The following is a 144,179-nucleotide window of genomic DNA, read 5'->3' on the forward strand; positions in this document are numbered from 1 at the left end:
GCTCTTGCCATACTGTGATTCACAAGCTCTTACAAGCACTTAGTGAGTCACACTTCTGTTATCGTTTTGCTTTAGTCTAAATCAGTATAGTTACTATAGTTACGTTATTACGGTGAAATACTGATTTAGGCTTTCTCAGTCATATATCGTTATGGGACAGTGTATGTGCCCATTATTTGAATTTAAAAACTTCCAAAAACCTTGCCATTCAGTTCGTTACTTGCAGTCTACACTGTATAAAATTATTATTGACAACATTCGGTACTGTACGAAGTGAAATGTACCCAAATCGGTGACAAAAATGCATATCAGGAGAAAAAAAAAGCTACTTGAATTTCGAGGAAATTAGCATGGTAACGAAAACGCATAATCGGTCAGTCTTAGATGTGTCCATTTCTGGATGGTGATGTTTCAACTTCTTTGTTTTCCTACGTCTGTAAACTAATTTACTGTCTTTAAGAAAGTGAATTTGATGTAAAAACTAATGTGATTGAATAATCTGTTACCAGGCAGGAAGTTTGCACACATAAGATGATGCTAGCTTTGTGAGCTGCTCAACTGCGCGTTCATCAGCGCCCGAACAAAGTCCAAATTTTTACGCAGTCGAATTCTTTTCACAGTGCAATCTAGCCACTGTCACGAATTATGATGATGATGAAATCATGAAGACAACACAAACACTCAATCTCCTGGCAGAGAAAATCCCTAACCCGCCCGGGAACAAACCCAGGACCTCATGATCCAGGGGCAGCAACGCTAGCCACTAGACCACGAGCTGCGGACTTACACACATAGGAGGAAACGATTCAGCATGCAGCAACTGACTACATAGTTCAACGATATACGTCGTATTAGAGAAAGAATAACGGGAATATTTGACAGGCTGATGTGTTATTTTCTATGGTGATTCACGAGTTATAAATTTGATAATTCCAAGAGCTATATGAAGGATGACTCGTAGAACCAGTTACTGTGTGCTGTGATCGTTGATAGCCTTGCATTTCTTGCGTCGTTGTACAACTTTCTTGGTTGCGATGAGTTGCACATGAAATAAACAGCTAACGTGAAACTCTGCAAAATTATCACTAGAAAATTCCTTTAATTTGAGGAGAAAAAAATGTCGCAGGTAGACCAACAGCATGCAATAAAAGTATGCATACTTTATTTTAAGAATCGATCTCCTTTTCGTGTGAATGTATTTCATGATAGCGCTCCATTATGGCATACTTATCGTATCCCTCGTTATTTATGTTTTTTTAATGATTTACAGAGTCTTCCTCGACCACTTTTTTCGTCGTAGAGCTGCATATAGAGTACTTACAAAGGCCTGGCTGTGTTGTATTATCTCACATATTCACTCATGTCGAATTTGTTTGATTTTCTTCTTTAATATTCTTTCTGCATCAGTTCTTTGAAATCCTTTCTACTTGTTGGTTCTCTTCAACCATTTTATCATTAACAGCCGTTCCTATCGTCATACCTCAAACGCTTCAATTGAAATTACTTCCATTTACATATAGTTCACGTTCCGTCATAAACTGTTATGGCTCAGAGGCATCTCAAAACTGGTGTTTTACCTACTTTAGCAAAGCTTTTGCCTTTTTTTAGAGTACTATTTTGTCCTCTCTAATTCGATGCTTCATATATCCACTATTCTTTCTATCTTTATTCATATCAATATCTAAATAATTTTATTTGTCTGTTTGTTTTGTCTTCGTTGCAGTAATTTTAATGTTCACCTTCACTGATACCTTGTAACATACAAGTATTTCTGTCTTGTGGTGCTAATTTACGTATTGTATAAAACTCTTAGTCTTGAGCCCATGTCTTGTTCTATGTTGGTTTCTGGGGCTATGACAACTACGAAATCATCAGACTTGAGTTTCCGTATTTTCTGTACTTTTATGTTCATATTAGTACAGTATTCTCTGCGTTAAATTATGACGTATTCTGCGTAGATTTTGAGCAGGGATGGAGATAAATTACATCCTTGCCTTCAAAACCCTTTCTCCTGTACCATTCACCTGCACAATTTCTTTTTTCTTATAGTTCTTTATTCTTTTAGCTCTACAGTCTACCTGAATTACTGTTGAAGTTGTTGTTAGTTTTTTTTAGTTCATAACATAGACTGTTTTCCTGATGTCTACGAATGCTATACGTGGTGAGTCAAATAGGGCTTCAGAACTTTGAAATGATACAGAAATTTATTGAGATAACTTACAGAATCAGTAGATGTGTTATTTTGTAGCAAGCAATCTTAAGTTTCACATAAAAAGTGACAAATGTCATTACGGTTCGATATGAGCATTGTGATGCAGCGAAGATCCCACTGGTACATAATTTCTTCCTGCAATCGTTACAGTAAATCGGGTGTAAGTTGTGCAGCGGTAGCGTAGATTCGATTTTTTACGTTGGCTAAATTGTTTGGTACGAAAGGAACATATACACGATCTTTAAACATCACACTGATTTTTGTGGACTGCGGGCAAATCTCTCGCTAGCCTACATGGAATGATTCTCGCTAGCCTGTTGGCCGCAGGCGGCATGGTGATTTATCATGTCGCAGTGAACAACCAGTCTCAACAAAGTTCTTGTGCCAAGAGTAAATTCTAGGCCTACTTGGAGGTTCTTTAGCGGTGCGAAATTTACGGCGAACAACTGTAGCAGAGTTCGCTTCACGAAATCAAAACGTGCTGCGATCACGCTGTGCACAATTGAAAGTACCCATTTTAACTGTGCACTAAGCTGGCGCTCCTGGTGGTGGAATAGGGTACCCTTGCACTACGTGAATCACACTTGAGGTGGTTTGCTACCAAATAACGCATCTACAGATTCTATAACTTGTCTCAATAAAGTTTTTTATCATTCCAAAGTCGCAAAGTTCTTTTTGACTCACCTTGTATTAATGTTTCTCTTGACGCTAATGAAACCTTCTTCAATTTTGCTGTCAAGTTTTAGCATAGATTCTCTCACGCCTGTCGCTTCACAGAAGACGCAATAATTTTTAGCTAAATAAATACTTTTTCTTGTTTCGTCTTTATATAATTGCGTTGCGTTGTATTTTATTTTATAAACAATTACTGGCACCATTCAACTTATTAGGACCTTAAAACGTAGTAATTCTGTCCTACTCTGGGAACTTCCCTACATATCTTATACGGTGAGGCATATCCTTCGTATAATGATTACAATTCATATTTCTGGCAGGCATAAAATTTGGATGTCGGAAAAATTTATAATTTGAAAGTACGTGGTTTACGGTAATGTGGACAGTCGATCTTAATATTGCTGCGGCTGTGGCAGAAAATATCGCAGCGATTAACTCAGGCAGAAAGAATCGACACTGTCTCCATCGATATTCCTGCGGCGCAGTTCGGTAGAGCGGAAACAGGCATTTCCACTCTCCCGCTTCCCGTCTCTTATTTTCATTTCGCATCTCTCTCTCTCTCTCTCTCTCTCTCGTTCCTGGTGACGACGGATCCCGCAGCCTCTATAACCAAACATTCCAATACTGAATTCCACTAACCGTAATAATCACTTCGTCACTGAGGCGAAAAACTCATCTCGTCAGTTCGGTTTAAAATTGCCCCGCCTCTGCAAAAGTACTTCTGTCGTCGTTCGCTGTGGATTTGGCTCAACTTTTGTCTTTTTTGTCTCCTTCCCTCTCGCGCTCACGTAATTCTGCTCGGTGTTGAAATAGGAATGCATTTGTGTTGAAGAATATTAGGATATGCACTTATTTACTTCCTTGCAATTCTAGCTCCCCCAGTAACTATATTAGAGTTCTACTTTACGTAAAGATGTTGAGGATTTATGGCAATTATTTGGCCAGTTTTTAACCATAATGAGAATAATAATGATAATTTGCTTTTCATTCGGACCGTAAAGCGCCGCATTGTAATCCCTGCAGGCCTTAAGTGAGTGGCATGACCAATGGAGACGGTGTTACTACCCGCAATATATATATATATATATATATATATATATATATATATATATATATATATATATATATATATATAGGCCTTAAGTGAGTGGCATGACCAATGGAGACGGTGTTACTACCCGCAATATATATATATATATATATATTATCATTATTATTCTCATGATGGTTAAAAACTGGCCAAATGCGTACAGGAGTCGCGCACTGTGGGTACTGCACAAACTTAATTATGTATACAGACAGTTCATCCATTCCCGGAATCGGGAATGTCGGCCATCTTTGTCTTCTATCGACATTGATATCGGCAATATGTCCGTACCAGGGATTTCGAGATTTTTGAGAATATTTTAATTTCAATAATATAAATGTTATTGTCTGATAAAGAACGACAAAAACTTTTTCGTGTAGTAAAATTACAAATTTACAGCCGATTTTTTTCCCTTTGGTTGTACCGTGAAACCTGGCTTCTTGCGAACTTTCATACTTTGATGAGTCAGTTTGCGATATCAAAAAATGTGACTTAAGTGGCCGCAGCATTTGGTTGCGTTAACTTTGAAGCATAGGATTCCAAGGGCAAATTGACCTTAGTATAAGATTAAATATCAACTTAATACGTTTACGAGTTCCTGATAAATACGGGGCTTAAAAGTCGGAGGAAAAGGCAGAGAGTCAAATAATAAATGAGTAAAAATATTTCGTTTGATATAATAACCAATTTACAGTTTTCGAAATTTTTACTTGGATCGTACGGTGAAACATTTTTTGGCATATTTCATGACTGTGGGCAACGGGTAGTACCCTGAATGAATTTGCTACTGTTAAAAGGTGCGACATAGACGGCTGAATCTTTTCGTTGCATTTGCTTTTAAGTTTCAGTTTTTGATACCGCCTAAGAACCAGAGCCATCAGTATGTGACAAATTTCACCCTGACACGACTACCTGTTCCTGACAAAAAGGATTTTTAACATTCGGAAAGACAGACAGTCCACAAAGTGATCCTATAAGAACTCACTTTGTACCAACTGAGACACGGAAGCCTAAAAATAACTATAAAAATTTAAAATGTGCACAAAGGCAAATACAGAAATACGCATAAGACAAATAGTCAAGGGAAAAGCCAGTCTGCACAGAAATGGTGAGATTATAATGGTTTTGTGGAATCGGTCAACGCTGAGTTCAGCACAGTTGTGAAGAGTGCGTCCTTGTCATAACACTTGGTTCGCAGCATATTCCTCGAGAGTCACGGAAGAGTGGCGTATTTTTGTTGTTACAGAACAATGACAACAGTAGTAAAAAGTATATCAAAATATCGTATTTAGGTTGAAAATTACTGTTGCTTGATTTTAATGTACCTGAGATTCTACACATTTAACTTTTGTCACACCTTAATTCGACATTTTTTATTTAGACTATGGCTAATACAGACATATCATGAAATTAAATTACATATACATATGTACATATTGGCACACAAGAAACTTAAGTTTGTCTTTACAACTGAATATCTTGTCCTTGAATTCAGCGCACTGCATCTGGATTTGCTAGCAGGAAGTCATCTTCAGCACCGTGATAGGCTCGAATCCTCCATTCACTGGCAATGTGGTGAACAGTCTGGTACGGAGCCCCGCATCACAGGATGGATTGGGCAGCTTCTTCGATTTAAAGACAGCATCCCTGCACCTAACACGTGCCTCCTGGTTGGTGCTAATTGAGCAACAGCGATTAGAGGCAGCCACACTATCCATAGGATCTCCTGGCAAAGGCATGTCTACTAAATAGCAAAAACAGTTCTTTATTCGACAACAACGTCAATTATCAGGTAGGATGTCGTGGTTTAGTAACAACCAGTCAACAGCCAATTAGTTTTAGACGTAATCTCTTCGTGGGAAGCACCACAGGTACATGAGTGTATCGTAGAGTGGTGCGATCTTTTTGAAACTTAAAGTGAACAGTTTAAGTTTTACTTTTCTTCGTATTCATCCGTGCTTTTCACAGAAAAATGGAAGAAGCTTTTAAAGTAAGTGGTGCACGAAAAAGAAAGAAATGGTTAGAATTAAAACAGAAAGCAAACAAATTAGTGAAAATAAGTAATTATTTTTCTCTTCCTAGTGATAGTGCTAGTTCCACGGTTAGAGAACTTTGTAGCGCCACAAGTGAGTGCTTTTCTGAAGTGAAAAGTGACAACAGCAACTGTGAAAACGGAAAAGAAAAGAGCGTAACAATGTCGCCATAAATATAATTAGGCCTATTAATATTGCAGACTATCCAAATGCTAGTGCGGATTATCAGTTAGATGTAGACGATAGGATTAAAATTATTTTTGTGAAATAAAATTGTTAGCCGCCAAAGGATCCATTCCCCGAAGATGTTAAAGAGGAAAATAAGTCCTTCGCCACTAAATATTACGAAAACTAACAGTGCAAAGTATTTTGAGAGACAGTGTGTCATTCGTCTAAAAATCGTTCTGTTTGCTATAAACTGTGTTGTCTCTTTGGAGGACACATATCGCCATCAGCTTGGAGGGAATGGATTCGAGACTGTAGGTGGCTAACCAAAACTATAGTGCGACACGAAACTAGCTATTCACATTTGACCGCATGTGTTGCTTTCAATTCGTGACGTTAGAAAGACGCAGCTGACACGGATGTGGATTCTTTAGAAAACAGAGAACATACGAAAACAGCTCCTTGAGCGTGTTGTGAATGTGACGCTAACACTAGCATCCAATAATACAGTATAGCTTTTCGGAGACATATGAAGGAAACTGGACCATCAAACAATGGAAATTTTTTATCAAATATCGAACTTCTCGCGAAGCTCTATCCTGTATAACGTCATCTAATAAATAAACCAAAATACACACAAAACAAATTTAAAATGAGTAAATAAATATCCCACTCCTTGCAGATGAGCAAGAAATTGATAAATTACAGATAAAACATTGGTTATTATAAAGAAGATCAGTTAACTCAGGTATTTATATACGACAGATTTACATGATGTCAGTGGAAAGCCTTGTGATGTAACGATAAATGAAGTTTCTTAGGCTTTCGTTAAGTAAAAGATCAAATGGCACCAAGAGTAGAAAAGGAAATACTAAGTGTAATAAAGAAAAAGGGTCTCTACTTAATTACATGCCATGGTCTTGGTTATTACGGTTGTGTGAATATGTCAGGCATAAACAAAGGTATTAGAACGAAAACTAAACAAAAACAAAATACTGCAAAATACGTGCACTTTACAGCGCATAATTTAACCTTAGTACTTAACAATAGTGCAGGAGACATTCAAGAAATCAGGTTATTTGTTGACACAGTAGAAATCTTTGTCTTTTCTTCATTGATAGCATTAAAATATGATAAATTTTGGTACCTTTGTGTACCTTAAAAAACTTTGCCCATCACGTTGGTCTTCGAGATAGCAGTTTGTTAAAGCCCTTCTTTATGCTTATGTGATGAATTTGTCAAAAGTAATATTGATATCTAAGAAAAGGGAAGAAAGGAACAAGCTGTTGTTTTAAAAAACCAATCAGGGAAATTTCTAAAATGTACTATTTGACCTCCAAGATTATGCAGTCGGAAAATGTAGAGCTTGATAAAGTGTGTTGTCTTCTTCGGAAAGCCGCTGATAATTTATCTTGGTAACGACACATCTTTGGCAAAGAAATTGGGCATTTCGTCACAATTTGAAAATAAAATAATTCGAAAAGTGGAAATCATTTTGACGAATTGTATCAGGAGGAGCAGCTAGCGGCTCAAAATATGTATTTCAGAACAACAGTTTTTAATGACTGTTTGGAGTTTGCTGTCGCCCATTTAACAAGCAGATTTGATGATCTGAATAATGATTATCATTTCTTCAAAATTATTTTCCTAAAATGCTCCCGGAGAAGGGATTCACGATGCAGCAATAATGTTTCAAAATGAATATGAGGAAGATTTATCAGTAAACTCCCAGACCGGGAATTAATGGCCTTAATAATCTCTACAACTGACTTAATAAAACTGTTAGTAATACATCATTCAATCATAGCTGCCAGACTTACAGATTTGTGCAGTGCGTTTTACCTGCTTTAAACTAATCCTGTTACTAGAATGAGATTTCCACTCTGCAGCGGAGTGTGCGCTGATATGAAACTTCCTGGCAGATTAAAACTGTGTGCCCGACCGAGACTCGAACTCGGGACCTTTGCCTTTCGCGGGCAAGTGCTCTACCATCTGAGCTACCTCGCAGGAGAGCTTCTGTAAAGTTTGGAAGGTAGGAGATGAGTCATGCTTCGGTAGCTCAGATGGTAGAGTACTTGCCCGCGAAAGGCAAAGGTCCCGAGTTCGAGTCTCGGTCGGGAACACAGTTTTAATCTGCCAGGAAGTTTCAATCCTTACAGTTTCTTGGGCTGAACGCTCATTTTCGAAGCTCAGACTTATGAAGAATCACTTCCGGAACTCTGTGACCCAAGACAGACCTGCTGAACTCAGCCTCCTCAGAAGAGAAAGTGAAAAATCTAGACCCGTTGATGTCAGTGAAGTCATCAAGACCTTTGCATCACAGAAAGCAAGCTGCATAGTACCGTCTGGCTAGAAATTAACGTGAGTGAAATGAGATGTTATAACAACAAAGACGTCAAACAACATGTAGAAGTATAGACTGATGCTAATGTGAATCACTACAATTTAATTTTGAACGACATTTACCGCTGTTAATAAGTTTGTTCAATATTTTGAAAACAGTGAATGAGTAATTCTTTTGTTTATATAGCCGCAGGATCAGTTTAGTAGCACTGTGGTGTAATGGTTATGATACTAAACTGTTGCACGAAGGGTCGTGAGTTCATAACTCACCTGCGCTGTAACATTTTAATTTCTATATTCGGTTCGAGTACATTGTAGAAGTATCCACAATTGTCAGAATCATTGTGCTGGAATGTTCTGTAGCTATATATACATACCGTATGTGTTCAGGCCGGAAGCAGTTCGCCCCGCGCTCTTCTATATGCAAGTGCTGAGTATACCTTCGTTAAGTGAAATTAGTGTTCGTCATTTGTCTAATTACAACTTATTCTCTGTGACATTATTGCATGGATTTATACAACACATTGTATTAAATTTTTGCTTCTAACAGCTGTTATTAAACTTACATTAATTAGTGGCAGGTTATATATTTTATTATAGGGGGTCTGGATTTTTATTTTTGCAAGCTGGTCCCTATCGCGTGCTTCACGCATCTGATTCTACTACTGCGTTTACTTGCGCCCACCTCCACCGGTATTTTTAGTGAATCATTTCTGATGGATAATCATATAAAACTGTCTCCCTACGATGATAAACTGATCGGTGTCAGCTATTTGATAGATGTTTCATCATATACTCTGCAGTCATTCGGTGGCAACCCAATACGTAGGTACAGTCATGCTCAAAAGTATCCGAACGACCTGAATTGCATTTTGCCTGATACGTATGCAACCCGCATAACGCAGCTGTCTAGCAGGTCCTCTAATCGCTCCTTGGTACAGTCGTTCGACTAACGAAAATGGTTCCAACAAGTCACCGCTAGAAACCTCTGCTCCGTATCCCAGTAACTCAAGATGTAAAGTAATACCACGATACTACAAATATCAGGGAAAACCTTATCACAGATAAGACTGTCTTTAAGGCTTGTGACCTACATTTATTGCAATAAATAACATACCGGAAATGTTACCACTCTCATTATTGCGTCAGATAGGTAATGCACGTAGTAAGTTCATCGTATTCATGATTTCCTCTTCAAAGTAACATACCGTTATTGAACACAAAATGACATCAAAAATTTAAGTTATTCACGAGCAGCTAGTTCACAATATGTATAAACTTCAAATGTCACGACGAACCGTCTCGTTCTGCATATAGATTCAAACCCAGGTCATGCAGACTAAGATTTCGTGACTGGCGGAAACTAACAGTCATTCCTGACTACGCATACAGAGAGTGATATACCTTGCTTTTAGACAGTATCAGTTAGCGATTGTCAACTTTAAATTATATAACGTAAACATTTTTAACAGCCACGAGTTCCTACACAGCAACTATTGTCCCTGTTAACGAACTATGAGAGATGTTAAATATTGCTTCTTCACAAGTAACTTACTTGAAATGCTGTGAGGTACAGCTTTGTGTTGGTGAAGGATTCGAACCCAGAACCTAATCGGATTGTTATTGAAGCACAATCAACTGTGAATTATCGGATTTCTCGACAGTAACTGGATGTTTTAACTGAAATGACGAGAGGAAACATTAATTTTTTCCTTCTCAGGACTCCAACCCAGCACCTATCACTGTTATATTCTAGAGAAAACGAACGTTAAATATGGGTTTGTTACACCAGCAGCGACATGTGAGCATGTTTGAACTAGAAATAAAATGACGAAGATTTCACTGCTGATTGAGAATCGAACCACACACATATCGTTGTTTACTACACACAAAGAGACGTCAGCTACCGAATTTTTCTCCACTAGCAGCTCGGAATAACATCCTTGAACTTACAGTGATCTCTTAAATAGTTCTGTGCCTCACTGGGAGTAAAAAATGTCAGATATCGTTAGTGTTGACAACGAATGAAAATGCATTCAAGATCAAAATACTTATCCACCAGCAGATAGGTGCTCTCATGCTAGAGCCTGATAATGCATAATGAAAACTTTAGTGCCGGGTCAGGATTCGAACCCATTCACGCTCAATATGTGATATGTTGAGGAATCTGTAGTTTTGAACAAACAACAAATTGAGGTCGAGCTGTATTGTCGCGAAGGGATCAAAATTCCTTTTTAAGGGCGGTCTGAGTTGCATTCCAAGCTCAGAACCAATTTTATCGACATACAGAAGCTCAAGTTAAAGATGGAATAAGTGTCCTGTGAACCTACATAGCGTTTGTTTCGCCACTAGAAATAAATAACTAGTATAAGAAAGGTTTCTGGTGATAGAGTTCCCACATTTCGCCACTCCTGACTTTATTGTGGTTCAGCATAACGTCTACTTGGTAGAGAAGGAATATTATGTTTAATGTGAAATTCAGACCACAATGCCATTATACTTTCTTCACTTGGCGTAGCCAACCGAGAATATAATGTGTCTCTCCCTATTAAAAAAATCTTCTACAGAAGCTGGAATCGAACCCAGACCACCACCATAAGAACCTATCATCAATCCAACATCCCACCACATACTCTACTTTCACAATCATTTTTCTAACATAACACGGTTGTGGCACACTCGATGAGAATTCTGACTCACAGGCTCCCTGTGGTGGTTTGCAGCATGTTCAGTACATTCATTTACTTGGTTAACCGGATCGCCATGAACTAGCTGCCTCGGCGACCCAGTGCATACATTTGACTCTATTTTGTAATCACCGAAATAAAATCACGTAACTGCCACCTACACAGAACTGCCAACAGTGTAGGATGCAGAAATGTAAGTAGGAAGCACAACTTTCCATGTGAGCTACTCTATTGCGTTATCTGTTTCTTGAAAACGTCGTGCAGTGGAAACGAAATCTGTGTCTCTCAGAAGTCTAGATCCGGCCATATGCATTATCTCACAGCACTGTGGAATGCAGAAGTTCTGGAGGAACTGTTCTTGACTTCTGGAGACGCTTTGGCCACATGACAGCTGCTAGCGTAACGGTAAGCGTTGCGCACCTTAGATAAGACGTCGCGAGATCTATTACATTCGGTGCTACATTTTTAAAACGTAATTCTGTTGTCTTCCGAAGTTATCAATTTAATGGAACTTTGAACATAATTCCCATCACTTCTCAAGCCAAAATAGCCACATGTGGAAAAAGGGCTAACTTCTGCGACATATTGTTCTTTTCAGGTTCAATAGACAGCCAGGCAGCAGATGCATCTCGAAGCTTATGTATTATGTATGGGCGAGCGCATAGTGCCGAAATACTCAAAAAAGTAGTTTCTACATTATCTGTCGTCTGGTAGTGACATTTTATTCTTCTTCAAACCTTGTTTGACTGCTTTAACTCAGAACAAGATTTCTACATGCATGTAATCAATAAACTGCATGTGCATTGTCAGACTGTTATAGATTATATCACAGAATTCGCGTATATCGTTGACAATTAATTTCTCTTTCGCGTTTAGTATTGTTTTAACAACACTACAAGAGGTCATACTAAAATTGTGCAGTTTATTATAACAAATGAAATAAAACTAACCACGATACCCCGCCGACGAAATCCTTTTTTTAAATAAGTGAGTATCTGTACACAAGTCTGCTTCTATCGGCACGAATTAGTAAGATACTACCCTCTTAGATTTGGGTTAGGTCTGTGTTTAATTGGTATGCTGTGTCATACTCAACAGGTATGCAAATGTGGCATTTCATAAATAAAGTTATGTATTCCTAGAAATCCAAAATTTGCTTGTCAGCAGCGGAAAGAAGCGCTACCTGTTGTGCAGCTATGTAAGTTTATCACAATTGCACTATGAGCTGAAAGTATTTTCTTGCGATTTCTCTATCGATGTTTGACCTGACTTCATGTAGCTCTTTCACAGAAGGGATAAAAAACTTACGGTCAGCGAGACTGGAACCGCGAACCTTAACAGACGCTACTTCACAGGTCAGCACGTCCCGACAGACCTAGCGAAGAGGTAAGCTTCGGGCATTCCTCTTACAATGCCAATAGTGCCTAGAACTCGTAAACCGCTATTTAAAGGACTAGATTATTTGCGATTTCCACGTGCAAAGGATTTCCTGGGCTGAAAACCGTAAATTTACAACCTTTTGTTACACCCCAAACGATAATAACTCAGATTATTCAAATTTAAAAAACAGGAAAAATCAATTGATCTTTGAGGCTTAATACCGTGCACACCAGGTAGTGTTGTCATTGATCACAGGGTTGCCAAAAATACCTTTCCTTGTTGCCAAATCTCAGTTACAGTACCAGCAGGAAGAAGACGAACTAATGTGATCCTATAGCGGGCTGGGAAGTGACCATAACTGGCGTCTCAAAGACGCGGCTGCTACGGCCTGGACTACGTAATGCGTCTGATTCGCATTTCTGTAAATAGGTTTAGGAACTGGAGCATAGTTACTAATAATACTCAGAACTGTACTCAAAACTGAGAAACTCATTCACGTACAATTTCGTGCCTCGTTGATATTCGAGCACACCAGACAAATAAAAATAATAAAAGAATGTGTGTGTGTGTGTGTGTGTGTGTGTGTGTGTGTGTGTGTGTGTGTATGGTAGTGAGAGAGAGAGAGAGAGAGAGAAAGAGAGAAGAGAGAGATAGATAGAAAGAAACATAAAAAAGAGTGGGGGAGAGGGTAAAAATTGTTTTAAAAAAATTGAATACCGGTATGTAAGGAAATCGTTCATTAAAATGACACATTCCACATCATCACGAAATGTCGTATTCATGATCTATGTAACAAGTATTAATCTAATCTAATCTAATCATATTGCTGACTAGCTGTGAAGAGTCATGAATTACCGAAATTTACGCCAATGTCAGTAACCAAATCTAAACTTGACAATAAAAGACGACAGTTTTTGTAATAAACCGGGACTCCTATCAAGACCCTTTCATCAGTGTTAACTAACCACTAAAGATGTCTGATATACCTCCATTCAGCAGTAACAAAGTGTGTATGCATTTAAAGATGAAGTGCATGGTGTCAAGATCTGTGGCGGAGATACGAACCCAACACGTAATCGAATTGTTAACTAAGTAAAATCAAATGTTACGTATCGGTTTGAGCACCACTAAATTCTGCAATCCGTATGCTTTGCATACACACAGAAATTACTGTTACAATGTACTTATGGAGAGCAATGAGTGAACTGCATATTTTCCGGTGAGAAAGAGCACTGGCAAATAGTCTTCGCTACATTAGGTTACTTAAACTGGTGTCACTCTGAGCTAGAATTCATGGTCAGCGACTAAGTGTAGGGACGAGTCGGATGCGGGTTTTGCAACTGTGCAATACTTTCCTACATTATAGAAGCGAATATTTAATTTGAACTAATATTGCGAAAATTTTGAACTTGGGTAGCTTAAAATGAAAATCGTTCTGTCCATTGCAAAGGAAAACAATTGATTTTCTAAAACATTCTCTGTCATACACAACTTGAAACAGGTCACGTCGACCAAATCATATGGAAGAACTGACAGCGACGTATATCGGGCGGCAGTAAGGTCCCTTGGCTTTTTTTGGCAGTATTCGACAGACATTTCTAGGCGCAAGTAAATTAAGAAAGGCAGCGCGTTTTTGTTATCAAGTAACGTCTTCATCAATTACTTTAGTTTCATTGTAATCTACGGGTAAGTGCTGATGTTTGATATTAACATGAAAAGGATTCCGTAGACAGGGAAAGAACCTCTTCTTGGGCAACTTCTTCTATAATGACCAAAAGGCCTTAAATGATCTTCAAGCACATGTGTTCCAGCAGCGGTATGAAGAAAATGATAGTAATAATGACGGTAATAATCGAATTATCCGGTAACTTCACACTTCACAGAGGATTTTCTCGAACTAAGAAATTTCCTGAATTAATGAGAATTTCAAAATGTCTTCACACTGAGGCTATGTTGCCAAGAAGAGTCTTTACATCCTGCTGACATGAGAATAGCATAAACTCCGCTTTAGAAGCTTGCTTCTTCTTAACCATATAATAGAGTCACATTTTTCCACCGTGCTTAATTTTGTAAGCTAAGCACATTATCTGTTACAGCACACTCCTGGGACTGGTAAATGTGCCCACAACGGTCTGGTGGAACGAACTATCATAGGTGAAATGCGTGGATTCAGGCATTTACTTTTAAGAGGCACAACCAGATTTACTTCACCTCTCGTAACCTCAAGAGAAAGATGTTATTATCCAGAATCCGCATTACACATCACGTTCCTTCATTCCCAACTGGGCAGAACCTGTTTATATTGCGAAATGACGTAGGTGGAGGTCATGGTAAACAGAAATACTGTCGCCAGTAAACTTACTTACATTAGAAAATTTTATTTTATTTGATGAACCGATAGCCATTTAAAGGAACATGGCTCTAATTTTACTTGTACTTGATTGAACTAGAGACGTTGAAAATTTGGTGCTGGACTGTGTTTCTAATTCGTATTTCCTCTTTCGAGGATCTGAATCTCTCGGAACAGTATAGTTCGATCACTTCGTACCTTTTCCCAAGACTGAAATCTTCTCTAAGTCTCCTCCAAAGGTAAGTATGTGGATCCGATTACTGTTACAGTACAAAAATATTCATAATTTCATTTCAAGCCCTATCACGTGCACACCAACCTGCTAGTGAAAATTAACGTGCATTTTTAATGTCTGTTGATGTGTTGCCAACAATTTCTGGTCAAACACGCATACATCTTACTGTTGGTGAGTAAGCAACTGATACTTAAGCTATATTCGTGGACGATAAAGAAGAACGATAGGAGTGCGGTTCGATTGTCGTTCAGGCACAAACATTTGTATCCTTATTTTAGATTCAAACACCTAGCAGCTGGTAAGAAAAACCGATACGTAACATTTGATTTTACTTAATTAACAATCTGATTACTTGTTGGGTTCGTATCTCCGCCACAGAACTTGACACCATGCACCTTATCTTTAAATGCATACACACTTTGTTACTGCTGAATGGAGGTATATCAGACATCTTTAGTGGTTAGTTAACATTGATGAAAGGGTCTTGATAGGAGTCCCGGTTTATTACAAAAACTGTCGTCTTTTATTGTCAAGTTTAGATTTGGTTACTGACGTTGGTGAAAATTTCGGTAATTCATGACTCTTCACAGCTGGTCAGCAATATGATTAGATTAGATTAGATTAATACTTGTTACATAGATCATGAATACGACATTTCGTGATGATGTGGAATGTGTCATTTTAATGAACGATTTCCTTACATACCGGTTTTCAATTTCTTAAAAACAATTTTTACCCTCTCCCTCACTCTTATTTATGTTTTTTTTTCTCTCTCTCTCTCTCTTCTCTCTTTCTCTCTCTCTCTCTCTCTCTCTCTCACACACACACACACTCACACACACACACACACACACACACACACACACACACACACATACATTCTTTTATTATTTTTATTTGTTTGGTGTGCTCGAATATCAACGAGGCACGAAAACGTCCATGAATGAGTTTCTTAGTTTTGAGTACAGTTCTGAGTATTATTAGTAACTACGCTCCAGTCCCTAAACCTAGTTACAGAAATGCGAATCAGACGCATTACGTTTTCCAGGCAGTAGCAGCCGCGTCTTTGAGACGCCAGTTATGGTCGCTTCCCAGCCCGCTATAGGATCACATCAGTTCGTCTTCTTCCTGCTGGTAGTGTAGCTGAGATTTGGCAACAAGGAGAGATAAATTTGGCAACACTGTGATCAATGAGTCACTTCCTGGTGTGCACGGAATTAAGCCTCGAAGTTCACATGATTATTCCTGTCATTTCCATTTGAATAATCTGAGTTATTACCGTTTTAGGTGTAACAAAAGATTGTAAATTTACGGTTTTCTGCCCAGGAAATCCGTTGCACGTGGAAATCGCAAATATTCTCGTCCTTCAAATAGTGGTTTACGAGTTCTAGTCACTATTGGCATTGTAAGAGGAATGCACGAGGCATACCTATTCGCTAGGTCTGGGGGTACGTGCTGACCCGTGAAGTAGCGTCTGTTATGGTTCGCGGTTCCAGTCTCGCTGACTAATTTTTTTATCCCTTCTGTGAAAGAGCTGCATGAAGTCAGGTTAAACATCGATAGAGAAATCGCAAGAAAGTACTTTCAGCTCATAGTGCAATTGTGATAAACTTACAAAGCTGCACAACAGGTAACGCTTCTTTCCGCTGCTGACAAGCAAATTTTGGATTTCTAGGAATACATAACTTTATTTATGAAATGCCACATTTGCATACCTATTGAGTATGACACAGCATACCAATTAAACACAGACCTAATCAAAATCTAAGTGGTTAGTATTTTACTAAATCGTGACAATAGAAGCGGGCTTATGTACCGATACTCACTTTTTTTAAAAAAAAGGCTTTCGTCCCAGGGTTATCGTGGGTAGTTTTATTTCAATTGTTATAATAAAGTGCACAATTTTCGTATGACCTCTTTTAGTGTTGTTAAAGCAATACTAAACATGAGAGAGAAATTAATTGTCAACGATATATGCGAATTCTGTGATATTATCTATAACAGTCTGACAATGCACATGCAGTTTATTGATTACATGCATGTAGAAAACTTGTTCTGAGTTAAAGCAGTCAAACAAGGTTTGAAGAAGAATAAAATGTCACTACCAGACGAAGCTAATGTAGAAAATACTTTTCTGACTATTATCGCACTCTGCGCTTGCCCATACATAATACAAAAGCTTCGAGATGCATTAGCTGCCTGGCTGTCTATTGAACCTGAAAAGAACAATATGTCGCCGAAGTTAGCCCTTTTTCCACATGCGGCTTTTTTAGGTTGAGAAGTGAAGGGAATTATGTTCAAAGTTCCATTAAAATGATAACTTCAGAAGACAACAGAATTGTGTTTTAAAAATGTAGCAGCCAATGTAATAGATCTCGCGACGTCTTATCTAAGGTGCGCAACGCTTACCGTTACGCGCTAGCAGCTGTCATGTGGCCAAAGCGTTTCCAGAAGTCAAGAACAGTTCCTCCAGAACTTCTGCATTCCACAGTGCTGTGAGATAATGCATATGGCCGGAACTAGACTTCTGAGAGACACAGCTTTTCTTTTGCACTGCACGACGTTTTCAAGAAACAGATAACGCAACAGAGTAGCTCAAATGGAAAGTAATACTTCCTACTTAAATTTTGCATCCTACACTGTTGGCAGTTCTGTGTAGGTGGCAGTTACGTGATTTTATTTCTGTGATTACAAAATAGAGTCGAATGTATGCACTGGGTCGCCGAGGCTGCTAGTTCATGGTGATTCGGTCCACCAAGTAAATGAATGTACTGAACATGCTGCAAACCACCACAGGGAGCCTGTGAGTCAGAATTCTCATCGAGTGTGCCGCAACCGTGCTATGTTACAAAAATGTGTCTGAAAGTAGAGTATTTGGCGAGATGTTGGAGTGATGATAGGTTCTTATGGTCTGCGTTCGATTCCAGCTTCTGCAGCAAATTTTTTAACAGCGAGAGACAGATTCTATTCTCGTCTGGCTACGCCAAGTGAAGAAAGTATAATGGCATTGTGGTCTGAAATTCACATTGAACATAATATCCTTCTCTACCAAGTAGACGTTACGCTGAACTACAATAAAGTCAGGAGTGGCGAAATGTGGGAACTCTATCACCAGTAACCTTTCTTAAACTATTTATTTATTTCTAGTGACGAAACAAACACTATGTAGGGTCACAGGACACTTATTCCATCTTATACTTGAGCTTCTGTATGTCGATAAAATTGGTTCTGAGTTTGGAATGCAACTCAGACCGCCCTTAACACGAAATTTGATCCCTTCGTGACAATACAGCTCGACCTCAATTTGTTGTTTGTTCAAAACTGCAGATTCCTCAACATGTCACATACTGAGCGTGAATGGGTTCGAATCCTGGCCCGGCACTTAAGTTTTCATTATGTATTACCAGGCTCTATCATGAGAGCACCTATCTGCTGATGGATAATAATTTTGATCTTGAATTCATTTTCATTCGTTGTCAACACTAACGATATCTGACGTTTTTGACTCCCAGTGAGACACAGAACTATTTGAGAGATCACTGTAAGTTCAAGAATGTTAATCTGAGCTGCTAGTGGAGAAAAATTCGGTAGCTGACGTCTCTTTGCGCTTAGTAAACAACGATATGTGTGGGGTTCAATTCCCAGTCAGCACTGAACTCTTCGTAATTTTATTTCTAGTTCAAACATGCTCACATGTCGCTGCTGGTGTAACAAACCCATATTTAACGTTCGTTTTCTCTAGAATATAACAGTGATAGGTGCTGGGTTGGAGTCCTGAGAAAGAAAAAATTAATGTTTCCTCTCGTCATTTCAGTTAAAACATCTAGCTACTGCCGAGAAAATCCGATATGTCACAGTTGATTGTGCTTCGATAACAATCCGATTAGGTTCTGGGTTCAAATCCCTGTCCAGAACAAAGCTATACCTCACAGCATTTCAAGTAAGTTACTTGTGAAGAAGCAATGTTTAACATCTTTCGTAGTTCGTTAACAGGGACAATAGTTGCTGGGTAGGAACTCGTGGCCGTTAAAAATGTTTACGTTATGTAATTTAAAGTTGACAATCGCTAACTGATACTGTCTAAAAGCAAGGTATATCACTCTCTGTATGCGTAGTCAGTTATGACTGTTAGTTTCCGCCAGTCACGAAATCTTAGTCTGCATGACCTGGGTTTGAATCCATATGCAGAACGAGACGGTTCGTCGTGACATTTGAAGTTCATACATATTGTGAACTAGCTGCTCGTGAATAACTTAAATTTTTGATGTCATTTTGTGTTAAATAACAAGTACGGTATGTTACTTTGAAGAGGAAATCATGAATACGATGAACTTACTACGTGCATTACCTATCTGACGTAATAATGAGGGTGGTAACATTTCAGGTATGTCATTTATTGCAATAAATGTGAGCTTACAAGCCTTAAGGACAGTCTTATCTGTGATAAGGTGTTCCCTGATATTTGTAGTGTCGTGGTATTACTTTACATCTTGAGTTATTGCGATACAGAGGAGAGTTTTCTAGCGGTGACTTGTTGGAACCATTTTCGTTAGTCGAACGACTGTACCAAGGAGCGATTAGAGGACCTGCTAGACAGTTGCGTTATGCGGGTTGCATGTGAATCAGGCGAAATGCAATTCAGGTCATTCGGATACATTTGAGCACGACTGTACACTGCCGGTTTCCGGACACAGCAAAGGATCTTATGAAAGATCCCGAAACGTTCATCTAGTTGTTCGTGTATAACACTCCTTGTATGCATACGATTCTCCTGTGCTACTAGTTGCAGAGGGCATTTCCCTGAACCTTGACCGCATTGACATGTCCGTTGAGGACCGTCGCAGAATGGTGATCTGCATTACACCGACCTCTCTTTGCGTGAAGAGACTAAACTTTCAGCGTCGTTGCTGATCCCTTATTCAAGGGGAGCGTCTTGATTCAAACAACGATGAGCCTCTCAAGCTCTTTTGGACACTGGATCAGAAATGTTGTCTAGTACTCGTATCACCATGGATGCCTCTTGGTGTAGAATATGTTTAACGTCTGTTCCAGTCAGCATTAACCATGTCGCTGACTGCGTGCATTCCCTGATTGTATGATCTAGAGTGGTTTCTTTACCAAAGACACACTCCTTTCTTACTTTCATTCTGATTCGGATGAAGCACGGGACATTTGATCTATTTTTGTCAGAGTGCGAGACTATCATGTCTCTCAAGGAAAGTGATTTGCAGTATCTTATCTGTTGTCGGTTTGCAGTATCGATGTCATACAAAATGAATACTGAATGTGGTTTTGATTTATCTGGAAGTGATACTTCAGTGATATCACTATATTTTTCGTATATCAATCTTTCAATAGCATCCGATACCTCCTGTATGATTTTTAGGCTGAAATACTGTTTTGGAGAACACACACATGTTTTGAAAGCGAATTCTGTCTGGGTTATTTAGTAGTTTCATTACTACATTCGTTGTAATGCAGTTAGAAGGATGAATAAGCATTGTAGTTATGTTGTTAGGTAGGAGCAACACTTTTAAATTTTAATTCTTCTATAGTGTTGTATGACCAGTGGGTATATATTAGGTTGATGTTGATTCATCCATAGACATTTTGATGAATATGGAGTTATATTAACGTATGTAAGGTTTTACCGAAACAAGTAAGAAAGCCGCCCGTAACTTTTTTTCTTTTTTCTTTAATAGCTACTGCAAATATCTTGATAAATAATCAAACTGAAACGTGACCTCAGTTCTATAGCTCTGTTATGTTACGTTTATATACGTTACCATGTTTTGAGGGAGAATACGGATTAAAAATACTTCAACCTATTTCCATGAATACTTCGAATGCACTGCATCCAAGTAATACGTTCACTGATAGTACAAACATTAAGATCCTAAATGTCATTTCATGAGTGCATATACACTCTTTCCTGAAAATCTTCATTGATTGCTGGAAGTCTCCATTTCAAACTGCACTACCAGAGTTTCAGTATTTCGAAGAAACACTCTCGTAATCTGTTTAGAGCTTTCACAAAGCTGTATCCAGTCATACATTGATAGTATCACTTTACTACAACAAAATCTAGAATTTTCTGTTATCACAACGGGGTGACACTAAGGATCCAATGTGTTTCCAACAATGATTCTTTTCGAACAGTTTGCGTTTAAACAATGACAGATACATAAAATCGTCGCTGCTGGGTCACGTAGTATCAATAGATCATCTGACCCTTGTTGCTGTGGTGGCTTCCCTGTGTACTTGCAGTTACTTCTCAAACAACAGCAACAATATTGAATAACTGAAATCGCATACATTGATAGTATACAATGAAATTCTCGCATAATATTGAAATTTTATTCATCTGGGATGCTGATGTGCACTTCACGTTCGTCCTTCAACACTCCTTCACAATTGTTATTAATAATTGTTACTATACCGCATTGCTTGCACTATATGCCAATAATCTGAAGCTGCAGGCAGCGGTGGCTGTAACTGCCGCGTGATTTTCATAACACCTCTCTGATGTCAGCACCAGGAACCCAGCCAGTCGGATGTGGTAGTACTAGCCTGATTTCTGTCACTAGTAGGTACTGCACTGTACTGCGTGTGATTCTATACTTTTCTTCCCGAAAAAATGCACCACACAGCTATGTTACAAAATATTATTCTCACACCATAACGTTGTTTATATAATTGCCTTTATTTTGCAGAGTTTTCATTCTAGCAATTAACCTTCTTAGTCTTATAACTATGGTTCGTTCCCGAGCGCAGTGCCCACGCACTGTGTTCATATAAACCAACCACTTCTCCGATACGTTTATGGAACGGCTATGCATTTTAGAATGACTGAAGTCTACTCTTTAGTGTAATTACAGACCTGGCATCATATTTTTTGATTGATTGATTGGTTAGGGTGTAAGACACAGCGTGGTCTTAGTCCCTACTGTTCAGTCTGTACATCGAGGAAGCACTTACGGAAATAAAAGGAAGGTTCAAGAATCTGATTAAAATTCAAGGTGACAAGATATCAATGACGAGATTCGCCGATGAAATTGCTGTCGTCAGTGAAAGTGAAAAAGAATTACAGAATTTGTTGAATGGAATGTGTTGTGGATTGGCAGGAGCCAACCCACGGAGTTTGGAGGAAGACGAAAGGCACGCGTTTAAGCTGACGCAGGCTGGCGTGAGGTCTGGAACAGGACAAGGAATTTAGACTTCAGAAAAAGTTGGTACTTGGTGGAATACTTAACTTTAATCCATTAATGTCGAACGTAGCTCTTGTCTGTACATTCTTTGCAATATCAATAGCAACTGATAATGGTGCCTTGCTAGGTCGTAGCAAACGACGTAGCTGAAGGCTATGCTAACTATCGTCTCGGCAAATGAGAACGTATTTTGTCAGTGAACCATCGCTAGCAAAGTCGGTTGTACAACTGGGGCGAGTGCTAGGAAGTCTCTCTAGACCTGCCGTGTGGCGGCGCTCGGTCTGCAATCACTGATAGTAGCGACACGCGGGTCCGACGTATACTAACGGACCGCGGCCGATTTAAAGGCTACCACCTAGCAAGTGTGGTGTCTGGCGGTGACACCACAGAATGAACAGCTTAATGAGTAATGAATATAGATAATAAATCGAAGAAAGACGAAAGTAACGAAGAGTAGCAGAAACGACAACAGCGAGAAACTTAACATTAGAAGTTGTGATCACGAAGTACATGAAGTTAAGGAATTCAGCTGCCTAGGCTACAGAAGGCCAAGCATGAAGGACATAAGAAACCAATAGCACTGGCAAATAGAGCACTGGACACCGAGAAAAGTCTACTACTAACAAACATAGGCCTCACTTTGAGGAAGAACTTCCTGAGAGTGTACATTTTGAGCACAGTATTGTATGGTAATGAAACATGAACTGTGGGAGAGATGTGGTGCTAAAGAACAATGAGGAAGATTGCGTGGACTGATGAGGTATGGAATGAGGAGGTTCTCTGCAAAATCGGCCAGAAAAGGAATATATGCAAAACACTGACACGTCGAAGGGAGAGGATGATACTGCACTTGTTAAGAAATCAGTGAATAACTTCCATGATGTTAGACGAATACATAGAGGGAAAAGACTGTAGAGGAAGACAGAGATTGGAATACATCCATAAAATATCTGAGTATGTAAGTCGTAAGTGATACTATGAGATAAAATGTTTTGCACAGGGGAGAAATTCGTCAGGAGCCGAAAAAAAAGACCGTTTGTTAGGACACCCCCTAACACTTACTTTAATGGCTGTTGCCCCATATATGATTGTTTGTTACTCCTTCGTACATGCCATCATAGCTTCAGCCCTTCGGTAGTAGTAATGCATATTTGAAAACATAACAGCCAAAGTATTTGAATTTCATGGATATAGATGATGGGCGAAATATAGAACGGACTATGTCAGAGCCTAGAAATAGCACTGATAACTTAATATGTCCCAAATAAATGAAAACAAAAAGCACAATGCGCCAGGAATACGTAGGTCAACTTCTCAGATGTGGAAGTGGGTCATGGGGTTAAAACAGATTTGGAAGTACTCGTAAGTCAGGTGCTAGTGCACCAGAAACAGCAGGCGCATGCTACCGAAAGCTTTGAAACACCTTCGCAAACGTGGTTCAAAGAACGTGATGCATTCGAAGACGAAAATACCAGAGTTTTCTGCGGAGAACATTAGATAATAACTGACAAGACAGTTAATCATCATCATCATCTTGGACAGTTTCCAGCCACTGGCTGGGTCTGTCGGGAACACAAGCCTCTCCATCGTGTTCTGTCTTTCCACCATTCCCCCTCTTCCACCTTAGTCCAGTTCTCTCCTCTTCTCGTCACACATTCCTTCACTCCCTTCACACATCTATCTCTTGGTCTTCCTCTGGGCCTCTTCCCCTCCAGTTGCAGATCAAACATCCTCTTTGGAATTCTTCCCTCATCCATTCTCTTAATGTGTCCATACCACTGCAGTCTTGATTTTTCTATCCTGTCCTGTACTGGTTCCTCCTTTAGTCTTTCCCTCACATACACATTTCGCAATCTATCTCGTCTTGTTACACTCAACCTGCTCCTCTGGAACTTCATTTCACTAGCCTTTATTCTACTTTTGTCGCTTTTGTGCATTACCCATGTCTCACTTCCGTATGCCAATATGAGGACAAAGTAGGTTCGGTATATAATTCCCTTGGATTTCTGTGGCACCTCCTTGCTCCAAATAAGCCCCCTAATGCATTTGTAGAACTGCCCTGCTTTTATGCACCTTTCATTTATTTCCATTGCGTTTCCCCCCTTACTTTCAATCATGCTTCCCAGGTACTTGAAGTTCTCTACCACTTGTAGTTTTTCCCCTCCACAAGTTGTATCCACATTTGGCCTATTCTTCTTTCTTGTTGTGACAATTATTTCACTTTTCTTTGCAGAGAAATGCATTCCATATTGAGCTGCCGTTGCCTCCCATGCATCTTACTGCTCTTGCACCTCCTTCTCGCAATTTCCCCATAACATCAGGTCATCGGCAAAAAGCACTGCTTTCATTTTATGATCTCCAATTGCATCTGATACTTGCTGTAGGATTTCATCCATAACAATAATAAACAATAAAGGCGAAAGTGCACTTCCCTGTCGCAGCCCGTTTTCCAGCTTGAACAATGCAGTACGTTCCCTCCCCACTTTCACACAACTCTCACTTCCCTCATACATTTTTCTGACTTCTCTTGTTATCTCTTCATCTATCCCTTTTGCGTTCAGCACATCCCAGAGCTTGTCCCTACAGATACTGTCATACGCCTTCTCAATATCTAAAAAGGCCATGATTAAGTCCTTCCCGTACTCATAGTGCCTTTCCTGCAGTTGCCTTACCGCAAATATGAGGTCCGTTGTTGATCTTCCCGGTCTGAAACCGTACTGCTCCTCTTGCAGTCTACTTTCAATACTGCTTCTTATTCTCTTCTCCAGGATTTTTTCATAGATTTTTCCACAGTGGCATAGCAGGGTGATTCCTCTGTAGTTCTCACATCTCCTTTTATCCCCTTTCCTGAAGATCGGGACTATAATTCCTTTCTTCCAATCCTCAGGAATTCTGTACTCCTTCCACACCACCCTCAGTACTCTGTATAGCCACTGGGTTCCTACTTCTCCTGCTGCTTGTATCATATCCACTGTTACTTCGTCCCAACCTGGTGTCTTGCCCCCTTTCATCCTCTTTATGGCTTCTTCCACTTCATTCCAAGTTAGATCATCAATTTCCCCACTATTATAATCGTCTGCTGCCTTAGGCTCTCCATCGCTGTTAGTTACCCGCTTGGCGGCATTCAAAAGATCTTCAAAGTACTCCTTCCAAATCTTTTTGAGCTCATGCATTTCCTCCACAACTCTTCCATTATTATCCATGATCCTCAGGCACTCGCTTCTGTCGTTCCTCTTATTTCTTACCATGGTGTAAAGTACTTTTTTGTTCCCTTCACTATCCTCTTCTAACATTCTTGTCCATTTTTCAACCCACTTCTTCTTCTCCGCCCTTACTATGGTCAGTGCCGCTTTCTTGATTTCCTTATATTTTACCCTAGCTTCCTCTGTTCGGGTCTGGAACCATTCTCTGAAGGCTTTGTTCTTTCGAAGTACTGCCTCTTTACATATGTTGTTCCATCATGGGGTTTCCTTACTTCTCCTCTTTGTGCTTGTTCTTCCGCACACAGTCTCAGCTGCCTCAACTAGAGCCCTCTTAAAATCTCCCCATTCTTCTTCCACTGTTCTCTGATCTTCCTTTGGCAGCTTCTTCCTGATCAGTGTCTGGTACTGGGTCCTCCGTTCATCCTCTTTCAGCATCCATGTCTTCAACCTTTTCTCCTGTATGTCTGTTGCCCTCCTATCTTTTTTCTCTCTCAGGGTGGCTAGCAACAGCCGATGGTCACTGTCTAAAGCCTCAGATGGAATGACCTTAACATCTGTGAGGCTGCTCATCATCTGCCTATCCACTAGTACAAGTCTACTACTGAAGTTTGGGACCAGTCTCCACTGTACCAAGTTATTTTGTGGCTACTTCTCTTCTTGTACCAGGAATTTGCGATCGCCAGCCCATTCCTCTTGCAGAATTCCAGCAACAATTTTCCTTCACTATTTCGGTTCCCCCAGCCCTCTGGTCCCATTATCTCCTCGAATCCTTTCCTGTCTGTGCCAACATGTGCATTGAGGTCCCCTATTATAATCTGATTACCTCCATTTAGCTGCTTTTGCATGTCATCTTCAAATTCCTCCTTCTCCTTTTTTGTACACCCCACCTGTGGGGCATATGCTTGGATGATTTCAATGCTTTTTCCTTCCACACGTACTCTGGCTTTTATCATTCGATCATTGTTACCTTCCACCTCCTCCTGCAGACCCTCTCTGACCACTATTTCCACTCCATTTCTTCCCCTCTCATTCCCTATCGAGCACAGTTTACTTCCTTTACTTAGTGGTTTTTCACCAACTCCTCTCCACCTAGTCTCAGCAAGTCCCAAGATGTCCAATTTCCTCCTTTCCATCATTTCTACAATTTCTTCTAACTTCCCAGTTAGAGTCCTTACGTTTAAGGTGCCCAGTGGTAAACCATCTCGTAATCCTTTTCCATTGCTTGGTCGGTTTCCTTTAAATCCGTTCCGTGATCCCAGGCATGTTCCCTTTTTAAAAGCAGTTGATTTATTCACTACTGGCTTGCTAGGCCTATCACAGCTTCACCAGAGCCCCGTTAGCCGTCACGTTTCAGGGTTCCCATAGGGCCTTCCCAGCTACCGTAGCGGTCCTGGGGCACACGATGTCCCCGCTGTACATCGCCCCTATAGGCAGTCCCCTACTTTGTGACGTTGCCCATCTCCCACGACTTGGACGAGGGATTGGACTTATGGGAGATACTGACAAGACAGTTAATGCCATCGTATATCGGGTAGTCAGTGAGTAGTCTGGACACAGAAAGTAAGTACAATAAGCGAACATGTGATGACAACAGAATTTTGTAGCAGACCATTATTCAAACCTGTATTTACTGCATTTGCACGACAGTCGCCTCAACTGTTACGTTGTCTGAGCATCCTTTATGGCTCTGAGCACTATGCGACTTAACTTCTGAAGTCATCAGTCGCCTAGAACGTAGAACTAATTAAACCGAACTAACCTAAGGACATCACACACATCCATGCCCGAGGCAGGATTCGAACCTGCGACCGTAGCGGTCGCTCGGTTCCAGACTGTAGCGCCTAGAACCACACGGCCACTCCGGCCGGCGAGCATCCTTTATACCTGATCAAAACTTTCATTAACACTGGTATTTCTTCTTGTGATCTCCAATCGCTACTGACAGATGTTTTCGGACGGGGTATGTGAAATATTACCGCTGAGGAAATGGAACCAGTGAGGGACTGTGGTTTATTTGGGGGGGGAGAATTCGCAGTCTGAGGCGTAGTTTGAGCTGTTTAGCGTACCTCTAATATGGTATAAGTCCAGTCCCCAGTAACCTATGAGGAGGGAAAGCTCCCGATGACATTATGCAGATTTAACAAAAAACAATGTTACGCCGACAGGGATGTCTTATTGACGAAAGACTACAAAGGATGGCCCAATCGAAAATGAAAGTATGGGTAGCACTCCACGCATAGATATATTAATACTGGGGCACATCTAACTGCAGAATAAAGTAGTGGTCACTATCACAATTTGATTTCTCACCATAAAACGTCATACATTACCCACAGAAGTAAGTACCTAAAAATTTAACGAATAGTCAAAGGATTGTAGTTCTGAAATCTAGTCCTGACAAAGAGGGATGGACATATGAATGTATAACGTGGAACTATATCATGGATACGGCAAATTATTGTGAAGTTGTTGGCAATATAAAGAACGAACCTATACAAAGTAAATACGAACACCAATAGTATCGATCGCTGCAAATATTAAAATTGTGCAATTAACCCTTGATGAAATTTAACTAGACTCGGATCACATTCAAACTGGTGATTTCCTCACCAGCTTATTCTCACCATTCCTGTGAGCTATGAATGTGGAAGAAAGTGACAGCAATGGCAGGAAATTGTGAGTCCAGCTTCCCATCTGTACTCAGTGCAAAATGAAGGTACCCTTCTGTGTGATGCCTCGGCAGCAAGCGTGTACTCATCGATCACCTGGCAGCAAGTCTACTCTCTTCTGTAGCAAGCTTTACTCTTTGACAGTACTTTCTTCTATCGCCTGCAGCAAGTGTCCTCTGATTTACCTCTTTGCAACTTCGCTGTTCCACTGTGGTGTCACCGCCTGACACCACACTTGCTAGGTGGTAGATTAAATCGGCCGCGGTCCATTTAGTACATCTCGGACCCGCGTGTCGCCACTGTGTGATGGCAGACCTAGCGCCACCACAAGGCAGGTCTCGTGATACGAACAAGCACTCGCCCCAGTTGTACGGACGACCTAGCTAGCGACTAGATGTACGAAGCCTTTCTCTCTCATTAGCCGAGAGACAGAATAGCCTTCAGCTAAGTTAATGGCTACGAACTAGCAAGGCGCCATTAGCCTTACAGTGATTGTAATTAAAGTCTCCTGTGTATAGTCAAGAGCGATGTACCACAATGATTGATTAAAGATAAGTATTAATCCAGCTACGTACTTTTCTTCATAGCATTAATTACATAGCCTGTTCCAGTACTTCACGCCCGTCTGCGTTAGTCTAGCGTGCATTTTCAGCCATCTCGATCTACAAGGTGTTGGCCCAGCTGCCGACACATCACATGGCGACGAGTCTACAAAGGATCTTGTGTTTTACTTTGCCCTAATTTATTTGTGTCATGGCTTCGCCACATTCTCCAGATGTACTGTCCGAATTTTATCGCTTGCAGAATCAGCAGACGCAGGCGTTATTGGATGCCCTTGGACAGCTCGTCCAGGGTCAACGTGCCACTCAAACCGATGCGGCCGCCGCCGCTTCACCGGTACCGCAGCCACAACCTGCCGTTGCACCACCATTTCGAAGTTTTGATGAAACCCACGAGACTTGGCGGGAATGGTCCCGCCAGTTTGCCTTCCACCTCGCCGCCTACAGAATTCAAGGTAATGAGCGGCAGCCGTTTTTGCTTTCTTGTGTCGGTGTGTCCACCTATCGTGTGATAGTGAAATTGTTTCCCCGATGCGACGTAGCAACTCTGTCTTACGAGGAACTTTTGTCTGCTTTAGATGCCTAATTCAAAGAAACAGTTAATGTGGTTGCAAAACGGTATACGTTTTTTCGTACAAAACGTACGGCTGGTCAAACTAATAGGGAGTGGGTAGCAACGTTGCAAGGACTTACTCGGGACTGTGCCTTTGACTGTGACTGTGGTCTTTCTTATTCAGATACAATGGTACGTGATGCAATTGCACAGAACGTTTCTGATGTTCGCTTACGGGAGCAAATTTTGAAACTAGTTAATCCCTCCCTTCAACAAGTGATAGACATATTGGATAGACAAGACACACTTGACTGTGCTCAAGAATCTTTTGAAACTTCGCCAGCAGTGTGTAACATTAACCGGCCCGCCGGGCGAGCTGCGCGGCCCGGTCAACTGCCCTCGCGCAAACAAACGCAGCTGCCGCCGCGCTATAAGCCACGTGTGCCGCGCCAGCCCACACATGCAGTGAAATCATGCCCGCGGGGTGCTACTAGACATTTGCGTGAACATTGCCCATCACGCCAAGCTATTTGCTTTTTCTGCAATAGGAAAGGACATGTTCAAAGTGTTTGCCAGAAAAAGCTCCGATCAGACAATCACAATCATTCCAGGCCCTTTGCTTCGCGCCGGAATCGAAACAAGGACACTCAGGATCGTGGATCTTCGCCCATGGACATTCATGTAGTTAATTCCGATTCGTCCAGGGCCACTTTCTCTAACAGTGACTGTGTTCGTCCCACAAAAACTGTGCGTCGACGTCGCCGGAAATCACGTCAATTAGCAAGTGATTCTGTACAAGTGTCTGTTCCCATTGCACAAAACAGTCGCTCTTGTCGTCAGCAGGACAATAAACTTTTTGTGGACTTAGACTTTGAAGGCAAAGTGATACCATTCCAGCTCGATACCGGAGCTGCAGTTTCATTGCTCAATCACGACACGTACAAACAACTGGGCAAACCTCCGTTGCGTGCCGCAAATGTTATGCTAACCACATATTCCGGACAGACAATTCCTGTGTTAGGACAGTGCACTCTTCTTGCAACATATAAAGGACAAACAAAACTTGTGTCATTTTACGTTCTTCGTTCTTCTTCTGCAGTGAACTTGTTTGGTTTAGATTTATTTCAATTGTTTAACATGTCTATTGTAAATCAGGTCCTATCAGTGAATCAAACTGTGCCTTCAGACAGTGTTTCTCGTCTGTGTGACGAATTTGCAGACTTTTTGCACCGGGCTTAGGTTGCGCTAAAAACTATGCAGCACATTTGGAACTGAAAGTCAACGCGCAACCAAAATTTTTCAGAGCGCGCAATGTTCCCCACGCATTGCGTGATGAGGTCGCAAGAACATTAAACGATCTAGAATCACAGGGTGTAATTGAACGTGTGCAAGCTTCTCTCTGGGCCTCACCCTTAGTAATTTTGCCAAAACCTTCCGGAAAATTGAGACTTTGCGTGGACTTCAAGGCCACAGTGAATCCACAACTAGTGACTGCTACTTTTCCTTACCCCGCCCGGAAGATCTTTTTGCTAAACTGTGCCCGGGAAAATATTTTTCGAAGTTGGATCTAGCCGATGCGTACTTGCAAATACCTGTGGACGACGAATCCCAGCGCGTATTGGTGGTTAACACGCATCTTGGATTGTACAGGTTCAAAAGACTGCCGTTCGGGTGTGCATCCGCCCCTGCATTGTTTCAGCAATATTTACAAACTATTTGTGCGTCGGTCCCTACTGCAGCAAACTATCTGGACGATATAGTGATCTCCGGACAGACAGAAGAAGATCAACTTGCGAACCTACGAACATTATTTCAGGTCTTGCAACAAAATGGTCTTCGCTTGAGGAAGGACAAATGTGTGTTTTTTGCTCGTGACTTACCATACCTGGGCCATGTCATCAATGCCCAAGGCATACATCCGAGTCCAGAGCACCTCCGTGCCATACAGGATTTACCTTCCCCTCGCAATGTGAAACAGCTACAGAGTGTGTTGGGTAAAATTAACTATTATCACAAATATATGCGCAATGCCTCTTCCATTTCAGCTCCGCTTCATCGCTTACGCCGTAAAGGTGTTCCGTTCGTCTGGACGACGGAATGCGAACGCGCCTTTCGCCAGTTGAAATCGGCGTTGCTTTCTAATACTTGACTCACGCCTTTCGATCCCCAGAAACCCCTTTTGTTGATGGTAGATGCATCGGATTTCGGGATCGGTGCTGTGCTTGCGCACAAAGTTGGCTCCCATGATCGCCCTATTGCCTTTGCGTCAAAATTGCTCTCGTCTGCGCAAAGAAATTATTCCCAGATAGAGGAAGAAGCTTTGGCTCTCGTGTTTGGTGTTACTAAGTTCCATGATTTCTTGTATGGTCGTCACTTTACCATCATCACAGACCACAAACCTTTGACATCGCTTTTTCATCCGAACAAGCCTGTACCTCCGAGTACAGCGCAGAAATTCATTCGCTGGTCTATTTTTCTCTCGCAGTACCGCTACGATATCTTGTATCGGTCCACTGCTAAGCACGGAAACGCCGATTCGTTGTCCCGTTTGCCTGTTACTGAGGATACAGCATTCGATTCTTCCGAACTTGCGTGCATGTTCATTGATTCGGAAACCGATGACTTGGTCGAATCGTTTCCGATCGATTTTCGTCGTGTAGCTACAGCCACAGCTGCTGACCCTGTCCTTGCTACTGTTTTACGTTTTGTTGCTACGCAATGGCCTTTGTCCAAGTCTCGGATCGAGGATCCGTTGGTTCGCCGATTTTTTGCTCACAGGGAGAGACTTTTTGTTCGACGTGGTGTTTTGTTGTTGCGTTCTGATAATGATCAGTCCCGAGTCGTGGTCCCACGTTCGTTACAGTTCTCTGTTTTACGGCTTCTTCACCAAGGACATTGGGGTATAGTGCGAACGAAACAACTTGCTCGTCAGCACTGTACTTGGTTCGGAATCGATGCTGCAATTACGAATATGTGTTCTTCTTGCATGGCGTGTGCCGAACAACAATCCGCACCGCCGCGGAAAGTCTTTGCATGGCCAAAAGCCACTTCCCCTTGGCAACGCTTGCACATTGATTTTGCTGGTCCATTCTGGAATGCTCGATGGTTGGTTCTGGTCGACGCCTTCAGTAATTTTCCTTTTGTTGTCCGGATGTCTTCCACGACGTCCTCCGCCACCATTCAAGCGTTGTCTGCTATCTTTTGCATTGAAGGTCTTCTGCAGACTATTGTTTCCGACAATGGCCCACAATTCATGTCCGCAGAATTTCAGTCATTCTGCCAGGCCAATGGTATTCAACATCTGACATCCGCGCCGTTTTCGCCTCAGTCAAACGGTGCCGCTGAACGATTGGTCCGGACTTTCAAGTCACAGATGTTGAAATTGAAAGAGTCGCATTCTCGGGAGGACGAGTTGTTGCTCTTTTTGTCCTCGTATCGCTCTCAGCCCCGCGACGGTCGCTCGCCGGCTGAGTTGCTCCATGGTCGTCCTCATCGCACCTTGATGTCTTTGCTGCATCCGCCGCATGAGGTTCCTGTGCAGCGGCAGACTCCTGCTTTTGCTCCAGGCGACGTTGTATTTTATCGCAACTATCGAGGTTCACGGCGTTGGCTCGCAGGGCGCATTCTTCGCTGCCTCGGCCGCGCGATGTATTTGGTTTTGGGGGCCTCTGGTGAGGTGCGTCGGCATCTCAATCAGCTGTGCCTCTGTCGTCGCACGGGTTCTGCCGCTCCCCGTCTGCTTTCAGCGACGGTGCCGTCCGGTCAGCGCCCTGGGGACCCATCTACTGGCTCGCCTCATCCCCAGGTGTTACCGACGATGCCTTCCATTTTGCCCCATGGCGACGCGCCGCCGCAGCAGTCGCCGCAGCAGCCGCCGCAGCCGCCGCCGCCGGTACTCCCGCCGGCGCCGCCCGCATTCGACTCTTCGCTGCAGCCGCCAAGCGCCTCCCAAGGTCACGCGCCGCCGATCGCTTCCCGTGACCAGCTGTCCTCCGCCATGGAACTCCCGCCCGCTCCGGACCACATGACGTCATCGCGCGTCGGCTACCCCGACGCAATGGAGGTCGACCCTTCGGCCCCTCCTGTTGCTTTACGGGCGCATACACCACATGTTGACGTGCACCCTGGACTAGGTTTTCAGGTGTTTCCTAGCTCCCCTCGGACCGAATGGCCGGGTGCGGGTGGCACAGCCTTGCCTGTTGTTAGGCTCCCCACCTCATCGCATACGTCAACATGGGGTCCTCCCCACGGCGGGCGGAAGCCTTATCTCACGACCGTTCGCCGATTTGCGGGGGAGGAATGTGGTGTCACCGCCAGACACCACACTTGCTAGGTGGTAGATTAAATCGGCCGCGGTCCATTTAGTACATCTCGGACCCGTGTGTCGCCACTGTGTGATCGCAGACCTAGTGCCATCACAAGGCAGGTCTCGTGATACGAACAAGCACTCGCCCCAGTTGTACGGACGACCTAGCTAGCGACTAGATGTACGAAGCCTTTCTCTCTCATTAGCCGAGAGACAGAATAGCCTTCAGCTAAGTTAATGGCTACGAACTAGCAAGGCGCCATTAGCCTTACAGTGATTGTAATTAAAGTCTCCTGTGTATAGTCAGGAGCGATGTACCACAATGATTGATTAAAGATAAGTATTAATCCAGCTACGTACTTTTCTTCATAGCATTAATTACGTAGCCTGTTCCAGTACTTCACGCCCGTCTGCGTTAGTCTAGCGTGCATTTTCAGCCATCTCGATCTACAAGGTGTTGGCCCAGCTGCCGACACATCATCCACCACTGTAGGAATCTGACCCGGCAGTTGCAGGAGACAAACTCCTACTCTCAAGGATTTTGTAAAGGCTGAGCAATGATGGCCTTGCACAGAGAAGAAGGCAGAAAATCTCTCCCACTCCATGACAGGTTTGTCGCCCCAGCTATCGAAAGGCCTAAACATAGACATGCACTGTAAAGGACGCCTTCCACATATATAATTATTATGATCTAATCAGCCAATCTCCATTATTATCATCGTGCGGCTTCCCCCGTCGGAGGTTCGAGTCCTCCATAGGGCATGGGTGTGTGTGTTGTCCTTAGCGCAGCGCAGGTTAGTTTGATTAAGTAGTGCGTAAGCCTACGTCCCGATGACACTCGCAGTTTGGTTCCAGAGGAACTTACCATAAATTTCCAATTTCCATTATCATCGTTTTAAGTGAACATTCTTTCACGCCAAGGCTACAGGGATAACGACCGTTCTGAAGGCTACAGCTAGGCTACATTTTATCTTTCTAAAAATATTCCTTCTTGTTTTTCGCTCAAAGCAGAAAGCCTGCTCTTGAGTCTCATGCTGTGCTGAAACGGGACGTGGCGCAGTCTCTACTTCTACCTTTCCTGAAAGGGTTCCTTTCAACTCCGAACACATTGATGACTCTCTGGTTCTTTTAAGTAAGCTTCCATGTTGCTTGAGGCAGCTAAGACAATCTTCAAGGCTGAAGAAAATCAAAATCACAGGTCTGTCTCAACAAAATTAAACAGAAGGAGCAAAAGATGTGATTAGCTAAGCAATCATTAAAAGCACTGATTATTGACTGCCATTATGCTCGACTATTGGGATGTGCAAGTTACGATACGAAGTATTTGTGTAACGGTTTGGGGATAAATTACTCCATAACATCAGCAGTGGAAGAGCCCATCCATCTAGATGTCAGGATGCCGTTTAGCTATCCAATCTTGGTTTTGTGGGTTCGATTGGTGGACGAGGACTACAGGAGTTCCACAGAAGAGTAAGGCGGCTGCATCAAGTCAGACTATGTACATGTAAACTCTTTATTGTTTCTTTAACATCCCTGGCAGTGGAGGAAATCGACAGTGTATCGGAGGCACTGCAGATTACGCGCTTAGAATACCACCAGAAGTATATGATACGTCGCGCGACTGGCGCCGGTACCCCTTTCCTGTAGAGTTGTCTTTGCCATCGAGTTCGCTTTGCCCAGCCGCGAGCCGGTTGTTTACCGCGGGTTCAGCTATTTAAGTCTTCAGCGTCGAGGCAGCAACTCTCTCTGTGTGATCTGTCGGTTTCGGTTACAATACGGTCGGGAGATTGGTCCTTACTGGGTGCGCACGCTCATTGCGCGTGGTATTACTGGCGTGCTGCTGCCGGAGACGGCGGAAAGTTTTTGGGTTACCCCACGAGGCGTATTGTATAGCTTTTCTCGCCACGCAGTGCATGTTGAGAAGAAGAGCTTGCCGCAGCGTCTCCTGGCATTAACCGTTCTCCTGGGCATAGGATGTGAGTTCGATTAAACAGGTGCAATTGTGTACTACTGGCCATTAAAATTGCTACACCACGAAGATGACGTGCTACAGAAGCGAAATTTAACCGACAGGAAGAAGATGCTGTGTTATGCAAATTAGTAGCTTTTCAGAGCAAACACACAAGGTTGGCGCCGGTGGCGATACCTACAACGTGCTCACACGAGGAAAGTTTCCAGCCGATTTGTCATACACAAACAGCAGTTGACCAGCGTTGCCTAGTGAAACGTTGTTGCGATGCCTCGTGTAAGGAGGAGAAATGCGAACAATCACGTTTCCGACTTTGATAAAAGTCGGATTGTAGTCTATCGCTATTGCGGTTTATCGTATCGCGACATTGCTGCTTTCGTTGGTCGAGATCCAATGACGTTAGCAGAATATGGGATCGTTGGGTTCAGGAAGGTAATACGGAACGCCGTGCTGGATCCCAACGGACTCGTATCACTAGCACTCCAGATGACAGGCATCTTATCCGCGTGGCTGTAAAGGATCGTGCAGTCACGTCTCGATCCTTGAGTCAACAGATGGGGACGTTTGCAAGACAACAACCATCTGCAAGAACAGTTCGACGACGTTTGCAGCAGCATGGACTATCAACTCGGAGACCATGGCTGCGATTACCCTTGACGCTGCATCACAGATAGGAGCGCCTGCGATGGTGTACGCAACGACGAACCTGGGTGCACGAATGGCAAAACGTCATTTTTTCGGATGAATCCAGGTTCGCTGGAAAGCTTCTGTAAAGTTTGGAAGGTAGGAGACGAGATACTGGCAGAAGTAAAGCTGTGTGTACCGGGCGTGAGTCGTGCTTCGGTAGCTCACATGGTAGAGCATTTGCCCGCGAAAGGCAAACGCCCCGAGTTCGAGTCTCGGTCGGGCACACAGTTTTAATCTGCCAGGAAGTTTCTTATTAGCGCACACTCCACTGCAGAGTGAAAATCTCTTTCTGAATCCAGGTTCTCTTTACAGCATCATGATGGTCGCATCCGTGTTTGGCGACTTCGCGGTCTATTCGTCATCGCCATACTGGCGCATCACCCGGCGTTACACGTCTCGGTCACCTCTTGTTCGCATTGACGACACTTTGAACAGGGACGTTACATTTCAGGTGTGTTACGACCCGTGGCTCTACCCTTCATTCGATCCCTGCGAAACCCTGCATTTCAGCGGGATAATGCACGACCGCGTGTTGCAGGTCCCGTACGGGCCTTTCTGGATGCAGAAAATGTTCGAGTGCTCTCCTGGTCAGCACATTCTCCAGATTTCTCACCAATTGAAAACGTCTGGTCAATGGTGGCCGAACAACTGGCTCGTCACAATACGTCAGTCACTACTCTTGATGAACTATGGTATCGTGTTGAAGCTGCATGGGCAGCTGTACCTGTACACGCCATCCACGCTCTGTTTGACTCAATGCCCAGGCGTATCAAAGGCCGTTATTATGGCCAGAGGTGGTTGTTCTGGGTACTGATGTCTCAGGATCTATGCACCCAAATTGCCTGAAAATGTAATCACATGTCAGTTGTAGTATAACATATTTGTCCAATGAATACCCGTTTATCATCTGCATTTGTTCTTACTGTAGCAGTTTTAATGGCCAATATACATACATACATATATATACAGGGTGAGTCACCTAACATTACCGCTGGATATATTTCGTAACACACATCAAATACTGACGAATCGATTCCACAGACCGAACGTGAGGAGAGGGGCTAGTGTAATTGGTTAATACAAACCATACAAAAATGCACGGAAGTATGTTTTTTAACACAAACCTACGTTTTTCTAAATGGAACCCCATTAGTTTTGTTAGCACATCTCAACATATAAACAAATACGTAATCAGTGCCGTTTGTTGCATTGTAAAATTTTAATTACATCCGGAGATATTGTAACCTAAAATAGACGCTAAAGTATCACTCGTCCGCTGTTCGATCGTGTGTATCGGAGAGCACCGAATTACGTAGGGATCCAAAGGGAACTGTAATGGACCTTAGGTACAGAAGAGACTGCAACAGCACATTACGTCCACATGCTAACACCTTTTTATTGGTCTTTTTCACTGACGCACATGTACATTACCATGAGGGGTGAGGTACACGTTCGACGGGCGTTTCATAGGACGTGGAGGACGCATAAATTGGCCAGCCCGTTCTCCTGATATTACACCTCTGGACTTCTTTCTGTGGGGTACGTTAAAGGAGAATGTGTATCGTGATGTGCCTACAACCGCAGAGGATATGTAACTACGTATTGTGGCAGCTTGCGGCGACATTACACCAGATGTACTGCGGCGTGTACGACATTCATTACGCCAGAGACTGCAATTGTGTGCAGCAAATGATGGCAACCACATTGAACATCTATTGGCCTGACATGTCGGGACACACTCGATTCCACTCCGTAATTTAAAACGGAAACCACGTGTGTACGTGTACCTCACCCCTCGTGGTAATGTACCTGTGCGTCAGTGAGAAAGACCAATAAAAAGGTGTTAGCATGTGGACGTAATGTGCTGTTCCAGTCTCTTCTGTACCTAAGGTCCATCACCGTTCACTTTGGATCCCTACGTAATTCGGTGCTCTCCGATACACACGATCGAACAGCGGAGGAGTGATACTCAAGCGTCAACTTTAGGTTACAATATCTCCGGATGTAATTAACATTTCACAATGCAACAAACGGCACTGATTACGTATTTATTTGTATGTCCAGATGTGCTAACAAAACTAATGGTGTTGCATTTAAAAAAACGTAGGTTTGTGTTTAAAAACATACTTCCGTGCATTTTTGCATGGTTTGTATTAACCAATTACACTAGCCCCTCTCCTCACGTTCGGTCTGTGGAATCGATTCGTCAGTATTTGATGTGTTTTACGAAATATATCCAGCGGTAACGTTAGGTGATTCAGCCTGTATATACTGGGTGTTACAAAAAGGTACGGCCAAACTTTCAAGAAACATTCCTCACACACAAATAAAGAAAAGATGTTATGTGGACATGTGTCCGGAAACGCTCAGTTTCCATGTTACAGCTCATTTTAGTTTCGTCGTCCACCTACGCTCAATGGAGCACGTTATCATGATTTCATACGGGATACTCTACCTGTGCTGCTAGAACATGTGCCTTTACAAGTACGACACAACATGTGGTTCACGCACGATGGAGCTCCTGCACATGTCAGTCGAAGTGTTCGTACGCTTCTCAACAAAAGATTCGGTGACGGATGGATTGGTAGATGCGGACCAATTCCATGGCCTCCACGCTCTCCTGACCTCAACCCTCTTGACTTTCATTTATCGGGGCATTTGAAAGCTCTTGTCTACGCAACCCCGGTACCAAATGTAGAGACTCTTCGTGCTCGTATTGTGGACTGCTGTGATACAATACACCGTTCTCCAGGTCTGCATCAGCCATCAGGGATTCCATGCGACGAAATGTGGATGCATGTATCCTCGCTAACGGAGGACATTTTGAACATTTCCTGTAACAAAGTGTTTGACGTCACGCTGGTACGTTCTGTTGCTGTGTATTTCCATTCCATGATTAATGTGATTTGAAGAGAAGTAATAAAATGAGCTACAACATGGAAAATAAGCGTTACCGGACACATGTCCACATAACATATTTTCTTTCTTTGTGTGTGAGGAATGTTTCCTGAAAGTTTGGCCGTACCTTTTTGTAACACCCTGTATGTAGGGGCTAGGGTTTCCCATCTTTGTTTCCTACCACTTGATGACAGATCTTCAGCTATACGTAAGGGAACTCTGTGAGCTCCTCATTACTATGTGATGGTATATCTAAAGTAGTTGCTACCTTGGTGATTAAGTGCCAAAAGTTGCGCCTTTATTAACGAACAATGAAATACTATGAGTAAAACTACATTAGATTCCATGAAAGTGTAGTTCTGGTTGGCTCTTGCCAGTTAAAAATAATACTCAGCTGTTGCTGTTATGTTTCAAGGAACAATCTTATTTAAGAGTGTACTGCAGTGTTTAAATGAATTCTTGAGGGTTGAGTTTAAAAGGAAAAAAAATTGACGAGCCTTCCGGTTTTTATTTTGATTTACTCTTTTATGTAACATGAATGTGTAATTGTAAGTGTGCTGTTGCAGTTGATTTATGTTTAAGTTGGGCGGAGCGCAGTGTATTTCATCCGGTACGGTGGGACGTAGCACCGGGTCTTACAAGTTACACCGGGCTCCATGTTCCTTGCCTTCTGTCTCGATATAGTTCTTAGGTTCAATATTAGTGTTCTCTTGTTCCTGGTTCTGTCACGTCATTAAGCTTGGTAGCTCGTTCCTCCGCCGCCTTGGTGGATGCTCCTTTCGCTCGAAATATGAATTTAAACTTGTAAAATTGGGTAACTCTGTAATTAGTGCCCGATCAGATTGGTTCACATGGCTCTCAGCATTATTGGACTTAACTTCGGAGGTCATCAGTCCCCTAGAACTTAGAACTACTTAAACCTAACTAACCTAAGGACTTCACACACATCCATGCCCGAGGCAGGATTCGCACCTGCGACCGTAGCGGTCGCGCTGTTCCAGACTGTAGCGCCTAGAACCGCTCGGCCACTTCCGCCGGCTCGATCAGATTGCTGGAGGCTCTGTATTCCATTATCAGCTATTTTTATCATATTTGTACCTTGTATGCTGATAGTGGAGTTTAATTCTTATAAAGGAGGGTTTCATATGCGTATGTTCTCAGGCAATGCTTAGATACCGAGGAGCTTTTTTTTATTAATTGTTGTACTGGCATCAAGTGGATTATTCCTTAGAAGTTCGTGTGCCCGTTGTCTTCATTGCCGAGCGTTCAAGTTTTAAAAGTTGTCTTATTGTTTGTTACTTGTGTGCATTATGTTATGCCTAAATGTTATACCTTTGTACGAATTTATACCGCAAAAGAGAAGGTCTAAATGTTCAAATGTGTGTGAAATCTTATGGGACTTAACTGCTATGGTCATCAGCTTACTCACTACTTAACCTAAATTATCCTAAGGACAAACACACTCATCCATTCCCGAGGGAGGACTCGAACCTCCGCACAGTCCATGACTGCAGCGCCTTTAGACCGCTCGGCTAACCCCGCGCGGCGCAAAAGAAAAGTCATGTGAGTATTGTGGGTTCAGAGTTTGGCAAGTTATTACTGTATTAAGTATTTACATCAACCGAAGTTTTCCTAACGTTTAATGCATTTGTTATGGAGATTTCAACATTGATTTAAGAGAAATTTTTATTGTGCTTGTTAAATTGATCGATTTCATTGTATTTAAATTGTGAAAGCTAATAAACGTTGTTTAACATACGCTGTGTATATTTGGTAAGTATGGACCGTTCCAGTATGGAATGGAAGTCAGATGATCTGAATCTCCGCAGCTGTCTTGTTTCTGTACTGCATGAACTCTTTTGTATCTCGCCTGCCTGCTGATGGGATAACTCCTGGCTGCAGATTTGGTTTCTTCTGGTTTGAGGTACTGGCATTCTTCTGGCATTCGACAAACTTGGCTTGTTTGTGGCTTATGTGTTCGTATCAGGTGTGGATACAATGGTTGCAGGAAGCTTAGTACAGCTACAGGTATGTGTCTTTGTCTGTTGCTGCAGCCTGGTGTCGATCCACGACCTGAGTGTTGCATAGCATAGGCAGGCGTCAATCTCACACCCTGTGCCGATGAGAAACACTGTTGTTGGGACGGTAGTAGCAATTACGTTATCATGACCTCACTGTGGAGTGATCTCGCATCATATTTACTCCTGGGAAGGATCGAATTTGTGACGTTGCAGAATGCGATGTGCACTTGTCACCAAATTCAATGTTGAATTCGTCGTGTGTAGTTACGCAACTACACAAAAATGATACAGTCTGATAATTTTTGAGTAACTCTTGGAGAGCATAAGTGTATCGTTTAATAAATTGTACATGGTTCCTTTTAAAAAATTCAGCTTCAAAACGCTGTAGAAAGAGAACCATCGCTCAAACTCACGTCAGATTTGAACAGTATATTATTGACCAAGGGGAAACGTCATGAATGACAAAAATAACGAAGCTTTTACCAATAGACAGCATCAGAATATGCACATCAACACACCCAAAGCACACGGCTGTTCCTCAGTTTGCCTCTGAGATACCCAACATGTTTGCTGCTGGTAAAGCTATTTTACGAGAACAGTGGCTGTGCACCAGCAGCCCTGCAGAAGTTCCAGACACTAAAGGGTATGACAGATGGCACTTATCCGATGTCTGCTAGGATTCTGGACAAAATGGTTACAGAAATCGAAAAATATTTTTTCAAATCGTAATGTAGCAGAGGGAGGAAAGCAGCTGATCCAACGACTGTCGAAGATGTGGTCAGAACATTTCAGGAGGGGTCGAGCTGTGGTGCGCAATAATACAGTAAACAGGGAATTGCTCAAGCGTTGTACATGCCTGCTAGGACAGTGCGTAACATGCCAAGCAACATCCTGCATTGCTGTTTATACAACATGACCCAGCACGTTCAGGAGTTGTTTGCGGCTGGCCTGCTAGTAAGACGAACGTTCACTGTAAATTTTTGCCCGCACGGAAGTATACAATGCACGGATATGAAACATACTGCCAAAAGACGAATCCCATTCCCATCTAAAAGAACATGTCAGTGGGTGGAACTGCAGAATATGGGCAGCGGAAAATCCGCACGCACCTCAACCGGTACCACTTAATTCTGAAAAGGTGAGAGTGTGGTGGAGGTTGACGGGATCGTTTATCACAGGGCCTTTTTTTTTCGTTGAGAAGCGTCCTGCAGATCCTGCTACCTGTACCGTCACCAGTAAACGTTGTGAGAGTCTTGTGCACACAAATGTCATTCCAACCGTTCAACAGTGCAGAAGTGAGGGTAGGTTCATTTTTATGCAAGGTGGCGCTGCTATGCACATTACACAGCCAGTGAAGTTGCTGCTGCACAGGTTTTCCGAAATGCTAGATAAATCGGCCGTCATTTCCATACAGCCTGAAATTAATCCATGTGGCTTCTGGCTGTAGGAATGTCTGAAAGAACTGTTCAGTGCTCCAATTACGAACGCAGCTGAATTGAAGACAGGCATTGCGCTGTGCATTCTTAACGTGATCCCTGATAAACTCCAATGTATTGTGGAACATTTTGTTTCAGATTTCATCTTGTGGCAAAAAACGGTGAACAGCAAACCGAACATGTGTTGCCCCAGTTTCACTACACAAGGGTGCCATTCTGCTCTTTATGTCGTGCTTGGGCCCAGACAATTAAAAATTGACGTGATTTCGCTTCTGTGCAGTTTTTGTCCTCAGAACAATTAAAAACCGATTTTTCCCATCCGTTATGGTACGACCTTGCCATGATGAATGGGCTTACCTAACTAACAGTGTCACAACTGTTAACTACTCAAATTGTGGGGTGATGCACATTAAACAGTACAGATGGTGTAATGTGTAATTCAAACCGTAGTTGTCGTACTGCAGTTCATCTATCACTTGCAGCCGACCTCATTTACATTAAGGAGCTTACAGCGCCATCTCATGCAAAAAATTTCGTTAGCACTTTTCTGTTACATGACGTTTCACCTGCATCAATAGTATACTGTTCAAATTTGATATCATTCTGAGAAGTGGTTCTCCTTCTACAGCATTCTGAAACTGCAACTTTAATTATGGATATATAGTCCTACCTTCTTCGTCTCAAGTGTACTGAGGTCTGTCTTCAGACGGAAGATCTGTATAATCCTATTTCCATTCGGTTAAAGGAAATTGACTACTGCTTCGTTTGCTCGTGTTTTATGTCACTGAGTGTTCCCCGTACCTCTGTTGCTTATTATCTACCTATTAAACTCTCAGGTTTGATGCATTTCTGTTCGCGCATCTTGCCCTTTTCTGACTTAATTATGTTTCTTAAGTCCTGATTTATTGTCTTGTAATTTTGTCAACTTTGAGTTGATCCAGTTGGTAACCATTTTTGTAAATGTTTCTTTTCCCAAGTCAGCTTCTTAAGGTCACCTGACATCCATGGAGGATCATATTTGTCTGCATCCTTATTCTCAGTCCCCAGTGCTTCTAGAGCCATCTTCGTAGTTGCTCGTGCAGTATTCTCATATTCCCTTTCAACATTGTCATCTTCTGGTACCATTTTTAGTTCAGACTCTAATCTTCGTTTAAATAAATCCTTTATGCTGAACTGCTTTAGGAGAATGAGTTTGTACCGTGTCTGTTCCAGTTTCACTTCGTTGCTGTGGATAGTCACTTCTCCAGTTTTTAACGGTTTTCTTCCAAACGGATATGTCATCTTTGATAAAACTAAATAGTAACCACATCCACAGATAACTCCCTGCATGGCTCTAATAACCAAAATTCTGAGTACTTACAGCCAGGACTACAAACTTTTATATTAAAGAGTAATGACGGTCACCATTAGGTTATGTGGAACTGTAACGATTATAATAGGAGTATATGCACCAAATGACGATATGCCGCCGCAAACGAACGATCATTTCTACCAGAAATTAGAGCACCTATTCAACCAAGTTAAAAGTAATCAAGAAGTAATAATGGCAGGAGATTTTAACGCAAAAGTGGACCCGCGGTAAATGATGCAGTAGTAGGAAGATACGGAGGAGGAGTTGTTAACAGTTCTGGAGAAAATCATATAGAATCTCTCTGGAGGGACAAGGACATCTCTAATAAGAATAAGAAAAGATTGGGTAATCTAATCGTTGAATGTGTTCTATGCTATGAGTGAGAAATATAGATTTTAAATGATGACTTGAAAAGAAGAATAACAGCTGTGGAAATGGATTATTTACAAAACTGTGCCAGAGCATCACGAATCGAAAAGTAACGACAAAGTGAGAGTTTGAACAAAGGCAGATGAAACACTGATAGAATTGAAAGAAATCTCTGAAGTGGTATGGACATCAGTTGAGAATGCCAGATCATCGATGGCAGGGAAAATTTTTGAAGGAAAACCAACTGGTAAACATAAACGCAGGATACTACGATGTTCTAGGAATGACCACATCAACGGATTAATGGAGCAACAGAGGATATACAAGGAGGAGGCACTGAATAGAGAGGCTTGAAGAAGACAACAGGAATACAACAAAATACTGTTATTACTTGATATCTCTCTCTCTCTCTCTCTCTCTCTCTCTCTCTCTCTCTCTCTCTCTCTCTATATATATATATATATATATATATATATATATATATATATATATATATATATATATATATATATATATATAGTGTGTATGCCTGTTTAATAATAAAATAATAAACATTTGAATGTCTATATGTATATTTGTTCCTATTTATATATGTATGTATATATTTCTGTTCGTGTAGAGTATTATACTGCAAAGAAGCAGGTGAGAGGATGTTGTTATGGATGGCTGGTATCCTTTTTCTACAACACAAATGCATACGTGGATTAATACGTTTCGTTATTTAAATGAAATATTACTTAACCGGAAGACAGTCCACGTGTTGTGGTACAAGCTCATTAGTTATAGTCCTCTTGCAGACAGTATCGGTAATCTGGCTATTACAAACTTTAGTCTCGCTGTTGGTCCTGCTATAGGCATTAATCTGGTCGCTATGAACTGTCGTAACCTGCAGTGAACTATACACGCTCCACGATTATACTGACAGATGCCAAACTGGAAGACTGCAAAAGTTCTGTAGGCGATAATATCTCGATCATAATATGATTCAAGTCCAGCAAGTGGTTCTTCTGCTCCTCTTACTAGGGCCAAGGTCATCCAAGAATTACCAGTAACAACCTCGTTAGTTGTACAAGAAAAGTTAATCTTACAACCAACAAATGAAATTGGTCCTGATAAAACTTCTTGGTGTGCTACTTGGTTAGGAGTAAATCCAAATGTATCAACTGTCTTATACACAGTTATACGTGAACGACGATATAGTCTCCTCCTCCTGTAAGGCATTGCTGTGTGCTGCGTGCGGCTGCCTCGACGGGAATGAGCGTGCTGTTGCCTCACGAGCGAGATATACAGTCCTCTGACATCATAGCGATAAGTTTATCTGGGCGTGGCAGGAAGTAGCAGGCTCAAAATGCAACATGGCGTCCTGATAAGGCGAGTTTTCTAGCGTATCACGCTCTGTTAAAACTAGAGCGCGATCTGCCACGGCGCTGCGGCTGCCGAGCGAAGCTCGTTCAAGGTCACCCGCCAAGATGGCGGCGCACACAGCAATGAACAGCTGTGCCACCGGTGGCGGCCTAAATACATGAAGTTGAGTGGGTGTTGGTGGTATGTTGCTTGTTGGTGTGTCTCTGGCCTCTCTCGTGATAGGCGCACTTGATCCTGCGGCTATGTATCATCTTTGCACTTCATCTTTGCCAACAGGTGTGCTGGTGACAGCTTACGCCATGCGAGCTAACATACCAAAGATGTTCGGGCTCACATGTGATTCCTTTTTGTCGAAATGTCTAGGATCAAACACGTCTAGTGGGTGAACAGCACGTGACGCATTACATGCTCTAAATTAGACACTTGTGAGCCTTTGGTTAAATTGTCTGGCTGATGGGACGTTTGCGAAATACGGAGTTAATATAACATATAACAACGGTAATAATAATATTGGTAACTAAATGAACGACCCATAAATGATGTCGGCCACACAGTTACTATTTTGTTGGAATAATGTTTATTCAGAAAGCAAACTAATAGCGGTAGTGGTCGTATTTAGATTTACTGTTACACTCTAGCAAATATCCATTTGAGTTCGATCATTCACAATCCCGCGATACCACATAACGCGAAATTTTCTAAGTCGTTTCACTTCCCAGCTACCTAATGACCGCCCATCCGCTTTCGCGTCTCCACTAGCAATGTCCGCTTTGGTGTCTACAGCCGAACTGTCCGTTTTTGCGTCTCCATTAGAACTGTCTCTTTGGTGTCTCCAGCCGAACTGTCCGCTTTCGAGTCTGCACGAGCACTGTTGACTTTGGTGTCTCCAGTGAACTGTCCGTTTTCGCGTCTCCAACGAACTGTACCCTTTGGTGTCTACACCAGAACTGCTCTATAGCCGTCTCCGACCGCGTTTCCCGCGTGCCGAACATCTATGCTCAACTGACCACCGCAGTTCCCTTTCCTCAAGCTGTGCATCTGATTGGCTACAGCTTATTCTACATTACTTTACATTTTAACATATTTAAATAATCAAAGCCTGACCACTTATAAATGGCTCTAAGCACTATGGGACATAACATCTGAGGCCATCAGTCGCCTAGAACTTAGAACAACTTACACCTAACGAACCTAATGACATCACACACATTCATGCCCGAGGCAGGATTCGAACCTCCGGCCGTAGCGGTCGCACGGTTCCAGAATGAAGTGCCTAGAACCGCTCGGCCACAACGGCCGGCTCACCATTTTCCCGTTCTAAATAAACAATAACATCCATTACATAATAAACGTTAAATTCCTTTACATAAAACCAATACAATTTCCTTCTTAACTTCGAATGTCACGGCCATTAACCTTGTACCAATGCGCTTTCCGATAAATAAATAAAGAACAAAAGTAAGTTATTATGCACTAAACCTTACAAGAAATATTCTATTACCTAATGATTCAATAAGGTGTCATGCTGTCATCGTTCAATGTGTTTTGCGTGGAGGAAATGATGATCTGATGTTTAACTGAAAATGCTGACAATTTGAATTTACTATATCTTTTAAACAAATGAAGTTACAGAGTTTATATTTACAAAATTTGTCATTTTAATGATGCGATTGTATAAGAAATGTCGAACGTTAAGATCGACTAAAGCTTTCAGATTATAGAATTCAGGTCTTTACTGCTAAACTTGTTAATCTCACTTCAACAGTAAATCCTAAACTTTTATAGATATGATCAGTATTCAAGTTTTAGTGTTGTCACCATGAAAATTTATGGAGGATGGCAGATTATACATACATATATATATATATATATATATATATATATATATATATATATATATATATATATGTATATATATTGTATTACCTGTTGTAACAACACATGTTCCATAATCCCTGTTAGGTACAACTCCGACTGCAAAAGTGCGATAAGGAATAATGTCTCTCTCATTGTAGGCCTCCAATCCTTGAAGAGGTTTGTCAGTACCTCTCACAATAGCAATTGTTAACCATGAATTACCACTAACTACTTCTGTTGTAGTACAAGAAAATTGAATCTTGCAACCAATAAAAGTAATAGGTCCTTGCAGTAGCTCCTGTTGACCAGTCTCATTTGGTGTAATTGAAAACGTGTCCACTGTCTTGTAAACTGGAAGTCTGCTCCTCCTCATGTATCTTCTGCGTCGGTACGGCATGGCTGTCTGCTCGCTGCGGCTGCCTCGAGTCGAATGAGCCTGCAGCTGCCTCAGTACCGGATGACGCCACTGATAAGACGTCACCGCGCCAGTTATCAGCGCCGTTGCGCAACACGATGTGAATTTTCCAGCAACACGCTCCTAGTAATACTAGGGAGCATGTTACCCAGCCCATTTGAATCGTGCGCCACAGCCTCGTTCTGCGGCTAAGTCCCACTCAAGGTCACACGCCTTACACAGCGGCATACGGTGAACACACACAACAATAGAAATTGTGTGCGTTCACCGTATGCCGCTGTGTAAGGCGTGTGACAACTGCAAGAGTCATTATGTGAACACTCATTCACAGGCTCGTCTTAAATAGTACTGAGTTTAATTACAAAGTCTCCTAGTATGGAGAATCGCACCGAGCACTAACAGTTAATGTTTGCAAGCGATTAGAGGGAAACAACGTGTGCGCTGTTGCCGCCAAATAGCATCTACCACGTGAATTTAACTTATCTAGGGAATAACTGGGTCTCCGCTTCACTGAAGACGTAGGAATGTATCCGACTGACGTTTAACAGCTGAGAGAGATTTAAAATAGATTCTCAGGTTCACAGCTCGCGCCGACAGCCGCGACTGCCACCACCAATGCAAGGTAAACACATGTACGCTCGCGCCACACCAGCAAGTGATATTCAATTGACACTCAGAACTGCGGTCGTCTCCATCTCTTTTCTTTTTGTACTTTCAACAATGACTGCTACCACCGATGCAAGGTAAACACACTCGCACTCACGCCACGCTAGCAAGTGATATTCAGTTGACACTCAGAACTTTGGTCACCTCCATCTCTATTGTTTTTGTACTTTCAACCATGACCTGTAGCTAAACATATTCACACTTATATTAAAAAAATTAAGAAATTCCTCCAGCTGTATTTAAGGTGTCGATTTCATTTTGGCAGCTAGTTTCAGCGTTGTAACAACGTCATCTTCAGGCCCCATAAAATATACCATACACACAACAACCAATGTGACATCAGTAATCTACGAGTTATTGTGTAAACAAATATATTATAGACATATTACATAATGGACGAATTCAATAAAATTTATTACTTTTTGGCCGTTTTCATTAAATGTAATCATTCTGGAAATTAACAATGTATGTGGTACCAATAAGGACAAACGAAATTATATATATATATATATATATATATGATGGTTTTTATTACAGATCAATATCAAGCATTAAATGAAATGGGAATATATATAAAAAAACTTAGGTGACAAGCTGTTACGCTTACGGATAGTAAACAGTGCTAAAGAGAATATGCACTGCTAATGAGACATATATAGGGTAAGATCCATAATTAAAGAATAGTAAAGGGAAGGATAGGTAGAAAGGGTTATGTTTGCATTACACTGCATTGTCATCATACTAAGGTGACAGTGAGGCAAGTTACTGAAACAACGTCAATCATAACGTAGCAAAACGTATAATAAGAAACCGGAAAACGAGTATGGAACGTAGTTAAAGAAAGGTAGTCTGTGGTGTAAAATACATACTAATCAATTAAAAACCTACTCATTCAAATAAAAATGTAAGTTGACATGCCGCTGAAAAACCTTATTTCAACGTCTTTGTCTCATCGACAGCAGTAACCTTGGTCACAAGTAGTGTAATTCTAGTATGCGTACATGGTCAATAGAACGATTAAGTTCATAGCAATACTCCAAAAGAAGTAATTAGGTATTGACAGTCGAAACAATTCGTCACAACTGTAAAATATTTGCTGTTCCTCTAAGAAACACTTACCAGAACGAAGACAGACCGTTAAGTATACAGCGTATAGCACTCGTATTGCCAGGCCTAACTGAAGCAGAAACGCGAGATGTCCGATGTAACGAAAACAATTGATCAGCCACTGTAGAGTTATGAATTGTTTAAATGTGTACTTCTTTTTGATTGCTCTTTACCGCCATCCATTCACTTTTGGGTATTTTCGCAGTGCATTTTAACGTAATTGATACCTTTTGCCCCAATTGTATTTAATTTGTTTGTATTTTTATCGACTTCCAGACATGGTCATGAACCATCTGATTATCAAAGAACCTTATAATAGTTAGGAATTCCGTTTCACAGTTGTGAAAACCCAGTATCAATATTTTACCATCCTGTACGTAATTTTGCTACCATTGCTATACCATGAAGTCATACTTAGTAAAAGTAAACCTTATTAACCAAAATCTAAGATTTTCATATTTGCTAGCATGTAGTTACACCTGAATCCGTATACTAATTCTGTCAACGATAACGTTTCCTTTACAGGGAGTGTAGTGGAACTACCATTGAGATCACTGTCTGATTACATCACTGTCTGTACTGCTGCCCTCTTCTGAGATCTGCATGTGTGAGATGGTGTCTTCCTCCCTTGCAGGCTGTAGGTTCAACACTAAATTCCTAAAGCACTCACAGAGCGTCCTTGCGCAATTGTGCTAGGAAGATAGAACTAGTCTCCCACTTGTTAGACAGTGTCCGACCACTTCGAACAGCACAGGTAAAGATACTGGAACGGGAGAACAGTCAGTGAATAAACTGGCCTGCCGGTTCCCCATCTTAAATCTCATCTAATACTTGCGGGATGTGTTGTGGAAATATACAGGGTGATTCAAAAAGAATACCACAACTTTAGGAATTTAAAACTCTGCAACGACAAAAGGCAGAGCTAAGCACTATCTGTCGGCGAATTAAGGGAGCTATAAAGTTTCATTTAGTTGTACATTTGTTCGCCATTTCAGCCAATAAAGTTTTTGGTCCCTTTTCCTTCGAAGGTGCTACTGTAACTGGACTACAGTATCTGGAGATGTTAGAGAATTGGCTGTTCCCTCAGCTCGAACAAGAAGCACAACAATTCATATTTCAGCAGGATTCATTAAATACACATTTTTGAAGTTGTGGTATTCTTTTTGAATCACCCTGTATTGCAACTTGTACACATGTAACAAGGACCTTCCAGCAGTTATCACCCACCCTATTGGAGGAATAGAATGCCCTACCAGAAGAACTCCTTACCAAAGATATGGCCAGCATGGGTGAACGTCACAGAGCATAAATTGGTATCAGTGGTGATCACACACCCTATTAGGGGGCACGTCTGCCCATTTTTAATGTCCAGGGTACCATTAGAAATAGTGATGATTTAAGTATAATTATGATCTTTGTATAAAAGTGTCATTTCTGTTCGTCTCATTGCGTATTTCTTTGTTACTTTCTGTACTAAACTGCAGCAGTTCTAACCATGTGTGGTTCAAATTTCATCGAGCTATGTCACTTGGTCATAACAGATTATGAAAAACCTACTTTCGTCCCTAAATCTGGCACACCAGTGGTGTTTATTAATATTTGTGTCTGTTTCCATAACTGCATCAATGTCGAACGCTATTTGGCATTAAGGGTGTGAGAGATGTCCATTTCTCAAAATGGGTTTTTCTTTTCTTGTGCTTATTCTGGCGTTTCTGTATGTCAAACAAGTCAGGGTAACCGTACGACAGTAGGAGTCATGGCGGTTGAACTGATTCAAATCTGAAAAATCCAAGGAAAATACTCCCAATGAAGAATAATGCACACTGGACACTGTCCCCCTACACCCCCTCTCCATTATTGACAGCTTTCTTTAAAGATAGTAGCAGCTGATGTTAATCGACCGTTTTCTTCCTTCAAAATTGCCTCGTAGCTAATATCAATTAAAAGAGGTGCCATGCCCATTGAAAGGGATTGGAAATGGCAGGGCCTACCCTTTCACCACATAACGCTGATTTTGCTCACAACTGCCCTATCAGTGTGACTTTCCCTTATCTAGAACGGAGGACGGGGATTGAATTTCATACACATCACCACATACAAGTGTCCTCGGGGCATCAGAAAGGATTAGGACCTGGGGTAAGGATCGTCTATCTGACTGCATAAAAAAATAACCACCACGATAAAAAAAACTATTCACTGTATTTACAATCAATTTTATCATCTTAAGAGGAGTATTTTCAGTAGGGGGCCTTGAAATGTTGGCATCTCCTTGATATCTCTATTATTGGGATTAAAACTTTTCATTGAAAGTCGGACTAAAAGCAGCACAATTTATTATAAATCTAAATTATATTTGTACAAACGAAGTATTATGATTGAGTATACATATCCCGTTACCTAAGGACGTTAATAGAAGAATGAGGGGCGTAGGGGATATGGCCTAAACTAGCAGTCATCCACAATACTACCGTTCTAAATGGACAAGGAAAGGCGGGAGCTGACCATTCAGAAAAGAATTTACTGTAATAATTAATGAAAGGTAAGAGACAGGATCCAATAGCTAATACGTAAATGTATTGAAAAGGCAAACTATTCACTACTTGTGGGTGCAGGTTATTAAAGCGGCCTCAAGTCCATAAACTAATAAAATTAACACAACTCATTCTGCAACACCTTCATTTATGAATATGAATGACAAGAAACGCGGTCCATGCTACTTCTGGTTCCATTAAGATATCGAGCATATAACTACTCTCCACGTGTTCACACGAGGGCGACAAAGAAGGGAAAACCTATTACACAAAGGTCATTACGAAATGTTCACTAATATCACGGAGTATTGGAGAAGGAAAGGCATTCGCTGAAGACGAAGTAATTACGTGGGTGGTCGAATTATACTATGACTATCAGTCCCACGTATGTTTTGCATACTGCAACCGACCAGGCTCTGACGCCAAGTCCAAAAACAAAATGGCAAAATGAGGACGAAATAAAAGCAATGAGGTGCAACTCCTCCCGAAATTAAAGATCACCTAACACATTAATATGTATTCGCGACTCAATACACTTCTGAACCTAGCAGGAGCACGCATGCTTACGAGCTTGCAAACCACCTTCTTCTGGATCTCGCCAACGACCCCTCACGACTGCTAACCGCCCACCGGCCGTTGCTCCAGCGGAGCCAGGCCTTTGGGGGGTAGGAATGGTTGCATTTTTCGCCGGCCAATTAGGGGGGACGGATCTGTGGCCGAACTAGCTGCCGTTCAAGCAGACATTCCTGACTTGGTGGAATGACTCGTGATAGGATATACACTGCTGGCCACCGTAAATGCAACACCCTGAAGGAAGCATCCGAATCAAGTGAAATTTACACCATGGGTTTGCAGCGATGAGATATACAACTGATTAGAATTTCAGCGCAGACGCACATCACGCGCGCCTGTGGCGCCACCTCATAGCGCCATTTAAGGCTTGGCGATTTCGACGAGCGTACGTTCGGCACGTGTGTACCTTGTGGTTGTTTCACAAGACGATCAGTTATGCCTCGTAGACAACAGCGAACATCGTTTGATCAAGTATCCGAGTTCGACAGAGGAAGGATAGTGGCTTACCGAGATTGTGGATTATCATACAGAGAAATCGCTAGTCGTGTTGGACGATACCAAACAACTGTAATGCGGATATGTGACCGTTGGATGCAGGAGGGTAAGACGGACCGACGTGGTCGATCGCATTCACCTCGGTGCACCACTGCACGTGCTGATAGGCAAATTGTGCGCATGGCAGTGACGGATCGCTCAGTGACATCCCGAACCATAGCACAGCACATTGCGTCTGTAACGCATCATCCAGTGTCTGCGCGTACCATTCGACGCCATTTACAGCAGAGTGGTCTGTCCGCAAGACGTCCATTGCTTCGTCTACCATTGACGCGGAACCACAGACGTCTCCGTCGCCAATGGTGTGATGACAGACGGATGTGGACGGCAGAATGGAATGACGTTGTCTTTACTGACGAGGCACGCTTCTGTCTGCAGCACCACGATGGTCGGATTCGAGTGTGGAGACACCGTGGAGAGAGGATGCTGGACAGGTGCATTATGCACCGCCACACTGGTCTTGCACCAGGTATTATGGTATGGGGCGGTATTGGATATTACTCTCGCACGCCTCTAGTACGCATTGCCGGTACTTTAAATAGCCGGCGCTACATATCCGAGGTGCTGGAGCCAGTTGTCCTTCCTTACCTTCAGGGCTTGGCCACAGCCATATTTCAACAGGATAATGCGCGATCACACGTGGCACGCATTGTCCAAAGGTTCTTCGTCAATAACCAGATTGAAGTGCTTCCCTGGCCGGCTCGCTCTCCGGATCTTTCGCCGATAGAAAACATGTGGTCCATGGTTGCTCAACGAGTGACCCAGATTACATCCCCAGCTGCCACACCACATGATCTTTGGCAACGTGTGGAAGCTGTTTGATCTGCAGTACCCAAGGAACACATCCAACGTCTCTTTGACTCAATGCCGAGACGTGTGGCAGCGGTGATCTCCAACAATGACGGCTACTCTGGCTACTGATTCTGGCAGGAACCACATGTCACAGACTTCTGTAAACGTAATCATTTGATACTTGGTCAACATGTTGTCTACAAAATAAATTTTATTGTACTACCTCTTGTCTTTCTTGGTGTTGCATTTACGGTGGCCAGCAGTGTAATTTAGTCAGGGAGTCGTCAGGGAGGCCTCTTTACAGAGCCAAATGTGCAGGAGAAACTGAGAGGTTGGTACTGCTACTTAGAAGAATAACAAGAAGGGCTACTCTGGCTTCTCCAAGTCGTTCAGACAACCGGCCCATGCTTCCAAGCTAAAAGATCAGCTCGGGAACAGGAAAGCCAACATGGGTAGCTAATGGAGACTGCTGAATATGGAAATAAAATAAAAGTACCTTGCTCCACTCCTCTCTCCAATTTCATTATGCTGTCATACTGAAAATATCAGTAGAATATGAGACATGCTATTGCCGTATTAGTAATGATAATAATATGACTACAATATCGTAAATCGTAAATAAGTGAAAGATGTGCAAGGTAGATGCAAGTCTTTCAAAATTCAGAATACAAAGACCCATTAGATCAGCATCATTAATCAAAACCAAGAAGTGGAGTCAGTTTTATTACCAGTGATTGCTAGTAGTTAAATATCTTAAATTACATTTTCATTCGGATTTGCATGGTGTATATAAATATGAAGTCATTTAGAAGCACATTGGTATGAACTGCCAGCGCTCAGGCGAGCAGCGAGGCTCCGTAGCTGTATAGAGGGACAATCGACCAGATGAATTCTCAGAAGGGCACTCCACACAACAATAGAAATTGTGTGCGTTCACCGTATGCCGCTGTGTAAGGCGTGTGACCTTGTGTGGGACTTAGCCGCAGAACGAGGCTGTGGCGCGCGATTCAAATGGGCTGGGTAACACGCTCCCTAGTATTACTAGGATCGTGTTGCTGGAAAATTCACATCCTGTTGCCCAACGGCGCTGATAACTGGCGCGGTGACGTCTTATCAGTGGCGTCATCTGGTACTGAGGCAGCTGCAGGCTCATTCGACTCGAGGCAGCCGCAGCGAGCAGACAGCCATGCCGTACCGACACAGAAGATACATGAGGAGGAGCAGACTTCCAGTTTACAAGACAGTGGACACGTTTTCAATTACACCAAATGAGACTGGTCAACAGGAGCTACTGCAAGGACCTATTACTTTTGTTGGTTGCAAGATTCAATTTTCTTGTACTACAACAGAAGTAGTTAGTGGTAATTCATGGTTAACAATTGCTATTGTGAGACGTACTGACAAACCTCTTCAAGGATTGGAGGCCTACAATGAGAGAGATATTATTTCTTATCGCACTTTTGCAGTCGGAGTTGTACCTAACAGGGATTATGGAACATGTGTTGTTACAACAGACAAGCCATTCTCTCTCTCTCTCCCTCTCTCTCTCTCTCTATATATATATATATAGCTGCTGTAAATTTATTTTAATATTTAGTATCAATTCAGCTTCAGTATACAGCATCTGATCCCAACAACTGGTCGTACTACTTCGCGGCTAGCAATACATTCCAGGACGCTTCATATAGAGAGAACGAGTCAACAAGTAGGAAATGATCACTGCACCACTGTTTTGGCTCGTCATATTCCTAGAACTTTGGCGAGAAGGAAGGAAGCGATTAAACCACTGACATAACGGTGGCACCTTGATTTATAATGTATGCAGCCCACAACATTGGACTCGTGCTGACTCCATTTCTGATCTCTAGCATGGACCTTGGATCAGTATCTGGTAAGTGTAAGGAAGTAGAATTGATTATTCCGGAGACCGACATAATGATGACTAACAACTCAGCAATTTGTCAATTTGACTTGCATGACTGGTCAGCCAGTACTAATATGTACCACAGCAGGTCAGTTCACCATATAACCATCTATCTGGATAGGCCCTTGTAACTACAAGAAGCAGTTAAATTATTGTAGCTAAGCAGGAAATCCGGATTCAGACCCAGGCGTGGCACAGGTTTTCAGTTGTCATTATATATTTTTAATAATTGGCAACCAGTGCTGTACAATCGCAATAAAGTCATAACATGTTCAATTGATTCTTTTATTAGAACATGTTCCGTGGTTCGGGATTAATAAAAGAGTCAATTGAATATTTTATGACTTTATTGCCATTGTAGAGCATTGGTTGCCAATTATTAACATAAAAATGGTCGCAGACCACAGACGGGATTTTATGTCCTGTATATATTTTCATTACATAGCACGTTGCGCATGTATGATTACTTTTCCCCTAGCCGGCCGCGGTGGTCTCGCGGTTCTAGGCGCTCAGTCCGGAGCTGCGGGACTGCTATGGTCGCAGGTTCGAATCCTGCCTCGGGCATGGATGTGTGTGATGTCCTTAGGTTAGTTAGGTTTAAGTACTTCTAAGTTCTAGGGGGCTGATGACCACTGATGTTAAGTCCCATAGTACTCAGAGCCACTTTTCCCCTATAGATGGTGTTAAAGATGTGTCGAATACCTTGAGAGGTGGTAGTACTCATCGAAACAAGAAAAATAAATCCAAAGAACATGGGTCCGAGAATGCATACTTTCTGAGATAAGTCCCTTAGGTATAGGTCTGGAAACGCATGTTTTCTGCGATAGTGTTTATAGAAGATTTCAGCGTGGCGTCCATTGATAGCAATGCACGCCTCTGCCCTCCAGGGTAAGGAATGACGCACTCTTGGAAGTATATCCGGCTGCTGTTGTACCTGCTGGCTCACACTGAAGACGCCATCCTGCAGTGTCTGCACATCGTTGATTGGCGTGGAGTAGACCAACTCCTTCAAGTGTTCCCATAACCAAACGTCTAGGGGATTGAGGTCTGGGGAACGAGCAGTCCAAGGTGTGGGGCACCCCAGCCAACCCAGCTGTTCGGAAATATCTGCGTTAGATGTTCGCACACATTGTCAAGAAAGTGTGCTGGTGCGCCGTCATGCACGAACCACATTTGTGTTCATTGCTGCAATTTTTGAACACCCTGTGTTACTTCACTGGGCAACGTGGTGCAGTCGTCAGCACACTGGGCTCGTATTCAGGAGGACGCTAGTTCAAATCTGCGTCCTGCCATTAATATTTAGGTTTTCCGTGACTTCGTTACATCGGACCGTGCGGAGTAGCTGCGCAGTCTGGGACATCTTGTCACGGTCCGCGCGGCTTCCCCCAGTTGAAGCTCGAGTCCCCCCTTGGGCATGGGTGTGTGTGTATTGTCCATAGCCTAAGTTAGTTTAAGTCAGATTCATTAGTGTGCAAGCTTAGCGACCGATGACCTAAGCAGTTTGGTTCCTTAAGATCTTACCACAAATTTACAATTTACCTTACATTGGCCCAGGCACGTTTCCTTCAAAAGGGCGCGGCTGATTACCTTCCTCGTCACTGAACTGTTCCAAGCTTGTGTCCTCTCTCTAATGACTGCGATGTCGACAGGTCGTTAAACCCTAATCTCCCTTCCGATATAATTCACGTCATTGAATCTTCCTTCTTCTTCTTTCGCTTACGTTATTAGTCCCACAGCGATCGCAGGGTGGCGTGGTTACAACGGATTTGGCAATGTTAGTTTTAGGGATGGCCGGATGCCCTTCTTGCCCCCCCCCCCCCCCCCCCGCCCCACAGAACAAACACAGTCTACCTCAACTGTTTGCATCTAGTGTAAATCGTGAAATAGCGCGGACGCCTTTCAAATGTCTGCGACGCATGTAACTGAGGCGGAACGTGGGGACCAGCCCAGTATTCACCTAGCGGTATGCGGAAAACCGCCTAAAAACTACATCCAGGCCCTCGTCGTTAATCTGCCGGGCGGATTCGATCTGGGGCCGGCGCGCCTATCCGAGTCCAGGAAGCAGCGCGTTAGCGCCCTCGGCTACCCTGGCGGGCTAATTCAAGTCATTTAATCACTCCCACTAATCCATTTATTTTGTTTCAGTGTATTTAAATCAATTCGCTAACTAAACTGTTTTATACTGCGCCAGGACTGCTATAAGTTACATTGTATTCGACAGACACATAGTTTTCCGAGATTCCATTAATTTTAAAGTTGTTTCGCAGATTTATGGTAATTTACGCCTTTGTATGAAACAGAAGAACACATCCAAGCAGTGAAAGAGACATCAAGAATACGCTGCAAACAATACGTTACTAATGTGAAAATGTTGCTATCAGTTGCCGCTCGGAGAAAAAAGTTAACAGTGGGAATGAAGACAAATTTGGAGATAGACGGAGAAACCTTTAAGGTTCAAAAATGGCTCTGAGCACTATGGGACTCAACATCTGTCATCAGTCCCCTAGAAGTTAGAACTACTTAAACCTAACTAACCTAAGGACATCACACACATCCATGCCCGAGGCAGGATTCGAACGTGCGACCGTAGCAGTCACGCGGTTCCGGACTGCAGTGCCTAGAACCGCACGGCCACCAGGGCCGGCAAACCTTTAAAGAAGTCGATACGTACATATTTTTAGAATAGCAAAAAGCAGCTCCGTAACCGAGGAAATAAGAACAGTAGAACTTGAAAAAGCTTGTACAATTATATTAAGTAAGTTGGTGAAGGAAGGGAAACTACCATTACTTGCCAGAATAAAAATGGTGAAATGTTTGATGTTCCCGTAATTCTGTACGGATGTGAGTCGTTGGTAATGAAACAAAGTCGATTACGAGAGGATCGATCCTGGAGAAATGTTGGTTTGAACAAAGACGCTGTGAGTTCATGGACTGAATAAATAAAATATAAAACAGACCAGGGTAACAATGTCTTTCGAAGAGACAGAAGAACTGGATTTACCCTGGACACACACACACACACACACACACACACACACACACACACACACACACGAAACAAGAAAATAAATAATTTTGTTCTGCAGAATGTGAAAATTTTCGTCGTAACAAATAGTAGGGAATTGTGTCACAAGAGGAGAAATTGCCAGCTTTCTACCGCAGTAGCCACATAAGCATAAAATTTAGATCCGCTACCAGGTATTCGCTAACTGTCGTGGAACTGGAAGCGTAGAGTGAGAAATCGCAAGAAGTGCGAGCTTGAGGCCTCCACGTTTGGTCTGAGACGCTTGCGTGCGCCGCAGTTAACTGTCGCGGCTCTCAGTGAATGAAGAAGCGTTCAGACGGAACGCGGACAGCCGTAAACCGCCTGTGCGCATGCGCCGCGCACTACGTGAGCGCCGTAACCCCAGTCACGCACAATCTGCGCTGGGAGCCCGCCTCCGTTAACGGCTCAAGAAAATAGGAAACCGGTTTACGATGGCATAAAAACCTGAATGCTTAAAGTTGCGATTAAACTTGCCGGAACACGTAGATTACGCTAGGCGTTTCTGGGAAAGGGCCGCGCGCGGGACGCTCCAGTTGCGACCGGCTACCGTACCTTTTGGAAAATAAAGTAGCTGTGCTTTCAACGGGAAACATAAAAGGCATAAATAGGGGACGATGTAGAAAAGACGTTACAAAGGAAAACTGTTTCGGTGCTTATGTCAAGTTGTTTTCGTAGAGTACATAAGAGCACTTTCCTGCAGCGAGAAGTAGAATTTCATAGGAATACCTTAAATCTACCGTAGAAACGATTTGAAGATCCGATCTTCATGTCAGTTGGTAGCTGAGGCTAGAAACTGAAGGAGAAATGACTCTGAACGCACACAATTTATTAATCTATGTCCATCACACATACGCCACATAAAGAACATTAAAAAGGGACAAATTTTTATGGTTGTAGATTCGTATGGGACACATTTAAAGTACAGTACAGAAGGCAGAAATATCCCAGGATCGAACCTAAGGTTTATGAAGAAATGTGAAGTTGTACACTTGAAAAACATAGTATGTGGTATACTATGACTGCAATAGCAATGAGTTACACATGGAATCAGCGAATTAATTGTAACTATTGGACCCATGATGAAGTGGTAACGTTTGATGAGATTAAAGCTGCAGTTTCCTCGGTTTGAACAAATCAACCATATTTGTGCATATGTAGCGAATATGTAAAAAGAAAAAAAACTGGCTGATTACGGTTGTTGGAAATAGGAGAGGAATGAAGAATATGAAAATATTTGAGGTTGTGGATCCCTTATAACTGAAAGAATTAAGAGACTGCCTTGATAATGGATCACATTCGCCTAGTATAATCAGATTTTTATGATATACACAGATCTGAAAAATTTAAGTACTAGACACATAAAGTACTTTGACAGATTAACCACTCAATGAAAGTGCTGAATATGTTGGCAGAGCTCTCCCAGTTGTGCACAGTAAACTGCACGTCACATGGGTTGAAACAGCATGACTATAGCTCTAAATGTGGCTGTCTGCACAAAACAAGGCAGTTGAACTACAGAGGAAATACAGCTTGTGTTAATCAGAGAGCAGTTACTGTACACTGCGAAGGTGTTCTTCATTGCAGCGTGACCGGGAAACAACATCTGGATGCCTCCAGAATGAGATTTTCACTCTGCAGCGGAGTGTGCGATGATATGAAACTTCCTGGCTGATTAAAACTGTGTGCCCGACCGAGACTCGAACTCGGGACCTTTGGCTTTCGCGGGCATGTGCTCTACCATCTGAGCTACCGAAGCACGACTCACGCCCGGTACTCACAGCTTTACTTCTGCCAGTAACTCGTCTCCTACCTCCCAAACTTTACAGAAGCTCTTCTGCGAACCTTGCAGAACTAGCACTCCTGAAAGAAAGGATATTGCGGGGACATGGTTTAGCCACAGCCTCTCCGCTGCAGAGTGAAAATCTCATTCTGGAAACATCCCCCTGGCTGTGGCTAAGCCATGTCTCCGCAATATCCTCTCTTTCCGGAGTGCTAGTTCTGCAAGGTTCGCAGAAGAGCTTCTGTAAAGTTTGGAAGGTAGGAGACGAGATACTGGCAGAAGTAAAGCTGTGAGTACCGGGCGTGAGTCGTGCTTCGGTAGCTCAGATGGTAGAGCACTTGCCCGCGAAAGGCAAAGGTCCCGACTTCGAGTCTCGGTCGGGCACACAGTTTTAATCTGCCAGGAAGTTTTAACATCTGGATGAATTGACCTTCGGAAACTGAAAGGGCAGTGCGTGACGAGTGTTCCCCTGGAGATTGGTACTGCTCACAACACAGTTTCTTATATATGGGGGAAGTTCCGAGCAACAGACGCTGCTGCCTGCAGGAGAGAAGATGATTGACCGTGGTCAAATACTGCAGAAGATTACCGCTACATTGTGTGACAAGCAAGAAGAAATCCACATCAAACAGCGGGTGCAACTGTAACCACTTTTAAAAGAACAGTAACCCACGCAATCTGATTCTCCACAGCGCCATGGCGACTGCTTGGGGATTGTCTCCTTTCCTGACGACTAGTACATATACTCCGTTAACACCCGCCCATCGGTTCCATTGTTATGGCGCCAAGAGCACAGGGACTGGACGAAAGAAGAATATGTCACATGCTCTTCTCAGATGAGCAGATGAGAGCAGATTCAGTGTGAGTGGTGATTCTGGTTGTGAGCTTTGGCGACACCTGGGGACAGGTAATGCACACAGGATCATTGTCGATTACGATTATTGTCCAGATGTCATGGGCATACCAACCTCCAAATCTCTGAAAATGGCATGCTCATCGGTAAATGCTATTGTGACACTGTATTCCCTCCCCCTGGTTAATCTTTTCTGTTGTTCATTCCACCCTGATACCAATTTCATGGATAAAAGTTGTGAGGTGTCAAACAAATATCACACGTTACATTTAATTCGCTCAAATGGCTCTGAGTACTATGGGACTTAACTGCTGTGGTCATCAGTCCCCTAGAACTTAGAACTACTTAAACATAACTAACCTAAGGACAACACACACATCCATGCCCGAGGCAGGATTCGAACCTGCGACCGTAGCGGTCGCGCGGTTCCAGACTGGAGCGCCTAGAACCGCTCGGCCACCACGGCCGGCTACATTTAATTCCTGAAACAATTCCGGTTAGCTCGATATATCACATGGCACTGTTCTGTGAAATTGAACGAATTTTATTAATATGCAGATGTTAGATATAATCCAGTATTTCATGAATATAAACCATTAACACTCACACTAGTAATTGCATGCAAGTAATTTCCCCTACCCGAGCTATGATAGGCAGTTCTGAGAGGAGGAGTATTTACGACAGTACACCATGCTCTCCCACCTGAGTCTGAAACACACAACGGGACATCTAGCAAACACAATGAGATGCCCGAGCCGCTACGTATGCCCTGCTTTTAACGACGACCCTCTGGAAAGCCTTTATACAGGAACACAGCAGAAGGTGCCAGATAAAACGTCCAGAGATGAAACGTCTGGAGAAACCGTACTCAAAACATTGGTGACTCATTGTAGCTACCTGTATTAAAACTCACATGAAAGAAAAAGCTGTTTATCTCATTATTACGTAATAGAACTCTGCCCTACGCCTGTGATATGCTAAAAAAAAACTCTAATGGTTGGTGTTATAACGAAGTATTAACACTCCGATTGACTAGAAAGAAAACGCGTGGCCACTGTCTTTGATATAGGAAAATTACGAACAGAGTAATTGGCTCTTCTCTTCCAGAAAATCGTTGAGTGTTTAAGTAAGGCGGCTTGTACTGCACTGAAACAACTGCAAGAGTCATTATGTGAACACTCATTCACAGGCTCGTCTTAAATAGTACTGAGTTTAATTACAAAGTCTCCTAGTATGGAGAATCGCACCGAGCACTAACAGTTAATGTTTGCAAGCGATTAGAGGGAAACAACGTGTGCGCTGTTGCCGCCAAATAGCATCTACCACGTGAATTTAACTTATCTAGGGAATAACTGGGTCTCCGCTTCACTGAAGACGTAGGAATGTATCCGACTGACGTTTAACAGCTGAGAGAGATTTAAAATAGATTCTCAGGTTCACAGCTCGCGCCGACAGCCGCGACTGCCACCACCAATGCAAGGTAAACACATGTACGCTCGCGCCACACCAGCAAGTGATATTCAATTGACACTCAGAACTGCGGTCGTCTCCATCTCTTTTCTTTTTGTACTTTCAACAATGACTGCTACCACCGATGCAAGGTAAACACACTCGCACTCACGCCACGCTAGCAAGTGATATTCAGTTGACACTCAGAACTTTGGTCACCTCCATCTCTATTGTTTTTGTACTTTCAACCATGACCTGTAGCTAAACATATTCACACTTATATTAAAAAAATTAAGAAATTCCTCCAGCTGTATTTAAGGTGTCGATTTCATTTTGGCAGCTAGTTTCAGCGTTGTAACAACGTCATCTTCAGGCCCCATAAAATATACCATACACACAACAACCAATGTGACATCAGTAATCTACGAGTTATTGTGTAAACAAATATATTATAGACATATTACATAATGGACGAATTCAATAAAATTTATTACTTTTTGGCCGTTTTCATTAAATGTAATCATTCTGGAAATTAACAATGTATGTGGTACCAATAAGGACAAACGAAATTATATATATATATATATATATATATATATATGATGGTTTTTATTACAGATCAATATCAAGCATTAAATGAAATGGGAATATATATAAAAAAACTTAGGTGACAAGCTGTTACGCTTACGGATAGTAAACAGTGCTAAAGAGAATATGCACTGCTAATGAGACATATATAGGGTAAGATCCATAATTAAAGAATAGTAAAGGGAAGGATAGGTAGAAAGGGTTATGTTTGCATTACACTGCATTGTCATCATACTAAGGTGACAGTGAGGCAAGTTACTGAAACAACGTCAATCATAACGTAGCAAAACGTATAATAAGAAACCGGAAAACGAGTATGGAACGTAGTTAAAGAAAGGTAGTCTGTGGTGTAAAATACATACTAATCAATTAAAAACCTACTCATTCAAATAAAAATGTAAGTTGACATGCCGCTGAAAAACCTTATTTCAACGTCTTTGTCTCATCGACAGCAGTAACCTTGGTCACAAGTAGTGTAATTCTAGTATGCGTACATGGTCAATAGAACGATTAAGTTCATAGCAATACTCCAAAAGAAGTAATTAGGTATTGACAGTCGAAACAATTCGTCACAACTGTAAAATATTTGCTGTTCCTCTAAGAAACACTTACCAGAACGAAGACAGACCGTTAAGTATACAGCGTATAGCACTCGTATTGCCAGGCCTAACTGAAGCAGAAACGCGAGATGTCCGATGTAACGAAAACAATTGATCAGCCACTGTAGAGTTATGAATTGTTTAAATGTGTACTTCTTTTTGATTGCTCTTTACCGCCATCCATTCACTTTTGGGTATTTTCGCAGTGCATTTTAACGTAATTGATACCTTTTGCCCCAATTGTATTTAATTTGTTTGTATTTTTATCGACTTCCAGACATGGTCATGAACCATCTGATTATCAAAGAACCTTATAATAGTTAGGAATTCCGTTTCACAGTTGTGAAAACCCAGTATCAATATTTTACCATCCTGTACGTAATTTTGCTACCATTGCTATACCATGAAGTCATACTTAGTAAAAGTAAACCTTATTAACCAAAATCTAAGATTTTCATATTTGCTAGCATGTAGTTACACCTGAATCCGTATACTAATTCTGTCAACGATAACGTTTCCTTTACAGGGAGTGTAGTGGAACTACCATTGAGATCACTGTCTGATTACATCACTGTCTGTACTGCTGCCCTCTTCTGAGATCTGCATGTGTGAGATGGTGTCTTCCTCCCTTGCAGGCTGTAGGTTCAACACTAAATTCCTAAAGCACTCACAGAGCGTCCTTGCGCAATTGTGCTAGGAAGATAGAACTAGTCTCCCACTTGTTAGACAGTGTCCGACCACTTCGAACAGCACAGGTAAAGATACTGGAACGGGAGAACAGTCAGTGAATAAACTGGCCTGCCGGTTCCCCATCTTAAATCTCATCTAATACTTGCGGGATGTGTTGTGGAAATATACAGGGTGATTCAAAAAGAATACCACAACTTTAGGAATTTAAAACTCTGCAACGACAAAAGGCAGAGCTAAGCACTATCTGTCGGCGAATTAAGGGAGCTATAAAGTTTCATTTAGTTGTACATTTGTTCGCCATTTCAGCCAATAAAGTTTTTGGTCCCTTTTCCTTCGAAGGTGCTACTGTAACTGGACTACAGTATCTGGAGATGTTAGAGAATTGGCTGTTCCCTCAGCTCGAACAAGAAGCACAACAATTCATATTTCAGCAGGATTCATTAAATACACATTTTTGAAGTTGTGGTATTCTTTTTGAATCACCCTGTATTGCAACTTGTACACATGTAACAAGGACCTTCCAGCAGTTATCACCCACCCTATTGGAGGAATAGAATGCCCTACCAGAAGAACTCCTTACCAAAGATATGGCCAGCATGGGTGAACGTCACAGAGCATAAATTGGTATCAGTGGTGATCACACACCCTATTAGGGGGCACGTCTGCCCATTTTTAATGTCCAGGGTACCATTAGAAATAGTGATGATTTAAGTATAATTATGATCTTTGTATAAAAGTGTCATTTCTGTTCGTCTCATTGCGTATTTCTTTGTTACTTTCTGTACTAAACTGCAGCAGTTCTAACCATGTGTGGTTCAAATTTCATCGAGCTATGTCACTTGGTCATAACAGATTATGAAAAACCTACTTTCGTCCCTAAATCTGGCACACCAGTGGTGTTTATTAATATTTGTGTCTGTTTCCATAACTGCATCAATGTCGAACGCTATTTGGCATTAAGGGTGTGAGAGATGTCCATTTCTCAAAATGGGTTTTTCTTTTCTTGTGCTTATTCTGGCGTTTCTGTATGTCAAACAAGTCAGGGTAACCGTACGACAGTAGGAGTCATGGCGGTTGAACTGATTCAAATCTGAAAAATCCAAGGAAAATACTCCCAATGAAGAATAATGCACACTGGACACTGTCCCCCTACACCCCCTCTCCATTATTGACAGCTTTCTTTAAAGATAGTAGCAGCTGATGTTAATCGACCGTTTTCTTCCTTCAAAATTGCCTCGTAGCTAATATCAATTAAAAGAGGTGCCATGCCCATTGAAAGGGATTGGAAATGGCAGGGCCTACCCTTTCACCACATAACGCTGATTTTGCTCACAACTGCCCTATCAGTGTGACTTTCCCTTATCTAGAACGGAGGACGGGGATTGAATTTCATACACATCACCACATACAAGTGTCCTCGGGGCATCAGAAAGGATTAGGACCTGGGGTAAGGATCGTCTATCTGACTGCATAAAAAAATAACCACCACGATAAAAAAAACTATTCACTGTATTTACAATCAATTTTATCATCTTAAGAGGAGTATTTTCAGTAGGGGGCCTTGAAATGTTGGCATCTCCTTGATATCTCTATTATTGGGATTAAAACTTTTCATTGAAAGTCGGACTAAAAGCAGCACAATTTATTATAAATCTAAATTATATTTGTACAAACGAAGTATTATGATTGAGTATACATATCCCGTTACCTAAGGACGTTAATAGAAGAATGAGGGGCGTAGGGGATATGGCCTAAACTAGCAGTCATCCACAATACTACCGTTCTAAATGGACAAGGAAAGGCGGGAGCTGACCATTCAGAAAAGAATTTACTGTAATAATTAATGAAAGGTAAGAGACAGGATCCAATAGCTAATACGTAAATGTATTGAAAAGGCAAACTATTCACTACTTGTGGGTGCAGGTTATTAAAGCGGCCTCAAGTCCATAAACTAATAAAATTAACACAACTCATTCTGCAACACCTTCATTTATGAATATGAATGACAAGAAACGCGGTCCATGCTACTTCTGGTTCCATTAAGATATCGAGCATATAACTACTCTCCACGTGTTCACACGAGGGCGACAAAGAAGGGAAAACCTATTACACAAAGGTCATTACGAAATGTTCACTAATATCACGGAGTATTGGAGAAGGAAAGGCATTCGCTGAAGACGAAGTAATTACGTGGGTGGTCGAATTATACTATGACTATCAGTCCCACGTATGTTTTGCATACTGCAACCGACCAGGCTCTGACGCCAAGTCCAAAAACAAAATGGCAAAATGAGGACGAAATAAAAGCAATGAGGTGCAACTCCTCCCGAAATTAAAGATCACCTAACACATTAATATGTATTCGCGACTCAATACACTTCTGAACCTAGCAGGAGCACGCATGCTTACGAGCTTGCAAACCACCTTCTTCTGGATCTCGCCAACGACCCCTCACGACTGCTAACCGCCCACCGGCCGTTGCTCCAGCGGAGCCAGGCCTTTGGGGGGTAGGAATGGTTGCATTTTTCGCCGGCCAATTAGGGGGGACGGATCTGTGGCCGAACTAGCTGCCGTTCAAGCAGACATTCCTGACTTGGTGGAATGACTCGTGATAGGATATACACTGCTGGCCACCGTAAATGCAACACCCTGAAGGAAGCATCCGAATCAAGTGAAATTTACACCATGGGTTTGCAGCGATGAGATATACAACTGATTAGAATTTCAGCGCAGACGCACATCACGCGCGCCTGTGGCGCCACCTCATAGCGCCATTTAAGGCTTGGCGATTTCGACGAGCGTACGTTCGGCACGTGTGTACCTTGTGGTTGTTTCACAAGACGATCAGTTATGCCTCGTAGACAACAGCGAACATCGTTTGATCAAGTATCCGAGTTCGACAGAGGAAGGATAGTGGCTTACCGAGATTGTGGATTATCATACAGAGAAATCGCTAGTCGTGTTGGACGATACCAAACAACTGTAATGCGGATATGTGACCGTTGGATGCAGGAGGGTAAGACGGACCGACGTGGTCGATCGCATTCACCTCGGTGCACCACTGCACGTGCTGATAGGCAAATTGTGCGCATGGCAGTGACGGATCGCTCAGTGACATCCCGAACCATAGCACAGCACATTGCGTCTGTAACGCATCATCCAGTGTCTGCGCGTACCATTCGACGCCATTTACAGCAGAGTGGTCTGTCCGCAAGACGTCCATTGCTTCGTCTACCATTGACGCGGAACCACAGACGTCTCCGTCGCCAATGGTGTGATGACAGACGGATGTGGACGGCAGAATGGAATGACGTTGTCTTTACTGACGAGGCACGCTTCTGTCTGCAGCACCACGATGGTCGGATTCGAGTGTGGAGACACCGTGGAGAGAGGATGCTGGACAGGTGCATTATGCACCGCCACACTGGTCTTGCACCAGGTATTATGGTATGGGGCGGTATTGGATATTACTCTCGCACGCCTCTAGTACGCATTGCCGGTACTTTAAATAGCCGGCGCTACATATCCGAGGTGCTGGAGCCAGTTGTCCTTCCTTACCTTCAGGGCTTGGCCACAGCCATATTTCAACAGGATAATGCGCGATCACACGTGGCACGCATTGTCCAAAGGTTCTTCGTCAATAACCAGATTGAAGTGCTTCCCTGGCCGGCTCGCTCTCCGGATCTTTCGCCGATAGAAAACATGTGGTCCATGGTTGCTCAACGAGTGACCCAGATTACATCCCCAGCTGCCACACCACATGATCTTTGGCAACGTGTGGAAGCTGTTTGATCTGCAGTACCCAAGGAACACATCCAACGTCTCTTTGACTCAATGCCGAGACGTGTGGCAGCGGTGATCTCCAACAATGACGGCTACTCTGGCTACTGATTCTGGCAGGAACCACATGTCACAGACTTCTGTAAACGTAATCATTTGATACTTGGTCAACATGTTGTCTACAAAATAAATTTTATTGTACTACCTCTTGTCTTTCTTGGTGTTGCATTTACGGTGGCCAGCAGTGTAATTTAGTCAGGGAGTCGTCAGGGAGGCCTCTTTACAGAGCCAAATGTGCAGGAGAAACTGAGAGGTTGGTACTGCTACTTAGAAGAATAACAAGAAGGGCTACTCTGGCTTCTCCAAGTCGTTCAGACAACCGGCCCATGCTTCCAAGCTAAAAGATCAGCTCGGGAACAGGAAAGCCAACATGGGTAGCTAATGGAGACTGCTGAATATGGAAATAAAATAAAAGTACCTTGCTCCACTCCTCTCTCCAATTTCATTATGCTGTCATACTGAAAATATCAGTAGAATATGAGACATGCTATTGCCGTATTAGTAATGATAATAATATGACTACAATATCGTAAATCGTAAATAAGTGAAAGATGTGCAAGGTAGATGCAAGTCTTTCAAAATTCAGAATACAAAGACCCATTAGATCAGCATCATTAATCAAAACCAAGAAGTGGAGTCAGTTTTATTACCAGTGATTGCTAGTAGTTAAATATCTTAAATTACATTTTCATTCGGATTTGCATGGTGTATATAAATATGAAGTCATTTAGAAGCACATTGGTATGAACTGCCAGCGCTCAGGCGAGCAGCGAGGCTCCGTAGCTGTATAGAGGGACAATCGACCAGATGAATTCTCAGAAGGGCACTCCAGATGGGCCGCATGTCAATGCCACTCTCTTGACCAGACTTACCTTCTGAGCTGGCGCATCTGGAGGCTGGGCACCCCACAGGCTACATAGATACTATCTTCCGTGGTGTAAGTCCTCCAGCAGCGACTGTTTTATGACTCGGGCAAAGAGGCGAAATGCTATTTTTAGCAACGTCCAGGAAACGCACTATTGCGAACAAAACATACAAAGCTGTGTTCCTTTCCGACAGACCGGGTGCTATAGACAACATATAGCCATGTAGTAAGGGCCCACAGTTTGGGACCACTCTGTAAGCGTGGGACGTGACCGAAAGTTAGTTCAAAGAAAGAAAAATATTTACACAACATAATACGAGGGCAATTCAGTAAGTAATGCAACACATTTTTTTTCTGAAACAGGGGTTGTTTTATTCAGCATTGAAATACACCAGGTTATTCTCCCATCTTTTAGCTACACAACACTATTTTTGAAGGTAATCTCCATTCAATGCTACGGCCTTACGCCACCTTGAAATGAGGGCCTGTATGCCTGCACGGTACCATTCCACTGGTCGATGTCACAGCCAACGTCGTACTGCATCAATAACTTCTTCATCATCCGCGTAGTGCCTCCCACGGATTGCGTCCTTCATTGGGCCAAACATATGGAAATCCGACGGTGCGAGATCGGGACTGTAGGGTGCATGAGGAAGAACAGTCAACTGAAGTTTGTGAGCTCCTCTCGGGTGCGAAGACTTGTGTGAGGTCTTGCGTTGTCATGAAGAAGGAGAAGTTCGTTCAGATTTTTGTGCCTACGAACACGCTGAAGTCGTTTCTTCAATTTCTGAAGAGTAGCACAATACACTTCAGAGTTGATCGTTTGACCATGGACATCGAACAGAATAACCCCTTCAGCGTCCCAGAAGACTGTAACCATGACTTTATCGGCTGAGGGTATGGCTTTAAACTTTTTCTTGGTAGGGGAGTGGGTGTGGCGCAACTCCATTGATTGCCGTTTTGTTTCAGGTTCGAAGTGATGAACCCATGTTTCATCGCCTGCAACAATCTTTGACAAGAAATTGTCACCCTCAGCCACATGACGAGCAAGCAATTCCGCACAGATGGTTCTCCTTTGCTCTTTATGGTGTTCGGTTAGACAACGAGGGACCCAGCGGGAACAAACCTTTGAATATCCCTACTGGTGAACAATTGTGACAGCACTACCAACAGAGATGTCAAGTTGAGCACTGAGTTGTTTGATGGTGATCCGTCGATCATCTCAAACGAGTGCGTTCGCACGCTCCGCCATTGCAGGAGTCACAGCTGTGCACGGCCGGCCCGCACGCGGGAGATCAGTCTTGCTTGACCTTGCGGCGATGATGACACACGCTTTGCTCAACGACTCACCGTGCATTTGTCCACTGTCAGATCACCGTATAGATTCTGCAAGCGCCTATGAATATCTGAGATGCCCTGGTTTTCCGCCAAAAGAAACTCGATCACTGCCCGTTGTTTGCAACGCACATCCGTTACAGACGCCATTTTAACAGCTCCGTACAGCGCTGCCACCTGTCGGAAGTCAATGAAACTATACGAGACGAAGCGGGATTGTTTGAAAATATTCCACAAGAAATTTCCGGTATTTTCAACCAAAATTGGCCGAGAAAAAAAGTGTTTCATTACTTATTGAACTGCCCTCGTAAGTGCCAGTACTGAGGATTGGCTAATGTAAATAAGCTAGAAATTAGGAAAACTCGACTGTACTGCTGAGGTACCGCTACATTGGCCACAGAAATAGAGAAGGAGTGAAATCCCATTTCTCAGCCGTAAACGGTAGGAAGCCCATTACTGGTTAACCACGTGCTGAAAAACTCAGGGAAGGCGACCAGCATCTTTTAAGGAATATTTTTACTGCTCGGCGTTCGGAATATCCTATGCCCAGCCAGTACAGACAGAGTGCAGAACGCAAAACGCAGGAATACGTGTTTTCCTTTTAAAACTCAGTCAGTATACATTCACCTCCGGGGGCCTTCACAGTTGGACTTCTCCTCCACTGGTCTGAGATACCGCCAGGGTCCATCATCTCCGAATAGATGAGCTGATGAAGATTTCTAGCTGACTCGAACTTAGCCACAGGTGTTGGTCTTTGCCGTTCCTCCAATGACTGATTCTACAACCCTGCATTTACAGGTCAATAAGGTGAGATCGAGCCGCTAGTGCGAGATGGTCTATCGGGACAGAAAAGACATTTTTACAGAATTTCAGTAACCTCAAACTTCACTCTGAAGACTTCCTTTCAAATTCAAATGACCAGTTCGTACCGAGCGAGGTGGCGCAGTGGTTAGCACACTGGACTCGCATTCGGGAGGACGACGGTTCAATCCCGTCTCCGGCCATCCTGATTTAGGTTTTCCGTGATTTCCCTAAAATCGCTTCATGCAAATGCCGGGATGGTTCCTTTGAAAGGGCACGGCCGATTTCCTTCCCCATCCTTCCCTCACCCGAGCTTGCGCTCCCTTTCTAATGACCTCGTTGTCGACGGGACGTTAAACACTAATATCCTCCCTCCTCCTCCAGTTCGCTTCCAAGTCTGTCTACAGATGCAACATATTCCCTTCTCTAGTACTATCTGTCTTTTGTACTAACATCACGAAAATCATGGTACAACTTCGCAACCGCTATTGTTTCGTTTTAATATGCGATTATTAGAATCTGGGCGTAGATCCTTTTATCACATGTGCCAAGGTTTTTCTTTAGAATTATTATTGCTTTTCAGATGAGTTATGAGTCACTTTAACGTAATAAACCGACTTAATTATTGTTCTTGTTTCATTCATTAAACTCCTAAGTCATTCTTCTGGAGGCTGACTGTTTAATTCATGTCACGTAACAGAGGCAATTAGCATACTTTCAGGACAAGCCGATTTCCACTTGCGCTGTCTAACATAGTTTGATATGCTCAACTTCCAGCTGTAGATAGAGGCCAAATGTGTTACACTGTTCCTCCAAAACATCTGTAGAATAGGAGACATGAAGTATGTGATGGGCATTCATTGCTAGAAGTTGTAGTCATTTCATACGGGTCTGGTACTGCAGTAACGCTCACCGACGCGGTAAACGTTTTACTAATCCACTGGGTCGGTGATCGGCGTAAAATTACTAGCGAAGACGTCAATCAAGGCGTTCACTTTCACATGAGAGTCACAGTTGGTGGTGTTGTCTGCCAGAAGCGTTGGAATTTTGCTTGACTTTTAAATCAACAGTGGCTTCTTCAAGCGACAAGTTGTTACGTTTGCCTATCAATGATCGCACTCTTATGTTGTTCCACTGCAGTTTTAATTCCGCTCCTCATCCTATTGAGCAATCGCTTGGTGATCTGATCGCAGATGAGCTGCCATTCTCCGAAAACATTACTCTCTTACATTATTACGTATTTTCTTCGTCTTCCGGTGTTGGAGTGGCATCTTCCGTTGCTAGGAGCGTTTCCTGAGCTACACGCTGAAGAACTGCATGCGCTCCGGCTTCTTGAGGGTCGGGAGCGTGTTGTAAAGCGTCGTTCATTCGTTGCTGAAAAGCTTCCCACGATAAGCTGCGGATGTGAAGTCTCGTACGTCTTGTTGATATGGTGTCCACCGTCAGGTCAAATACAACTGTTACATGGTCTGAAGATAATACGTTTTTCATTCTCGGCGTGATGTCATATGGGAATGACTTTGCAACGGCTATATCTCAGATATCCAGACTTGCTAAGATCCTCCTCAAATTCTTTGCTGTATCCAGATGTTAGTAAAAATGCTTTGTCATCATTCCACGATGCACCTGAGCAACGCTAGCACCCTTTACAGTTCCCTGCGTTTTTGATTCTGCACGTTTGATAGTGTAACTTTAATCTCGGCTTGGAGGCTCTGGGTAGCGCTGTAAGGTGTCAGGCAAATCCAACACCTTCCATGAAAACCCTGACATGATAAGCAAATCCGACAGTATGTCACATAGCTCCAAACAAATCCTGACATTAAATTAACGAAAGTAATATGATCAACGAGTGAGCAAATGGAATACAACAGACAAACACAAGAACGCCTAAATGCATGTCATACCTTCCCACTGTGAAACAGACGCAGTTCTGAGGGGATAAACGAGAACAGAAGCCGAGAGCAGAACCGGGTTAAGCTAGAAGGCCCTTCGATAAGGGACAGACACCCACGTCGCCAGCCAACCGCCAGGACCACCCCCCAGCCCATGTGATAAGATAGAGTCCTCCAGAAGAACAGTATAGATCTTACGATAACACTAAAAGGGCCACACCACCTGCAAGTTTGAGCGTGAGGCGTTTCTGCGTCTGTGTTACGTTACAAAACTTTAAAAACACTCCCCCACTACAAAAAGGATAACGTTTCTCATTGGATAGACAGAATTTTTGTAGGCAGAGCTTAAGGTTAACATTGAGACTCTGATTGGTCAGATGAAAACACAGCCAGATAGTTTTTTTTTTTTAAAACAACTTCGGTAAATTGTAGTAAGGAGAAGTTAAGAGAGAGTTGCTTCCGAGACAGCGAGCTGTATGGAGCTGCACCGCCCGCCGCCCCCTGACGCTGCCTAACCAACGACAAGGTAATGAATGCATGCGATGCCGCATAACAGCGCATAAAGCTTCACTCAGAACTGCAGAAGTCTCTTCTGTTACACCCCCTTTTTACGTAATACTAGTGTCGATCGTCAATTAAATCTCATGGTCTTCACATTTGCTACTTGAAGTAAAAATCTGAAACGCGATGATTTTTCTGTTATATAAATTTTGAGAAGCCACATAAGCCACTGTAATTTACGACAAGTTTGATAAGTAATTAAAGATAATTGAGGGTCACTGTAGACCATTTTGATAGTTTTCTCTTTTGTGAAAGTTAATTTAAACCTAGATTATAGATGTGATATGGCATAGGCCATCCTTCGATCCATTGTAGAACTTGGAAACCCATTGAGGGAATATTCGTTCCCATTTTTGTTGAACGCAGTTGGTTTTTATCATCCTGTATTAAAACATTTCCTTTTATCAATAGTGCAATTTATAAACAATGTTTTGTGAGTAGAATAAAATTTCCGATGGTAAACTGAACTGCTTTTTCGACGTTATTTTACCAGCTAACTAAAAATAGGAAAGCCTTGAACCCCTTCCACTAAATTTAGTTAGTATTCAGATTCATTTACAGAGAGCGCAGTGGAGCTGACGCATAAATCATTAAGTATATGGTTATATCATCGCCAGTCTCACTGAACTCTTCTGAACTCTACATGTCATGTGTGGTCTGGCGTCTCCTTACCTACAACAGGTCCCAGGTTGAAACTATTCAATTCCCTAAAAAACACACTCAGAGCGTAGTTCGGCGAAAGTGGTAGGGAGACACGACTTAGAACAAACAGACAGCACGCAGAATGTTAGAGAATGGCGACCCTGTCAGGATTGTAAAATACCATGATTGAAGGTCGACCACATGCCCAACTAGATTAGAAAAATATCCTTTAAAATATTTTCGTAAGAAATTTTTTTTGAAAGGCATAAATAGTTGAAAATAGTAGCTACAGCGATAGATAGTAAGAATGTATTCAATAGAAAGTGAGACATTCTAGCAGAGACAATAGCATAATTAAGTTACGAATTTTAATATTGTTAGAATTAAGTTTTCTCTCCAAGGCAAGTGCACAGGTGGCGGATACAGCGTTGACAAGTTGGTTCTGACAAAACTAGTAAGTGAATGGATTGTCAGTCTTGGGTATAATAAGTGTCAAATCGTGTGTGCAAAAAGTTTATGAAAAGCGTGAGATCGTATGAGCGCGTTTTAACTCGAAGTAGGGCGCGTGAATTGCTTTTAAAACAGAAAATAAAGGAATCAGAAAGATCAGCAATGGCAGTTCGAGACCTTGACCGAATTGAGGTAGAGACCCAGCATGAAGACCGACAGAGAATAGAGGAGAGTACAACAGTCGATGCAGTATCGCGAGAAATAGGACAGATAACGTACCATAACGAGGATAATGTACGTCAAGGCATAGAAAACATATGTCAGCATACGACACAGGAGCAGGAAAGTAGAGAGACAGCCGATGAGGATTCTAACTTCCGTCTTGAATACTTAGAACCTATAGTACAAATAATCAGAGCTCCCTCACCACAGAGTACAAGGAATTCGAGCAGAAACGTGTCACCGCACAGTTCAATGCAATCTGTTGCGAACCAACACTTGGGCGAAAACACAGGGCGTAGGACGTCGGAAGAAAACGCAATAGGACCCACCAATCTGGCAGAATTATTACAACAAATTATGGAAACCATTACAAAGCAAAATAAAGAAACAACGAATAAAATTCAAATTCAGAATGCAGAAACCACGAGACAAATGCGTGAGATTAAAGAACAAAACAAAAAAAATCAGTTACACCTAAGTCCTATTGAAGACGAGACAAAAGAATCTCGAGAAGTGATAGGAAACTTAGTAACTGGTCACAATCAATTGAGAACAGACATTGACAAGGTACAAGGGGGCGTACAAACATTGCGTAATGACACTCAGGACGAGATCAAAACATTACGTAACAACACCCACGGAGAAGCCAAGAAACTAGAGAAACAGATAAACGTAATTACTAGACAAGCAGCAGGTACAGCGCTTGAATTTGTTGAAAACAGTGTGTTACAAAAACTTATCATAAAACCAGCACTGAAAAGATATAATAACCGCATAGTCAAAACAGAAGCGCAAAGAAGCAACAATTTCAGAAATTGCGAACAGAGTTGTTGCAAGCTATTGAAGAGCGTAGTGAACAGCATCGAACTAGCACTGAGTCTGCAACCACATCCGTGTCTGTAACAGCACCGGAAAAACAAGCAATTAACGAAGGTATTACGCATTTGCGATTCCAATCACAGGCGGAAAGTGACACACGTGAAATCAGACAGCCTGCACCGCAAACAACACGTTTCGAAATTCTTGGTGAACAAACGCAGGAACAGCCGGAGAAACCATGCAGAATGTTGCAGCGACATGCCGATCGTACGAAGATTTCAGAGAGAAGTTTCCCTCACGATATTGGTCCAGCGAAGCACAGAACAGAGTGAAGTACGAATTATTACAGAACCCATATTTTAAAAATTCAGGAGAGAAGAGTCCCGTGAAATTTTTCGAAGTAATGGCAAAGAAAAATCAATGCTTAGATGTACCATACAGTGACGGAGCAATCATTAGTAGGTCGCGGCATTTGAAGGAATTCTAAGGGACTAGAGTTCATATTTTCGGAAGATGACGCAAGAAAAAGACGAAGCGCACGTGAAAACGAAAGCAAAAAGCAGTAGAATCCACAAGACACAGTACGAAGAAACAATAATTACGATCCACGTGATAACTTCGCACCAAGAAACGACAACAGATTTCAACAAAAAAAACGGCTATGGATTTAGAAGAGAATATGGCAATAACTATAATTCACCCAGGAACGGCAACAACTATTACAGTGGGAACAATGACACACGGAACGGGTATTGGATAACCAATAGACCGACAAATAATCAACAAAGAAACCAATATCAACAAGCGGAGCAAGAAAACAGAATACAGATTCAAGAGGTGGAGGTAAGACCAACAAACCCCGAAAAACGTTCGAATTGACAGCTAAGCGCCCATGCCAAAGAGAATGACGCACCGAACCAGGACAATTGCAGCACCTTGAACAGAGAAGTAACTACCTTATCACGAGAAGAGAAGAAGGAAGAAACAAAACCGCAGGGACCAGATGAAAACGAAGACAGGAAAATAACAGTATCGTGTTGGGACGAAATTAATTGGGAGAATACCGACGAGGAAGATGAGTTACCAGAGGCATGCACAACGAATGTAGGAGGAAAGGACGAAGTAATGAGTATTGCAGAGCTATTTGAGATGGAAACCAGGAAAGCGAATACAATGAGGATAATGAGCAGTCGACAGAAGTTGAAAATAAGTTACTAGTGGGCACACAACCCAACGTATATAATGAAGGAAGTTATGAAACGATAATTAGAGCATTTAAATGCGATTATGTGGAAGTAGCGACGAAGAAGGAGAAGATAGACGAGGATGAGGAAAAAGTAGAATATGTTGAAGAAAGCGTAAAGGAAGGAAGAAATAGAGAAGAGGAAATAAAAGAGAGAGAAGTAGCAGTCGAAGCTTATCCTACAGAAAGTTCGAATTCACACGGGAAATTCCAGAAAAGACTCATGTATGATTCAGTGGAGGATTCGTTGATGCAACAAGAAGAAGAACAGAACCAACCCTTTCAAATTCAACCAATTGTGAAGGCCATGGTAAAGCATATCCCAGTCAGTATTGTAATTGATAGCAGAAGTCAACTAACTGCGATCTCAGAAAATTTATTCATGCAGTGTAATGCCAATGAGGAATTGTCAGTTCTGAAAACACGTAAGATTAAAGTAAGAGGTCCTATTAGAAACAATGCTGCGGAAGTTACGAGACAAACAAGATTAACTCTTTCGTGCCAAGGTCAAAAGATCGAAGCCAACTTCGTGATTATACCTAAACTAACTGTAGATTTGCTTATAGGTGGAGATTTTATAAATGAGAGACGAGCGATAATAGATATGGGGAAAGGTAGCGTAACATTCGGGAATGTCACACTTCTCTTTGAGCAAAAGCTAAAATTAGAAGAAATACCATTTATAAACAAACAATTAAGAATGAGGCGAGATAAAGAGGATGAAGAATTAGAATGGTAAACACAAAAGGGGGAATCGCCTCAACTCATGTTAGAAGTCCATAAAGAAATCGACGAAAAATTGCAAGAAGTTCAAGGTAGTTTGGAAAACAGTAAAAGAGAATTAGAGGGTATTTTACGAGATAAAGCAGAGTTATTTTTACCTAAGACTGGCAGTATTAAACAATTTCAGTACAAGTTTGAAGTAAAACAGCACAAACCATTTAGAGTACCACCCTACACAATCCCATTAAGCTACAGGAATAAAGTATTCTAGGAGATATCTAAAACGTTAGATGATGATATTATTGAACCAGCTACCTCCACGTATAACAGCGCGCTCCATATTGTAGAAAAACGAGATGGGAGCATCAGGTTAGTGCTTGATTCCAGCCAGATCAACACAATCATAATCACTGAGACAGATCGCCCAGAATAATTAGAGGAATTGATACAAAACTGCCACGGTGCTAAGATATTTTCATCAATTGATTTACGGAGTAATTTCTGGCAAATAGAATTGGCCCCAGAATGTAGAAAATTTACAGCATTTATCGTATTCGGTAGATGTTACCAATTTAAACGATTGCCATTTGGTTTAAACATATCATCAGCAGCGTTTATTAGGGGATTTAATACTATACTCAGTCCTGAAATTTTACAAAAAATTACTTGTTATGTTGCTGATGTGATTATAGCAGAACCCTCTTGGGAACATCACAACGACACATTAAATCAGTTTTTACAGATCATGAAAGAGCATGGGGTCACAGTAAATATAACAAAATCCCAATTTGAAAGGCGAGAGTTCAAATTTCTGGGACACATAATTTCAGAGAGAGGGGTAATGCCCGACCCAGAAAAACTAACAGCAATCAAATAATTCTGTACACCATATAATAAGAAAAATCTCAAAGGATTTCTAGGTCTCACCGGATTCTATAAAACATTTATTTGGATCGACACTCTCGCAACACCACACCTATGTGCATTGACTGGAAAAAACACGCCATGGATATGGGATCAACAAGCCAATGAAGAATTTTTAAAAGTGAAAAACGCACTAACAACAGCACCAATTTTAGCACTTCCTGATCTAACACAAAATTTTTGTTGGCCACTGATAGCGCGAAAACAGGTTTAGGAGTTGTTTTATTCCAAGAATACGATCAGGCAGGGCTAAGATCATATAGAACAATTGCATTTGCCAGTCGTGTACTCACAAAAAGCGAGAAAAACTATTGTCACGGATCTGGAAGCATTGGCCATTGTATGGAGCTTCCAACGTTTTCGATACTTCCTATTCGGAAGAAAAACAAAAGTATACACTGACCACAAAGCATTAGAATTTCTGTTATCCGCCAAACTAGCTCATGGGAGGTTAGCCAGATGGATGTTAATACTACAAGAATTTGACTTCACTGTTACACACATACCAGGACCAGCGAATGTATTAGCAGATGCTTTATAACGATGTCCACAGGGTGCATCCAATAACATAGGTTTGGAAGCAGCGGAAGACCAGTTTACAATGTACTATATGAAACAAGTACCTTTCGAAAACTACATTACGACAGTATTGAAAAACATAGGCAAAAAACAGGAAAAGGATCCCGAAATACTAGGAATCAAAGATAGCTGCAGAAGTAAGGATTTTCCAGACATTCGACAGCACTATCTCGTAAAAAACAATGTCTTATATTTTAGACGAAATGTTGCAACGAATGAATGGTTAATTTATATCCCAGATGAAGTCATTAATAAGTACATATGGTAACCACATTTAAGTAATGGCCACTTTGGAGCAAAGAAATGCTTTTTAAAAATAAAACAAACAAGCCATTTTCCTAATATGGAAAGACGAATTAGAACAGTATTAGTCAAATGCAAAAAATGTATGAGGGCTAAACACGTCACTTTCCAAACTAAACCATCTATGTTTCCAATAATCCCTAAAAAATTAAAACAAATAGCTGCAACAGATTTGACGGGGCCCCCTCCCACGTACAAAAAACTGGATATATTTTTATATTTGTCGTTTTGGAACTTACTTCTAAATATGTTACCTTGACATCATTAAAACGGGCAACAGGCCTTACTATAAGTAAAGCATTTAGACAATATTTTCTCAGACAAGTAGGTCGAGTGGAACGAATAATTTCGGATAATGGCCCACAATACAAATCAGTGCAATAGCAGAACACGTTAAAACAACACAAAATAAAAACCCATCTACATATATAAGTACAAACCTAGCGCAAATCCAGCAGAACGAACTATGAAGGACATAGGCACTTTATGCTGATTATATGCAGGCAAAAGACACAACACTTGGGATATATACCTTAAAGATTTTCAAGAAGTAATAAATGAAATGCCACATAGCACTACACTACTACCTCCAGTTACTGTACTTAAAAATATTGAACCCCCAAACATAACCAAAGAAAATGTTAGATGTAGACAGCTCAAACAAGTCATAGCAACAGCATTCTCCAACATCAGAAAGGCAGCCATTAAAAGAAAAGAAAGAGGAGATAGAACAGCAATTAAAAGAACATTCTCAGTAGGCCAGAAACACACCATCTCTCCAGCAAACAGAAACACAAAATACATTAGTTTTACACTGCATACAAAGGACCTGTCATAATTAGCCGAATTGCTCAAGATAATGCTGTGGAACTAATGAACCCAAAAACAGGCAAAACCTTAGGACTTCAACATGTGAGCCACATCAAAAAGTTAGAAGATTAATTTTATTACTGGTAAATAATTAGCACAATATTTCAAGTTTATGTTGCAGATAAGATCGTCAGGAGAAAGAAGAATGAAGAAAGAGGAAGGTGGTGAAAAGAAAGTAGTTTCAATAAAAACAAAAAACAAAAATAACACCAATAGTAGCATAGATTAAGGTGAAGGGATAAAGCGTAGATAGTCTAACAGCATGAAATACTAAAATGCTATACACCACGACACTACACAAAAATAAAAAACGAATTTGAGGATTCTTGTAGGAGTTAAGACTCAAAATATCTTAGAATTGTAACATGGAAAGTGCGCCGAAATTTGTAAAGCTTTTTAAGAAGGCGTAAAACAATGTAGGTACTAGACATATGTTTGATGATTATAAGTAAAACTTTTTGTAAGAACCATTGTAAAAACTCCAGCAAGGACCAGATGCAACGACCCACAAGCTGCAATGCGAGAAGTATCAAGAAAGAAAAGGATGTAATTAGCAAGACATGATTCCTACAAGGCAGAAGCATTGAGAGAAGGGAAAGGACAGCGAGACCAACAGAGGGCCCTTGTAGCTGAAGTGGGCAGTAAATCTGCTGCTAAGCGGAACCACAGAGTGGCAGAACCCTACTGGGACAGAACATGGAAGGCCAAGAGGGCCCCGGAACACCCCCGACTCAGCAGAGCGAGCAAAAAACGGCCCAACGAGAAGACCGCTTGGGCAAGCCACCACTGGCAAAAAAATATGTGTAAAAATCACACTACTACTATTAAACAGCAAACTAACGCACGAAACTGAAGAAAACTTCCACAAAGTAAAAATGACACATCCAAACAATTTATCAAACTACACTCCTGGAAATTGAAATAAGAACACCGTGAATTCATTGTCCCAGGAAGGGGAAATTTTATTGACACATTCCTGGGGTCAGATACATCACATGATCACACTGACAGAACCACAGGCTCATAGACACAGGCAACAGAGCATGCACAATTTCGGCACTAGTACAGTGTATATCCACCTTTCGCAGCAATGCAGGCTGCTATTCTCCCATGGAGACGATCGTAGAGATACTGGATGTAGTCCTGTGGAACGGCTTGCCATGCCATTTCCACCTGGCGCCTCAGTTGGACCAGCGTTCGTGCTGGACGTGCAGACCGCGTGAGGCGACGCTTCATCCAGTCCCAAACATGCTCAATGGGGGACAGATCCGGAGATCTTGCTGGCCTTCTAGAGCACGTTGGGTGGCACGGGATACATGCGGACGTGCATTGTCCTGTTGGAACAGCAAGTTCCCTTGCCGGTCTAGGAATGGTAGAACGATGGGTTCGATGACGGTTTGGATGTACCGTGCACTATTCAGTGTCCCCTCGACGATCACCAGTGGTGTACGGCCAGTGTAGGAGATCGCTCCCCACACCATGATGCCGGGTGTTGGCCCTGTGTGCCTCGGTCGTATGCAGTCCTGATTGTGGCGCTCACCCTCACGGCGCCAAACACGCATACGACCATCATTGGCACCAAGGCAGAAGCGACTCTCATCGCTGAAGACGACACGTCTCCATTCGTCCCTCCATTCACGCCTGTCGCGACACCACTGGAGGCGGGCTGCACGATGTTGGGGCGTGAGCGGAAGACGGCCTAACGGTGTGCGGGACCGTAGCCCAGCTTCATGGAGACGGTTGCAAATGGTCCTCGCCGATACCCCAGGAGCAACAGTGTCCCTAATTTGCTGGGAAGTGGCGGTGCGGTCCCCTACGGCACTGCGTAGGATCCTACGGTCTTGGCGTGCATCCGTGCGTCGCTGCGGTCCGGTCCCAGGTCGACGGGCACGTGCACCTTCCGCCGACCACTGGCGACAACATCGATGTACTGTGGAGACCTCACGCCCCACGTGTTGAACAATTCGGCGGTACGTCCACCCGGCCTCCCGCATGCCCACTGTACGCCCTCGCTCAAAGTCCGTCAACTGCACATACGGTTCACGTCCACACTGTCGCGGCATGCTACCAGTGTTAGAGACTGCGATGGAGCTCCGTATGCCACGGCAAACTGGCTGACACTGACGGCGGCGGTGCACAAATGCTGCGCAGCTAGCGCCATTCGACGGCCAACACCGCGGTTCCTGGTGTGTCCGCTGTGCCGTGCGTGTGATCATTGCTTGTACAGCCCTCTCGCAGTGTCCGGAGCAAGTATGGTGGGTCTGACACATCGGTGTCAATGTGTTCTTTTTTCCATTTCCAGGAGTGTATTACTAAGAGGAGAACTTCAAAGCGACTAGTTATCAATAAATATTCCCATATCCTACCCAGAGAAGAACCAAGAATCAAGTAAGAAGCAGAGAAAAAGCAGGAAGAGCAGAAGTTGAAGATTCACAAGATTGAGACCAAGAAAGAAGATGGGTGAAGAATAGACGACATACCTTCCCAAATCCCAATCCTATTGTAATCTAGTCATCTGTGAAGTATCACAACGAAAATCGACCGCTTTGAGCTACACATAATGATGACTTTCACGCATACAAAGCCAGTAAACCACGAGATTCTGCACTCACAGCGCCATTCCATTATGGGACCTCCAAAACAGTAACACACCGTTGCAAAGCCAACATGGAACAACGAACAAAGCTGTACATCAAATACTTGCCCACATCCATCTCGCTGAAGTCCATCACCTTCGTGCAAAAACATTCGCCAACCTCATGCTTAAACATTCATAGGATTCTGTGAATGTGTTAAATCAAATTATGTGATGTAGGAATTGTGCAAAAGAAACGTGTGAAAAACTAAATAAGTTAAGCAAACCAGACAGCCAATAAACTACAAAATAACAGTCACTGACTATGGACTTAAGTAAAAAATAGACTATCGATAAAAATAAGTCGCTAGCTCTGAAATGGACAGTATATAAAGAACAAAAGTAAGGCATAATAAACACTAAAACCATATGCCACTTATTTTCTCTTCATAAAAATAAAAGAAAAACTATATTTTACTTCTTTTCTCCTTATAAAAACAAAGCATAAAAAATTATCTTGTTGGATGTTTCCCCCTTTTTTTAACATTTGTACCATTTGTTAGGATAATATCTCAATACTTGTGTATGAATATTTCTTTGTCAAAGCAATTCTTGGAAATAATTCTTATTCGGTAGTGTAACAATGTTGAAATGAGTGTCTAGAAACAAAAACATTTTACTTGTACATGATATTTAGAAAATGTGTTAGGAATAGATTTTACTTAATTACTACATTTATAAAAAAGATATTTGAAAGAAAATCGATGTGAAGGACTCCTCACTTTCGATAACAAACTTATTAAAAAAACAAACTTCATACTTAAATAAAGAAAGAAAATAATTAAAAATTAATAATTATAACAGCATAAAAATATATTTCTCTTATCAATATAAACATATTTTTGAGAATAATGTGGAAGAATATAAAAATATAAATTAGTAATACAAACTACCACAGAACCAGAATAACGTGGCTGAACAGTAGGCAACAAAATTTAGATAAAGGAATAATTTTTGACTGACTTAGACAACGATTCAATCATTGCCTAACTTCAGTGCAAAAAACTAAGTTCGAAGGTTGGTGATATGTAAGGTGTCAGGCAAATCCAACACCTTCCATGAAAACCCTGACATGTTAAGCAAATCCAGCAGTATGTCACATAGCTCCAAATAAATCCTGACATTAAATTAACGAAAGTAATATGATCAACGAGTGAGCAAACGGAATACCACAGACTAACACAAGAACGCCTATATGCATGTCATACCTTCCCACCATGAAACAGACACAGTTCTGAGGGGATAAACGAGAACAGAAGCCGAGAGCAGAACCGGGTTAAGCTAGAAGGCCCTACGATAAGGGACAGACACCCACGTCGCCAGCCTACCGCCAGGACCACCCCTCAGCCCATGTTATAACATAGAGCCATCCAGAAGAACAGTATAGATCTTACGATAACAATAAAAGGGCCACACCACCTGCAAGTTTGGGCATGAGACTTTTTCGCATCTCCGTTACGTTGCAAACGTTAAAAACATTGCCCCACAACAAAAAGTATAACGTTTCTCATTGGATAGACAGAATTTTTGTAGGCGGGGCTTAAGGTTAACATTGAGACCCTGATTGGTCAGATGCAAACACAGCCAGGTAGTTTTTTTTTACACCAACTTCGGTAAATTGTAGTAAGGAGAAGTTAGGAGAGAGTTGCTTCCGAGACGGCGAGCTGTATGGAGCTGCACCGCCCGCCGCCCCCTGACGCTGCCTAACCAACGACAAGGTAATGAATGCATGCGATGCCGCATAACAGCGCATAAAGCTGCAGTCAGAACTGCAGAAGTCTCTTCTGTTACACCCCCTTTTTACGTAATACTAGTGTCGATTGTCAATTAAATCTCATGGTCTTCACATTTGCTACTTGAAGTAAAAATCTGAAACGCGATGATTTTTCTGTTATATAATTTTTGAGAAGCCACATCAGCCACTGTATTTTTCGACAATTTAGATAAGTAATTAAAGATAATTGAGGGTCACTGTAGACCATTTTGATAGTTTTCTCTTTTGTGAAACTTAATTTAAACCTAGATTGTACATGTGATATGGCATAGGCCATCCTTCGATCCATTGTAGAACTTGGAAACCCATTGAGGGAATATTCATCCACATTTTTGTTGAACGCAGTTGGTTTTTATCATCCTGTATTAAAATATTTCCTTTTATCAATAGTGCAATTTACAAACAATGTTTTGTGAGTAGAATAAAATTTCCGATGGTAAACTTAACTGCTTTTTCGACGTTATTTTACCAGCTAACTAAAAATAGGAAAGCCTTGAACCCCTTCCACTAAATTTAGTTAGTATTCAGATTCATTTACACAGAGTGCAGTGGAGCTGACGCATAAATCATTAAGTATTTGGTTATATCATCGCCAGTCTCACTGAACTCTTCTGAACTCTACATGTCATGTGTGGTCTGGCGTCTCCTTACCTGCAACAGGTCCCAGGTTCAAACCAGTCAAATCCCAAAAAAACACGCTCAGAGCGTCGTTCGGCGAAAGTGGTAGGGAGACACGACTTAGAACAGACACCACGCAGAATGTTAGAGTGCAACAATATTATACTTTTATTGAATCTAAAACTTTACGGCCGGCCGCGGTTGCCGAGCTGTTCTAGGCACTTCAGTCCGGAACCGCGCGACTGCTACGGTCGCAGGTTCGAATCCTGCCTCAGGCATGAAGATGTGCTGTGTTGTCCTCAGGTTAGTGAGGTTTAAGTAGTTCTAAGTTCTAGGGGACTGATGACCTCAGATGTTAAGTCCCATAGTGCTCAAAGTTATTTGAACGATTTTTAAAACATTAGAGTCAGCCTGTTATTGGTAATTTAAACTTCGAACATGTCAGGGTATTATTTTTCTTATCTCCTCGAGCGCACTCAACGACCTGAGTTGGGGTTACCTGGCGGCGCTGCGCTGCGCGCTCGAAATTTGGAACTTTGTGGTAAGGTCTTATGGGACCAAACTGCTGAGGTCATCGGTCCCTAAGCCTATACACTACTAAATAACTTAAAGTAAATTACACTTTGAACAACACACACACACACACACACACACACACACACACACACACACACACACACACACAGACCCACATATATGCCCGTGGCAGGACTCGTACCTCCGTCGGAGTCCGTCGGAGGGTGGGGAATTCACCGGCCGTGACAAGGCGCCTGAGACCGCGCGGTTGCGTGCTCGACGAACGGCGCTCGGACCCACAGATTACAACTTTCGGGAGGCTCTATGAAGAGTATTTAGAGTTTTACACCATCCGCAGGGGTCAGCTCGATATTTTCACATTCGCTTTCGACGACATGTTGTTAAAAATAATAATTAATGAAACGAACAGATACACTGAACAGTTTGTAAGTTCATGTGTGGGTTACACTGAAACAGCGATCACATTGGAACAGATGGGTGCCAGCCAACAACTGTAATTTCTATTCTCCGTTCTGAATGTTGTTTCTAGCTTCTGAAATGTACTATCAAGAAAAATTATTGAAACACCAATTTTGCGAAAAATCCTGTGTATGCGTGCGCTCCTGCAGTAAACACCTTCATGAGACTGTCAAAAAAGTCAAATGTAATGTGCTTATTTTCATGGTAGACTTTCCTGCTGCCAAAAGCTTCAAATTTTTTAGGCAACTTACAATCGCCTTAGTCACTTGATTTGAAGAAAGTACGCAGAAATGTGTCAGTTTATGCCGCGCTGCAAAGAAGCGCCGCGAGACACGGGAACAATTACACGCGCGGGCGCAGATAGAGGCGCAATGAATAGCCCAGTCAAGGGATTAAAGCTAAAGCATACCAACACTTTTAAAATTTTCAGTTGCAATTTTTTTGTAATAGTGGCTCACCACTTTTTCTCAGAATGTCATTGGACACACAACTTTATTAAACCACATGACCTTTACTTCGTTCTTCTATTGACATTGTTTCTCTACAGTGCAATGTAAATTGCATATTGTATTTTGTTCTTATACTGTGCATATGCGAGCTTTGTTTTTCATCTATTAATTAAAACTAGCTCACTACCCAGCGTTGTATTTATTCCAGTCTTCTCTTAGTCAATCTCCTCCATCCCCCCCCCCCCCCCCCCAATGTCCATCTCCTCAGAGCCCCGCTCCTCCACAACGACTCTCCATGTCCTCATACCCCTTTCTTTCTCCGCGTTATCACGTTCACCCCGAGAGAATGCAGGTTGATCTCAAACCCAGAGTACAGATTTCTGGATCGTAACTAATATGTGTAGCAAATACAGATAAAAATGAGCTTTCTATTCGCGGCTGTATCCATATAGGCACATTTATTTAACGTATTTCACACGCATTTGTACACCTGTATCTGCGCTTCAGTTTAATATTCAAGCAGCTCATGGTTTATGATGTCCAATCTCCTGAAATATGAGCCGTTCAATGATATAACTTTGCAGGTACATCCAGCGGTATATGTGGCTACTGTTTGCGAAATGTTTTGTGAACAGAGTTAATAGAACAGAAGTAATAAATTAAAACGTCTTGTACGATGCGGTAGTTTTCACGCATCTCAGTATTTTACGTCATATCTCCTGAATTATTTGCCGTACAATGATATATTTTTGTAGATACCTGCAGTGGCAAACGTGAATTCAGTCTACAAAACGTTGGGTGTAAGGACGTAATAAATTAAATATCATACGTGATGCCGCAGTGCTTCACACATATCTGTATTTGACATCGTATCTCTCGATTTGTGAGTCGCAGAATAATATATTTTTGTAAGTTCATTCATAAACATATGTGGACACTGTCTGTGAAATATGTTGCGATTTGAGTAAGTAGTAAATGAGTGGTAAAGTAAAACGTCATGCAGTAGTTTTTCAAGCAACTCAGTTTTTGACGTCATTACACAAGGTAGGGAAGAGAATTGGCCAAAGGTCCCCTGAATTTGATAAGCACTTGTGTGAAGCCCTAGAGCAGCTGGAGATCAGAGATAAATAAATAAAAGAGCATATAGTCAGGAAGATACCTGAAATGAGGAGGACTGCGGTGAAGTTGTGTAATGCAGAAAATGTTTCTCCCTTGTTACAAAAAGAGAAGTCTTTTTTTTGTGACCTTTACCTGAAATGAGGAGGATTGGGCTGAATTTGAGTAATGCAGAAAATGTTCCTCCCTTGTTACAAAAATATGAGCTTTTTATTATCAGTTTCATCGATCACTTGCCCTGAAATAGCCAATAAGACAATGTTAGGATTTTGTGAATGACTATCTCGAGCCTAAACAGCAACGAAAATGTGATCGTTGAGTTTAACCTGTGAGTCATATGAAGAATTTAGAAGTGCGTTTTTGCCCTGTTATTGACCCAAATATTTCAATCCACTGAAGTTGTTCGAGGATGTGATAAGTGACAATCAATTCCCCAATGTCTCTCTGACCTCATAAGAGTTTTCTATGAGACGCTACTGTCAGGCTGAAAAAAAGTTCTGCTGAGCCAGTGCAAAGATATCCTTGAAGAATTTCGAGAAGTCCTGAAACGGTTATGATATAAAAGTATAAAAAGCAAAGTAGGGATGGGATAAAGAGCAATTGTCTTCATTGTGTAGGCATGAAGAGATGAAAAGATACAAACGCAGGGAAACCAGAATGCGTACAGGATGACGTAATAATTGCATGAGGACACTGGGTGGAAGGCGAGCCTTAAACCTTATGTCATAACACACCGGAGAAGAGAGTAATGGGTGTAAATGTTGGTGATGAATGCAGATAAAACCACAAATAATTTTTCCATTGTGTGTCTAGGAACGTAGTACGTATGCTGTAGCGCTTTTCTTACGGCCACATTGTTGTACATTTGCTTTCATTCTCTTTCTTCATTCACGGGGATATCTTTTTCCTCCGTCTTGTTAGACTCAAAGTGTGTATGTTTGACTATGAGTTTCTAGGTAAGTGTGAGTTTGCCAGGAAATTCTGTTGCAGTCTGTAGAGAATAATACTTTCAGCTTTGAGATCCTTTCTTTTGTGTACTACGTTAAGACTGTGGAGGTAATGTACGTCTCACATTGAATGTTCAGAAGTTGGCACAGTCGTGCCAAATGTGGATTAACTAAATGAGTGGATCTCATAGAAGAGATGAGGATTCAGAGCATTAGGCAATACGAATGTTTGGTGGGTAGATGTACTGAATAACTGTAGGACAGAGGTGTGTGTGTGTAGTCTTTAGCGTAAGTTTGTTTATGTTAGATTAAGTAGTGTGTAAGCCTAGCGACCGATGACCTCATCAATTTCGGTCCCAGAGGAACTTACCACCACAAAAATTTTCAGTTGTGTTTTTATCGACATTATTACCAATATTTACGCCCATTACTCTCACCTCTAGTGTGTTACTTACGACGTAACAAGGTTTGAATAAAATGGCTCTGAGCACTATGGGTCTTAACTTCTGAGGTCATCAGTCCCCTAGAACTTAGAACTACCTAAACCTAACTAACCTAAGGACATCACACTCATCCATGTCCGAGGCAGGATTCGAACCTGCGACCGTAGCGGTCGCGCGGTTCCAGACTGTAGGCCCTAGAACCGCTCGGCCACCTCGGCTGGCTAACAAGGTTTGAGGATCGCCTCCGACACAGTGTCTCCATACAACAATTATTATAAGCACTCTGGTTTTCCTGAGTTAATATCTGTTCATCTCTCTATGCCTCTACTCTACATACTGACGACCATTGCTTACACTTCGTAGACCATAATTCTTACTGGACTTGTAGAAATTCTTTAAGGCTATCTTTACAAAGACCCGCCAGAATTCGTTTGCAACCCAACAGTAGCTTCTCATAGAATATTATGATCAGGTCAGAGGGGCGTTGAGGAATTGTTTGTCACTTATCACATCCTTCAACAAATTCAATGAACTGAAGAATCTGGGTTCTCCAAGATTACGTCCTGCAATTACTACTTATTTGACTCTCTCCTTCTTCGCTCTGAATTAATAACCGGCCAACGAGGCACTTGTAAACTCTTCGTATGACTCACAGATTAATCTCGATCGCATTTTCGTTGCTGTTTAGGCTCGGGGTGGTTATTCATAAAATCCTAACATTGCCTCACAGGCTATATCGGCGCAAGTGATCCATTAAGCTGACCATCCCAGTCTTTGAGGTTTGCCCTTCATGTCTAAATATCTGTAATTTTCGCAGAGATATATAAAGCTCATAATCAAACGGCTCATTTTTTGGAAGACCTTTTGTGCATCACACAATGTCCTCTTCATTTCAGATATCTTTCTGACTTCATGCTCAGTCATTTCTTTACTTCTGATCACCCGGCTGCTCTAGAGCATCACACAAGTGTTATTCAAATTCAGTGGACCTCTGACTAATTCTCTCCCCTACCTTCTGTAACCGTTCCTGTAACTTATCTATGTATATGCCTCATGCAGCTTCAAGACGCTCTATCTCACAAATTTGCTGCTGCAAGTGTGAAATTTTTTCCAACTGGAGTCTTTCATCCACCAACCAGTACTTCTGATTCGCAAACACTGCTCCCATCTCCTTTGGTGATTCCATGATCTTTTTACCGTGTACCTCTACTCTCATGTGCTTTATCATTTCTTTCAGCATGTCACATTTGTCTTTCTCCCCATTGTACTTGAGGGAAGGTATCAGTCGCACCCACATTCTGCAAAACTACTGCGTCCTCGTTCATGCTACTATCCTTTCTGTTTTTTTCAGTTTCTACAAGTTATGTCCTGTCACTCACTTCATCATAAAATCCACTTACATTTGCTGACTCCTCCTGGTCAGTGGGCGTCTGACCACATGTAATACATCCCTTTTGACCACTGACTACTTCATCCTTCATATATATACAGGGTGTTACAAAAAGGTACGGCCAAACTTTCAGGGAACATTCCTCACAAACAAATAAAGAAAAGATGTTATGTGGACATGTGTCCGGAAACGCTTAATTTCCATGTTAGAGCTCATTTTAGTTTCGTCAGTATCTACTGTACTTGGAGCATGATTTCATACGGGATACTCTACCTGTGCTGCTAGAACATGTGCCTTTACAAGTACGACACAACATGTGGTTCATGCACGATGGAGCTCCTGCACATTTCAGTCGAAGTGTTCGTACGCTTCTCAACAACAGATTCGGTGACCGATGGATTGGTAGAGGCGGACCAATTCCATGGCCTCCACGCTCTCCTGACCTCAACCCTCTTGACTTTCATTTATGGTGGCATCTGAAAGCTCTTGTCTACGCAACCCCGGTACCAAATGTTGAGAATCTTCGTGCTCGCATTGTGGACGGCTGTGATACAATACGCCATTCTCCAGGGCTGCATCAGCGCATCAGGGATTCCATGCGACGGAGGGTGGATGCACGTATACTCGCTAACGGAGAACATTTTGAACATTTCCTGTAACAAAGTGTTTGAAGTCACGCTGGTGCGTTCTGATGCTGTGTGTTTCCATTCCATGATTAACGTGATTTGAAGAGAAGTAATAAATTGAGCTCTAACATGGAAAGTAAGCGTTTCCGGACACATGTCCACATAACATATTTTCTTTATTTGTGTGTGAGGAATGTTTCCTGAAAGTTTGGCCGTACTTTTTTTGTAACGCCAACGAAGCTATTAAGCATGCATAATAGCATAATAGCTTGCTTGTCCGTATTTGGAACGATATACTGTACATCACTGATTCTGCTTATCAGGGATCAGACAGCTTGCTGGTAAGATTGTGGAGGTATGTGGCATTAGATGCCCACGCACAGGCCACGTAACTCGTGTAAATAACGGGGTGCTGGTCTGCGTACGCGGTTTTTGGTATCACGAAGACTGAAACTTCGGAGTGCACTTTGTAAATGAAATGGCGAGCTGAGTGCATGGAACAGAGACAACGTAGTATTAGCTATAGTGTAACAAAAGAAAAGAAGTGAAGTGTGTAGTACGGCAACCATGAAATAAAATTAAAGTGTTGAATCCATTTCATCAGTAACCAGTACTGCATTGCTCGCTGGATTGGAAGCAAGAACAGCCGATGGTTCTTCCTAACTTCAGACAAATATAAGAAGGGAGCACATACCGCAGTAGAGCACCAACTTTCATGACAAAATTCTCCCATCGCTTAATCATTCCAGGGATAACTTCTCATATTGAGCTAGTTATATCGTGCGTTGTTCTATCATCATCTTCTAACTCTCTCTTCTCCATCCCATGATTATTCAGCTGCGTGGAGGGTCATCAAGCGTACGACATAAGTACCTGGAAAAATGTTGCCTATATTTTGCGTTACGAAGGATCTTGAAATGTCGTTCTTGAATGTATTTCCGCAAGTCCAAAGTGCTGTCTTGAAACAAGCGTGCCTGCAAAGCCACAGCATCATGGTTAGTTTTGGTTCAAATGGCTCTGAGCACTATGCGACTTAACGTCTGAGGTCATCAGCCGCCTAGAACTTAGAACTAATTAAACCCAACTAACCTAAGGACATCACACACATCCATGCCCGAGGCAGGATTCGAACCTGCGACCGTAGCGGTCACTCGGTTCCAGACTGTAGCGCCTAGAACCGCACGGCCACTCCGGCCGGCGTTAGTTTCGGTATGCATCCAATATGTCTCATTCGTAAATAATTGAATCTTAGGTTTAACATGATTTGATGTCACACTAAGAGTATGCGCTTCATTCATTAAGCGCCACACTGCCTCCGACACGCAGCAGCTAATACGTTGTTCATCGCCGTCTTAGAGCTCACAGCCGTGCACAGCGGTGATTCCACCATACGGATCATGTGTAGCCCCCATCTGGTCACCTACTTGCCGTTAACCGTAATAAACCACATAGTAGTGACGGCGGTATCCAGCGTAATATTGTGAGCTTCCTTGCAGAAACAACAGCAAATTGTAGTACGGACATTTTGTTACACGCCATTCTTCAATGCCCTGGCAGGATTTTGTCTTGCACTGTTTTTAAATTCACTGTCAAATTGAATTCATATGTTATGAATTCTTTGTCAGTCTCTTCTACTATTGCATTAAATTCATCCTCCATTTCCGTTAAGGTATTATATTTGTTCGCCCTTTCTTACAACGTTTGCGAGTAACGTCCCATAGCTCACTTTTACTGTGGTAAATTGAGATTGTTTACTTCAGCCAGGAGTGACAGACCAGGCTCCATTTTCCCGAATGCGTGCCACTGAACCAGCAGCATCAGAATTAATTTCAACGTACCACTGCATTTATTAATATTTCTATTCTCCGTGTATTCGTATTTTACCCACTGTTATTAATTACTAAGAGTTTGGGTCATTAGGCGCGCAGTCCGGAACCGCGGGACTGCTACGGTCGCAGGTTCGAATCCTGCCTCGGGCATGGATGTGTGTGATGTCCTTAGGTTAGCTCGGTTTAAGTAGTTCTAAGTTATAGGGGACTGATGACCACAGAAGTTGAGTCCCATAGTGCTCAGAGCCATTTGAACCATTTTTGAGTTTGGGTCAACGTATTTTTAAAAGTGGTAGAACTTGATCAGATAGTGTTAAGTAAATTGTGGCTGCAATTTATACATTGTTATAGTATTTCTGAACTAATTAAAGCTTTTGAGCTTAAAAATCCAGTTTTTTACTTAATGCCTAAAAGAGTTTTCTTATTGTCAGCCTGGAACATATGAAGGGCTTATTTGAATAGTGGTACGGGTCCATTACCTCCACTTTTCTGTCTATAATGTTTCTGAAATTAATTATCCAAACAAACAGAAAGAAAGGTTCTTCTCTAGCAAGAAGCCAAATGCTTGAATATTTATGGTATCTCAACTGCAGATTTTTCAGTGCTCATTTAACTTTAGGACAGTGTATCTCAGAATGAACAAAAGTGGACTTGTACCACTATTGAAATAAGCCCTTCATATGTCTAGAGTTCCTTTATAAAAACAATTTTAGTTACACGTAACGCGGTAAGATTTTGCCACTAAAAATTTATGGTTTTGACGTGTCGTATTTCATGGTTATTTTGTATGGGATCGCACTTTTAGGTGGGATTACCGAACTGGTAATCGGCTTGCAGCGTGTATTCATACCACCGACCACAGGTATGGTGATATGTGATGTCGACAACATTTTTGCCACTAAAAATTTATGGTTTTGACGTGTCGTATTTCATGGTTATTTTGTATGGGATCGCACTTTTAGGTGGGATTACCGAACTGGTAATCGGCTTGCAGCGTGTATTCATACCACCGACCACACGTATGGTGATGTGTGATGTCGACAACATGTATACTAATAAGCCTATTTTTCAGATGCGGATTATTACCACAGCTTCTCGGAGAAGCCATCTAAGATGGTGGTTTATTTTTAAAAAAAATTCATCTTTTTTAATTATTTTAAATTCGGGATTGATTTTTATTCAGAAGGAGTCTTAGCGAAGGGCTCACCGCTTGCCTACGGGTAGCAAACATTTTTTGACGAACTTTGAGGAAGAATTTATGACAAAATTCCCTCAACGTGCTAGAAGATTAATTTAAGGGAATAGATATGTTACGATGTTTCCATGTTATATGATGCCAATAATGTTGACAGCGACGAGTTTCTCTGGGATATAAATAGCTTGATACAATAGATACAGTTTACTGCGCAGTGTCAGGATACTTTACCGTTTTTGCACCTCCAAGGGACCGTAAGAAATGGAAATACAGGTTTCGATATTTACCGAAAGCCACTCACGACAGACGTTGTTGTATACAGGCAGTCATTTCACTCAATGAAACATTAATCCTCAGCATTCCAAGCCATGTTAAACCGTATGCGTTAAGTGCCCCTTACTAATGAAGCTCAGATGGTAAAGTATGAGATTATACACTAATTAGCGTATCAAAAACGGCTACTATCCAGAATTTGTTAATCCATTTAAAAGAATTATACTGAAAAAGAAATTTTTTTCTTCACTTAGCGGATAATAGGCAGATTTTATGACGCCGACCAGCCGAGAAGAGAAAGGAACGCACTGTTTTTTGTAGAATACCATACCTGGTAGCAGTATCCGAAAAAGCTTGGCCGACGTATGAGACCTAGAAACATTATTCCAGAATATTTTACTTTTCTGGATCTAGGTAGAAAACTCAGGCAGAAAGAAAAATCCGTGGTAAATAAATATAACGTAGAGGTTGTCTACTACGTTTACATGCAGTGATAGCCCTAAGAAACATGTAGATCATTTCGAATAAGATGTCAGTAACCTTGAGATGTGGTGCTATAGACGAATGTTGAAAATTAGGTGGACTGATAAGGTAAGGAATGAGGAGGTTCTACGCAGAATCGGAGAGGAAAGGAATATGTGGAAAACACTGATAAGGAGAAGGGACAGGATGATAGGACATCTGCTAAGACATGGGGGAATGACTTCCATGGTACTAGAGGGAGCTGTAGAGGGCAAAAACTGTAGAGGAAGACAGAGATTGGAATACGTCATGCAAATTCGTGGGGGGCCGCATGACCAAAAAAAAAAAAAAAAACCTTAACTTAAATAATCCCTTATCTCCATCAACAGCGCACGTATGCTGCGAAGAGGGCATAACATCACAAGTACTTCAGAAAATTAAAAAACACTTCCCAAAAAAGAAAAGAATAAAATATTTTGAATGTATTAGAGGAATCAGATATTTTTAGACATAAAAGAGAAAATGCACAGTTCCCGTTGGCTGACAAAAGAAGGTTCAAATGGCTCTGAGCACTATGGGACTTGACGTCTCAGGTCATTAGTTTCCTAGAACTTAGAACTTCTTAAACCTAACCGACCTAAGGACATCACACACATCCATGCCCGAGGTTCTATTCGAACCTACGACCGTAGCGGTTCCAGACTGAAGCACCTAGAGCCGCTCGGCCACACCGGTCGGCGTTGGCTAACCAATTAGTATTAAAGCACCATAGCATTCTGGCTAAATTTGATTATACAATTAGGTATTGGTACTTAATAAAATTCTGTATTATTCTCGCTTGTAAAGGTAGCGACCTAGCACTCTTAGTCATGCGTATATAACGTCACATCGTCCACATGGATAGTTTCCGTTCCGCCCGCCTGTTAGTCTCTCCTTTTCGTTCGTTTGGGCCGGTTTTACTTTGCCCAAAACTGGGTTGTCCTGACTTCACACGTGTGAGACATTACCACGTGATAATTACACATACTAATTTGCATAGTGCCGCGACTAATCTAGTTATCAGCGATATTTTTTATCGCCAACCCTGCCCTTTTAAAATCTTTTATCGTCCACTTACTACAATCTATTTCTTTCTTTTTAGATGCAGGCAAATTTTAAAGCATGTCTCTGTAACCGCAAGTTTCACCTATCAGCAATTTGTCCCAAATGAATTGAGCACCTCTTCGTTACCTTTCGCTCGCCATAGTAGTGACAATATTCCCTGAATAGTAAATTAGGAGCGATGGGTATGGCTATGATCTTCTAACGTTGTGAGTTACGTTAGACTTCCTTTACTAATTTTAATATCCAAAAAATTTTGTAACACTGTACTTCGCTTTTTATCATGTAGGCTGCACCTGATGTGTCTTTGGGACGTGATACCGGTTGTGTCCAAATAAAAATGAAATGCGGTAGGGAGCTGGTGTTGAGTGGAAAGGTACTGAGCCATAAAAAATTTACTGACGTTTCTAAAAACACAAGTTAATTTATTTAAAATCCAAGAATAACATTAACACATTGCCTCGAGAACTGAAAAGACTGAATTTCAATAACACAACTGATGGCAAACACCTGAAAACGGCTACAGTATAAAATCACTTTCTTTATGTACAGAATATTAAATGAAGTATAAATACATTTACGTTAGAAACAGCAAAACATATGATCATATGAATATGTCACATCAACCATCGGCTATTGCTACCGATTATCAAATCGTCATTGCCCTTGAAGTAGACAAAATGACTGACAAATGGGGTTCAAATTTTTGATGATAGAAGAGGTGACCGAGGCTAAGCCAGTAGGAATAATTCCTCCTTCTCTACTAACATAGGACGGCGGTTGCCGCTGCCACTGTGCTAGAAACCATTAAAATTTCAATCATGGTACACAGCCATCTGTAACTACAGTTAACAAGAGACAGAATCACCTATCCCCTAACACAGTGACAACTCGTTAATTTCAAATTACAATGAAATGAATACCCCTAGCTGCATACAGACGTTGATGTATGCCAACGTGGACAGTTGAAAACGTGTGTCCCGACCGGGACTCGAACCCGAGATCTCCTGCTTACATGTCAGCCGCTCTATCCATCTTTTTTCTTTCTTTTTTTTTTTTGTTCGGTATTGTTCGTTGTGTTTGGCTTGGGCGGACGTCACAAGACATCCGTTGAGGACACAGAGGATAGCGCGACTGCAGCGACTTATCTCTGGTACGCCTCCCCTGAGACCCACATTCCCAACAACGTATTGTCCCGCACTATATTCATAGTGCCCCTGCCCATTATACTCATTACTTGCGGCTTTTCGCCGATTCCCGTAAGAGTTCGGGCACTGCTTGAGCATCCGCACAAAAGAAGATGGTGAAATGGCCGGTAAGCCTTATATATAAAACTCGTTAATTGTTTAGTAAAAATACTAGCCAACAAGTAATTGTAGGCATGCCTCGGAAATAAGGTAGCCAGATTAAACAATTTTTACTGACTATAAAGTACAATTCATACATCAGATGAATTACGTCTGCATTCTACACCCTTGGATCCTAAGATCAGTTTGGAATAGTGACAGCCACAAGCTCAGACACATTGACAGAACCGAACTCAAGTAGTACCAGGCAAAACCTTCATAAATCAACGATTTATATATTTAACAACCCGGATACAAAGTGACGTGCACACTAATCGGATGCTCATCGTAATTTTGCGTGAAAATCCAGCGCCTATCGACAAACGCTTGCTCAGCGAGCGCCGAGAGAAGGCTTTAACGATGATTACTCGTAGTCGGAAACCCACGGGTATCATCCAGCACATGCCACCGCGTCCAGTACTTGCCAAGGTCAGACCGGACTCCAACCCGGCACCACAACGGACACAAACTGCTTCCCACTTCAATGGCAGAGGACACGCCGAATACCGTGCGTCCTGCTGAAGTAGCTTTTAACGAGCAATATTCACAGCGGCGACCAACACTCGGCCCGCCAAACCCGCAGTGAGCAAAGGCACCACTGTCGCCAACGGGCTACGGCAGTCGCTGGGCCACAACAACGCGCCGTCTCACTTGCGCTCCTCGCCACCCGTGTCACACTCTCCTTTCCTCAGGCAGCCCTTAACCACCTTCTCCTCCGACCTGCCCTCTACCGGCGACAGTAACGCTCCATGCGCTCTTGCGACCAGAGTGATTCCAAATCCGCGGGAATTACGCAAAATTAAACGCGGGCGCATGCCACAAAAGTCAATTTTACCAGCTGTTTGCGGAATTCTTCCTAACATTGTACCTTTCAACAGCTGCAGACGCCAGAATACAAGATAGTTTGTAGTCAATTATTGGTTGCTACTGGATAGACTCATACTAACATTTCTGTGTAGTTTCATGCTGTCATCTACATCTACATCTACGTGATTACTCTGCTATTCAAATTAAAGTGCTTGGCAGAGGGTTAAAGGAAGCACCTCCAAGCCGTCTCTCGACAGTTCCACTCTCGAACGGCACGTGGGAAAATCGAGCACTTAAATTTTTCTGTGTGAGCACTGATTTCTCTTATTTTATCGTGATGTTCATTTCATGAGAAGATCCTGTGGCAACGAAATACGCCTTTGTTTTAATGATTGCCACTCCAATTCACGTATCATGTCTGTGACACTATCTCCCCTATTTCGCGATAATACAAAACGAGCTGCCCTTCTTTGTACTTTTACGATGTCATCCGTCAGTCCCACCTGATGCGGATCCCACACCGCACAACAATACTCCAGAATAGGACGGACAAGAGTGGTGTAAGCAGTCTATTTAGTAGACCTCTTGCACCTTCTAAGTGTTTTGCCAATGAATCGCAGTCTTTGGTTTGCTCTACCCACAATATTATCTATGTGATCGTTCCAATTTAGGTTATTTGTAATTGTAATCCCTATGTATTTAGCTGAACTTAGAGCCTTCAGATTTGTGTGACTTATCGTGTAATCGAAATTTAGCTGACTTCTTTTAGTACTCATGTAATAACGTCACACTTTTCTTTATTCAGGGTCAATTGCCACTCTTCGCACCATACAGATATCTTATCTAAATCATTTTGCAAGTCGTTTTGATCATCTGATGACTACAAAACGGTAAATGACAGCATCATCTGCAAACAATCTGAGACGGCTACTCAGGTTGCCTGCTATGTCGTTAAACAGCCCACATCTCGTGGTTGTGCGGTAGCGTTCTCGCTTCCCACGCCCGGGTTCCCGGGTTCGATTCCCGGCGGGGTCAGGGATTTTCTCTGCCTCGTGATGGCTGGGTGTTGTCTGCTGTCCTTAGGTTAGTTAGGTTTAAGTAGTTCTAAGTTCTAGGGGACTGATGACCATAGTGCTCAGAGCCATTTTTTTGTCGTTAATATCGATCAGAAACAATAAAGGGCCTCTAACACTTCCTTGGGGAAAGCCGGATATAACTTCTGTTGTACTCGATGAGTTTCCGTCTATTACTACCAAGTGTGACCTTCCTGACAGGAAATCACGAATCCAGTCGCACAACTGAGGCGATACTCCGCAGGCACGCAGTTTGCTTAGAAGACATTTGTGAGGAACGGTGTCGAAAGCCTTCAGGAAATCTAAAAATATGGAATCAATTTGACATCCCCTGTCGATAGCACTTATTCATGAGCATTAAGAGCTAGTTGTGTTTCACAAGAACGATATTTTCTGAATCAATGCTGACTATGTGTCAATAAATCGTTTTCTTCGCCGGCCGGTGTGGCCGTTCGGTTCTAGGCGCTTCAGTCTGGAACCGCGTGACCGCTACGGTCTCAAGTTCGAATCCTGCCTCGGGCATGGATGTATGTGATGTCCTTGGGTTAGTTAGGTTTAATTAGTTCTAAGTTCTAGGCGACTGATGACCTCAGAAGATAAGTCGCATAGTGCTCAGAGCCATTTGATCCATTTTTCGTTTTCTTCGAGGCACTTTATAATGTTCGAATACAGTACATGTTCCAAAACCCTACTGCAAATCGACATTAGTGATAGAGGCCTGTAATTTAGCGGATTACTCCTACATCCCTTTTTGGGTATTGGTGTGGTTTGAGCAGTCTTTAGATACCGATCTTTGGAGCCAGTGGTTGCACATAATTGCTAAATATGGAGCTATTGTATCAGCACACTCTGAAAGGAACCTGACTGGTATACAATGTCGACCAAAAGCCTCGCTTTTACTAAGTGATTAAAGCTGCTTTGTTTCACCGAGGATATCTACCTCTATGTTTCTCATCTTAGCAGTTGTTCTTGATTGGAACTCAGGAATATTTACTTCGTCTTCTTTGGTGAATGGATTTCTGAAGACCGTGTTTAATAACTCTGCTTTAGTGGCACTGTCATCAGTGACTTCATCGTTTTTATCGCGCAGTTTGAGGACAATTTCACACTGGCTGTGAAAGCAACGAGAACGAGGGAGTTCGCGGTCTTCGAAAGCGACACCGGCCGATAACTGGAGGCAGGGCGCTGAAAAGAATGGGACGGCAAAGGCGTTTACTGTCTAGAACTGCCGCCCGATCAGCCTGTGAAAGTTCCTCGCTTCGGCCGTGCCATTGCGAAGAAAGAGTCGGGGATAAGGCGATGCTGAAAGTATAAGATGGTAGAGGTAGCAGGTTACAAGTGCCGCCACCAGTATTTATAGCACAGAGGTACGTGCGAGATATGCCTGCCGCAAATGCGAGATAACGGTCGCAGAAGTTCCCACGCCAGACGGCAAGGCGAATTCTCGCCACAAGGCAATAAAACGAATCTGGTTGTCTGAACTTTTGTGGTCAGAGGAGGAGCTACAATTTGTTCTACAAGTCTCTACTGAACTGAATATGAGCTGAAGGTGGTTGGCTGACAGCTTCATGAATCGTAGCGTGGGAGGCATTCCATTTGTAACAGGCGAGGTGACTCGCTGCATAGAGAGTTTACCCTAAGGAGAACACACATCACTGCGTAGGGTTGCGAGATATTGCTGGCACATCGAGTCGATGTGTACACTGCAGCACAAAATGTAATCCACATAGAAGCAGATGGACATGTTCTTCCTGCCAAGTTGCTTTGTGTTTATCAGCAGAAAGGAACTGTTTTGTGCCCTATCACTGAAGTAATGAAGTTTATGTGGTGGTCCCACATGAAGCCATCGCATTTATTGTGGAGTGGTTCCATTTGAAACCACTCTGAACCTGCTGAAATACTGCATGAAAAACTTTTTTTTCACATTTTTCGATAATATTGTATGAGTTATATCCTAATAAAACAAAAAAGTTCAAAAAATGATTTTATTTATCTTGTGTCTGAAAGGGTTATGGGCAAGCAAAACTCTTGATTCCTGTGCGGCAGTGTAATGAAGCAGTTCAGACCCTAGGAGTTTGCGGACACCAATTGGCGTCCTGTGTGTAGTCAAAATTTACAGCTTTACAGCTGCGGAACGCTCTTCGTCTGGAAGACGGCCGGCAGCGACCGGCGCAGCGGAATTGTCCTCCCAGCACTGAATTCGAGGATATACGCACCACGGCTCGGCAGGTAGGGACTGTCTAACAGTAACGGTGTTGAGTTCCACTGATTTGATCACACAGCTCGTTACTGTCAGTGCCTGTCAAGCTGAACGCTTTCGTAACTTAGATGTTATTAAATCAGTATCAACATTTAGTGTTACCGTCGAGTAATCGGGGGCGCGATTTCGATTCAAGTCATAGATGTTTTGCCGATCTCAGATTTACGTTAATGAACAGCAATTAACGTTCTATGTCAACACTCGTTCAATTTGTATACTTTTCTTTGAATGCTATTATTACAATAAATTTCTTGTAGTACGCAGTTGTTCTTCTTTTCCTAGAATTAGATACCCAATATCGATCCTACTTAAGTTAGAGCATCATCATAACTTAAAGAACTAATTCACATCTTATCCTTGGTTGCAGGTTGTCAACGGCAGTATTTTTTTAATTGACTTTTACGTGAGATCACTTCATTCCAAACACAACATCGACAGCCATCAACATACACACGCCGTACTCTACCAATACGTCATGCTACGCTCCGGGCTAACGTTGGAGACTGTTTAAATCTTTAATTGATTTAAGGGTCAAAGTTCGTTGTTCCTTCTTAAGATTCGTTTGAAAATATTGGAGCTGTTTAAACTATTGTTTGAAGACCGAAGCCCGTTGCCATGTCATACTATTTGTTTGAAAATATTAGTGAACGAATCGAATTGTTTCTCAAGTACCAATGCATGCAAAATTTTAACGTTGCATTTTGTCAAAATAAAATGTCCAATAGAAGACTTAGCGACTTATTTCTCAAGGAGACCTGCAACCAAGCCAACCTGCTGCATGAATAACTTCCACCATTCCAGTTTGCACTTACTGACTGCAAATAAAATGTCACAAAATAGTATTCCTCTTCGATTTCTTAGGTTGTTACGTAATATTAAAAGATCTTCGTTATCTGGCCAGTCAGTAAGTTAAAAACGTGTGCTACCACCCAGTAGTCTTTGGTTACTTTGTTCATTATTTTAAGTGATTATGTCTGTGACATCAGAAGTGTTATGATGTAGAAGAAGACGGTTTCAACTACTTGTTCAGAAAACATCGGGCAGTAAAAGTTCAAGAACAAATATTGGAGAAAAATGAATGAAATATAATTATCTTTGTGCTTCTGATTTTCTATTAAATGTACAGTAAATGCGTCTTAAAGAAACCAAAGAATAATGTACGAGGGGTAGTTGGAAAATAAGTTTCCCCAGTCGACTGTGATCAGAGTTGTGTGGAAAGGAAAACAAAAGAGAACGAGACATTAAAGATAAGACATATCTTTATTTTTCTGCATAATTTCCAAGTACATTGAGACATTTGTCATGCCGCTTTATAAGCTACAAAAAGCCTTCTAGGGCAAAATCAGGGCGATGGATACGGAAGAAGCGTTGAACGGCTTGTTTGACGTCAGCATTGCTTTCTGCCGAAAGTCCTCTTCAAAGGAGGAAACAGCTGGAAGTCACTTGGTGCGAGATCCGGAGTGTAAGGCGGATGGTATAGGCGCTCCCAACCAAGGGTTGCAATATGGTTTTGCGTTGTCATCGCGGTGTGTGGTCTCACATTATCTTCCAACAAGAGAACGCCAGATCTGAGAAGATTAGGCCGCTTTTTCCGAATCACCTCTTTCAATTTCGACAGAGTGGCACATTACCGCGCAGCATTGATGGTTGCATCCTCCAGAAAGTCCAGCAGCAAAACTCCTTTGGCGTCCCAGAAAACGGTTCAAAAATGGTTGAAATGGCTCTGAGCACTATGGGACTTAACGTCTCACGTCATCAGTCCCCTAGAACTTAGAACCACTTAAACCTAACTAACCTAAGGACATCACACACATCCATGCCCGAGGCAGGATTCGAACCTGCGACCGTAGCGGTCGCGCGGTTCCAGACTGAAGCGAGTAGAACCGCTCGGCCACCAGCGGCCGGTTCAGAAAACGGTGAGTAGCATTTTACCTGCAGACGGAGTGCTTTTGAACTTCTTTCGGACAGGTGATGAAGAATGTTTCCACTCCATGGATGAGGCCTTCGATTCGGGCGTGTAATGGTGGACCCACGTTTCATCCCCCGTCACAATCCGAAGCAGAATGTCATTGCCAGATTCAGGGTAACGCACGAACTGTTCCAGGCTGAACGTCATGCATTGTTCCACGTGTGTCGGGGTCAGTTGGTGGGGCACCCATCGTGCTGACACCTTCATGTATCGAAGAATGTCGTGGATGATCTTGTGAGCTCGCTCATGTCCGATTCCAAGTTCTACCGCTACTCCATCGATGGTGATACGTCGGTTCGCTTTAATCACGTCATCCACCATCCTGACATTTCCATCTGTAGTGGCAGTGCGCGTCCGTCCAGGTCTCGGTATGTCCTGCACTTGCTGACATCCATCACTGAATTGCAGGCACCATCTCTGCACCATGGTGTATCGGTGTCTTGCACGTGCCCGTTCACCTGCCGTGTCGTCTTTCGCCCATATCACACAACTCTGCCCACGGTCGACAGAAATGGTTCAAATGGCTCTGAGCTCTATGGGACTTAACATCTGAGGTTATCAGTCCCCTTGAACTTAGAACTACTTAAACCTAACTAACCTAAGGACATCACACACATCCATGACTGAGGCAGGATTCGAACTTGCGACCGTAGCGGTCGCGCGGTTCCATACTGAAGCGCCTAGAACCGCTCGGCCACTCCGCCCGGCCCACAGTCGACAGGGGTAGCTTATTTTCCAACTCCCCCTCCTATAAATCGAATCCCTGCGCGACAAAAATACTTTGACTGATTCTTGAGATGATATTTTCCGTAAGAGCCAATTCTGTAGAACTATAGAGCTCCACTGTTTTTTTTCACTAGCTGCTTATTTTTTATGACCCACCGTCTAATTTCTTATGGTGGGTCGTATGTTGCCACTTAGCCGCTGTGACTGGGTCCGGGGTCCGGTGTGACTGAAAGTGACACCACCCCGGCTCCCGTCCCCACTCACACCGTAGCCCGTGTCCCGCCACGTGGAGGCAGGCTCAATTTGTTTACATCCATTTGATACCTTTTTTGTGAAGCATTAGAAAAACTTACAACTAATACAAAATCAAGTGAGATATTAATAAACAAAACGAAATTAAATATTTAGAAAGAAGGAAAGAAGAGAGTTGAATAGAGATGAGACAGGTATAATATTGCCCGTCATCTGGTTGTGGGCGGCGGCCCGGGTCAGGAATGACCCTCAAGACGCTGGCCATCGCTCACCATGCCTTTAACATCTACCTTCCTAAAAACGAACTTAACTAGAAGAGATTAGGGTACGTTAAAGCTAGAAACTGAGACTAAGACCTCCATGCCCAGCGTGCTAGCCGGCCGGAGTAGCCGTGCGGTTCTGGGCGCTACAGTCTGGAGCCGAGCGACCGCTACGGTCGCAGGTTCGAATCCTGCCTCGTGCATGGACGTGTGTGATGTCCTTAGGTTAGTTAGGTTTAATTAGTTCTAAGTTTTAGGCGACTGATGACCTCGGCAGTTAAGTCGAATAGTGCTCAGAGCCATTTGAACCATTTGAACCCAGCGTGCTAAACTATTTACAATATAGAGAGGTAACTGATTTTGTGCATGGCTCAAAGTTGCTAATTAAAGAGTTCTTGTGGTAATAGTAATAAAGGTAATTGTGGTGTCACCGCCAGACACCACACTTGCTAGGTGGTAGCCTTTAAATCGGCCGCGGTGCGCTAGTATACGTCGGACCCGCGTGTCTCCACTGTCAGTGATTGCAGACCGAGCGCCGCCACATGTCGGGTCTAGAGACACTTCCTAGCACTCGCCCCAGTTGTACAGCCGACTTTGCTAGCGATGCTACACTGAAAAATACGCTCTCATTTGCCGAGACGATAGTTAGCATAGCCTTCAGCTACGTCATTTGCTACGACCTAGCAAGGCGCCATTACCAGTTTATATTGAGATTGTTATTAATGTATCCACAAGAGCGATGTTCTCCAATTATGGATTAAAGTTAAGTATTCAATCAACTACGTTCTTTTCTTCATAGGATAATTACTTTGCCTTCTTCCAGACCTCACGCCAGTCTGCGTGAGTTTAAACGTGTGCATTTCGGTCTCCTCTAGCAACACGGTGTTGGCTCTTCGGCCAACACATCAGTAATGACGCTATCGGTTTGTGTTGAGCCTACAAGGCTCCTAGTAGAGTACATCAGGCGCAAGCACCTCCCGGCCCCGCCGACAACACGGTGGTTTTCCACGATCTACCATAGGTATCCGTCGGGTTGGGCTCAAAAGACAGGAACCACAATTAAGATCCTTCCATCCAAGCCGTGCGCCGCCTCTTACCAGGAGGCATAGGTCCCTTGAGGAGGTGCCTAACTTTAAGCTTCAGATCAGAAGTAATTAGTGTAGTGGAGGTTGAGGTATAGGCTGTGTAGGTTGGTTGAACAAACAATTCATGCTGAGCCAGTGAGACTTATAATGATACGTGATGTGGCAGTTAGCACCTTCCGGCCCCGCCAGCAACACAGCCTGAACGGTGGTTTTCCCCGATCTACCATAGGTATCCGTCGGGTTGGGCTCAGAAGAGAGGGACCACAATTAAGATCCTTCCATCCAGACTGTGCGCGCCTCTTAACGGAAGGCGTAGGTCCCTTGAAGAGGTACCTAGCTTTAAGCTCTTATTCGACATGGAGGTGCTGTTATATAGAGCGACTGTGAGCATCAGCGATGAGGCGATCCCGTTATGACTAGCCACATCGTAAAGAACAGCGGACTTGAAACAAACAACTTCCCGCCGTCGCCGATCGCATTCGTCGTCGTCAAAGAAAATGAAATCGCGGAGTCTATACGAGAGCCACTGGCGCCAACGACGCCCCCCGTATCGACGGCATTGACGACGTCCGGCTGTTCCCTTCCCTCCTCCGCAAACAAGCGAACGTCGGTGGCGCCGGCGAAGGCGGTGTGTCACTCGGCTTTCTGCCCGCTGCGTACCTACCTGCCCAGTGACGAACGGTCGAAAGCGCGCGACCCCTTCCCGACGGGCGAACGAGTCGCCGCTAACTGGCCGTAACTCTGCGGATACGTCTTCCTTACATGAGAATGCGGCGCGCCCGAGTTTCGCGAGGCATGTTTATTGCGTTCTGCGACTTGGCCGCCCCTTTCCCGTAGGGCGGAAGCAGATATTTCAGCAACAGGGACGTCGCCCCAATGGTCGGCCGACATGAATTATTCCGTTACCGCCCATTACCGTTCCGCTCTGCCGGAATACATTACACGCGACTTCTTTTCCTCGCTTCTACCGACGACGTCCAATATTCATCACACGCTTCGCTCGTAGAAATAAATGTCATCCAGTATGTGACCCACTGCTGTTGGCTTGCACAGATTCTAAACTTCGTCGCATTTCGACGTCAACCTGTTCCTTCAGTATTCGAAATGAAGGGAAATGGTTCAAATGGCTCTGAGCACTATGGGACTTAACATCTGTGGTCATCAGTCCCCTAGAACTTAGAACTACTTAAACCTAACTAACCTAAGGACATCACACACATCCATGCCCGAGGCAGGATTCGAACCTGCGACCGTAGCAGTCCCGCGGTGAAATGAAGGACAAGTTCCCTCAACTGAGTTAGCTTTCGCTAAAATCCATGTATTTTCAGGCCGACATTGATTACAGCTTCATTAAGTAATTCACAAATATTTGCAGGGATCCGTTATCTGTACCCGATTATGAAAGAGTTTATGCAAAAATAAAGATTATTTTTTAATATTATTGCCGGCCGTTGTGGCTGAGCGGTTCTAGGCACTTCAGTCCGCTGCTGCTACGGTCGCAGGTTCGAATCCTGCCTCGGGCATAGATGTGTGTGATGTCCTTAGGTTAGTTAGGTTTAAGTAGTTCTAAGTCTAGGGGCTGATGACCTCACATGTTAAGTCCCATAGTGCTCAGAGCCATTTGAACCATTTAATATTATTTTCAGTATAAAAATACTTAACCGGTAATGGACAATATATAAAGTGCTTAGACTGATTATAATAGTCAAGAAGATTTCTACTTTAAATAGCACTATACATTTAAATGGTTATGCCGCCATCTCTCGCCGGCCGAAGTGGCCGTGCGGTTAAAGGCGCTACAGTCTGGAACCGCAAGACCGCTATGGTCGCAGGTTCGAATCCTGCCTCGGGCATGGATGTTTGTGATGTCCTTAGGTTAGTTAGGTTTAATTAGTTCTAAGTTCTAGGGGACTAATGACCTCAGCAGTTGAGTCCCATAGTGCTCAGAGCCATTTGAACCATTTTTGAACCAGCATCTCTCGGTGGACTGTAATGTTTGTAAAATATAGCATACAGCGAAGTAGCAAGAACGCTGTGTGTCATCTGGCAGCGCTAAACAACGGTTACAGTTAATTTACCAACTGAAAGGTTTTATGCACGTTTCTACATTTAAGTGTGAGCTGTACTGACTGGACATCCGGCGGACTACACCTTCTTTACACAGTCTGAACTTAGTGAAGCAATCAATTGATTTCAATTTTGTATGGACCAAATAGACTACTACTCCATTATAAGTGCCCCTCATTTTCTTTGCTGGTTTCTTCCTGTATGCTCTCATCTCCCCTATGAGTTGTCCCTTTCGTTTTCATGATCATATTGCTTCCATTCTCTTAGTTTCTCTGTCTTGGTGCTATCTAAGTGTAACATATATTTTCTGAATAAATTTATTTTCTTTATTTCTGTTTTTACAATGTTACTTATTTTTAGATCTTCCATGACGTATTAGGTCTACAACTTTACTTCCGCTGTGTTTATTCGAAGTTCGAAGTTTTATTATGGACAACTTACAAAACCTTTACGATTCAAAGTACTGGCAATCTTGGCCACTACTTTGTCCCATCATTCGGGCAGCACAGGAATCCCGCGACGGTACAACTTGGGTCTTCTGATAAGATCTATGAATCGATCCAATTTTTAACTTGATCGTGTGAGTGGAAGCGCTGGTCAGCAAGGCTTTGTTCCATTTATCGTAAATGGAGAGAGCAATGACTGGATAATGTGGCGGTTGTGGTAGGACGTCCATTGCAACATTTCCAAGAGTGTTTTGACGGGTTTACAGACATGAGACCGAGCATTTTGATGCTGAAAAATCACCTTTACATGTCTATCGCTGTACTGTGGCTGTTTGTCTTTCAGTGCTCGGTTGAAACGCATCAATTACTTTCGATAACGACCTGCTGTGATCGTTTCAGTCGGTGTCAGTACCTTCTCTGTTGCACCCCTACGACTATCTTAGTCGTCAAAATCATAATTTTTGAAGTTTTGAAACCATTCTCTATACGTTTTTCACTAATAGGTACCTAATAGGTTCTTACCCAGCATTTTGTGAGACCAGTCGCAAAATTCTTCATATGAAGGCAGAAAATTAAAACCTTCCGGAAATGTCGAGAAGTGGGCTCGTAGGTTGACATATTCAATCGAGAATAGCTTTATGCTGGAATCACGAGACGATTAATACCTAGATGCCCTTGTGTTCACAAATGCATAAGCTTATTTTATGACACTTATGACCCGCCACCTACACCACCACTTCTCGCTATTGCCTTCTACTGTAAAACGGTGGAAGCAAAGTTGTAGACCTAATGTTTTGTGCAAGCTTTCGTTGATTTAGTTTCTCGTATATCAAAATTTGTTCGGTTTATTTGTTTCTACCCTTTCTGTAAAATCGCCCAAGGAACACCAACCCTCCTTCTTTCATTACTTCTTGTATTTTCTGGTTTGTCTAACACATCTATTCATTGCTTCTAATTTTCCAGTTCTCCGTTGTTTACGCTATGCCGTCTACTTTTCGTGAAATGTTTCTTGCAAATGCGTTCGGTCGATGTATTTACATTCAATTGTTAAACATACACATACGTATAAAGATCCTGTTAAAACGCCTCGCTTGAAATGAGTTAGTTTCAGTACCCTATGACAGATAGTTAAGTTAACCCGTGTGCTCTTTGTATTCTGCTATCTGTTCACCTATTCCAATTAATCTTATCGTTTTATTTCTCAGAGATATTCTGTCGAGATTCTGAGTTCACCTATATTGATTGTTGTTTACACGTCTGTAGTTACATGACTGCCCGTAATAAAGCCTCTGAAAACATATAAGACTCACTGGGAAAATAGACGGTTTATCTTCGTTCCACTTCATTTTCTTCCTAGAACAATTCTACTTTCGTATTTCATTCCTGGGTTCTGGATAGCACCATTTTTACTTTTACAGTACACTGTAGAACAGCTCATTTGATAAGCTGTTGTCTTCCCTTGCAGAAGCCCTCACTTTAAATGCTGATTTTCCATTACCCTGAATTGTCTTACAGGTGTTTTCTATCTTCACTGGTACAAATTCTTTATTGCGGTCAATCTACAAAAGTAATAACTTTACCTGTTTACAATTCTATGGTGAAATATTGACTGCTGTCCAATTGTGCTCTATCTTAGCAAATTTTGCGTAACTAAACGATTGCTGTCGGTTAGGGGTTACTCTGCTACATTAGTTTCAAGTACTTACAATAGGATGTTTCAACTCTAACCAATGGCAATGGTGACTATCTTTTGCCCTCGATATCTTTTACAGTTATTGGAATTTAATATCATCTTTTCTTGAAATTCGGATGACATGTATGAATGTAACCTGAAGTTATGCCCTAAATGAATGGCCTCTTGTATGTAACGTTTGGAACCAAAATTTTGTATGTTAAACACTTTCTGACCACAATTGTGTTACGGAAAAGACCAAAAGTAAGACATGAGTAGTTTACTTTATGAAACGTAATGTTAATGGACAGGAAATGAAAACTTGACTTAACTCTATGAGCGTACTAACTTGTAGCAAATCCTGGGCCTTGCTTCAATTATGTGTAAATCACCCATTTTATGTGCAGTGAACATGCTTGGCTCAATGACTTAACTTGATTTTTCCTACTTATAAATCTGATGTTTAAAGACACAAAGCCACCACATCGTATATAAAATGATGAACTGTCCTCCTCTCGCTGTGCAACTGTACTGCTGACTTACCTTCCGGCCTTGAAAAATCATAAACATAAATATTCGGAATGTGCCACTGACTGCAGGAATGAGAAGTGTGCATGTTGACTGTAATGTTGGCTTTGTAAGACTGGTATCTTTGCTGAAGGCAGGAAACCTATGATATTACATAAAATAACTCGACGGCGATTACAAAGCGCATACTCAGTTATACCTGTATTAGAATTTTAAGAAATGGCAATGGTTCAAAAATAATCCTTAGAGAATTTGTAGCAGAAAATATAACTGCATTTAAAGCATAAATATAACCATGACAAACACAACATACTCGAATGGATCAAGCAGTACAACAAATACTCACAAGTGAGAGCTAAACAAAAAAGAAAGGATCGAAAGAGGCTCTCTAGACGAAGATATGATGAATTCAGATGCTCTGATATTCGAGTGGACTAGTCTAATCCGTGTTCGAAAACTGCCCATTTCACTGAACAACGATTGTATCCTTTTGTGAAGAGGTTGAAAGTTCAGCCAACCAGTTGCAAAACAAATGTTTATTATCCTTCTTTGGTATCGTCCAAAGATTACGGTACCACACCAAAGCCGGCAGTGCGAATCGATACCACAGACGTTAGCGAGCGTACGCTATAATCAACAACAACCAATGGGAGGCACTGTAGAAGACCACGCCTCCTTCTCAGCACGGCACCACCCTCACGCGGATGTCAATACAGTGTCGAGCACGCAAGAACTCAGCCCAGTTTGTGACCTCACCTGAAGGACTCATCATCATAATGTAGGACCAAACAGATGTAAAGTTTCTGGTGAACTTGTGCTTTAGTAACTGTTGACCATTGTATTTCAAGAGAGCAGTTTGTTGATTAGTGCATCAAGTGATGTTTTACTAGTCACTGACACATGTAAATTATGAGGCCAAGAAGTGTGTTAAAGTTAAGTAAATCTTTTATAAATCAATGCAACTAATAAAATATGAGCTGCAGTTACTGTGTGCCATCTCACCAAGCATTCAAAGAATCCAGTGGTGGTGGATGAAAGTAGCCTCGTCTGGTCACAATACCATTTAACACAGCCATGTACCACGTACTCGTTGAAGATCTGAAAATTCTGTAAATACAACACCAACCATTGCAATACGGAGCAGTAAATACACAATGCGATCAATAGCATCCGGAAACCCAGCCACAGGTGCATTGTGCTGCCACCTACTGACAGGTACTCCATATCAGCGACCCCAGGAGTCATTAGAGATCGTGAGAGAGCAGAATGGACGCTCCGCAGAACTCAAGGACTACGAACGTGGTCAGGTGATAGGGGTCACTTGTGTCATATGTCTGTACGCGAGATTTCCACACTCCTAAACATTCCTAGGTACACTGTTTCCGATGTGATAGTGAAGTGGAAACGTGAAGGGCCACGTACAGTACAAAAGCGTACAGGCCGACCTCGTCTGTTGACTGACAGAGACCGCCGACGGTTGAAGAGGGTCGTGATGTGTAATAAGCAGACACCTGCCCAGACCATCACACAGGAATTCCAAACCGCATCAAAATCCACTGCAAGTACAACTACAGTTAGGCAGATGGTGAGAAAATTTGAATTTCATGGTCGAGCGGCTTCTCATAAGCCAAGGATCACGCCGCTGAGTGCCAAACGACGCCTCGCTCGGTGTAAGGAACAGTGGAGAAACGTTATGTGGAGTGACTAATCACGGTACACAATGTGGCGATCGAATGACAGGGTGTGGGAATAGCGAATGCCTGGTGAACGTCAACTGCCAGCATGTGTAGCGCCAACAGTAAAATTGGGAGGCGGTGGTGTTATTGTGTGGTCGTGTTTTTCATGGAGGGAGCTTGCACCCCTTGTTGTTTTGCGTGGCAGTATCATAGCACAGGTCTACACTGATGTTTTAAGCACCTTCTTCCTGCCCACTGTTGAGGAGCAAATCGGGGATGACGATTGCATCTTTCAACACGCTCGAGCACCTGTTCATAAAGCATCCCTGGAATGGACTGGCCTGCGTGGAGTCCTAACCTGAATGCTATAGAACACCTTTGGCATGTTTTGGAACCCCGACTTTGTGCTAGGCCTCACCGAGCGACATCGATACCTCTCCTCAGTGTAGCACTCCGTGAAGAATGGGCTGCCGGTCCCCAAGAAACATTCCAGCACCCGACAGAACGTATGCCTGCGAGAGTGGAGTTTGTCATCAAGGCTAAGGGTGGGCCAACACCATACTGCATTCCAGCATTACCGATGGAGGGCGCCACGAACATGTAAGTCATTTTCAGCCAGGTGTCCGGTTACATTTGATCACATAATGTAGGTATAGATCTATAATATTGTAACAAAGAGGTTTCCAGAGGTGTTTATAGCAGGTGTATCTCCAGCCCAGTCCGATTACAAAAAGAGAATAAAACGAAATTGAAACCGCGTTTTCAGTCACAGTTTCTGGCTCTTTACGCTGATGTGAGCTCCACAATAGGATGCACGAAGCCATACACCCTCTAATTAAAAACATGACGCTTTTTATCTCCGTATTTATGCATCAAAGACAATTTTTGTAAGCCAGCTGAGGCCACCGATAGCTTGCCTGAGCAGAGCACTATCGAATGGTGGGGGCAGAGTTATTTTCATGATCACCTGTCATTTATTTGTGAAGCCACACAACATGGCGTAGATCCGCAGAGGTTCCAGTGGTCGTTAGTGCAACTTCAAGCCGAGGTAACGGTTGCGCAGACGGCCCATGGACACAGAATTGTCGCCGACCATAGGAACGCCGTACTGTGCGTGGGAGGGCCGAAGTTTACGCAACCATCAGCATTTCTGCCTCCCGTTAAATTGGCTGCAGGGGACCTGTCTCTCTCGGAGGCGGCACGCAGTGTGCGAGCATCCGAGTTTACAAAGCTGCTGAGAGACGCCCTCTCGGCATTAGTTCTTGGCAGGCTTTATTTCAAGACCAGTAGTAGGGCGCTTGTGGGCGCCGTATTCGTAATTCACGTGTTTATTTCTGTTACTTTGGAAGCAACTACTTGCTGTTACTTACAGTTTTAGCCAATACGTGGCCGGTAGAATGTTCGCACACATCCGTCCGTGATTAAGCTGCAAATAAGCGATGTACACCGAGAGGAATTACTTTCGCAGTAATCTCCGTCGTGCTGCAGCTGTCTGCATACTCGCAAAATGTATCTACTCACGGTTCATTACCTGAGTTTGTGATTCAAATCCAGGAGATTCGACTCTAATTTACTGTACCAATACTCTGTCTGGGGCTGGACAAGTCATCTTGTGATTCCGGTGCTTTGATGCTCTTTTGGTTTGGCCCCGTGCAAGACTGCGGATCGCCTGTGTCTTCCAGATTTGTGGACCAGCAACTTCTCACACTATGCTGTAACGAGACTGCCCCCATTTGTGCGTGCTCTCAAGAACACATCTAGTCTTCCTACACCTGCCTGCCTGTTTCCACCTAGTTAGTTCAGTAATCAATTAATTTCAAATGGACAGCTGAATGACACAACAGTCAGAGGAGCAGGAGACTTTCATGTGAGATCGTTTAAATCAGTTGACAGGGAAGGCGGTAATAGGCAAAGCTTTCACAATCTCTTCGAAGCCAACCCATCTACGACATGAGATTTGAGAGCGAAGACCAATCCGGTGGACCGACAGCTGCGAAGAGGACTCGATTTGTTCATTCAAATTAAATCGTTCCCAGTGGACTACACATCGCGTTCACCCAGTATTAGCCGTCGTAGCCGCCTCGCCAAACAATTTTATCACAGATTCCTACTGATGTGAATGCGTCAAAGACATTTGTGCTTTCAGATATCGATTGATCAGCACAGAAAACATTTCTGGATCGTGTATACGTAAAAGAAAAGTGAGTACTGGATGTTGTGACTATGAAAGACAAATTTTACATTGAAGCAACATTTCAGAAATATCGGCAGGTGAGAGCTACGGATAGGATATGTAGAATGTAATGTCGTACTACTTCCGCGGTTACCTGTTGGCAGCTGACTACTATATTGCGAGATGGTTTTCGAAATCCGAAAGGACTTGCAGATTAGGTACAAGAAAACTCTTGGGGAGGGAACGGGGAGGACCTGACACAAAAAGAAATGGAAATGACAGTGGACAAGATGAAAGGAGGAAAGCCAACAGGTATGGACGAAGTGCCGAAATGGTGAAGGCAGCAAGGGAGGTTGGGTAAAGGTGGCTTCATCGTGTGATGAGGGTGATGTGGAATGAGAAGGAGTCTTCACAAGGTTGGGAGAGGGTACTAATCCTCCTGTGTTGAAGAAAGGAAGTAGGAAGGTTTGTAGAAGTTGCAGGGAATCACAGTGATACCACAATGCGCCAAGGTATATTAAAGGATCCTCGAGAGCATTTTCCGAACAATGGTCGAGAAAAAACCTGACAAAGGAACAGCATGGCTTCAGACGTGAGAAGTCAAATTTTGACTTCATATTTGCAGTGAGGCAGCTCCAGGAGCACCACTACGAATTTGGGGAGGATCTCGTGATTGTGGTTCTTGATGTGAAAGAGGCATTTGATAGTACCTGTAGAAGAAAGATCTGCGAAGGAGCAGAAAAGAAGGGACACAACATGCAGAGTGGAGGGGATGTAATTTGGAAGTCTGAGTTGTGTGAAAGTGAGAATGAAAGGACGTATTGGTCCCAGCAAAGAAGTGGTGGGAAAGAGCGTAATTCATTGTCACCTCTCGTCTTCATTGTGGTCTTGGATGAGATAGTGACTGAGGTGGCAGAATAAACTGAAGAAGACAAGATGAAAGCAGCCTAATCTGGGGAAATAGGGAGGAGGAGATTCAGGAACAGCTGGAAGCTTGGAAGGAAGCTGTAAAAACTGTGGAATGAAATTTAATGTAAACAAATATAAGGTACTGGATTTTATTTTATTTTATTTCTTTTTTTTTTTTTTGGTCATCAGTCTACTGACTGGTTTGATGCGGCCCGCCACGATTTCCTTTCCTGTGCTAACCTCTTCATCTCAGAGTAGCACTTGCAACCTATGTCCTCAATTATTTGCTTGACGTATTCCAATCTCTGTCTTCCTCTACAGTTTTTGCCCTCTATAGCTCCCTCTAGTACCATGGAAGTCATTCCCTCATCTCTTAGTAGATGTCCTATCATCCTGTCCCTTCTCCTTATCAGTGTTTTCCACATATTCCTTTCCTCCCCGTTTCTGCATAGAACCTCCTCATTCCTTACCTTATCAGTCCACCTAATTTTCAACATTCGTCTATAGCACCACATCTCAAATGCTTCGATTCTCTTCTGTTCCGGTTTTCCCACAGTCCATGTTTCACTACCATACAATGCTGTACTCCAGACGTACATCCTCAGAAATTTCTTCCTCAATTTAAGGCCGGCATTTGATATTAATAGACTTCTCTTGGCCAGAAATGCATTCTTTGCCATAGCGAGTCTGCTTTTGATGTCCTCCTTGCTCCGTCCGTCATTGGTTATTTTACTGCCTAGGTAGCAGAATTCCTTAACTTCACTGACTTCGTGACCATCAATCCTGATGTTAAGTTTCTCGCTGTTCTCATTTCTGCTACTTCTCATTACCTTCGTCTTTCTCCGATTTACTCTCAAACCATACTGTGTACTCATTAGACTGTTCATTCCGTTCAGCAGATCATTTAAATCTTCTTCACTTTCACTCAGGATAGCAATGTCATCAGCGAATCGTATCATTGATATCCTTTCAGCTTGTATTTTAATTCCAATCCTGAACCTTTCTTTTATTTCCATCATTGCTTCCTCGATGTACAGATTGAAGAGTAGGGGCGAGAGGCTACAGCCTTGTCTTACACCCTTCTTAACACGAGCACTTCGTTCATGATCGTCCACTCTTATTATTCCCTCTTGGTTGTTGTACATATTGTATATGACTCGTCTCTCCCTATAGCTTACCACCACTTTTTTCAGAATCTCGAACAGCTTGCAACATTTTATATTGTCGAACGCTTTTTCCAGGTCGACAAATCCTATGAAAGTGTCCTGATTTTTCTTTAGCCTTGCTTCCATTATTAGCCGTAACGTCAGAATTGCCTCTCTCGTCCCTTTGCTTTTCCTTAAGCCAAACTGATCTTCACCTAGCGCATTCTCAATTTTCTTTTCCATTCTTCTGTATATTATTCTTGTAAGCAGCTTCGATGCATGAGCTGTTAAGCTGATTGTGCGATAATTCTCGCACTTGTCAGCTATTGCCGTCTTCGGAATTGTGTGGGTGATGCTTTTCCGAAAGTCAGATTGTATGTCGCCAGAGTCCTATATTCTACACCCCTATCTCCTCTAAATCGACTCCTGATTCTTCTTCTATCACATCAGACAAAACTTCACCGTCATAGAGGCTTTCAATGTATTCTTTCCACCTATCTGCTCTCTCCTCCGCATTTAACAATTGAATTCCCGTTGCACTCTTAATGTTACCACCGTTGCTTTTAATGTCACCAAAGGTTGTTTTGACTTTCCTGTATGCTGACTCTGTCCTTCCGACAATCATATCTTTTTCGATGTCTTCACATTTTTCCTGCAGCCATTTCGTCTTAGCTTCCCTGCACTTCCTATTTATTTCATTCCTCAGCGACTTGTATTTCTGTATTCCTGATTTTCCCGGAATATGTTTGTACTTCCTCCTTTCATCAATCAACTGAAGTATTTCTTCTGTTACCCATGGTTTCTTCTCAGCTACCTTCTTTGTACCTATGTTTTCCTTCACAACTTCTGTGATGGCCCTTTTTAGAGATGTCCATTCCTCTTCATCTGTACTGCCTACTGCGCTATTCCTTATCGCTGTATCTATAGCGTTAGAGAACTTCAAACGTATCTCGTCATTCCTTAGTACTTCCGTATCCCACTTCTTCGCGTATTGATTCTTCCTGACTAATGTCTTGAACTTCAGCCTACTCTTCAAACTGGTTACAACTACAAGAAAAGACAGACCTACTAGCAGAATAAGGATCGAAGATGAGCAACTAAAGAACGTGGGAAATCTCTAGTACTTGGGAAGTGTGATGAAGTGCCAGCCGGTGTGGTCGAGCGGCTCTAGGCGCTTGTGTCTGGAACCGCGCGACCGCTCCGGTCGCAGGTTCGAATCCTGCCTCGGGCATGGATGTGTGTACTGTCCTTAGGTTAGTTAGGTTTAAGTATTTCTAAGTTCTAGGGGACTGATGACCTCAGATGTTAAGTCCCAGCCGGCCGCGGTGGTCTCGCGGTTCTAGGCGCGCAGTCAGGAACCGTGCGACTGCTACGGTCGCAGGTTCGAATCCTGCCTCGGGCATGGATGTGTGTGATGTCCTTAGGTTAGTTAGGTTTAAGTAGTTCTTAGTTCTAGGGGACTGATGACCACCGCAGTTGAGTCCCATAGTGCTCAGAGCCATTTGAACCATTTTTTAAGTCCCACAGTGCTCAGCGCAATTTGAAGTGTGATGGAGGAAAATGGGAGACATGAGTAAGACATCAGTGAACGTTGCAGACTTGCAGGAGCATTCCTGCCAAGTGCTAGGAGCCTGGTTTGGAATAAACACGCGCCACCAAAAGCAAATAAGTGATATATAGAAGTTGCAGTACTGATGCGCAATACTGATCAATGCATCTCTGAAACATGGCTAACGAATAAAAAGGGTGTAAGCAAATTACCGATATGAAAATGAAGTTCCGCAGACGTAGTATAGGAGTAACAAGGAAAGATTCGATTAGGAATGGAAGGGTAAGTTAGGCAGTGAAAGAGGAACCCTCGAAGAGCAGGACTGGAATATCAAGACTAAGAAGGTATGCGCAGCTAAAGAGAATGGAAACAAGGGGATAGCCAAGAAGATACACGAAACGGAAATGCGAAGGAAACGACCAAGAGAAAGATTACGTGGTAGGTGGCTGAGAGGTGTGGAGGAGTATGCTGAATAAAGAGGCTAGGACTGGACCAGCGTGAACACAGAAAGATGGTGTGGAAACGAGACTAGGTAGCGAGGCTTACGTTCCAAACAGACCTTTCCTGAGGCTGGAAACTGTTTCATATGAAGATGGTCGCTGTATCAAGAGGTAAATTTGAATGGAAAAGCAGGGTAAAATTGTCTGTGGAAACCGTCTGTTGTACAGTCAAATAACTTAACTTACATAGTACCCGACGAACAAAAGATATATACAGTATATTACCTAAATAATAACACGTATTACACCTGTCACTAAAAAAAATAGAGTAGATGACCTAAGTTCTCTCCTTGCTGCTCAGTCATCAAGACGACTTTCTAATTTGCCTTCACCACCTAGCTGAATCCCGAAACGTAAGAAAATATCTCTGTCCATTAATAACTCCGTGGGAAAAACGCGCGTGCCGTTAGGATAGCACTCCGCCAAGAAGAGAAAGCAAAGAACAATGCAGTCGTTATTCTTTGACGCTTAATTTTGACACTATTGCTTTATTTTTTCAGAATTTCAGCTTTACACTGTCATAAATCAGTCAGTCTTATCTCGATCTTACACATACCACTGATCATTATAAGTGAAACACCAGGACTGATACCGAATAGTTAAATTTTACCTGTTGTGCGTATAATGTAGGGGAGACAGTTGTACCCTGGAAGACTTTTCACTCGGTAGCTGGCCCTGTAACAGAACTTTAAAATATTTTCTTATTCAATATTGAAATCATAGCATTCCTTTCATGTGCGAGTTTCCGAAATTACAAAAGTTACTGCAGAACGGAATATATGTGCCCCAACTGTCTGCGTGTTGTTTTATCCGTGTGAAAGTGAGCCAAAAGTGTTCTATATGTTGACGAAGCTTCTAAGGGAGGCGAACTTGTGTACCAGTGCGGTATTCATCAAGTGGTGTGTGGAAAATAGCTTAAAAACCTCATCCTGGATTGCCGGCACACCAACCCGCGTTGTTAATCCACGGCCCTTTAACGCGCACGGCTACCCGGTCGGGTGTAGCATGAAATAATGTTCTACCTTATGATATACAGTGATGGAACTCGATTAATACCGTCCATTTTTGTTGAAGCTTTTCTGCTGGGAATAGCAAATTACTGGATGAGGGTTACGAATTAGCCGGACGGAGTGACCGAACGGTTCCGGGCGCTGCAGTCTGGAACTGTGCGACCGCTACGGTCGCAGGTTCGAATCCTGCCTCAGGCACGGATGTGTGTGATGTCCATAGGCTAGTTAGGTTTAAGTAGCCCTAAGTTCTAGGGGACTGATGACCTCAGATGTTAAGTCCCATAGTGCTCAGAGTCATTTTTGTTACGAATTAATTCATAAATCACGTCAACAAAAAAGAAACCACTATGAAGTAATTTCAGTTTATACTTTCACTGAATCCTCAGAAAACATTCAGCACATGTCTTGCAGATATTGTTTCTGGCGCTATCGACTGGGCCTCACAATGAAGAAAATAGCATCACCTGCCACAGATTGTCTGCAGAAAACTTATAGTGTATAACTTTTACTCGTAGTCGTAGAATGACTTAGAGACTCAGGTAAAATAAGCAAAGTAGACACGTATCATTTAACCTGCAGCGGGTATACACTGATAAGACAAAACGTTATGACCACTGCCTAGCGCCACGTTGAATGACGCCTGGTGACGCTGTGGCACGTGACGCAATAAAAAAATATGCAAGCGGAGCAGACATGGACGGGAGGTCACTCTAGCGGAGATATGGGGTGCAAATGGCGGATAAGCGATTTGCACAAAAGGCAGATTATTATTACGCCCAACCTGTAAACGAGTAACAGAATTACAGTGAAACTACCTCTTGACGCTGAATGATCGGGTGTCTACAACTCTTCACATTCGTGGAGTTCGCAGGTTTTTCTGCTCTGTAAAGCAAGGTAGAAGGTGATCACCGGCATCTCTCCCAGAGGAGCACAATGCTGGTGTTTCGGAGAACAACGTTCATCGTACACTTTTGAACACTGAGCGCCACAGCAGGCCATCACTAGATGTTCACATGTTTACTCAACGACATGACAGCAGTGGTCACGGGACCATTGGGATTCGACCGTCGGCTCTACGGGTGAATCACATTTTTGCAACACTAGGTCGATGGTCGTCTCCACAAACACCGTCATCGAGGTTCAAAATGGTTCAAATGGCTCTGAGCACTATGGGACTTAACATCTATGGTCATCAGTCCCCTAGAACTTAGAACTACTTAAACCTAACTAACCTAAGGACATCACACAACACCCAGTCATCACGAGGCAGAGAAAATCCCTGACCCCGCCGGGAATCGAACCCGGGAACCCGGGCGCGGGAAGCGAGAACGCTACCGCACGACCACGAGCTGCGGACCGTCATCGAGGTGAACGGCAGATCGAAATGTGCATCGCACCAAGGACACGGGCTGGTGGGACCAGTATTATGCTACGGGAGATATTCTTCTGCGCTTGCATGGGACCTGTGGTAGTGATCGAGGACATGCTGACAACTGCGAACTCCTTGAATCCCTTCATGCTTCATGTCTTACACGACGGCGATATTTCAGTAGCATAGCTGTTCGTGTCTCGGAGCCAGAATCATGCTACAGTGGTTTTGCGGAGCATTATTGTGAATGCAAGATGACGTCTCGGCGACCAAATTTGCCTGGCGTAAATCCTGTGAAATCCGTCTGGGTCGCTATCGGAAGTCTTCACCGCGTACGTAAATCTACAGCCCGTTATTTAAGCGCATTACCTGACCTGTGGGTAGACATCTAATGCCACACACCTCCACAAACCCACCAACTAACTGTCGGATATCTGATATGTCCAATCACTGGTGCATTTCGTTCCAAAGAAGGAAAAAAAAGTTATTAAGCATGTGGTCATAATGTTTCGGCTCATCAGTAGCCGGCCGCTGTGGTCGAGCGGTTCTAGGCGCTTCAGTCCGGAACCATGCGGCTGCTACGGTCGCGGGATCAAATCCTGCCTCGGGCATGGATGCGTGTGATGTCCTTAGGTTAGTTAGGTTTAAGTAGTTTCGGATGAATCCCGGTTCTGTTTACAGCATCATGATGGTCGCATCCGTGTTTAGCGACATCGCGGTGAACGCACATTGCAAGCGAGTATTCGTCATCGCCATACTGGCGTTTCACCTTGCGTGATGGTATGGGGTGCCATTGGTTACACGTCTCGGTCACCTCTTGTTCGCAATGACGAAACTTTGAACAGTGGACGTTACATTTCAGATGTGTTACGACCCGTAGCTCTACCCTTCATTCGATCCCTGCAAAACCCTACATTTCAGCAGGATAATGCACGACCGCATGTTGCAGGTCCTGTACGGGCATTTCTGGATACAGAAATTGTTCGACTGCTGCCCCGGCCAGCACATACTCCAAATCTCTCACCAATTGAAAACGTCTGGTCAATGGTGGCCGAGCAACTGGCTCGTCACAATACGCCAGTCACTACTCTTGATGAACTGCGGCATCGTGTTGAAGCTGCATGGGCAGCTGTTCCTGTACACGCCATCGAAGCTCTGTTTGACTCAACACCCAGGCGTATCAAGGTCGTTATTACGGCCAGAGGTGGTGGTTATGGGTACTGATTTCTCAGGGTCTATGCACCCAAATTGCGTGAAAATGTAATCAAATGTCAGTTCTAGTATAATATATTTGTCCAATGAATACCCGCTTATCATCTGCATTTCGTCTTGGTGTAGCAATTTTAATGGCCAGTAGCGTATTTAATGTTAGACATCACTGCTTGATTCGTGTAGGCTTTAACTCAGACTTCAACATGGAGTGCAAACTTCCCTTGTAAAGACAATTTCTGCTTTATCATCTGGATCCTACAAGGAAAGAAAATAATTCCGTAACTAGCATTGTTACAATGCCCTTTTGGTTTTTGAACGTTGCCTTTCCTCTTCACTTATACCACTATTCTCGCGAACGCACTTCATTCTGATATGAGATGAAGAATGCATTTGGATCTCTCAAGTGGCTCCGACGGGAGTTATCATTATACTGTTCCACCACAACAAATTTCCGTGAGTTGTGAGTAAACTGAGTGGTATAAGTAAAAAACTATAATTTTTGGGCTTAGGCCACTTTGGTTCTCAGCGGCTCGCTTAATGACCACTGTCTACAGAGAGGCTGATGTCCCATAATTGTGCTGCGGACACATGACAGTTTAAGGTAAGTACACACTTCAAAAAAAGTTTTGCATCACGTAGGTTCTGAGAGTTCCGGAACATGTACAAAAAATTGGAACAGAGATAAACATAAACATCATTTCCGTCCTTTTTATCGCTCATGAACACGACAATATGCCTGTTGCACAACCATTCAGCGAGACCTTTAGAAGTGGTAGTCCAGATTTCTGTACACACTGGTACCTCCAATACCCAGCAACACGTCCTCTTGCATTGATGCATGCCTGTATTCGTCGTGGCATACTATCCACATGTTCATCAAGGCACTGTCTGTCCAGATTGTCCCACTCCTCAACGGCGATTCGGAGTAGATCCCTCAGAGTGGTTGGTGGGTCACGTCGTCCATAAACAGTCCTTTTCAGTCTATCCCAGGCATGTTCGACAGGGCTCATGTCTGGAGAAAGTGCTGGCCACTTTGGTCGAGCGATGTCGTTATCCTGAAGGAAGTCATTCACAAGATGTGCACGATGGGGGCGCAAATTGTCATCCATGAAGACGAATGGCTCGCCAATATGCTGCCTACATGGTTGCGCTATCGGTGCGCTATGATGTCCTTCACGTATAGTACAGCCGTTACGGCGCCTTCCATGACCACCAGCGGCATACATCGGCCCCACATAGTGCCTCCTCCAAACATCAGGGAACCTCCACCTTGCTGCACTAGTTGACAGTGTGTCTAAGGCGTTCAGCCTGACCGGGTTGTCTCCAGACAAGTCTCCGACGATTGTCTAGTTGAATGCATAAGTGGCAGTCATCGGTGAAGAGAACGTGATGCCAATCCTCAGCGGTTCATGAGGCATGTTGTTCGGCCCATCTGAACCACGCTGCATGATGTGGTTGCAAAGATGGACTTCCCCATGGACGTCGGGAGTGAAGTTGTACATTAATGCAGCATATTGCGCACTATTTGATTCGTAACGCGACGTCCTGTGGCTGCACGAAAAGCATTATTCAACATGGTGGCATTGCTGTCAGGTTCCCTGCGAGCCATAATCCGTAGGTAGCGGTCATCCACTGCAGTAGTATTCTGGGCCGGCATGAGCGAGGAATGTCATAGACAGTTACTGTCTCTCTGTATCTCCTCCATGTCTGAACAACTTCACTCAGAGATGCATGGACACTTCCCTTGTTGAGAACCCTTCCTGGGACAAAGTAACAATGCGAACGCGATCAGACTTCGGTATTGACCGTTTTAGCATGGTTGAACTACAAACAACACGAGCCATGTACCTTGTTCCTGGTGGAATGACTGGAACTGATCGGCTGTCAGACCCCCTCTGTCTAATAGGCGCTGCTCATGCATGGCTGTTTACATCTTTGGGCATGTTCAGTGACATCTCTGAACAGTCAAAGGGAGTCTGTGATACAATATCCACAATCAAGATCTATCTTAGAGTTCTGGGAACCGGTGTGATGTAAAACTTTTTTGATGTGTGTATTAGCGTAAATTCTCGAACATGGAGCTCTGTAACAGACGACCCATACGCATTTACATTTTACCCTGTGACATTGTGTTTAACAATTGCAGTGCTGGGGGAGGGTTTGAGACTGTGTCGTGAGTCAATGTAAACGTGTCGGATGAATCACTCTTTTTATGCCAGATCGACTCTCATGTCCGGATGTGTGGCTCTGCAGGCGCACAGTTGCTCTAAACGTACAACTCACAGGTTAGTAGGGGCCACATTACGCTATTCGAGCATTTTCCTTGGCCTCCATGACACCTCTGGTAGTATTTGCTGGCACCACGGTAACTGTTGACTATGTGAGTTATTTAAGACGTCTTCCCAGTTGTAGATAACTGTCCACGTGACGTAGCGAGAATTGTGCTGCAGTTGTGAATCTTCAGGTTTTGGTGGCGCAAAGACTGTTCCATTAAGTTTCGGGTGTGCAGCCGCAAGAAATCTCCTTCTTCTTCTAATATTTCGGCTGTAAAACGTTCAGCCATCTTCAGAGTGAGCCGCAAGACTGCCACTCCAGTTTTTTTTTCTTTATTGTTATTTCCAAACCTGTTAACAGGCAGCCCAGCAGCAGCATGCTACGCTGCTCTTTGGCCTCAGAGAACACACAAGATACAAATGAAGACATCGAGAGAAAAGAACATGGTGGACATAGAAACGTAGACAAACACTTTTTAAAATACATGGAGCCGTTCACGGGCGTAGAGTCCAAGATAAAATTTGTTCAGACACTTGGACAGAGACGAATATTGTCACACGTGAACGTAGGTGCACAAAAACGAATAACACTGAACTACTGAAGCACAAAACGACGACACACACAGGACACGAGGCGTTGATCTCTGGTGCGCGAATGTTCACTAACCATGTACGAGTCTGGGGACCTGCCAAGAGAGGAGGAGGGGGGGGGTGGGAGAGGGAGAGGGGAGAGCAGAGGCCAAGGGCAGGGAAGATAGGGGGAAGGGAGAAAGGGGGTGGGGAAGCCCGGAGGAAGAGGGGAGGAGGGAGGGGATGGGGGAAAAGGAAAGAGAAGGGAAGGGAAGAGAAGGGAGGGAGGGTGCCTAAAGGAAAGGACACAGGAAGTGGGTGGGAGGATCAAAGTTGATAGGAGGGGTAGATGGAGGGGAGGAGGACCATCAGGGAGGGGGAGCTGGCGGAAGCCACCTTGGGAGAGGGTAAGGAGGGTGGAGAGATGGAGACCGGTTGGGATGTGGGAATACAGTGGGCGGGGGTGGGAGAGGATTGGTGAGACAAGCGGATGATGAGGATCGAGTTTGCGGGAGGTTCCGCTCCAGTGCTCGCTTCGTCCCTTTATACTGTTGTACCGCGCGACTGCGCATGCGGCCACAGATGCAAATGCGCCTGAGACGTTGGTCGGCGGCAGAGACGTGCATAATGCGCGAGTTGTATCTATGACTCTGCAGTTGATCTTTGTTGGCATATCAATATACCATTGTGAGCTGCACTTTGAATACGTCTTTGCGAGTTTATTACAGCAAGTGCCGGATTTCAGGATTTATCAAGATTGAAACCACTGTCTCTGTTAATTAAGTTCGTTGCCAAGCGAATTTCAATTGCCTCCTTTACTATCGAGTCCCAAAATGACGATGTAGTTGCCAAAATTTCGACGTTGTCATACAACATACTGTGACCATTATCAATACAGTGCTCTGCCACAGATGAGGCCTCTCTTACATCGGACAAATAACTCGTACTGTCCAAGAAAGATGTACAGAACACCAGAGGTACACATGACTTTTACAACCTAACAAGTCGGCCGTGGCAGGGCACTGTATTGATAATGGTCACAGTATGTTGTATGACAACGTCGAAATTTTGGCAACTACATCGTCATTTTGGGACTCGATAGTAAAGGAGACAATTGAAATTCGCTTGACAACGAACTTAATTAATAGAGACAGTGGTTTCAATCTTGATAAATCCTGGAATCCGGCACTTGCTGTAATAAACTCGCAAAGACGTCGTCAAAGTGCAGCTCACAATGATATATTGATGTGCCAACAAAGATCAACTGCAGAGTCATAGATACAACTCGCGCATTATGCACGTCTCTGCCGCCGACCAACGTCTCTGGCGCATTTGCATCTGTGGCCGCATACGCAGTCGCGCGGTACAACAGTATAAAGGGACGAAGCGAGCACTGGAGCGGGCTTCCCCAGCTGCCCCATGCTCTCCCCTCCTTTTCCATCCTCTCTGACCTTTCCCTCGGCAGGTCCCGCCTGGTAGTTTTATTCTTCGTCGTGTGTGCTCCAAGTGGGTTTTAAGTGTGTTGTTTCGGAGTGTTTTTAATACCGTGGCCAACTTTTAACCTGTGCATGCGCATCCAGTGTCTTCTCTGTGTTTTAAGAATCGCCAACTGTGTTTTTTAACTTTCTGGTGACTTTTTTAACTGTCCCCAATGAACGTCTACATGTCAGTGTATTTTTACCTCCATTTTCTCCCCTTACACTGTTTTGTTCCCCTTTTTTACCTCCTTATGTATGTATTATTTTATTCTTGTTTTAGTTGTCATGTCACTCGGCTGAAGAGCGGCGAATTGTGCTGCTGACAGCCCTCCCCCGCCCATATGGGGCAGGGGCATGAAATCACAATAAAGAAAAAAAAAAAAAAAAAAAAACTGGAGCGGCAGTCTTGCGGCTCACTCTGAAGATGGCTGAACGTTTTACAGCCGAAATATTAGAAAAAGATTTCTTGCGGCTGCCCACCCGAAACGTAATGGAACAGTTGTGCTGCAGTTGTTTGAAGAGCGAGGTATTGAACTGATATTGCGGTCTTGGCCAACATTCTCACTTGAAGCTGTAGCGTTTCCCGTCTTCAAATTTCAAGAAACTCCTCAAATTACCGTAACTGCTTCGGACACTCTAAACACGCAAGTTGTAGTCTGCGGAAGATAGCATCTGGAGTACTATGTTGAGTGTAAATCACAGAAAATTTGATTTGATTGTTCCCCAAATAATGAGGTGGAGGCTTCCATACTTCGTCCCTTGTGGAGTTCTGCCAATGTTCACATTGAATTTATTCCCCATGCGCTGCTGCTCTTAACGTTCTATTTAAAGACAGTGAAAGGCATTGGCTTTTTGGGTACAGTACTACTACATTGGAAGAATACAATCTGGATACGTTTATCATTTGAAACCAAAAGGAAGAATGACTCATATATTTGAGTAAGACGGAACTCATTTATCACATTAGTGATCTCAGGATATGATTATAATCCTTCGAGTACAATAATGTTTACAAGACAGTGCACTATATCTGTTTCTATATTTCTTCATACCAAACCCAAGCACTATTCAGAACAAAACTCTAGTTTATCTCTTGAATGAAATGTAGAACTTTTTATTTATTCGATTTCATAATCTGGATGTCAGTACCAGACTGGATATAAACGTTTGACGAGGCAAAGTCCAAAATTGAATACTTTTAATTAAACGAAATAACCACTCGTAGAACACGTATGTTACCTGTATTAAGGTTAGTCTTAGACAATCTTAAACTGTGTCTTACTATTTCTCGCCTACCCCTGCAGAGCTCATTATGGTGTTTGCCTGGCTACATCAACCAATCATTCACAACATTACATTACTTCTTTTATTAATCATTGGCGGTCAGTTTTTATTAACTGAAACTATTGTTACATAGAAGTCAATCTGGGTAAGGTCTTCAGTACTGCCGTACCGGTTCCCTCAACATCTAAATAGTAATCATTAATATTTGAAGTTATGCAGTCTGACATAGGACTAAATACTGTCTGTCGTTGCTCAAGAACAACTCAGCCCATTCTCATTATTTTCGTATAGTCCCAGCCCATATTACATGATCCTGTGTGAAGTGGGTAACGTATCTTTCCTACTGGCAAGTGTAGCTAAGCATGTGAACGCACTTTGTTCGGATGTAGTAAATCACAGTCCACAATGTGACATATAGGCCACACATCCATTAAAGTAACTGTTTTTAAGATTTTCCGTCTTTGTTACAACAGTAAAAATTTTGAAAACGAAGCAATCTCCAGTTCTACTGAGGCTTTGCTCACATGACAATTGCACGGAGTTTTAATTGAACTTATTTTGAAAATGCTTTACTATGAGAAATCGACTTTTGGAGTACAACATTTAGAGATAATATGACCACCGCTATTATCAGTTTTGACTATTTGACCTTCCATTTGCTTTAAATTATAATGCCTTATCCGAAACTGCCTTTCATACAGAACTGTTAACTACCAAACATATCGCTTCAATAGTGGCAGCAGCTCTTCCCCTATCTATATAACAGACAGCGTCCTGACTAACTCACTCATTATCGCCCGGGCCAAACCGCTAACTTGGAATTTAGAGAGAGTGTCGATTTTTTACTGCAGGCGTCTTTAACAAAGGATTAGTTGAAGCTCCACCCCTAAAGGGCTGAAATAGGGGATGAAAGACTTTTTCTCTGATATGGCGTTATAAACGCCTCTTTGAAGCTAGACCTACGAAAATTCGACATTGGTTTCTGCGTCAGAAATAAATTCGTGATCCAGCGTTTTTGAAAATGTAACCCCTATGGGTGCGAAAAAGGGGATGATAGCTTTTACGGAAGTTTTGCATTATGCAAGCATTTCTGAAGCCAAGTAAATGACAAATTGTATTTGGCTGTTCTATTACAAATTTTAAAAAATATGTACTTCATTGCTTCAGGAAATTCAGCCAAAAGGGATTGAAATATCGGATGAAATATTTTGTGAAAATATTTGATTGTGAAAGCATTTTAATTCATAACTCCGAACCTCACTCTACATCATTCTATCATCATATTGATGTACTTTATATTTATTACACAAAATCTTTCCTAAGACCTATCTTTCAGTACTTTCAGTCACCTCATTCACTTGGTAATTTTCAGTATTTACTCTCTTTAGAACATCAGTTATCATGTTCATGAATTCAGAGTTCATGCAGACACGTAATAATTTCCGATGATCAGTCACTTTGTGAATCTCATCATCAGTAGATGATAAGTCAGATGATTCAGTGAGACACAAACTATCATTCACATTTTGTTTCTCATTTGCCTCAAATATATCTGAACAAACGCCTATGTTGGATTAATAAATAGCTTTCTCTCACTGCTGCTCTTGCCAATAACAGACGACCCATTTCCACACACATACACACACACACACACACACACACACACACACACACAGTCACACTTCCAGAAAACAGCTACAAATCCAAACTTACGACAATGTTTCATGTTTGTCAAGTATATTTTCGTACTTATATATTAACATGAGTTACACTATACATGTGGCCGAGCGGTTCTATTCGCTTCAGTCCGGAACCACGCGGCTGCTACGGTCGCAGGTTCGAATCGGGCATGGATGTGTGTGATGTCAATAGGTTAGTTAGGTTTAAGTAGTTCTAAGTTTAGGGGACTGCAGACCTCAGCTGTTAAGTCCCATAGTGCTTAGAGCCATTTGAACCATTGACACTATACATAATAACCTTCATAATATAAAATTACCTAATTAAATGATACACATTAAAATGGGTTGATTACGAAAATTTTATTAAACGTGCATGTATGTCAACTATAATTTCGTTCTTATTTATTGGCAAGAGTGGCACAATATGCAATAACCTCAATGACATAAAATTACGTAGTCAAATAATTTAGATCAAACTGGATTGACTTAGTACCCAACAATCTACACAATAAAATTACTACTTATGTTAAATAATAATGCCAAGTATTCGACTGCGAGAGGTAGTCTGTTTTTGAAGGTAAAATAATTTTTAGATTTTATTATTGTTATTCTAAATAACTATCTCTGTTTCAATGATTCATTACCATTTGTCTCACATTGAAGCTCCAAAGAAACTGGTATAGGCATGTGTATTCATATACAAAGACATGTCAATAGGCAGAATACGGCGGTGCAGTCGGCAACGCCAATATAAGACAACAAGTGTCTGGCGCAGTTGTTAGACCGGTTACTGCTGCTACAATGGCAGGTTATCAACATTTAAGTGAGTTTGAAAGTAGTGTTATAGTCGGCGCACGAGCGATGGGATACAGCATCTCAGAGGTAGGGATGAAGTGGGGATTTTCCTGTAAAACCATTTCACGAGTGTACCGTGAATACCAGGAATCCGCTAAAACATCAGATGTCCGACATCATTGGCATCGGAAACAGATCCTGCAAGAACGGGACAAGCGACGATTTAAGACAACATGACAGAAGTGCCGCCTTCCGCAAATTGCTGCGGATTTCAATGCTAGGCCGTCAACAAGTTTCAACGTGCGAACCATTCAACGAAACATGATCGATGTGGACTTTCGGAGCCGAAGGCCCAGTCCTGTACCCTTGATGACAGCGCGCGTCGTCTGGCCTTGTCAACACCGACAATGAACTATTGATGATTGGAAAGATGTTGCCTGGTCGGACGAGTCTCGTATCAAGTTGTATAGAGCGGATGGACGTGTACGGGTGTGGAGACAACGTCATGAATCCGTGGAACCTGGATGTTAGCAGGGGACAGTTCTAGCTGGTGGAGGCTGTGTAATTATGTGGGGCGCATGCAGTTGGAATGATACGGGACGCCTGATACGTGTAGATACGACTCTGACAGGTGACACGTACTTAAGCATCATGCCTGATCAGCTGCATCCTTTCATGTCCATTGTGCTTTCCGACGGACCTGGGCAATTCTAGCAGGAGAAAGGCACACCCAACACGCCCAGAATTGTTACAGAGTGGCTCCAGGAACACTTCTCTGGGTGTAAACACGTTCGCTGGCCACCAGGCTCCCCAGACATTAACATTATTGAGCATATATATGATGCCTTGCAACGTGCTATTCAGAACAGATCTCTACATCGTCGCACTCTTACAGATTTATGGACAGCCCTGCAGGATTAATGGTGTCAATTCCCTCCAGCACTACCTAAGATATTAGTCGAGTCCAAGCCAAGTCGTGTTGTGGCACTTTTGCGTGCTCACGGGGGCTCTACACGATGTTAGGCAGGTAGGAGAGTGTGAAAGCTATCAGAGTAATGCACCTACCCACACTCCATCACACTCTCCTGAAAACTTCATGGTAACTGTAAACTACGCAACGGAATCCCTAACTTGAAATTCCTTAACATAGAATCATGAGGTGGGATATTGCAATACTCCTACTGTGCAACCACCCATTCAGTCAATAGAATAAATCACTATATTGAAGGGAACTACGTGCTCCATGAAATAAAAATACAAAATAAACATAAACCGATTATTTATTGTATTAACCAGTAACAAAATATTAGCATCAACCAACTACGCAGAAACAAAATGAATTGCTGACGACAACTAACAAAATAGGCAAGCAGAGGAATGGCTGCCGTATCCTAGAAGAATATTAAATCATTAATCCATTACAACCGAACGATTAATTTCAAAATTCCAATCGTGAGTTGAATAACACATCAAACGGTACTGAGGCATGAATCGGATTTAGTGGAGCTAGAAATTCCCGTCTGACGTCAGCCGACGATGGAGGATCAGAGCGTAGTTGAACACTTCTGAATATCCCGAGGCCAAACCTTGCTCTAAAACTTGAACTTTTCCGCCATAAATTGTGGTGACCCAGCAAGCTCGTGAAACTGTTGCCCTCGGCCATCTCAAGACTTGACTCGTACCACAGGCCTCTAACGCAGACTTCATGAAAAAGATCACTTAAAGTGCCCACGGCACACCTGCCGTATTCGGAGCAGTGTGCGGGCAGTGAATTTCTCATATATTCACAGACTGGAAATGTTAGCCCCGTTACCGAAGACCACAGGAATTTTATAAAATACGTGTCCCCATAATAAACTAACATAATGAGACTATAAGTAAATGTGTAAGTAGGCTGTTTAGGTTTTTTTATTGGTAACGCCACCTCTGTATAAAAATCACTTGCTGTGCTGTGTGCAGTCTGTGTCTAGTTTGCATTGTTGTCTGCCATTGTAGTGTTGGGCAGCGGCAGCTGGATGTGAACAGCGCGTAGCGTTGCGCAGTTGGAGGTGAGCCGCCAGCAGTGGTGGATGTGGGGAGAGAGATGGCGGAGATTTGGAATTTGTCATGAACTGCTATATATATATTATGACTATTGAGGTAAATACATTGGTTGTTCTCTATCAAAATCTTTCATTTGCTAACTATGCCCATCAGTAGTTAGTGCCTTCAGTACTTTGAATCTTTTATTTAGCTGGCAGTAGTGGCGTTCACTGTATTGCAGTAGCTTGAGTAGCGAAGATTTTTGTGAGGTAAGTGATTTGTGAAAGGTATAGTTTAATGTTAGTCAGGGCCCATTCTTTTGTAGGGATTATTGAAAGTCAGATTGCGTTGCGCTAACAAAATATTGTGTGTCAGTTTAAGGACAGTCGTGTATAATTGTTCTAAGGGGACGTTTCAAATGCAACTAAAGTGTCCTGCCTATTGCGAGTCGTGAAAAGCAGATAAATTTAGTGTAACTGGACGGACGGCTTGTAACATTTCAAATTATAAATAACGTTATGTCTGTGTCTATCACTAAAGTACGTTGTAGTAATTAGCAGTGAACAAAATCCTTGTCACAACCTCATGAACCACTTTCTCGACACTAGAACTCATCTTACCTTGTTTATAAAAGGTGTAAATCGTATATCATAAAACTGCAAAATTACCAGCAAAATCCATTTTCTGAGAGAATCCTATAAGTCTCACTGAAAGCCTCTTGCTTCTTTACTACGGTATGCAATATGCCGCGGAGCTGCAAGTATCTGTCCTCATTAATTACGTCTCCCGCGTCTCAGCCGTGCCCGCACGCAGTGTCTTCAGTCTGTCCCGTAATATGTCCATTGATTTAGTTTCAAGTATCCTGAATGTTTAATGGTCCGAGAATAGATAATTTTAATAAAAATCTGACTTCATACGCAACGGAGACGACGTGGATAAATTATCAAGACAATGGACATACATAGCTGAGAGGCAGACACTGTTATGTGCCGTACAACACACTGACTGGGTATTGAAAGTAGCATTGATTAGCGCGTGAACTGAACTTAAATTTCATCAATAATGATTTGAAGGATGATAGGAAAATATTCCGGTTTTCTATGAATTCTAACCTGAGTTAGCACTTACCTTGTTTTTTTTTTTTTACTCAGATGAAGATAACAAATAGTTACTCCGGCATTCTGCATTGAACATATAAAGTCATTAGAGCATGGACGTCTATAGGAATTATTTCCTTCATCATTAAAATAAAGTCTAAGGCTTCGTAATATAATGAACAGCGTTTACACAGTGTAGCCTGGTGTTATAGGACAGGGGGAGGTGCATTTAACGTTCGGTTATGAATCTTACACAGCCGAAACATGGAAGGAATTGTTCACGGAGTAATTTTCTACTTGGATTATCCAAAGGGAGAGAGGGCGGGGAGACAAACTTTTGTATCAGGTCAGGCCATACATCAGACAATATTGTCACCTGAATGGAGTTAAGAATTCCTACACAACATGTAATGTACATCAGTATATTGTATATTATTAACTTAATAGGCGGATGCCACCTCCAGGTACTTTGGGATGAATCTAAAGGCACGTGCGCATTACACTGCTAAAATTGCAGAGGAAAGGCTGGCACAGTTTAAGATGCCGGTATGCAAGTTCATCGTTCTAAAGTGGTGGCCCGAGAACCCGGGATTAAGTTTAATTTTGTATGGTACACTATACGTAATCGGTCTGTACCTGAAGGCCTATTACACACCGATTAATTTACGACAAGAAACCAAATAGAATGAGCATGAATTAACTGAAAAAGCATACGTTATGTTGGCACGTGGTGGCACATGACTCGCTACACATTATTGTACAATTCAAAATATTACCTTAAATAAATGTAAATGCCGACTACTACTTCTTTCAGAAATAAATGCACAATGAAAGCCACTCAAATTGAATAGATTTCACGCACTTACAGAACGTGTGGTGACTGAAGATCAAATTTGATATAACAAGGAGAGGTTCCCCGCGGTGCGATCGACTTTTTGAAACTATCTGTACGGTGATGTAGGTTAAGATCCCAGGTATCACGCATATCACGCACTGCAGCCGTTCACCCTGGTGGGGCCTCGTTTGCGAGCAACTGAAGAAAAAATATCGGAATTTTCTGTGCTACTCATTAGTATAAAATAATTTGTTTCCTATGGTCTGATTGTGTAATGTTATGGATTGGATAACAACTTCACATGCTGTGGTTTGTGTGTTCCATTTTTGTCAAGTGCAGTAATTTTTTTTAATTTTTAAACCCTCATTGAAATGACTTTGATCATCATTTTTATCCAATTAACTGATTTAAATGTAATTTAATTCCATTCCTTTGTCACAGCATTTTCTTCACCGTATGAACTTTTCCATTCGTTTAATTTTTTTCTTTATGTCATTCTTTTTCCAGTATCTATTATAAAATTCAATTATTTAATAATTCGGATCCATCCTTTAAAAACAAAAGGGGAAGTAGTCTATTTATATTTGTGCAGTGCTGTGAAAACCGTAATTTCGTTACCAGATATAAAATTTTTTTGCACAGTAATCTTACAAACATTTGAAACATAACCCACAGACCTGTTGTACTATGGACGAAATAATGCAGATCATAATTTTAAATGAAAGATGGTGGGCCGTGGTCGGCTCGAGTTATCCTTGTCTTGGTTTAAACCTTGGTTGCAGTCCTGTGGTTTTAAACTTCTGCTGTTATCGCGCTAATGTTGCTGTCACCCCTATGGGTGGCAGCAGCAGCGTGTATCGATACTAGTACTGCTGTACTATCTTTGATGAGGCGGATATAGTTTCTGGCTGGGCGGTGTGTGACCAGTCCGTTGGTTGGCGTGGAGCAGCAAGGAACTCTCCGTCGCGCGTGCTCTGGCCGGGGCCGCTGGCGGTGTGCACGCGCAATTATAGCGTGAGGTGCTGCCTGCAAGTGGTACGAAGTTCGTCGCCCATCGATCATTGGACATGAAATTTGAGTCCTCAATTAACCTACTATCGAGCCTCAACTGTTTACATTTCTTCATTTGACCCTTTGTGTCGGTTTTGGGACATTATCGCGAGCAACAACGTGTGTGCATTCAAGTCGGCTAAGATTCCAACCATCTTCCTGTGGAGTTTAATTTAACATAATTTATTCCCTGGTACTGAAGTTGACCAGCGTTATCTTCTGCCTTGTGGACGTTGACGTTTCGGTTACCTGCCCTGGTCGTTGACGTAATTTTCGGCAGTGTGTTTTTTTCCTCGTCGTATTGTTGCTGTCCAGAGCGGCGTCTAGTTCGACAGCTGGGGTGTTGTTGGTCGTTGTGGGCGCCAATATTGTGTGTGTCGTTGTATTGAGATCTTGTGGTCGTTTTGCTGGTTACGTGGAGCGGAACTGATTTTGTTGATTGATTGGTCGGTCGGCTGTCTGTCAGTTGGGTTGCCTTCAGTCGTGGACAGGTTGTCTGTCTCACCTAAATGGGCGTTAGTGCTACAATCCCAGGCCGACCATTTGGTACTTCTGATCCCCGTTCCTTGTGTGTTACATAGTAATTTCCATGTCTGGGTTATAGTTATTTGGTTGATGTGTGGCCTTCAGACGAGTATCAATACCTCTTAAATTAATGTTCTTGTCTTGCTCTTAAGTCATGAGATTGTTATTCCTTATGGGGGCCTTCAGCCGAATTTTACTTGCCTTTTAAATTGAAACTCTTTTTCTAGGCCTCAAGCCGTAAAACGGATTTTGTTGATATGTAGCCTTCATCCAAGTATTAATATTTCTTAAATTAATGTTCTTGTCTTGCCATTAAGGCATGAGATTGTTATTCCTTATGGGGGCCTTCAGACAAATTTAATATGAAATGTTTTATGATACGGCCTTCTGACTTTTAGAGGTAAAAGTCTTCTTTCTAGGGCTTAAGTCGTTAAATTATTTGCTGAAGTGCGGCCTTCAGCCGAGTTTTAATATCTCTTAAATTAATGTTCTTGTCTTGGCCTTAAGTCATAAGATTGTTATGCTGTTCTATGGGGCCTTCAGCCGAATTTTGCATGAAATGTTTCGAGATAAGATCTTCTGCCTTTTGACTGAAACTCTTCTTATTGCTTAATATGCGGCCCCCAGCCAAGTTCCATTGAAATTAAATTGACAAAGGGTTCACCCTGTTTAGATTGAAGATTTAGAAAATATTTTTCTGTGAAACCTCCAGACGAACCTTGTACTTCAATTTCTTGCTTAGGCCTTGTGTCTTGGATTTAGAGTGTGGCCTTCAGCCGATCTAAAATTAATCCTTTTCCTAATACTGTATGTCGATAAATAAAATTAGTATGTTAAGTGCAAATGACAGCAACTTATTTTGGCTCCTTTCCACAACGTAATTCTCTCTGTCCTCCCAGCCCAGGTGTTTCAGACGGGTTTATAAGTATAACGAAAATCAAGTAAAGTAACCAACAGATATAATGAATGCAATAATATATACTAAAGAATGATATGATAAAAGAAAAGGAATTAAATCGAAGATACTACGTGAAATCAATTATAAACAAATGAAGAAAAATTTGTAATAGAGAAAGAATGTTAGGATGTAAAATGAAAGTTAATGAATGAATTGATATTATGATTAAAATTATGTTGCAAAGGAATGGAGTTACAAAATTATATTGAAACGAGTTAACTGAAGAAAAGTTATGATCAAAGTCATTTCGGTAAAGTTTTAAAAATAAAAAGGAAAGCTTACTGCTCGTGATGGGATCCACAGCCACATCTCGCTCCATGAAAAGCCGTTATCCTATCCGTTACAACACACAATCAAACTGAAGAATACAACATTTTCAATGTTAGTGAGTGTCACACAAAATTCCGAATTGTTTTTCGTCAGTTACTGGCAAACAAGAGCCCACCAGGATGAATGGCTGCAGTGCGTGATACTTGGGTTCTTAACCTACATCACCATATACATCGTTTCAAAAAGTCGATCTCACCGTTGCGGACCTCTCCTAAATCTGAACAATGAAAACCCCCCAGTAATTTCGCTGACAGAACAGACAAATAGCGCTCAATGGAACTAATACACGGAGAATGTTACTCCTCTATATATTTCCGTTTCTCATACAATTGCATCAACTTCAACCCTTGTTGGAACCGGTCGTAATGTGTGAACGAAGATGAACCTGTTGCACCCCCGCAATTCGCCGAGAACTTAATAAAATCGTAACTAAAGCTACAACACAATATTATTGTGATACATTTACTCCTTTCACGCACTTCTTGAGGATGGTTTTAATTAAAATCGTACAAATTCATGAAATGCAGTGTCCTAACATTGAAGACGGTACAAGCAAAAAGCAGGGATACTGCCGAGGGGCTAAAGCCAATGTGCTTCCAGCGCGCTAGCACGTCCGCAACCCCAGACGGGCCGTGGAAAGGAAGGAGAGCAAATCGGCACTTTCCCACGTCTGTCTACCTGTGCTCTCGAGGGGAGCCACTGTATGCCGTTACAAAAGCATGTATCTCACCTATTCCAACGCCCTCTAAGTAAAGTTAGTACTACAATCATGCAGCTAACGCTGCTATCTTCGTACCAGTGAGCAGACTTCACAGTTACACGTAGACTGACCAATAAGGTAAGGAACGGAAACGAGCTACACCATAAAGTGGGCAAAATTAATAAAGAAACGCATTTGCGCTCTCCTCTGCCTGTAGCCAATACCACGGCCGGATGTCCGCTGAGTGGCGGCAGATGGGTATTTTAGATGAACCACGTTTTATCTCCATCGGACAAATGGCCGTTGGCATATTGGCGTATACGGCGTGTAACGTCTGACAGCAAACAGCCTGAAACAATGCTAGGAAATGTCCACGAAGGGTGGCATTCCGTTGGTGATCTCACTGTTCTGCAAGGCACAATGGATCAACATAAGTATGCATCTATCCTTGGGGACCATGTCCAACCCTACACGCAGTTGATTTTTCCTCTGGACGCTGACATCTACCAACAAGACAATGCAACGTGTCACACAGCTCGCAATGAACGTGTGATTGTCGAATAGAAGCAGAATGAGTTTACCGTACTCCGCTGGCTGTCAGACTCACTGGATTTGAATCCAATCGAGAATCTGTGGGAATCGACTCGATTGCGCTGGTCTCGCAATGGATAGTCAGCTGAGAAATCTAGCGAATGTGACCACAGCACTGTTTTCGGGATGGCTCCATATCCTTGTCATTACCTTCCAGAACCTCTTCCTGCACATTTCGCATCAGTTCGCGCTGCAAAAATTGGTTGTTCAGGCATTTGACCTGCGGTCATATTAATGTGACTAGACGGTGTATATCGCTCTTTGATGAAGCTAATCACTGTTTAAAACGTATTTTACTGTAGACACAAAACACTAATTAAGGCAGTTTTCCCTTTCCCACGAAGTCAATTAATCACTATTTAATTGTAGTGTCCCCACCCAGGATGCTAAATTTAATGTCCCTCCACTTAAACTGTAAGGAAATTCCTACTGTGACGCATTCCTACATCAGCCACACTAACCGCCGAAGTTCTAGTTTTCTGGAAGTTGCGTTTGGAGGGGAATATTGAGTTGCAAGGGTAATTTCTAATAAATTTGAGCTTTCCCTAGATACTCTATCGCAGGCTTGCTTACTAAGTCTTTTCTAAAGCAGTTACGATATGTACGCTGAATTTCCTATCCGTAGTCCGCGGCGCCTAACATGAAATTTGAAGAGAGTGAATTTTGGAGTGACATTCACAGGCGCTACTACAAGCTACCACAAGGGACGCCATAGGACACCACCTCAGTCACCAATTGAAACCAAAGTGAGGAAAATACGTCTTCTTATATGAACTCATTAACCACGGTAACGCTCGCAGAGTCAGATCATTATCATTCGGGTGCCATAATATTCACAAAACAGCGCACTATACCTGCTTCGATATTTCTTCAGACCAAGTTATCGCACTATTCACAGCAAAACTGCATGTTATTTCTCAAATGAAATGTAGGGCTGGTCGTCTATAAGTGTTCCCAATAATGGACTGGGTACAAATATTCACCAAGGCAAAGCTAAGCTTTCACACATTTTAATTACATTAAATAGCCACTCCTAGCGGTGTCTGTATGAAGGCTTTCTTCATACTCTATCACACAGTGTATTGTTACAATGGACTACAATGTATACGTACACGTATAGACAAAGGAGTGCAATTTCAGAAAAACTTGATAATTTATTTAAGAAAAGTTTCACAAACTGAGCAAGTCAGTAATGTGTTGGTCCATTCCTGGACCTTGTGCAAGCAGTTATTCATCTTGATATAGAGTGACTGAGTTGTTGGAAGTTCTCATGAGAGATACCCCTTCAAAGTCTGTCCAATTGGCGCCTTAGGCCGTCAAAATCCCGAGCCCGTTGTAGGAGCGTGCCCATAATGCTCCAAAAGTTCTCAACTGGGGAGAGATCCTCCAACTCTCTTAGCCAAGGTAGGGTAGGGAAGACAAGCAGTAGAAATTCTTGAACGGTTTGCCATGAAGGACGAAGAATATCTTTGACCTACTACTGCGTTGTAAGGATGCCGGGGAGTGGGTGGAACAAATATCACTCCAGATCATCATTCTTGGTCGTCGGGCCGTATGACGAGCGAAATTCAGGTTTGTATCACAACGCTGTCCGAGGCGTCTCCAGACAGAAACGTCTTCGGCCTGGAATCTCATCAACTGGACTGGATCTTTTTTCTTGCAGATATAATATACATCCGATCAGTTTAAAAATGGGAAGTTTATTAAAACCCCTTGACCATGGTGTTAACGTTTGTAAAAATGTCTTCTCAGAAGCAAATTTGACTGCCTGGTTTGAAAATTTTCAACGAAATGTCTATGTACGTAGGAACTGTCTTTGACACCTAGGCAGGGAAAAACTTCAGTTTTGTACATGGTTGGAGCAGCAAGCGTAGGATGAAATCTTCTCGTGGAATTGTCTTCAGTAATCAGTCCCGCTTCGGAATTGAGCCCCGACGGCCAACGGACATTGCGTCTGCCATCCATAACGTTTTGGGCAATGACTGCCAGCGGTCTGCATTTCCCCATTCGATTTTAGTGGACTGCAATCCGTTCCATTGACCTTCTGTGTCTTCTCCTTCTTTCCCCTCGTACTTCGCCCTCCCTCTTTGCTATTTCTGAAAAAAAAATATCTTCTTTACCTACCATGAAACTACACTGTTACGGAAACGGTGCTTAGGGCACGCGCCCTGAGTGGCACACCCTGGTGACGCGACCGGTCACGGCTCCTACTCATAAATCAGCCATCCCCTCTCCAGCACGGGCAGTCAAAGCTGGGTCATTATACATCGAGGCAGTGTCTCCAACAGAACGACAGACAAGTAGCCCAAACGACACGCTGGAACGAGCTGCTGTAATATCCCGCGTTCGGGCCAAACAAGCGCCTGTTCTGCCTCGGCGACTGCACTGTACGGCCCGGAAGTGGCGCCGGTACAGATTTAATCATCTGTGGGAGCGACAGCTGGCGGCTACGACTGGGGGCTGACGGCAGCAATTAGCCGGAGCGCTGCCTGTCTGTCACTGCCTTCCCACTTCATGTCGGTCGCGGCATCATCAAATAATTAAAGTCACTGCAACTAACGCAGTTCCGCGAAACCGGCGACCCAGCCGACTCACTCCTCGCCACTCGATCTGGTCTGTCATTTCGCGGCAAATGCGCCAAATGCCGCCACACAACTAGACCTAACTATAGCTATAACGGAATTCCTCCAGTTATTCCCAGTCTGTTGTAAAGTGCCGCAACTGTCTACATAGTTGTCATCAATTAATTCTGCTGTTTCGGGTTGGCCTGCAGAGTCAGACATATAGTCAACAACATTCACATAACCTAAGTGGCAATAATGAAAATGGGAGGTTGTTAAGTGACTGCACTATTTACAAATCTCTTTACTCCAACAAAGTAAACCAAACTCACCTGTCATGAATAATTCGCGCTTCATAAAACGCAGTCTGACTGCAACGAAGTAATTTATTATTCTTTTGAAGTTAGTACCGCCTTTAGAATGTTTTTTATTTGCAGTGTTACATTTACACGATCATGATTTCCGCTTTAAAGTGCCATTATCAAGTGTTTTCTGAAAGCATATTAGACAATAACATTGAAATACATAACAAGTGATATAATCATAAGAATCCATGTTTATATAGCTTACTTACAGTGTTATACAGTGCCTAAGATGGCATAGTGTCGTATTTTAAATACGACTGTTATTGTCTAATATCCTTTCAGAAAACACTTGCTAATGGCACTTCAAAGGTGAAATCATGATCGTGTAAACTGCAACAGTGTAAAAAAAAAAAAATAAAAAAAAAACAGTCCAATGGCGGTACTGACTTTAAAGAAAAATATTATGACTGTGGCCCCACATTATCAAAAAAATTATTAATTTATTGTCAACTGAGCTGAACAAACTGGCAAAAAATCGTGCAGTGTATATATAGCAAGCGTAGTGTCAATATTAGAACTGGACTGAATCTGAAAAATTATTGAGAAGATTCTAGCAAGGTTGAATATTTTTGGTTTGTAAAGATGCGGTACAAAACAATGCGAAATATCACTTTATTTGTGATCAGTTGTGAAACTATGAATAGACATAGTTCGGTGGAAACACGAGGAGCGTTCCCGGGTAGCAACTGCCTCAGAACGAATCTGCATCAAGTTACCTTCTGGAATAGCCTTCAGCTAAGTCCATGACTACGACCTAGCAAGGCGCCATTAACCGTATCTGAAGATAGTCTTATTTGTATTATCAAGAGCGATGTACCACAAGGATGGAATAAAGTTAAGTATTCGAGGAGCTGCATACTTTTCTTATTAGCATTCACTACTTATCCTGTTCCAGATTTCACGCCCGTCTGCGTTAGATAGCGTGCATTTCGGCCTCCTCTATCTACAAGGTGTTGGCACATTTGCCAACACATCACCTTCCATTAGGAATGTGGAATGCACTCAGCGACAGTGGTATGGCTTTCAAAGTGATGGAGCACAGCGGTCAGTCGTCCTTTACTTTCAGGATTTAGTAAAGCGAATCCAGATTTCGGCTGGTGCCTAGCAATTCTTTGTGCACACTATTTCATAGTTTCAAAATATGTCCTAGTGCGTCAGTCCCCTGTTGTTCAGGCTTCTTTCACAGTTCACTCAAGTCTTGAATGAACCGTGACAGAAAGCCCGAACAACAGGGGGCTGAAGAACTATGGTATGTACTGGAACTATGAAATAGTACATTGATAATGGCTACGCACTAGCCGAAATGTAGGTTTGCTTTAATAAAGCCTGAAGGGAAAGGATGACTGATTACTGTGCTCCATCATTTTGAAAACACGTATCTCATTGGGTGTAATATTCCTGTAAAGATCGGAGTATGTAGTATCTAGAACATAGGTTGAAATCTATGATGATAAGTATTACCCGAAATGACATTTTCCAAGAGGCATATTACCCTCAACTTCATCTTCAGTTTGCACAGAAGCTGAGGTAATGAATTACACTTTGTAGAACCGTTGGGACTTGAACCCAGATGTCCCACTTACTAGGCAGATGTGCTAACCACTACTCGATCTGCTAGGAGCCCAAGTTCAAGTCACAGCCATGGTACAAATTTAAATTAATTACTGTAGCTTCTGTCCTTATCGAAGATATTTCCCACGTTGAGAACCGCAGTCATAACGTATTTCTTGGATGAAATTACCACCATTTGGTAGAAAATTTGTGACTATTCACTTCTTTCACGCTATTGGAATTTGGGCGCTATAGTAGTTATCAAGTACAAAGGTGAAATATACAGGGTGTTACAAAAAGGAACGGCCAAACTTTCAGGAAACATTCCTCGCACACAAAGAAAGAAAATATGTTTTGTGGACATGTGTCCG

Source organism: Schistocerca piceifrons, chromosome 4 (genome assembly GCF_021461385.2).
Source record: "Schistocerca piceifrons isolate TAMUIC-IGC-003096 chromosome 4, iqSchPice1.1, whole genome shotgun sequence".
Classification (NCBI taxonomy): domain Eukaryota; kingdom Metazoa; phylum Arthropoda; class Insecta; order Orthoptera; family Acrididae; genus Schistocerca; species Schistocerca piceifrons.